The 144,179-nt window shown below is 43.0% G+C and overlaps 2 protein-coding genes across 2 annotated transcripts; both read left to right on the forward strand.

Moving 5' to 3' along the window:
* The first annotated feature begins 34,335 nt into the window (after nucleotides 1–34,335).
* On the forward strand, nucleotides 34,336–93,503 carry RFX8 (regulatory factor X8). Its single transcript, XM_088794426.1, has 15 exons — nucleotides 34,336–34,617; nucleotides 40,598–40,721; nucleotides 50,060–50,121; nucleotides 51,479–51,565; nucleotides 68,081–68,144; nucleotides 72,156–72,266; nucleotides 72,839–72,916; nucleotides 75,024–75,137; nucleotides 75,988–76,138; nucleotides 78,427–78,485; nucleotides 79,916–80,057; nucleotides 82,225–82,319; nucleotides 85,291–85,405; nucleotides 87,040–87,356; nucleotides 93,215–93,503. The coding sequence occupies exons 1-15, from the start codon at nucleotides 34,544–34,546 to the stop codon at nucleotides 93,389–93,391; spliced, it is 1,770 nt and encodes a 589-aa protein (XP_088650552.1). The 5' UTR covers nucleotides 34,336–34,543; the 3' UTR covers nucleotides 93,392–93,503.
* A 9,425-nt stretch (nucleotides 93,504–102,928) lies between these two features.
* On the forward strand, nucleotides 102,929–133,139 carry CREG2 (cellular repressor of E1A stimulated genes 2). Its single transcript, XM_019753785.3, has 4 exons — nucleotides 102,929–103,565; nucleotides 106,004–106,173; nucleotides 129,692–129,805; nucleotides 130,802–133,139. Exons 1-4 carry the CDS (start codon nucleotides 103,149–103,151, stop codon nucleotides 130,947–130,949), a joined length of 849 nt encoding a protein of 282 aa, XP_019609344.3. The 5' UTR covers nucleotides 102,929–103,148; the 3' UTR covers nucleotides 130,950–133,139.
* Nucleotides 133,140–144,179: the final 11,040 nt, after the last annotated feature.

Consider the following 144,179-nt stretch of genomic DNA (forward strand, 5'->3'; position numbering starts at 1 on the left):
AATAAAAGAGAAAGCAAAAAAGAAAATGAACAGATAAGGAAATACTGCCTTTTCTAACATGGACCTTCTCAAAGTCACTATGTTCATCGAAGGCCATCTAGTGGATCCCCGTGGGAAAAATGCACAATGGTATGAGAGGGAGGCCATTTTCCCAGGGGCGCAGATGGGGCAGGGCTTTCAGGATGTATGCTGGCTCAGAGTCATGTTTCTTCATAGGAGGAGAAGCTGTAAATTTCCCCAACTCCCATCAGCTCCTGTGTGGGTGTGTAGAAACCAGAAGAGAATGAAAAAACAGTTGTTACATCTACTAAACTGCACAAAGTTGGGGACTCAGTTAAAGGCATAAATTTCTAGCATGCGTGCGTGCACACACACAGACACACAACACATACACACACACACACACACACACACACACACACAAGCAAACCACTATTCCCATAAATTGAGGTGCCAACATTAGAGAGTTTTATTCTTTCACTAAATATTAGTTGAGTTCCCATTATATGAGCAATAACATGCCCCCTCTACATGTGGCTCTAGCTGGGACCTATAGTCTAAAGGAAGGAAAAGACTTAGCTATGAAAAGGCAGTTAATGGTAGAAGGCAATAAAACTCAAGCACTAGGTGGTCACTCTACAATAGAGAATCAGAGAACCTTCCATGGGGGAGGTGGAACGTGTGCTCCTCGTGCATTTATTTTTGGTTTTAATTCAACAAAATAATACGTGCTTATAAAAATTGAGAGAAGCAAAAAGTGGACCATCTTCTCACTCCCCCATGCACTTCCATTCTCAAAAAGTCACCACTGTTTAGAGAGTTTGTTTTACATAATTCCAGGAGGTAGATTTTAAACTGGGTTTTAAAACACTGTCAGAGGAACGGAATGGGAGAGGGATGATGTGGTGGGATTCTGTGGAATGGGAAGGGTTAACTCTAGATGGGCACCCAGCCCCGCTTTCATTACGATATTCTAATTTTTTAGTAGTGTCAGGTCGCTGAGTTTCTAGTAGTACTCATAACTTTTAAAAAAGAAAAGAAAAGAAAGATGGAGAAGAGGAAAAAAAACTAGTTAATTCATTCCAGATACCTGGCTTTCTTCGAATTCCCCAGATTTTCTTTTCTTTTTTGGTTTGACCACAAAGTGAACCCAAGAGTATGAATCATAAGCCTTCACCTCATGAATGTTGTATTCCAAAACTTTCAACGTTCAGAACTCTTTCTACTGCATTCAAATCCTCAGGCAAGTCAATATTTTCCTGTTCTCGCTGGCGCTTGAAAGGCAGGGTTGCATCTATTTGTAAGTATGGGGGACATATGCTATACAGCAGCTGCTACCTCACTCCCAATTCAGTTACTAGCAGCCTCATTCTTTGTAGACTTCCTGAACTAGTTTAATGTACCCTTCTTCTGGACAACTTGCACTTACTTCTGTCCGCGTACTTAATCCATATTGTAAATTACTATTCATTATTTGGCTATATGCAGACATAATATCCATGAAACCTGTCTAGTCATGGTGGTAAGCTCAATGCCTAGGGTCTCAGATATTTGCAAACTGCATGTATGAATAATGACTAGTGGCCCACAAGAAATTATTCTAGAAGTGGCCACAGAGTAAGTGCATTAGCCACGAGACACGTGTGATAAAATAACTCACCGACAGCTGAGTGCTGCTCCCCACACAGGAAGTCTGAGTTATGCTTCCTTTGTGGATATCCCAACTCACTCATTCTTGAGGAGGGTTAGAACTTTCCAGGATCAAACTGCTCTGTACATGACACACATTCTCCCTGACCCTTTCCTGCCACCACTTCCCCAGTCAGTGGTGACCAACAGCCAGCATATGCCACAAAGATCATCATTAGCATATCTCCTGGATGGTGTCACTCCGGGGCCAGAAGGAGCCAGCGCAGCCCCCTGCACAGTGTGCAAAGCCCAGCCACAGACAATGAGCTCAGCTCCAGTGTCTGCCCAGACCCCCTTGCCACTTGATCGCTTGATCTACGTTTCCTGGTTCTCTTCTCCTCCGTCACTGATGTCCTCCTCAGCCTCAGATCCTAGAAAAGAATAGATGCTACACAGTAGCAATCACTCTAAAAATCTTAGTGACTTAACACAGTAAGAGTTTATTTCTTGCACAGGCTGCATATCTACTATGGATTGGGGAAGGATTTCTGCTCATTACAATCATTTAGGGACCCCGGTTGATAGAGGCTCCTTCTTTACACACAACTTCCTGATCTCAGAGGGATGAAAAAGGCAACATGGCAAACTACACAAAAAAGTCCTAATGCTCCTGCTCACATTTCATTGTCTAAAGCAAGTCACATGGCCATGCCTAATTTCACTGGATGCAGAGACGTACCATCCTACCGGCCCCAGAAGGAAAGGAGAACTGGAATATTTGTGTGTAGCTTTAGTGACTACCAGACTCTCCTTTTATTGACGATGTAATTGGACTTGTTCGTCAGCCATATACTGACTTTGGCCGTCCTGCCTGCCTCTCGACTTTGCTTGCTCCTTCTGTTTCAATCCACCCACAGTTGCAGGGAGAAAATCTCTCTGGCTGAGGAAACCAGACCACTGCTTCCTGCCAGAGAAAGGAACTGATCATTCATAGGAGATCAGATCTTATCTTATTAAACATAATTCCCAGAAGGTTCCTAAACACCTTCTTCACCAGGAGTTTTCTTTCAGCCAGTCAAGTAAGTGCTGCGAACATTTAAGCCCATGTTGTACCCCTAGTGGAGATGGGTCAGCCTCCTCTGTTCCCTTCAGCTGAGAAGTTGTGTCCGGAAATCATGGCACTGACCACCGAGACAGGACAAACAGGAAAAAAAAACAAAAACAAACAACTTGTTGCTTTCAGCAAACCAAGGCTTTTCTACAAGTTGCCAGTTAGTGACATGGTAATGGTCTTGGTCTGTGTTTGAGTCTCAGCTTCTCCACTTGCAAGTGTATGACTCTGGGCTATTTCCTCATCTGGAAAATGGAGTTTTGTGAGGATTAAATGAGATAATGTACACAAAGCACTAACCAAAGTCCCCTGAATGTAGGCGACAGGCAGGAAATATTAGCTTTGTGTTAAATGTTATCAGAAGCACGTCTGAGTATCTGCACTGTGTACCCCGTGAATTTGACATGCAGACTGATCGGTATTTAATCCTCCTCCCTCTTTTACAACAAAATGTGTTTCAGTGATAATCATTACACAGAATAAATAATATTAATGGCCAAAAAAAAATTGCAGTAAAAATTTCCTCTTATCAAAATTTCCAAGTATCATCATGACAGCAAAACATAAAATGTAAGTATCCAATAGAACAAAGGAATTAAATTTCCAGTACAACAAAGAAGCAATGGATTACTACTTTTTAATTACATTAACTTTGTGTCACGTGGGGCATCATGCAGGGTCTCTGGTCCCGCTCCCCACATAAGAACACAGGACAGGGTGAGGCCAAAAAGGAACACCCATGGAGCCATAGGTAGGGGAGTCATACCACTATATTCTCGCTGGTGGCTGGGTTGGAGACACAGGAAGCAGGAGCCACAGAATCCGCAATCCACTCTCCACCACACTCTGCCACCCAACCAACCTCACTTGCTAGCTGCAATCCGCCATGCTAACTGCAATCCGCTCCTGCTAGCTCAGCCACCATCTTCTTGCTAGCCCCCATTTTTTGTTGCTAGTGTAGCCACAGCAGTTATATTAGTGATCAATGGCTCACTGGTTACAGCTGAGGGCCAACTAGCCACAGCTGATGGCCATGCAATCACAGTTGATGGCCATTTACTACCTGAGCCAGCACCTTTCCACGTGAGGCCGAGAGCCTGGAAACTGCACTCCTGGCTCTGTCCCCACACTTTGTTTTTTATAAAGGAGAAAGATGTATACCTAAAAATTGGTCTGTCATGGTAATGAGCAGTAGTATAGTTTAATAACAATTGAATAAAAGGTAAAATAAATAGAAAAAACAAATTTGAATTTTAAATATTCACATTTTCAAATATTACTCAAATTTAATAATGTATTTCACCTATGGAAAATTTGTACATCACAAAGATTTTATACCTTGCAGTTTGCATTGTTTCAGCGTTTTCAATTTTAAACAGAAATTCCAAGTGATCATATAGAATAGAAGGAACTCATATTCGTTTTTCATCTTTGCAATCATTCTGCTGTCATTATTTATTTCAAATCTACTTTTTAAATGCAGGAACATGTAGCTGCACGGAGGGTTAGACATGAACTTGAAGTGAACTTACTCAGAAAGAACACAAGGCCAATTTGCTCTCAAAATGAATGGGTGCAGTTGAGTCCAGGCTAATCCAGGGCCAACTGCATGACGGGAAGTTCTCTGAATTAACTTTCCCGCAGTGTACAAAGCCCATTAAGGACTGTGGTGGACAGAAAGCTAAGAAGGCCGCCAAGGTTTCCAGCCCCTGCTGTACAGACACCTTCTCCTGTTATTCAGTCAAACACTAAAGAAGGCCCTGCTTGGAGGAATTTTGCAGGTGTAATTAAGGTCTCAAATCAGTTGGCCTTTTAGGGAGATTGTTTTCCAGGTGGGCTTGGCCCAATCACATTAGCCCTTTAAATCTGGGCATAGAGGTCAGAGACAGGAAATCAGAGATTCAAAGAGGGGGAAAGATTTGATGCACTCTTGCTGACTTGAGGATGGAGGGGGCCACGTGGGGCGTGGGTGGCCTTAGGAGTTGAGAGCAGCCCCTGGCTGACAGCCAGCAAGGCACACGGAATTCTGCCCACAAGAATCAGCTCAGAAGTGGGTTATCACCCAGAGCATCCAGGTGAGGACTCAGGCTGGCCCACAACTTGACTTTTAAGTCCTGTGACCCAAAGAACAGAACCAGCTGAAACACACTGTTGCCAATTTCTGACCTATACAGCTGTGAACTAATAATTGAGTACTCACTTTTTTTGTTGTTTGTTTTTTAGCTTCATTAAGGTACAACTGACAAGCAAAAAGTGTACCGTTGACCTTGAACAACTCTGGGGTTAGAGGTGCCAAGCTCTGCACAGTCTGCATATAACTTTTGACTCCCCCCAGCACTTTACTAGTAATAGCCTACTGTTGACCGGAAGCCTTACCAATAAACAGTCAACATATAATTTGTATGTTATATATATTATATACTGTATTCTTACAATAAAGTAAGCTAGAGAAAAGAAAATGTTATTAAGAAAATCATAAGGAAGAGGAAATACATTTACAGTACTCTATATGTTTATTGAAAAACAACCACATAAAAGTAGACCCGAGTAGTTCACATCGTGTTGTTCAAGGGTCAACTCTATATAGTTAAGGCGTAAAACTTGATGTTTTGATATACGTATATATCATGAAATGATCATGATCAAGTTAATAAACATATCCATCACCTCACAGTTACTTTTTTTGTGGTGAGAACACTTAGGATTTATTCTCAGCAAATTTCAAGTACAATACAAATACAATACAAAACTGTTAGCTACAGTTGCCGTGCTGTACATTAGAACTCCAGAACTTACTCATTTTGCATAACTAAAACTTTGTACCCTTTGACCAACATCTCCCCACGTCCCCCACTCCCCGCCCGTGACAGCCACTATTCTACTCTCTGCATCTGAGTTCGACATTTTTAGATTCCACATATATGTGAGCTCATGTAGTATTTGTCTTTCTCTGCCTGGCTTCTCTCACTTAGCATATTGTCCTCCTGCTACATCGTGTTGTCACAAATGGCAGGATTTCCTTCTTTTTATGGCGGAATAATATTGTCACATATATGTTACATTTTCCTCTATCCATTCATCCAACATAGGACCTCAGGTTGTCTACATATCTTAACTATGGTGAGTAGTGCTTCAGTGAACAGGGAAATATAGATGTGTCTTCCAGATACTGATTTCACTTCTGTTTATTTCAAATAAAACTCTTGCAGTTGCCTGTCATGGTGGCTCATCACAGCTTTCTATGGTTTGCATTAAATGCTTTTTAATAATTTTAAAATATACAATTCAGTGGCATTTAGTACATTCACAATGTTGTGCGACCACCACCTCCACCTAGTTACAAAACATTTGCAATAATCCAAAGTGAAGCTCCTTACCCATTAACAGGAAATCCCTATCCCTCTGCCTTCAGGCCCTGCCAACCTCTAATCTGCTCTCTGTTCTCTATAGATTTATGTATTTTGGATATATTGTATAAAAGTGAACTCATCTGATATTTGTCTTTCTCTGTCTGATTTACTTCACTTAGCATAATACCCTCCAGGTCCATCCATGTTGTCACAAATGGCAAGATTTCGTTCCTTTTCATGACTGAGTAATATTCCATTGTACATATGTACTACTTCTTCTTTATTCAGTCATCTATTGATGGACACTTAGGTTGCTTCCATATCTTGACTATTGTAAGTAATGCTGCAATGAACATAGGGGTGTATATACTTTTTGAATTAATGTTTTGGATATCTTCAGATAAATAACCAGAAGTGGAATTGCTTGGTGGTTTGGTAGCTCTATTTTAATTTTTTTAGGAACCTCAATACTGTTTTCAATAGTGGCTGCACTTGGGGCCGGCCCGGTGGCTCAGGTGGTTAGAGCTCTGTCATGCAAGGGGTCATGCGGGAGACCCTGTTCGCTGCGCCATGTGTCGTGCAGAGCATCCGGCGGGGTCTCTGCTCCCGCTCCCCACATAAGAACACAGGATATGGTGAGGCCAAAAAGGAACACCCACGGAGCCATAAGTAGGGGAGCCATATCACTATATTCTCTCTGGCGGCATCCGCCTCTCTGCAATCCGCTCTTGTTAGCTCAGCCACCATCTTCTTGCTAGCCCCCATTTTTCTGCTAGCATAGCCACGGCAATTATATTAGTGGCCAATAGCTCACTGGTTACAGCTGACGGCCAACTAGCCACAGCTGATGGCCATGCAATCACAGTTGATGGCCATTTACTACCTGAGCCAGCACCTTTCTATGTGAGGCCGAGAGCCTGGAAACTGCTTTCTGGGGCTCTGTCCCCACAAGCTCCATGCTCCTAACTCCAAAGGCTGCCGGTTCAATTCCCACATGGGCCAGTGGACTCTCAACCACAAGGTTGCAGTTCAACTCCTCGACTCCTGCAAGGGATGGTGGGCAGCGCCCCCTGCAACTAGAAAACGGCAACTGGACCTGGAGCTGAGCTGCGCCCTCCATAACTAAGACTGAAAGGACAACAACTTGAAGCTGAACGGCACCCTCCACAACTAAGATTGAAAGGACAACAACTTGACTTGGAAAAAGGACCTGGAAGTACACACTGTTCCCCAATAAAGTCCTGTTCCCTTTCCCCAATAAAAAAATCTTTAAAAAAAAATAGTGGCTGCACCAATTTGCAACTCCTATCAATAATGCACGAGGGTTCCCTTTTCTCCATATCCTCACCAACACTTGCTTGTTGTCTTTTTGATAACAGCCATTCTACAGGTGTGAGGTGATATCTCACTGTGGTTTTAATTTGCACAATGGAAACCTATTATTGTACTTCTCCCAAATACTTGGCCTGATCCCAAAGCCAGGAAATCGCTTTGGCCACCTACTCACGGATCATGTCCGCCCCCAAGAAAACGAGGACAGAACATCCTCTGTTTGAAAGGGAGTTTGTGCATATCTCAAAAACAGCAAACTGCTTGAGGGGACTTTTGTGGGTAATATTCTAGAAGAAAGTGGTGACTAGGCTGAAGTCCCTGCCCTCAGGAACTAGTTGAGCTGGGCCGTGTCTCTCTCATGATCACCCGTTTACCCAGCGTTTCCATCACTGTGACTATAAGGTCAGCTTATCATCCATCTGAGCAGGAGCTGACTGGTTCTGAGAGTTGAATTAAAAACGTTTTCTTCAGAGGTGAGAGATAGTTAGCCTCCCAGCTCCAGCAGCTTGTTTTCAAACTTATTTCAAGTAACATTATTTCAGTATATGGAGCACAAAAGTGTTTAAAGTGCACTTGTAAAATAATGTGAAAGCTACTTCTGCAAATAGATTAAAAAGAATTCTCTTTTTTAAAAAGCACTATATGTTCTCATTTTGCCACTCACAAGATGCATGAGAATGACTTCCAGAAATATTTTTCCCAAAGGTTACAAAATGCCTGGCACCATAGATGGCGCTTTGATTTGGCAATAAAAAGAGAGCACAGTGGCCTCTTAATTTACGGAGACTAATTCAAGCCTGGGGATACAATCTAGAATTTAATAGGCAGTTACTAACAGCTGCAAAAAAAACCCCGTGAATCCTGGGTCAAAAAAGAATCATCATAAAAATTATAGCAACTGAATCTGCAAGGATTAAGGAGCAGCAATGATAAAGCAGCAGCCAGACTCATTTCAGCTGTAATAAATATATCACATGGGTGAGTGGCCTTCCTGGATTTCACTTCAACTCAAGAAACCATTGTGAGCACCTATTATGTGCCAGTCATGTACATGGACCATAAAGACAAAGCAGCTGTGATCAGCTCAAGCACAGAAAAAGCCCCTTTCTTTTAGAAGCACAAGGAAGAAGGAATGTCATCTGTCCACCATTTGGATATAAGGCAGCGAAAGAAGAAGGGAGGAACCCCAGGCAACTTGAGGCTTTCTGGCATGGATATCAGGTTAGGAAAAGCTAGACGAACCAAGACCTGAGGGAGAGGCTTGGTTGGAAGCGGGTGCTGCGTTTGAAGAACACCTGACATTGGAGGTGCCTGCAGAATTTTCACAAGGCTCTTGGGGAATATGGCAACAACAGCAATAATATGTTTTATCTTTTTAGTTCTGTTGATATTTTTAAGACTACAAACACACTCCATTTCGCACTCTTTAAAGGCAGATTGCTAATCTTTTATAGCTGAAGTTCTTCAATTATTCTTGGCAATAGACTTGGTTTTGTATGAATTCAGAGCTCTCCTTTGTTTTCTGATCCCATGACTGGAACCCAGATAATTTCTGGTCACAGCTGCAGATCTGTGGTTGTAACTGATCTCCTGCAAAATAGCCGTAAAGTTGCTGAAATTATCCTTTTAAAATTTTTATTTCATTTCATGACATAAAATACTTCAGCTTTGTTCTGTGGCTAGATCTCAAATCCTGGCATTTCCCCAACCACGCTATACTATCAAAGAGCTTCATGCATTTTTAAACAAAATGATCCTCCTTCCCAGAGCTTTTCATGTCTTTTTCCAGGGACTTCATCTTTTTAAAGATCGACTACACTTGTGAAAAAAAATCCAGAATGTAACTTAATGTTACTTTCATTACCCACTACATTGCACATAGATTTTTTTTATTTCTTCTTTATTTCTCCTTTAAATAGATTGTTGGAAATTATTCAATTAATTGAAAGGCAGAGGAAAATATTTGCAAAATATCCAACTGAAATGTTTAACATCCAAATTGTAATCCTTATTTATAGGAAGGGCTCTTACCAATCAATAAGAAAAAACCAAGCACCCTAACAGGAAACCAGATAAATACTATGATTAATTAATCCACAAAAGAAATTCAAAAGCCATGAAATCTGAAAAAGAAAAACGACTTTACTAAAAATCAAAGAAATAAATTAGAAATGAGGGAAAATCTGATTAGATTAGCAACATTTTATTTTTAATTGGCTTAAAAAACAACAACACCACAAATATCCAGGGTTGATTAAGAAACGGGCAGACATTCTCAAACACTTGTATGTGCCAGAAAAATAGGAAACATTTCTATAGAGCAATTTGACAGTACCTATTAAAAAGTTTAAACATGGATGCTTCTTCACCCAACAATTCCATGCCTGAGAAAATACACTACGAAAAGAATCATCCACTTGTATAGAAAACGCTGTAGAATTTTCCTCATTACAACTATTGTTTAAAAGGAAGAGAGCAGATAAAATTTCCTGTTTGTTTAATAACAAAAATATGTTACCTTTACAGTAATAAGAAGAAAGCTATTACTATTGAGGGGAAAATAAAGTATGTAATTAAAGCTTTCCAGAAATGAATAGCATAGGCTTCATTTATATATCATAGAGAAAAGCAATAATATCTCATTTATTTGACATAATTTGGGGGAGGTGACTGAGGGCTGGGGAGTCCATCAAGCATTAAAGCAACACAAAGGTCAGTTTAAACCAGCATAGTGTTAATAGCTATGAAAGAATTTTGGAGTAGAGGTTCAGTTGGATTTATTGTCATTTATGACAGAGTCATTTGTAATAGATACATTAATTATTCATGTGAAAAAAGCCCTTGTAAATTTAAGCATCAATGGAAAAAATTTAATATTAGTTTCTCAAATCTATTTTTCCACAGTACAATGTTTAATTTCAACCTGTGACTAAATTAATGCATGAATACTTACTAATTTATTATGAGTTGTGCTATGACTTTTCATCTATAAATTGAAAGAGGCAATAAAACAGCTTTAATGTACTAAATGAATTTCGCAAATAACCTAATCTTGGAGAAATTCCATTGAGTATAATTTAAGGCTGACAATTTCTCTAATACAGTATATCACTTGGTTTCCTAACCTCTTGTATTGTCACTGTCTGATTTTACATTCAGTTGTATTTATTAAACATGAAAATAGAATCTATGCGAAGTTTAAATTACAGTAAAAGGGTGACTGTACTTCCTTTCAATGTTGCTTTGGGACATTGTTGAACAGGACTACTTAAGGATTGTACCTTTTCTTGAGTTAATAATTACTACTGATTAGGGCCTGGGTTTTTAATTGTAGATTTTTGTCTGGTAGATTTGCAAAGATTTCTGTCTGGTAAAAAAAATGTTACACTTAAAAGTTACAGTTTCCTTGACCAGTGAGGACATTAACCAGTTTTGTCTCTCATGATAAGTATTATAGGCTGAATTGTGTAAACCCAAAATTCATATGTTGACATCCTAACCCCCAGTATCCCACAATGTATTTAAAGGTAGGGTTTTTAAAGAGGTAATTAAGTTAAAATGAGGTCACGAGGGTAGGCCCTAATCCAATCTGACTGGTGTCCTTACAGGAAGAGATTAGGACACAGATAGGTACAGAGGGAAAACCACATGAAGACCCAGGGAGAAGATGGCCGTCTACAAGCCAATGAGAGGCCTCGGAAGAAACCAGCCCTGCCAACATGTTGACCTCTGACTTCTCACCCCCAGAATCATGAGAAAATTAATTTCTGTTGGTTAAGCCCCAAGTCTGTGGTAATTTATGTTAGCCTTTGTAAACCGACACACTTAGAAAAGTCATTTCATCATCCTTTCCTGATTAATTCCTGAATCCTTCTTTATAAGTTTTAACATCCAGCTGGATCTCTCACTAATGAGTTAAATAAACCTTCTATATTTGTATGAAAGTCATGATTTTAACATTTTGTATATTACACTTTGATAAATTTTGTAAAAGTCCATAAAATAATCTCCCTATTTTTCTATTTGACATTTATTTCTCCTGAGTGCTCATTTCCAAGTGTTCCATTGTTAATTCTTTTGATATTTGATACCAAATTGATACCAACCAGTATGTTGTGAGCCAACATCCTCATCAGCTTTTATTCTTTGTTGTGTGTGTGTGAGTGTGTGTGTGTTGTGAGTGCCTGTAAGGGCAGTTGCTACATTTCTGTCTCTTCCTGAAAGTGAAGGGGGCATTAACCCCTCAGTAGGGCCCTATGTCCCTGCGTGGTACTCATGACGCGAGTGGGGAACAAAGTCCCGGCACACAGGTTCAGCTAGAGTGAGTAACACAGCTTTATTTGGGAAGAAATGTCCCTCTAGAGACCAATGATCTGGAAAGCACAGAAGGTTGTACAGAATAGAATAGAATTTAATAACGAACCAAGTCTCAGAGTCAATCAGGTTGGAGAAGGTTCCTGGTCCGGGAGAGGTGACTGGGCCCAGGACAGGTCTGGGGCAAGCTGGTCTTGCAAGGAAGAACTTCAGAGAGTCCCAGTATATTGCAGCTTGCACCTCGCAGAGGGTCTTAGCTGGAGTGCCCAGTCGGACCACTCACAGCACTGCTCTGGAGTTCTGCTTTTATCTTCTTTTCCTTGGACTTGTTTATCTCTTAGGTGATAACTAGAAGTTGTTTGCCAGAAGTTGTTTATCTCTTAGGTGATAACCAGAAGTTGTTTTGGTGAAGGTGTTTATCACTCAATTTTGTTATGCTCAGTTTCACACAAAAACATGTTTTTCACTTCACTCTTATCTGTCTCACACATGTGCGGCCATAATCCTGTCCCTACTAGTAAACAACTTGTTTTGCAAACCTCAAGCCAACATTTATAATACATTTTATATGCTCTATACAGAGAGAGTTTTCTGTGTGTGTGTGTGTGTGTGTGTGTGTGTGTGTGTGTGTGCCCTTAGCATCACATAGGGACTTCAGTTGGAGTGCCCTATGGCCAACCTCCTTGCAATTCATTCTGATAATTCTCCTTCCATCTTTGTGTTACCTTAAGTCAAAGAGTCAAAGGGAGCTGAGAGATTTTTGCCACTGAAGGCCTTAAAGCCTTTGTAAATTAAGGAGGGCAGGCAGGCAAGGGAAACAGGATTTCCCAAAGCTTGAGGAAGGTATTGGGAAGAAGTCAGTCTGGCCCATCCCTGGGGCTGCTCTGCAGGGCATGAGATATTGGATAGTCTGCCTCAGTGACGTTCAGTGATGTTGGCTGACATATAATCTAATAGAACCCATTTCCAATTCATCTGGGACCTTATCTTTAATCTCACCTGTCAGAATCTGACACTTTATTTACATCCAAGCATCTCCTATTTATATGACTAACACAGCTATTCCACATCACCCGGGGGATCAAATGACTTCAATTTACCAAAGACAGAGACTAGTCTTGCTCTTTCCAAGGAGATGGGAGGAAGCCATTTTTATTTGGAAAAACATTAAGTAATTTTCCATGAGAGAAACATAGATTAACGGATTCAAAGCACAAGGAGCAGAGAGTGGTACCACCATATTTGGAATAATTAATTATTAAACATGATTTAATTAGATAATTAATTTAGGTTAAATACAGAAAAATCATTTCGAGGCAGTGTGTCTGCTGGGTGGACAGGGCACCGGGAAGGTTTGAAGGTTAGGGACCCCATCTCCAAGTGAAGAGGCCCTGGGACCAGAAACGGAGACAGGACCGTACTGACCTGCTTCCCCAAGAGGAAATAAGCAATAAATATTTTAAATGCCTATGCCTGGAAGGTGTTGTGCTCTCTGCCGGAGGGGAGTAGCCGCAAAAGCACAACGTGACAGCTCCATGTCTCTTTGTGCAAATCATTAAATTATCTGGTGAAGCCTAGCTTTATCAATTCCTTGAGACTGCTTCTTTCAGAATGTACATGAAAGGCCTTTATGTATCATAGCATGTGCTTTACTGTCCTAAGAAAACCAGACAAATCTACTCACAGTATTTCTTATCAGGGGCTGAGCTGTACTTTTGAGAACCTCATGACATAGGGGGACAAAAGACACAGTCCAGAGCCTGTTAAATGTGGGTACCCTGCTAAATTAATTCCCTACCTCAGTCAGGTACCACAAATTCTGATCTTGACAAGTAAGGATAAACCAAAAGTAAATCAACCCTTGCATGAGAGATTTTGAGTCCTTTGGTGATTCAGAAAATCTCTAGCTCTGAAGATATATTAAGATATAGTCGTTGCTAGAGCACCCATGCAACTGACAGAAACAAAATCTATAGGAGTAGATAATACTATTCTAAACTTCACTTTTTTCTACATATAATTTCTGAAACATAATGTCAAGCACATAATACAAAACAATCAGGTACCAGTAACACCCATTAAGATGACTACTATTAAAAAAAAAAAAAAAAAAAAAGCAGAAAATAAGTGTTGGTGAGGATATGGAGAAATTGGAACCACTATACACAGTTGGTAGGAATATAAAATGGTATAACCACTGTGGAAAACGGTATGGCACTTCCTCAAAAAATTAAACATAGAATTGCTACATGATTAGAAATTCCACTTCTAAGTATATACCCAAGAACTGAAAGCAAGGTCTTAAAGAGGCATTTCTAAACTCTTGTTCATAGCAACATTATTCATAGTACCTAAAACATAGAAGCAAACTATATGTCTATCAACAGATGACTGGATAAGTAAATAGTAGTAATGCCCACAATGGAATATTATTCAGCCTCAAAAAGGAAGGAAATTCTGACACATGTTATAATATGAATCAACCTTGAGGCCATTATGCTAAGTGAAATAGGCCAATCACAAAAAGATAATTATTGTTTGATTCCACTTATATGAAGTACCTAGACTAGCAAAATTCATTAAAGATAGAAAGTAGAATGGTAGTTCTCTCGGGCCAGGGGAAAGAAGGAATGGGAGAGTTGTTTAACACATGTATAATTGCAGTGTTGTAACATGAAAAGAATTTTAGAAATGGATGATGATGCTGGTTGTACAACAATATGAATGTACTTAATACACTGTACATTTAAAAGTGTCTAAGATGGTAAATTTTATATTATGTATATTTTACCACAATAAAAACCATTGAAAAATCATTTGAAACAAACAAATAAAAAATTATCAGGCATAAAGAGATATGATATTAGAGAGAAATTACAGGAACAACAGTCAAAACAAGGACTCCAGATATGGGAATTGCCAGACACAGATTATAACACAACTGTGCTCACTATGCTCAAAGAAACAAAAGCTTGAACATTTTGGCAGGGGATCTTGACAAGTAAGGATAAACTGTAAAAGTAAGGAAACTGTAAAACCAGAATCAAGTGTTTTCCAGGGGGACGGGGGAGGGGGTGAAAGGATGAAAAATTGAAATATGGGATTTTTAGAACCATGACACTATTCTACATGATATTGTAATGGTGGATACATGATGTTATGCATTTGTCAAAACCCATAGAACTCTACAATACAAAGAGTATACCTTATTGTAAACTATGGGATTTTAGTTAATAATAATGCATGTATTATCATGTTACGTCTAATAGTATGACCTCAAAATACATAAGAAACAGTTGAAAAAGTAGAGCTAGATAAGTCCACAATTGTAATGTGATATTTTATAAAGAAGGAAATGAGAAATAGGAATAATCTGCAGAATTTATGTTCTTTACTAGCTCATGTGATTTACTATGCTATCAAGTAAATCTCATCAAATTTCAAAAGACTGAAATGTTTCATAGTTCCATTCTCTGACATAGTTCAATTATGCTAGAAATAAATCACAAAAAGAAAGCACAATTCCCATATGTTTAGAATTGAGAAGCATATTTCTAATAAATCAAAATAGAAATCCTAATATAAGATAAAAAAGTATTTGAATTAAATGATAAAAATAGTACAAAATAATAAAACTTGCTAGATGTTGTTAAAGCAGTAGATTTAAATTTCTAGTCGTGAATTCAAATCTAAGACAGAAATGTCTAAATTCAGTGAGCGATGGGGTCTATCTCAAGAAGATAAAAATAACACCCCCAAAAAAGATGAAAAAAATTTAAAAAAAAAGATGAAAAATAGGGAAAAGTATACAATAGAGAAGATCAACAAAGCCGAGGAGAAATAAAACTAATAAGCATCTGGTAAGAGTTATCAAGAGAAAAAAGAAAACACACAAATAACTAATATTTGGAAAGATATACGTAGTTCTTATAAATACAGATCACTATAGATCTTATAAATATTTAAATGATAAGAAAATATATTGAAGAACCTTATATTTTTTAAATTACTAGGAAATTTTAATTTACCAAATTGGCAAAGGGTGAAAAGAAAAACTAAATAATTGTATAAATATTTTAAAGTTGGATCTATAATTAAAACTTTTCTCCAAAAACATCCAAGTTCAGGTGACTCCCGGAATGAGTTCTATCAAGCTAAAGCCATTATTGCACAAATGTTTCAGAAAATGCAAAACAAAGCAATATTCCCCAAGTCAGTGTATGAGGCAAGCATAATTTGATACCCCCAACACAAAAAGTATAGTATGAGAAAAGAAAACACAGGGCATTCTCAGTGAAAAACATGGATGGGGGGAAAAAATCCTGAACAAAATACTAGCAATTCAAATTCAGCAATATCACAAACTATATTATGAAAAGGATAACATATCATTACCAAGTTGGGTTTATTCCAAGAATAACCATTGTAGTTTGCTACATTAACCAGTTTAAAGGAGAAACAGCCTATGATTATCTCAATAAATGCAGAAACGGTATTTGATAAAATACAAATTCAGCACATGATAAAAAAAATCATAGCAAGTTAGGTAACGGAAGAAACTTCTGTAATCTAATAAGTGTTATCCATTTTACAACTACAGTAAATATATTTAATTGACAAAACATTGAAAGTTTTCCCTCTGAGATGGGAACAAGATAAGTGTCCTTGATATCACCTGTTTAATTCAATATTGGACTGAGGTAACAGTGATGTAAGGCAAAAAATAAATATATAAAAGCAGTAAAGGAAGGAACAAAAGCTGTCATTATCCTTGATTGATATAATTTATATAGAAAATAAAAAATAATCTACAGAGGAAATCTTAGAATCAGTAATCAAGTGTAGCAACATTGCTGGGTAAAGTCAACTATATTCCCAAGAAAATTAGAAACATGTCCACAGGAGATCCAAGATGGTGGAGTAATCACTGTGCCTGCTTCCTTCCATGAACAAACTAAAATGACAACTAAATTAGAGACTAATCAACCTGGAGAACCATCTGAAGTCTGGATGAACAGAAGTTTTATAACTAAGGATATAAAGAAAAGACCATGTCGAGACTGGTAGGAGGGGCAGAGGCACTGAACTACCAAACCTCCATGTGGTGGTTGAGAACTGGGAGGGATATCTTGGCTGTGGAGGTTCCCCCGAGAGGAACAAGAAACCCCAGTCCCACACTAGCCTCCCCAGCCCAGAGTACTGGTGCTGGGAAGAGGAGCCCCCACAACAACAAGCTGTGAAAAACAGTGGGGATTCCGACAATCCGGGTGGGACGGAAGGCTGCAGGAAACCCAGGCATCTTCTTAAAGGACGCAAGCACAGACTTTCTCACTCACAGGAACTCATCTTGGGCTCCAGCAGAGGGAGGCGACTCAGGGTGTGTAGCAGACATACAGTGGGCAGACTGAGTTGTGTTGCTTCAGGTTGAGGGCTGAAAGACAGTCGACATTTTTCCTGTGCAGAGGCTTCCTCCCCTGCAGCTCGCAGGCAGACACCATCTATCCTGTGTTGAGCCTGCCCACACATGGCCAAATCTGAAGCTGATTGGTCAGCTGAGCTCCACATCTCCACAATGCTGACTAACTGGGACCCCACGCCACCCAACTCCCCCAACGCTGGAAGCACTTTCTCCTAGAGCAGCTAGCCCTGCCCACATTGCACTCTTTCTTAGAAAACTATTGGAGTCTGAGGGCACCAGGTGAGTGGTGACTGGCCTTGGTGTGCTGAGACTTTTGCTGAGTAGCTTCAGTCTCAGCACTGGCACAAAACCAGAATTTACATTAACCTGATGACAACAACTCTTCCCACTCTAGGGACTCCCCGAGACCCTGACTCACCCAATTTGTGTATTGCACGAGACTTAATCAGTGGCTGGCTGAACCTTAAGGGAGCTGGCAGGGGGCAGGAAGCCTTGGGATGTCCTGGCATTTTGTGGAGCTACCCTAGGCCTGGTACTTGTGGCAGATGTCCTCGGTTCGAAGTATGGCCTCTCCCACACACCTCCAAGGTTAGCAGAGACAGTGAACAACTGCAGATTGTTTTGTAGCTCTTACCAGGTAGTCCCTGGCTGGTCACAGGGAGTGGGTGACCTGGGCCTCTACTGGAGCCCCTCAGAAGAGGCCCCAGAACAAACATACTTGGAAGTTGGCTTCAGACTACAGCAGAGAATGGCACAATTAGCCCCACAAGCAGCACACCTGAAGAGCAGTCTCAACAGGCACCAGAGTCCTCTGGAGCAAATTGCCCTCAGTAGGGTAAGCATCCGCATGGCAGCCTCTAAGCTGTGGATGTGACCAAACCCCACAGCCAGTCAGCCTGAGGGTAAATCCCACTCACTGATATGCCGAAAGCAATCTAGGGTCAGCAATAACAGGAGGGCATACACAGCCCACACAAGGGACACTCCTGGAGCACCTGGTACAGATGACAAGGGAGACTTTGCCACTGGGCCCCACAAGGCACCCACTACATAAGGCCACTTGGCCAAGACTGGGAGACATAGCAGATTTACTTAATACATAGAAACAGACAGAGAGACACCCATAAAAGGAAACAAAGAAATACATCCCAAATGAAAGAATAGGAGAAAACTCCAGAAAAGAATTAAACAAAGTGGAGGCAAGCAGCCTACTAGATACAGAGTTCAAACAATGGTTTTAAGGATACTCAAGGAACTTAGTGAGAACATCAACAAAGAGATAGCAAGCATTGAAAAAAAAAATAGAAACCATAAAAAAGAATCAGTCAGAAGTGAAGAATACAATAATTGAAATGAAGAATACACTAGAATAAATCACCAGCAGACCAGGAGAGGATCGAATCAGTGATTTGAAAGATAGGATAGCATAAAACACCCAATCGGAACAGCAAAAAGAAAAAGAACCAAAAATTGAGGATAATTTAAGAGACCTCTAGGACAACATTAATTATAAAAACATTCACATCATAGGGGTGCCAGAAGCAGAAGAGAGAAAGCAAGGGATAGAGAAGCTATTTGAAGAAATAATGACTGATAACTTTCCTATCTTGGCAAAGGAAATAGACATACAAATCCAGAAGAGCAAAGAGTCCCAAACAAGATGAACCAAGACAGGCCCACACATTATAATTAGAATGCCAAAGGTTAAAGACAAAGAGAATCCTAAAAGCAGCAAGAGAAAGGCAACTAGTAACTTATAAAGGAGCTCCCATAAGATTGTCAGATGATTTCTCAACAGAAACTTTGCAGGCCAGAAAGGATTGGCACAAAATATTCAAAGTGATGTATAGTAAGGACCTACAACAAAGATTACTCTACCCAGTAAGGCTATCATTTAGAATTGAAAGACAGATAAAGAGCTTCCCAGACAAGAAAAAGCTAAAGGAGTTCATCATCCCCAAACCAGTATTACAAGCAATGTTAGAGGGGTTTCTTTAAGACGGAAAAAAAAATCAAAATTATGAATAATAAAATAGCAAAGCTACATACATATCTATCAACAATTACCTTCAATATAAATGGATTAAACGCTCTACTCAAAAAACATAGGAGGGATGAATGGATAAGAAAACAAGACTATTACATATGCTGCCTACAAGAGAGTCACTTCAGATTGAAAGACACACAGAGATGCAAAGTAAAGGGATGGACAAAGATATTTCATGAAAATGTAAATGAAAACAAACAAACAAACAAAAACCTGAAGTAGCAATACTTATACCAGACAAAATAGACTTTAAAACAAAGGCTATAAAAAGAGACAAAGAAAGACCAATTAATCCCACATCAGGGTATTTAGCTGAAGAAACCCAAACACTACTTCGAGGGGACGTGTGCATCCATATGTTCATTGCAGCATTGTTTACAATGGCCAAGATGTGGAGGCAGCCTGGGTTTCTGTCAATGAATGAGTGTGTATCCCATATACAATGGAATATTGCTTGGCCATATGGAAGGGAATGGGTTCTTGCCATGGGCGGTGGTGTGGATGGACCTGGGGGTTATTGTGCTGAATGGATTGTCAGACAGAGAAAGACAGACGCAACGTGATTTCACTTATACGTGGAATCTAAAGAACAAAATAAACAAATAAAACAGAAACAAACTCATAGATACAGAGAACATATTGATGGTTGCCAGATGGGAAGGGCATTAGGAGTGAATGAAAATGAAAAAGGGACTAAGAAGTACAAACTGGCTGTTACACAGTAGTCATGGGGATGTAGAGTACAGCATAAGGGATAGAGTCATAATATTGTAATAACTATGTATGGTGTCAGATGGGTACTAGATTTATCAGGGTGATAGATGGGAGGACGTTGGGAGCAAGGTGAAAAAGGTGAAGGGATTAAGAAGTGCAAACTGACAGTTACAAAATAGTCATGGGGATGTAAATAAAGCCCAGGGAATATAGTCAATAATATGGTAACAACTATTTGTAATGCCAGGTGGGTACAAGACGAGTGAGGGGATCATTTCTTAAATTATATAAATATCTAACCACTATGCTGTACACCTGAAATTAATATAAAATAATATTGAATGTCAACTGTAATTGAAAAATTAAAAAGGGGGGGGAAGGTGAAGGGGACTAAGAGGTGCAAATTTCCAGGTATAATACAAATAAGTCATGGGGATGTAATGTACAGCATGGGGAATATAGTCAATAATATCGTGATAATGTGGTTCAGTGTCAGATAGTTGCTGGACTTATAGTGATCACTTCGTTAAGTATATAAATGTTGAATAACTATGGTGTGCACCTGAAACTAATATAATATTTATGTTAGCTGTATTTTAATAAAATTTTTTTAAAAAAATAAATTGAAAAAAGGTAAAATACAATAAAGAACAGTGGTGTGGTCACTGGTAGAAATACAAAATAAATGGTTTCTATGAAAATTTAAATAAATAAATAAAAATAAAACAAGTAATACACACGCACAAAAAAAACAATATGTGCACATAAAATTTACACATAAATGTCTATGGCAGCATTATTCACAATAGCCCAAAGGTAGAAACAACCCAAATGTCCATCAAGTAATGAATAATATTTCATGATACTACACATAATAAATACTACACATGATAAATAAAATGTGGTACAGTATGCAACAGGATATTTTTCAACAATAAAAAAAATGAAGTACTGATACATGCTACAACATGGATGATCCTTGAGAACATTATGCTAAGTAAAAGAAGCCAGATGCAAAAAACCATATGTTATATGATTCCACTCATATGTAAACTGTCCAGACTAGGTAAATCCATAGAGATAGACAGTAGATTAGTGGTTGCCTAGAGATGGGGAGGACAGGGAAGTTAGAAGGTAACTACTACCAAATATTTATTATGTGCAGGTTTTCATTTGTGGGTAATAAAAATGTTCTAAAGTTGATTGTGTTGATGGGTGCACAACTCTGTGACTACATTAAAAGCCATTGAATTTAACAGTTTGAATTTTCTTCTGGATTGAATTTCCTGCCCAAGGGAGGGGGCGGGGAATATCCACCCAGTTTGCAATATTTTATCTTTAATAGCGTGGAGCATCAGGAACTCCCCTACAGTGCTGATGGTACTGTATACGGCTACAACCCCTTTGAGAACAGTTTGGCATTTTGAGTAAAATTGAAGAAATACACAACTTATGACCTAGCAATTCCACTGCTTGTTATTTCTGATGCAACAGAAATTCTTGCACAAATCTACCAAAAGACATTTCATAGGAACATTATTCAAAATCATCCCAAACTCTTGGAAACAACCCAAATATTCATGAAAATAGAATGGACAAATAAATTGTGGTCCTACATTAGTCATACAATCATATGCGATGCTATACAGCAAAGAAAATGAATTAACTACAGCTAAATGCAGCAACATGGATGAATCTTAAAAACATAAGAAAATGAAGTTCTGATACAAAAAAATTAAGTAATTTCATATATAATGTTCAAAACAGACAAAGCTATTATTCACAGATGCATACTTAGGTGTAAGACTCTAAAGGAAAGCAGAGATGGGATTATCATAGAAGTCAGGGTAGTGATTATGTTTGTGGGGAGGAATTAAGACTGAGAAGGACCAAGAAAGGCAACATCCATTTCTTAACTCAATGGTTATGGGAATGTTTACTATTACTATAAATTACTATAGAGTCAGCAAACTACAACCTGTGAGCTAATTCCTGCCTGCCATTTGTTTTTGTAAATAAAGTTTTATTGGAACACAGCCACACTCAATCACTCACACATTGCCTGTGGCTGCTTTTGCACTACTATGGCAGAGCTGAGTAGTTGTGACAGAGACCATATGACCACAAAGCCCCCAAATATTTATTATGTTGCCCCTTACAGAAAATGTTTGCCAACTGCCATTTTATACTAATTTGTTAAGCTACATTTTACATGTAATAAACTTGTCAAAAAAAATGTTAAAAATAATGTGGTGTCATAAGTACAATGATGGCAGCTTAGCCACGTGGACAAATATGGGGTTACATGGGCAAGGTTCGGGGTCACAGGAGAAGGATGAGGAGGATAAGGAAATACTTTGGGGAGTTGTTGCCTGAATGTATCTTAATGGGTGAGTAACAATCAGTCTTTTGAAAATAATAGACTTCTACTTTGGGGAATATAATGGGCCAGGTTACTCAGAATAATAGTCCAGTTAAAAATCAATGAAAAATAGTACATGAAATATTTTAACATCTTTTTTTTTTTTATCCACTCATTTTGCCCAGGCCCTTGCCAGGGTCTGATGATCATTGTCATCAAACACCTTAACCCAGCGTTTGGTTCTTCCCACAGCTCCAGTTCTGTTTGCCAAAGGCGGCCCACTAGGCACTCAGATTCCACACCTGGCTCCATGCCAGTGAGCCAGACTTCTTACCAATTTAAAGTTTGAGAATAAGTTGAGATTGTTTTGACCCCAAGACCTCTAATCATTTTTTTCAAGTTCACTTTCACTATTTGTTTAAAACATCAAATAGCTGACAAGATAATAAGGAATTACCAAGTCAAACATCTAAATGGAAACCTAAACAGTTAAGTGAAGCTCTGATGTTCCTTCTGCCTTGGGAGCACCTGTCAATCTGGTTAAAATTGAGCTTGGGTTATATTCGCCTCATGAGACAATGGGAAAAAAATCAACACCCGGGGCATAACCAGGATGGAGTTGGTCTTATAAGAGAGCCTCCCTCTGTAAAGCCAGGACAAAAAAAATGCTATTCCTTAAGCAAACACCCACAAAAGGAGTTCAGGAAATTTAAATCAATACTGAGCAGAATATGGGAAATAAAAATTTCCTTGGAGTTATAACCACAAGCCATCCCTTGTGTGGATTTGCAGTCCATAACCATATCACCTGGTGGACTGATAAAAGTCAAGCCTGAGGTTAATTTAAACTTCTCCCAAGACTGCTGGCAAAAATAAGCACAAATTCTCTCTAGAAGAAAGCACCTTCAGCCTAGAGCAGATAAAACTCCAAAGATTATTTTTCTAGGACAATGGCCAACACAAAGCCAAAGCAAACAAGCATGCAAACTAACAGATACCTTGGGCAAGAACTGGCAAAATAGTAGATTGGAGAAACTGCACTAAAGACTTAAGATAATTAATTATCAGTCAGAAAATAAAACAAATAGTTGGTGCGTTTTTAAAAAGAAAAGCTCATAAAAAGCTATAAAGTTTAGGGCTGCAGGAAACAAAAAACTGTAAAATGTGATATAGTAGATGTGTAGGATAATCAAACATAACTTCTAGAAATGAAAAATATGATAATTGAAATTAAAAACTCAATAAATGAATTAGACATAAGGAAAAAAATATGAGGAGAGACTTAAAGACTTGGAAAATAGAGTAAGAGAGCCTAACATCCATTAATTCAGAGTTCCAGAAGGAGAGAAGAGAGAGAATGGGATAGAACTATTTAAAGAGATAACGGCTGAAAATTTTTCTCAGCTGATGGACAACACTAAACTATAGATTCAGGAAAACAAACAAATCCCAAGCACGTCAACATATAAGAAAGGCACACCTTAAATCCATCATAGCCAAACTGAAGAACACTGAAATCAAAGGAATTTAAAATAAGGCAGAAAAAAAAAGATACATTGCCTTCAAAGAAAGAACAGACTTACAACTGACTATTCAGCATCAACGATAGAAGCCAGAAGATGGTGGAATAGTATCTTCAACATGCTGAAGGCAAAAAACGCCAATCAAGAATTTTAAAACCAGTGTAAACATCTTCAAGAAAGTGAGTGAAATAAAGATATTTTTAGAAATAAGACCTGAGAAAGTTTTCCAAGATCAGATCTTATATAAAAATAACTCTAAAGGATAATTTTTAGTAGAAGGAAAGTGATGCCAGATGGGAGTACTGTGATGAATGAAGGAACAAAACAAAAAGCAAAAGAAAATGGCAAATATATGGGTAAACCAAACAAACATTGCTTGTATACATCAAAATATTAATGCTGGGGAGTGGTAAAAGATAGAATTAAAACAAATTACAATGTTTTTCTATAAATAGGTAGAAAGGTAAATGGAGTTAAGTGATTTCAAGTTTCTTCTATTGTCCAGGAGTAGGCTAACAGTATTGATTAATTTAGACTTTGAGTAGTTAAATATTTATGTTGTGATTTCTAGAATAATCTTTTTAAAAATAAACTTAGGATGTTACTGCCAAACTGCTAGAAGATTTTTAAAAAATGGATCGATAAAAATACTAAATTAATCCAAAGGAAGGGAAGAAAGTAGAGAAAACAATTTTTTCAATTTATCATGAAATCAGATGGTGCTCAACAAATAATGACACTACTAACAGACATCATGGTAGGACGTCACTACTGAATGATGCGAAAGCAGGCACCCTTTCTCAGCAGTGGTCAGAGGGAGGTATCAGATGGGAACAGGGACAGAATCTCTATTTACCTTCTATACAATCACCTGGGACTCAATGGGCCCCCAGCTTCCTCCAACACATTTGGTGATTTCATGGTGTGTTTCTAAACATGTGTATTGTCTAAAGACGCTGTAATTCTGCTATTGTCCACCGTATCCTCAAAACTAAATGGATCCACTCTCCAGTGGGACCGTGATAGCCCCTTCTCCCTTGACTAGCCTGTGGGTTTGCAAAAGTCACTGAACCATCAACCTGAATTGTGAATGTTCCTCTCATTCCTGGCAGAGCTGCTTTATCCAGGAAGAAGAGTTGCCTTTGTTGGACTTGAGGAACTGCGAGCTGAGTTGAGGAGCCATTGTTTAAGCTTTCCTGTGCTGGGTTTTATGATAACTTGAGACTTTTGTTTTGTTTTGTTTTTCTTCCTTGCAGAGGAAATCAAATGCAGCAGGCCTCTTTATGGTGGGCTGTATCTGATGTGGCAAAGGCAACAAAGTCAGGAAGTTCAAGTGATGGCTCCCAGGATGGGTCCAAACAAATATACGACCCCCACTTGTGAGATAGAAACTATTATACTAAAGCCAAAGACGCAAGACACAGTCCTGGTAAGGAACACAAAATACAAGTTTCTCTCATCTCTTCTGAGAGCACACTTCTCATTATTATAGTAATGCAACAAACGTTTACTCAACACCTACCGTGTTTCCCCGAAAATAAGACCTAGCCAGACAATCAGCTCTAATGCATCTTTTGGAGCAAAAATTAATATAAGACCCGGTATTATATTATATTATATTATATTATATTATATTATATTATATTATATTATATTATATTACATTATATTATACTATATTATATTATATAAGACCCAGTCTTATATTAAAATGAGACCCGGTATTATAGTATAGTATAGTATAGTATAGTATAGTATAGTATAGTATAGTACAGTATAGTATAAAGACCCGGTCTTATATTATAGTAAAATAAGACTGGGTCTTATATTAATTTTTGCTCCAAAAGATGCATTAGAGCTGATTGTCCAGCTAGGTCTTATTTTCAGGGAAACAAGGTACCAGTATCTGTCCATCCCTATGTTAGTCAGTGCCTACCTTCAGGAGCACACTTTTTAAAGGGAGGACAGCCAAGCACACAGACTGTGAGCAATACTATGATGGAATTGAGCCCACGAGGGTGTGGGAGGACACTGGGGACCGCCACTTACGGTTGAAGAAGAAGGGGTCTGGAAAGTCTTCCAGCACAAGGGGAGATTAAGCTTAAATAGGCTGGACAGCAGTTAGCCAACAGAAGATAAGTGTAGAGATTCCAGCTTGTGCAAAGCCATGCAAATGTGCAGCTCCTCAGGGAACTGCAAGTTCTGCGCTTCTGAGCGCTGAGTGAGATGAGGCTAGAGAAGCAGTTCCTCAAATCTGAATGATTTCTATACAGATATTTGAAGCTGTAGGCCTACACCAATGGAGAGGGGAAGAAATCTTCGGGTGCGTGGTCACGTCACTGTAGTTATTTTTGGTAAACTGAGGATCCAGAGAATGACGGAAATGTAAACAAAGGAAAAATGTAGGCAGGTCACCGATTTAGCTACAACAAAATTGCAACTGTATGCTCTTGAGGAAACTGTTTAGCTTCTCTAAAGACGCAGTGTCTTTCCCTACAAAACAGTAAAAATATCTATTGCATAGATGGATGGACACCAATGTGTTGTATGAGTTTTATGAGCAAACGTGATGCAATGGCTAACAACTGTGTTAAGGAGAACTGTGTTTAGCATTTAGTGTTACGATCACCATCTTTGTCCTCACAAGGTTTATAACTCCTTGGAGCCCTCTGCACAATGAGAGACAGAAAAGAAAGAAGAATAAAGATCAAGCAGAGGAGAAAGGGAGGGAGGGGGCGGAAGATGTCTGAATCCCAGAGGCCCTGGGGGCCGCTGACAGAGGAAAGCCTGCCTGAAGGATGAGGAAGGTGTGAGCAGGACTTTGGCTGCGCTGCAGAAGGGTCCGGAAAGGGAAGTGGCTAATTGTGTGGTGGGCGGATAAATAAAAAAGTGAGTCTGTGAATCAACATTCTATGACTCTCAGCGTATTTCTAGAGCAGTTATGATCACAGTGTCTTTTTTGTTTTTTAATAAAACTGCCAGAGCAAGGAAATCCTAAATTGATCAGTCAATTCAGGTTTCATAGTGCTTTTCAATGCACAGTGAAAACACGAGTTCAAGGGCTCACGGAGAGCAACACCAGAGAACACTGATTTACATCCTATCAGAATGCTGAATGTATAAAACATGACCACATGTGTATTTTTAATTTCACGTTACCTGGATGGAGCCAAGTGCTGACTTATATCCTGCTTGGCATAAGAAGACCCAACTGTGAGCACTTGTGGGTAGGGAAGAGTGGGAGTCCAGCCTTCACCCCAATTCCCAAGGAGCCAGGAATGTTTCTGCAGCCTCCTGTTCCCGCAAAGATGCTGTCCTGTGGCAGAGGTGAGAGAGGTGCTCACAAGGCCACCCCTGCCTCTTCTCCCCATATGTGGTGGTGGGGGTTGGGGCCATGGGGAGGGAGAGAAGGGAGAAAAAAAGTAGACAAAAGAGGCATGAGACAAGAACACTAAGCTTCCTTTTTGTCAAACCTCTAGAAAGCATTTTGTCTAACAGCAGCCGACATTCCCAGGACCACCTGCAAGACCTGACTTGGTCTATGATGTAGCTCATGCCGGTGTTTCCCAAACTGAGTTCCAAGGAACCCAGGATCCTTCAGGTGTTTGTCAGTGGTATCGATGTTATGCAAAAACAGACAAAGAAGCAAACAAATGCGAAAGGGTGGGATTCTGTAGACAAATTCAAAAACACTAGGTTAAATGAAGTTACACAGGCTTATTTGCTGCAGGACCTCTCAGATCCTTTAACATAATAATATTTCTGTGAATCACCAAGAGAGATACAGTATTGGGGAATTTCCAAAGGAGAAATTGGGTTTTGTTTGTTTGTTTTGTTTTATTTTGTTTTGTTCTGCAGAAGACTTAGCTGCAAGAGTGTTCTACAGAATGCTAAAGCAGAGTCCCAGTAATGCCAGATTGATAAAACACTAGAGCTAGTGCTAATTATGCTGTCAATAACATACTAGGTTTACATGAGTTTTATGGGCAAACGTGATGCAATGGCATTAAAGAGGGTTTTTAGGCAGATCTGATACTAGTCTATACGTGTGTGTATGTCTATGTGTGTATGTCTTTTATGCATCACCCCCAGAATACAGCTTCAAAAAATACATATACATACAAGTATATGAACTTTTCATTATGGACAATTTCAAACACACACAAAAGTGGAGACCAGAGTATAACAAACTCCCTCCTACTCATCACCCAGCTTCAGGAGTCCTCAGTACCTGCCAATCATGTTTTCGCTATCCTCCCCTCTCTTGCTCCCTACCCTATTGACTGGATTATTTTGAAGAAAATCTCACACATCATCTCATTTCACCTGCAAATATTTGAGTGTGTATCTTTAAAATGGATAAGGATTATCTTTAAAAACATAACCATAATACTATTACTATGCCAAAAATTTCAAAATAACTGAAACCATTTTAAATATTTCTTTGCAAGGAAAATTGTAAAATAGGCAACAAAAATTTATTGAGCACGTACTATATATCAGGCACTGTGCTAAGAGCTTTATCGACTTCCTTTCTTTTTGCCTCACAACTACACTCCCCAGTGGCTACTTTATTAAAAGCCCTGTTTTACAATAAAGGAAACCTCCCCCTGTAGAGTGATTAAATCTGGGGTCCTATGTGCTCTGCCACTTATCAGCGGTATGACTTTGGACTAGGTCGATTCAAGTCTTCTTTTTCTCCCTGTAAAATGAGGCAAACAATCCCATTCAACTCTATTGGACTCTCAAACTGGTGTATAAGACCTTGAGAAGTACTGCTCTCCTTCTGTATGCGCTGGGTATGGGGTGGGGGGATGGGAATCTACGTTTTCATTGGATGTACTAGAGTTAGCCCAATGTTAATGATTCAATCAGTATTCTGCTATCATGCTCAGTCTCCTTAGGTAAATGATGTATCTCTCAGTTTCATTTCCCTCCCATCTTTCCCCAAGATGGCCCCAGGCTTACTGTGTGGGAGGACCACATGGGTTAAGCCAGGGCACGCTACAGAATGGAGAGAGCTAGAAACAGTTGCACAAGGACAGCAGACAAGCTAACACTGTTGCAGCAAACCCCACCCACCTGTGTCCCTTCTCAGGCCTGGGCCCCAGCACTCAGAGGCAGTGCCCTTGTCCTCAGGGCACTGCTCACTCTGGTGGCAGCATGGCTCAATCCCCCTCCCTGGAGGACTTGCCCCCTCTTACTCCTGAGGACTCTGTGGGCCCGTGGGGTCTGGCGATGTCCCCACTATGTTCCCTGCCGAGAGGCCCACCCTGTGGCTCCGAGCTACATGACCTTTCTCACAAGGTCCCTAGCTACACCTGCAACCACTATCTAACATGTTCTGTTCTACAGAATCTTTGGGGGGTTGCCCTATTTTCATTCCTGTGTCTTTGTCTAGGACAGTGATTACCGTGGGTTCCAAAGGGCAGGTACCATTACAATGTGTCCTTGTTGACATCTGCCTAACCCCTAGCATGCATGTGGCTCATACAGGCACTTCGTAAACATGTGTTGAGTGAATGGCTTTCTCTGGTTAGCCATGAATCACCAAGTATATTTCGAAACAGTCACCTCTAGGTTGGTGTGAGAACAACCTGCTTCTCCCAGAATCCTCACTAAGAAGGTAAATGACAACTATGAGAAGCACATAAATTCATTATAAGAAAAGGAAATGGGCTCAAAGAAGCTCAAATGAGAAGGCAGTTTGCTGGAGAACACAGAGGAATCCTGCCGAACTCAACTTCAGAAGGGACAACCAAGCCTCTTAGGCGCAAGAAGGTTATCAGGTTATGTGCCCTCTCCAGCCATCCCCACCCGGGCTTCCGTGGCCTCTCTCCTGAGCCTCTCTCAGCTCTCCCACTCCCTGTGCAAGCTTCTAAGAAGTGTCGCCAAGCTGAGTGCTGTGGCCACGAGCTTATCCGAGGCAGGTGGTAGAGGTATGACCTGGACCACTCAGTTGCAAGTCGATGTAGATGAGAGGCACTGGGCAAGTGTCTGGGCTCCGCATAGCGATGGCAGGTGAAGATTATATTTGACAAAGACGATCTTCACAATGTCTGCATGTTGGACTGGCTCTTTGGGGGTTTAATACAGTGGTTTTTAACCCAGGTGAAGACATGGTTCTTGCATGAAACATGCTTTACTTTAACAATCATCAGGCATCCATCATGATGTGTCTACATTTGTTCTGCAACAAAGAATGCAGGCAGATGCTGTGTGTAAGGCAGTCTTGCCTCTCTCTGCTGGGGAATTCCAATTGCGAATTAGCAGATGGGGGTCACACAACCAACTGAAAGGCGGTCTGCTATCCTTTAGCTGCTTTCAGAAAAATGTGTCAAACATGTATTTGGTTTGGGGATGCGTTAGTGAAATTCACTTCAGGGTGGGGATGATGTGATGAGATAATTCCATGCAGAACAGCAGGGAGCAAGCAGCTGTTGGAGTATTTTTTACCAAATAATAATATGAACTATGGTGACTTTTTTGTCACAGTGAGAAGTCAGCTAATGCTACCATTTCAAAACTGCTTTTAAAAGATGATGCCTCCGCACTCCTAAAAACTTTTAATATAGCATTTACACAAACCCAATGTAATTGCTTTAGTGTGCTTTTGTCCGTTATCTTGGAAAATGATTAAATGAATTAGGGTATGATTTATGATTTTGCACACTATCATGATTTGGACAAATGCCTTTTGAGGTTATGTAACGGCTCTAATAAGATGTTATTTAATTCCCACTATTCCTTTGCAGAAAAGAAACCACATGTCATTTTGGTTTGGGTTGGTTTTCTATCAAACTTCCAGAAAAATCCTACTGTTAATGGAACAAGAGTTCAAATGTGCAATTCTACAAATGACAATTTACAAGCATTCTGAGATGAAGGCTGTTCCTTTTCATTCCCCACATTCTCAGAGTTCCTCTGCTGATAATATTATTTGTTACGCCACATGTGGCCAGCCTTTCATGTGAAAAAGGAAAACTGTGGATTGGTGGAAAACAACCTCAACAGAAATGGTACATTTTCAGATGCTCCAAATCATGGATTTCAGTTCAAGAAATGGAGGAGGTGTGCTTTGTGTGGAGTCGGGTTTTCCCATTACACACATGCCTGCGATTATGGTGTTCCCATCAATTTCAACTAGAACATGAGCCAGACACTCAGAAGGTGAATTTAGACAAAGAAAGTGTAACACGTGATAGCCATTTGAAATCTCTGGAGTGGGATTGTTTGGCTCCACTATAGTTTGAAAGTCTCCGTGGCTATTGGTTTAGAGCCCAATAATCTTAGAGAGTCTCGTCCAGGCAAAAATGGGGCATCTGTCCTCTGTAATGCTCTGTCCGAGCAGATGCCAATGGCATTGTACATTCTTGACCAAATGCATTATACTCGTTAGCTTTATTTAAAAATACATCTATTGCCTGAAGACACCTGGTACATCTACAGAAAGTGAATAAGTGTAATTATTGAATGAAATTAAGCACCCCCAATCAGAGATGGTTTTGTGCAAGGCTAAGGCGCAGCTGGTGCCCTTTTGGACGGTGAAATAAGGCTAATTAGATAATCTCGAAGCCAATTAGGCTGAAGTAGGCAAGAGAAGTCACCGTTCAGCTAAAAGAGATGTATTGCCTAGCAGAGGGAGGAAAAGCTTTGTGTGCATCAAATGTGACACAAGGAATTGAAATTCTATTTGACATATACTTTAAGATTTCTTTTCCCTTCTAATGGTATAGGATGGTAAGGGAAGACGCTGGACATGAGTTAGAAGGAAACTGGGCTTTTCAGGTGCAAGAGAGCCGATACGCAAAATAATGTTTTTGATGTCAGTTGCAATTAAACATCTTTTGAACAGAAAATGGATCTTATATCTAATTCTGCTTAGCAGTCTATGTGGCTATATGTTCAACCCAAATGAAAACCTTAATTATGCTGCTACGAAAAGAGTCACGTGCAGAGGGGCACGTCCTGTGCCCCGTTAGCAGATTAGGAAGGCTTAAGCTGCGAATAAATCTGAGTGTTACTGCATTAGCACGTATCTACTCATAGTCCGCATCAATAAGAGGGCTGGTCAAACTGGGGACACCAGCTGTCACCTGTCGTAGATGAAATTAACTGGTCCTTTGGGTGGAGGGTGTGAAATTAACCCCATGGCTTCATTTCTATAGTCCTCTAACTAACCGGCTTCAACAGCTCTGCAGCAAGGGGAGGTTATATTAACATTTGCATTTCATAGCATCTTATAAGTTGATGCAGTCAACAGCAAAGAGACGACTGGTTAACCAGAGGGTCATGGTGTCCCACTGTATTTCCAAGGCCTGTCCCAGTGCCCAGTACTGACTGGGGTTCAGTAAATTTGCAAATATTACATAGTCAGCAATGACATAATAGGACATTGAGTAGCCCCTAAATAACAATAGGCTCTTCTCTTGCTTATTTCCAGGCTCTGTGGATGTGGGTGGGCATCTTGGGAAGTTTCTTGGGTGGCAGGGAGCTGCTGCAGGACCAGCATGAGGGATGGAAGGTTATGGAGCAGGATCGGCCCCACTGCAGGATGCCCAGGATGTTTGCCCCCGTCACTTGTTGATTATAAGTCCTTCCCATCCACCCACTCACCCCACCCCTATCCCACATTCCCCACCAAATCCTCCTCACGCTTCAGGACCAGGCTGATCTCTGGCTCAGCTCCCCAAAGGAGAGCGCAGCGCGATACCATCCAGTGTTGGCTCCGGTGATCTGGTCAAATTTCAAGGCTCAGGCTCCTCACTGAGTATCCTGTGCTCTCTGGTCTGTACTGCTCTTGAGCCTTGTGCCTGATGCCCTGATGACTGATGACGGTGTCCCCATGCTGGCCCTGGAGATCTCTGCTGGTATGTCCCAACAACTACATTCCCATGCTGTCACATGGGAGGCAGTCAGCACTGTTTGCTAAATGAATCTCTGCCTTGTTTTTTGTTGTTGTTTTATTGTGATAAAATATACATAACATAAAGTTCACCATTTTAACCATTTTTTAAGTGTACAATTCAGTGGCATTAAGTACATAAACTTTGTAATGTAACCATCGCCACCATAAATCTCCAGAACTTTTTCATCATCCCAAACTAACACTCTGTATCCATTAAATTCTGTGCCCATTTCTCCTCCCCCAGCCCCTGGAAACCACCATTCTTCCTCGCTATGAGTTTGACCATTCTAGGTACCTCATATAAGTGGAATCATCTTACTGTATCTGGCATATTTCATTTAGCATAATGTTTTCAGAGTTCATCCATACTGTAGTAAGTGTAAGATTTTCCTTTTTAAGGCTGAATAATATTCCATTGTCTGTATAGACCACATTTTGTTTACCAATTCATCTGATGATGGACACTGAGTTGCTTCTGCCTTTTAACTATTGTAAATAATGCTGCTGTGTACCTGGGGGTACAAATTACAAATATCTGTTCAAGTCCCTGCTTTCAGTTCTTTAGGGTACAGACCCAGAAGATAGATTAATGGATCATATGGTAATTCTATGTTTAATTGTTTGAGAAACCACCTGTTTTCTATACCAGATGCACCTTTTCACATTCCCATGAACAATGAACAAGGTTTGAATTCTCCACATTCTTGCCAACACTTATTTTCTTGTTTGTCTTTCTTTTTAAAAATAATAGCAATCCCAAACGAGTGTGGAGTAGTGTGACTTGTGGTTTTGATTTGCATTTCCCTAATGACTAACGATGTGGAGCATCTTTTCATGTGCTTATTGGTCATTTGCATGTGTTCTCTTGGAGAAGATATTCAAGTCCTTTGCACATTTTTTAATTGGGCTGTTTTATTGTTCAATTGTCAAATGTGTTTTTAATCTAGATGAAGAAATCCTTATGAGGGACTTTTAAGCAGTCATCAGTCAGAGTAACGAGTGGCTGACTGAGCTCTTACTCACGGCACCAACTCGCCCTAACTCACTTAATTCTCATACTAACCACAGAGAAGTGAGGTTGGGAGAGAGTGAGCAGCTCAGGGTCACACAGCAAGGACATTAATTTAAATAGCTCTTGAGGGTAAAGACTGCCAGGGCCTGTCTGCAGACTGGGGGATTACTCTAGGACTGCCCTCAACGCAGCTGCCACCGGCCTCTTAAAAGTCCTCACTTCCGCACCTCCCTCAAAGTTCCCAGGACCACTGGCTCTCAGCCCAGGGTGCACGTTAGTGTCACTAAACTCCTGGGGAGCTTGTAAAAGCCGGTTTGCCCAGCCCCCCACTCATTACAACGGAACCTTTGGGGTGGCCCTGGAGCGCCAATGTTTTTGAAACCTGCCCAAGTAATTCCAAAGTATAGTCAGGGTTGAGGACCACTGCTAATCAAACACGGTAGTGACCTGATGTGAAATATTACGTACATTGGTTTTTGTTGCTTGTTTGATTGATCGGTAGAAAGGTGATAGGAGCGCCACGCGTCTTTCCGTCTTTGGATTTTTTGAGCTGGGGGACCTGAAATCCCTCTCCGCCCCCACCTAATGCTTACACCAGGGTGCAGCGCGTGGCCTCAGCATCCTCCGCCGCGCACGAAGGGGGCTCCAGCCCGGCTGGCTCAGCTCCGCGCCCCTCGCGCCCTCGCAGCCCCCGCGCGCCTCGCGCCCCGGGTGCCCCCCGCGCGCCCTGCTCTAAAGTAAACACCGAGGAGCGGCGGCGGCCTGACGGGTGCCGCGCCGACACCAGCGCCCGGCCTCAGAGCTGCGGGCCTGGGCTGAGCCATGGCTGAGGGCGTGCGGGCCTCCCCGGCGGGCGACGCGGGCTGCCTGGGCCTGCACAGTGGCATCATCCAGTGGTGAGCGGCCGGTGCCTTCCTACCCGCCGGGGTTCGAGGTCGGGGCGGGTGGGGCGCTCCGGGCCCCAGGAATGGAAGAGGTGGGGCAAAAAGCGGGGAAGCGTTACTGCATCCGCTGCTGCCCCCAGGACCTCCGGCCAAGGCCAAATGCGAGGAGCGACAGCTCACGCTCGGAGCCCTGATAAAACGTCTAAAAGGACAGCTGTTCACACCCAGGACCCGCGCCTTTTAATGCCGGTTGACTTGAGCCGGGGACGGGGCTGGACACCCAACACGTACATGCAGCAAAGGCCTGCATGTCGGGAGTGAGCAGCGATGGGTAGCGTGGCTCTTCCATCTCGGGGCTTCCTTGTTGGCGACTCTTCCCGCGGGAAGCAATCCAGCCTGCCCCACACTGAGGGGGCTTGTTGGTCGGACTGGCGCTTACATATACCTCGGAAAACACGGGGGCGTTGCCCAGGAGAGGAAATGTTTTCTTAGTCTGAGATCCAGAATGAGATGTTTTTTAACTTAAAGCAAAGCAATTTTTAGCTGTAACAATGCATTCCACATTGTTTGTGAAATTCACTTCTGGCTGTTTAAATAGTGGCAGAAAAAAACTGGAAAGAAAAATACCCTGAGCCCTTGGGACCAATGAAACTCATGGGTTTGTAGCTCTTCATAAATAGAAAAATAATTGAAACCAGTTCTAAAACCTCAGTTTTATAAGGTGAATAACTAGTAGAGATCTGATTGCTTTTCTTTTTTTAAGCTTCAAGGAATATTTCTCAGGAAAAACGTTCTAAAAGTTATGTGAGTGAAATAGAAAAATGAAGGGTGTGTTTGTGATTAGGCCCAAAAAGGCCTAAATGGTTACCCCTTTCCTCCAAAAGAAAATGTTTGATATATTTTATCTTACATAAGAAAAAAAAAACCCAAAAGAATAAATATTAAAACACGATGTTTTCAGAGTATTACACAGCAGTGCTCTATTTCTTTTACACTCACTCTGACCCCTCAGCTATCAGCTCCTTGGAAGAAAGGACTCTAAGGATGCATTTCTCAACCATTTAATAAATTGGAGGTTCTAGGGTTTGAAATTATGCTCCAAAGACCTGAAAGAATGAGAAGAGATTTTTTTAAATACCTGGACATCCTCCTAAGGTCATTTGTGAACTGAGAAAAGCAGGCTGCACACAGCGGAGGCACCCTAAATCACTTGGGGTGGTATAGACCATTTTAGCAGCCAGCACTAAGTCCTATGCCATGAACTCCTACCCTTACAGGCCTCTGACCCACAGGAGTCTGGCTATTCAAGGGGAGGGAGAGGGGTGGGACAATGGAGGTGGGAAGGGGCAGAGTGTCCTATGGAGGACTGGCCTCTAGGCATCCAGTATAGGAGGTGGAATGTTTAACCCATCACTGATACTGGTGGTTTTAACACAGACAGTAAAAACACAGCCCCAACTGCTTTACACCCATTAGGATGGCTATTATCAAACAAACAAAAGTAGAAAATAACAAGTGTTGGTGAGGACATGGAGATACCGGAGCCCTCATGTACTATTGTTGGTGAGATTGTAAAATGGTACAATTGCTGTAGAAAACGGTATGGAGATTCTTCAAAAAAATGAAAGTAAAACTACCATCTGACCCAGCAGTTTTACTTCTGGGTATGTACCCCAAAGAATTGAACCGATATTTGTACACCCATGTTCACAACAGCATTATACACAATAGCCAGAAGGTAGAAGCAACCCAAATGTCCATCCACGGATGCATGGACAAACACAATGTGATCTATACATACAGTGGGCTATTATTCAGCCTTAAAAAGGAAAGAAATTCTGACACACACTACAACAGGGATGAACCTTGAGGACATTACGTTAAGTGAACTAAGCCAGTCACAAAAGGACAAATACTGTATGATTCCACTTATATGAGGAACCTAGGGTAGTCAAATTCATAGAGGCTGAAAGTAGAGTGGTGGTTTTCAGGGACTGGGGGAAAGAGGGAATGGAAAGTTTGTGTTTCATGGGGACAGAGTTTCAATTTTGTAAGATGGAAAGAGTGGTTTGGGTGGATGGCGGTGATGGTTCCACAACAATGTGAAGGTACTTAATGCTACTGAATTGTACTTTTTAAAATGGTAAATTTTTTGCTATGTATATTTTTTCACAATTAAAAAATAAGTAATTTTTCAAAAACCACAACAGAGCCCCTCAGTTTGTAATCCAGAGCCTTGGTAGCCTGGAGGACGTTAGAAGATACCCAGGAAGACCAGCTTCCTACAAGAGGGGGCATGGGTACCAGTGGGGAGCTCAGGCTTCCTAGTGGAAGACCAGGGAGAGCCGCATTGTGGTTACATGGAAGAAATGCTCCATTTTCAGCATTACTTGATTGTTTCATTTTCTACTCAGTCACTATTAGGCCCCCAACATTTCTTAGAGATTTCAGTGCCACTGTCATTAGCGTATGACACATTCCCCAAGGAACAAGAAAGGTCCCGCCAAGAGCAAACAGTCTTTGGAAACAGAAGTAATAGGAGTTTTCTGTTTCACAGACAGGAAGGACTGTAGAAATGAGGAGAGAAGTGGTCAGACCTCTGGGGAGAACACAAGGCTGGAGAGCAGTGATCTGACTTACCCTGCTGGCAGAGTCGTGCGGATCCAACAGACTGGTGGACCCCTGGCTTCAGACCTCAGGCGAAAGAGTCTTCTAATCTCCATGCATGAGCCTGGCTGTAGACTAAATAACCATTTCCTGCATGGAAATATGACTTTTTCAAATTTCTGCAGACTCGTTGAAATTAATAAAATGCACATTCATTTTGAAAGGCACAGAATTCATAGTACCTTTTCATCAGGCTGAATCAAAGGGCACTATAATTCCCAATGTTATGTTTTTCTTTATGACAAAAAGGAGTACTCAGAAAATGTGAGAACTGTAGGACTAGGTATGCAGGCTCTGAAGTTAGACGTTATCAGATCGGCCATCATTCAGAACTAGGAGAACGTCATGAATGTTCTCAAGATCTTAGCCATCAACTTTGTCTGCTAGTGAGACCAGGATAATACTGTTATTATACAGTGAAGCAAGGAATTTAGTGATCTGACCCACTTCAAACTTGGACGAGCTTTCTCATGGTGTATCACCCAATGACATTTGGTGGCACAGCGTAAAACCCTTGACCAATCACCAGATCTGCCCAGCCCTACTGCCTGCACATTCCCCATTCAGCCTCTCCTTGGATCCATATGACATGAGCTTCCATGTGCCAGTCTGTCTGCCAGGCACTCTATGCATTGTCGCACAGTCAGAATTTAAACCTGGGCCTGTGAAGTTCAAAGCCCTGGGGAATAGTCATGACCACAATTTCCTGTGCATGTGGAGATAAAATGGTGATGCAACTGCTGTTTGAGCTGAAGTAACGGCATGCCCCTGACCAGAGATGCTTGTCCAGGACAAATTAAAGCCCACTTTCCAAACTTCCATCGGTTCAGTTAATGCATGCTGCCTGCCTACCACAGGCCAGTCTCTGAGATCTGGCTGGGAACTCTGGGAAATGGACCAACAGAGATGGGATGAATCTCAGAGCAGCCAGGATGCAAGCAGCAAAGTCAGCAAGCAGCATCACGGGGCTCCAAACCAGGCGGCAGCCCTGTCCTGATGTGTGTGGCAGAGGAAAGACTCTGTCATAGACCTTTATGATTATTCTCATTGATAGTAGACGCAGTATGGCCATTTTGAAATGGGGGATAGCAGTGCACAGATGCTGAGAAAATGAAGTTCTGTGACAAGGAAGAACAATTTGCAACAATTCAGAGTTCATTTGAAGGAATGGGTGTGTTGCACAGCTCTTTTTTGAGACCATATTCCGTGACCAAATTAGTTGCTATGTTCTGAGTGATGGCCAAAAGTGGGTTTGAATTGAATGCCTGTCACATTTTTTTTCTACAGTTCCCCAAGGTGAACCAACAATTTTTTGTGAAAACTTCAGGTATACGTTTTTAATATATCAACAAGTGGTGTCTTAACTACAGAAATATAAATATCACCTACATATATGAATTTGCCACTCCCCTCCTCCACCGACAGATATCACCTTGTATTCAACCTTGAGCCAAATAATTGGTGCTGTATTGTAATAACAATGTATGGTATCAGATGAGTACTAGGTTTATTGGGGTGATCACCTCATGAGTTATATAAATGTCTAATCATTACATTGTACACCTAAAACTAATATAATATTGTATGCGAACTGTAATTGAAAAATAAAAAAAAATTTTTAAAAATCCAATAATTGGTGCTCTAGCAGATATACTTAAACCATTGTGAAATATCTGAGGTGTCAGGTTCCCACAGTGACGTTATGGGGGAATCTCAGAAAATCTCTTCCTTGGGCCTGTACTGGATTGAATAGTATCATCCAAAATGCATGCCCATGTGGAACCTCAGAATGTGACATTATTTGGAAATGGGATCTTCGCAAATATAATTAGTTAAGAGGAAATCACACTGGATTAGGGTGGACCTAATCCAATGACTAGTGTCCTTATAAGAAGAGGAAAGGAGACACTCAGAGAGGGGAAGGCCAAGTGAAGATGGAGGCAGACATTGGAGTGATGCATCTATACGCCAAGGAAGGCCAAGGATTTCCAGCAATCACCAGAAGCCAGGAGAAAAGCATAGAACTGATACTCCCTCAAAGCCTCTGGAAGGAACCAACACCTTGATTTTGGACTTTCAGGTTCCACAACTGTGAGAGAATAATTTCTATTGTTTTAAGCCACCTGGCCTGTGGTAATTTATTACCCAAGGAACCAATACGGAGTCAAAGATTGCACTCCCGAACCCCATATATTGATTTTGCCTGCTTCTGGGAAGCCGATGGGGTTAGCAACTGTGACTGTGGTCTTAGGCTTTTAAGAAAAGTAAATTTAGGCTTCAGCATGCCTCATTGCAAAAAATAAGCTATATATCATCAATAAGAAAGGAAAAGATGTGTTGTTGGTAAACTGCTAAAAAATTCTTCTGTATTTAAAAATTATGCTATCTGGCTTTATGTATTTCTTGAAAAGAATGAGGAGAAAACTGACAGTCTGTCCCCAGGAAAGGGAAGGCTGTGATTGATGTTACTATGGACCACTTTTTGTGACGCCACTCACCCTCACTACTTGCCCCCACACACTCACATACCTACTGCTGCAACAGGCACTGGCTGTTCCTATGGGCCAGCTGTGGGCTGTGAGCCACCGGCAGGGCCCAGGGGCATTCGGGCAGTTGAGGGCCCCACCCTGAGCAGAGTCCTAGGGTGCTGCAGATCACACCTGAATGCCACTTAGCTCTGTCCCCAGTGGGAGTTAAAGGAGAGTGAAAGTATACCACCTGTCTCTTGGTGTTTTGCATTTTACATCTCATTGTAATTTAAAGAATCAAAATATAGTGGCCCACCCTAAATCACCTGCGTTTAAAAATCATGCAAACAACTGCTTCAGAGGTAGAGAGGGAGGGAGGAAAAGCTGTGCCCTTGTGCCCTGCGTCACAGGTATGTGAGAACTGGGAAGCCACACTGGCTCCTGCAGTCACCTGCAGGGGTGATAGGCTGCAAGGGGCAAGGGGTTGCTTTGTGTCTTAGAGAGTAAATAATTCTCCACTTTATAGTAATAGAGATCATGGCCGTAGCCTTTATAAAGTTCTATGAAACAGTGTTTGCTGAGCCCAATAATTTGAGCTTCTTTTTAATAGGCCTACATGCCAAAAATATAAACAACAAGAAAACTCATCTTGTTGATAATCTAAAGGCCAACGACCAATATACTTAACTCTGGGCTGAGAACAAAAGGGTACAGTATTGATGCTGATTGGTGAGCTTTTGCATTCAATAAATTGAACATATTTCCCACACTTGTGTCTGACCACTGATCCTTATCAAAATGTCCTGCTCTAGAAAAACAAATGCCAATTTCCTCTTCCTCGTCTTCCTCTCCCATAGGTTGGTGGATAATTTCTACCTTTGCGAAGGGTACAGTGTGCCTCGCTGCCTCATGTATGAGATTTATGTGGAGACCTGTGGGCAAAATGCCCAGAACCACGTCAATCCAGCTACATTTGGGAAGGTAGGTTGTCAGGATAAAAATATAGTATTCACTGAGTGAAAAAAGTGCCCAAGTTAATTGATTAGGAATTGTTAGAATTTGCTTGGATCTAATGTGTTCTCAGTCGGTATAAGTGGCTTTGCTCTGGGAAGCCAACCAGATGCTTAACATACTACTTCATCTCCATGGAAAAGCCATTCTGTCCTTTGTCCACACTTTATAGTGGACACAGGAAAGGTAAGGAATGGGGTGACACCTAAGAAAATGCAACTATGACAGCTCCAAATACTCAGCCAGGTTTTTCTGGACCATTATTCCATGTATAGAAATGCCCAAACTCAGCACCACACAAATTCTAGGAGACACTCTGTGGTGTCAGACAACCAATGCTTTTCACAATTGTCTTGTACTTAGAGAATGCATTGGCTCTTAAAGATTTCTTCTGGAGGTTATAAGCTCTATCAGGAACTTTGTTTAGAACAAACAATCTACAGCAAACATTAACACAAGGAGAGTCTACCTGAGACCTTCCACATTCAACAAATATTTATTGAACAGCCTCTATGTGCCAAGTACTATTTTAGATGGTGGGGATATAACATGAACAAGACAGGGAAAAATTCCTACCTATATTGAACTCATTCTATTATAGTTAGGGGAGACAGATAAGTGAGATAAAATATTTAGTATATTAGGTGGGATAAATGTTAAGTGGGGAAATGGAGCAGAAGAAGATAAGTACTCTAAAGAAAAGGAATATCTCACCTACTCTAATTGCAAGTTTGACTGGGCCTCATGGAATCTAGTCCAATGCTGTCCAATAGAAATTTAATGGGGGATCCAATATGGTGGAGCAGATAAACACTGCCTGCTTCCTTCCATGAACACATTACAATTACAACTAAATTATAGAACAACCAACCTAGAGAACCATCTAAAGTCTAGCTGAACAGAAGTTTTATAACTAAGGATATAAAAAAGAAGCCACTTTGAGACTGGTAGGAGGGGTGAAGACACGAAAGAGGCCCCAAATCTCCCTGTGTTGTTGAGAACCAGCAGGGATATCTCTGCCTCAGAGGTTCCCCCCAGAGAAGCAAGGGACCATAGCCCCACACCAGGCTCCTGAGCCCAGAGTACTGGTGCCAGGAAGAAGAGCCCCCACAACTTCTGGCTGTAAAAAACAGTGGGAATTCTGACCATCCGGGTGGAATGGAAGGCTGTGGGAAACCCAGACATCCTCTTAAAGGGCCCGCGTACAGACTCATTCACTCTCAGGCACTTATCCTGGGCTCCAGCAAAAGGGTGGTGACTCAGGGGGTCAGAAGCATATGAGCGGTGGGGGACAGACTGAGGTGTGTGGCATCAGAGTGAGGACTAGAGGATAGTTGCCATTTTCCCTGTGATGGGTCCTTTTCCCATGCAGCTGGCAGGTGGGGGTCATCTTTCCTGTGTTAAGCCTTTCCCTATGCTTACAGTCAAATCAAATCTGACTGGTCTGGTGAGCGTCAGTAGCATCACCCTGCTGACTACCTGAGACCCTGCCCCACCCAACTTGCCCAACACCGGAGGCACTTTCTCTACGAGCAGCCAGCCCCACCTGTACTGAACTCTTTCTTGGAAAACTATCAGAGTCCACAGGCTCCAGGCAGGTGGTGACTGGCCTCGGTGTGCTCTGAGACTTTTACTGAGTAGCTCCAGGTTCAGCACTGGCACCAAACCAGAATTTATATTAACCTGGTGACAACAACTCTTCCCACTCTAGTGACTCCCTGAGACCCTGCCTCACCCAACTTGTATACTGCACGAGGCTTTATCAGTGGCTGAACCTTAAGGGAGCCAGCAGGTGGCTGCAAGCCTCGGGGTTTCCTGGCATTTTGTAGAGCTACCCCAGGCCCTATACTGGTGGCATATGTCCTCAGTTCACAGCATGACCTCTCCCATGTGCCTCCAGTGTTAGCAGAGTCAGTGAATAACTGCAGATCATTTTGTAGCTCCTACCAGAAAGTCCCTGGCTGGTCACAGTTAGTGGATGACCTGGGCCTGCACTGGAGCCCCTCTCAAGAGGCCCCAGAACCGACATACTTGGAGGTTGGCTTCAGACCAAAACAGAGAACCATAAAATTAGCCCCACAAGTGGCACACCCAAAGGGCAGTCTCAATAGACACCAGGGCCCACTGGGGTGAATACCACTCAGTGGCATAAACCCCCACCCTCCCCTGCACAGCAGCCTGTAAGCTGTGAACATGGCCAAACCCCACAGCCAATCAGCCATAGGGTCAATCCCACCCACTGGTGTGCCAATAGAAACCAAGGCTCAACTATAACAGGAGGGGACACACAAGGGACACTCCTGGAACACCCGGTGCAGGTGACCAGGGAGATTGTGCCACTGGGCCCCACAGGCACCTACTACAAAAGGCCACTTGGCTAAGACTGTGAGACATAGCAGATCTACCTAATACATAAAACCAAAACAGAGAGGCAGCCAAAATGAGGAAATGAAGAAATACATCCCAAATGAAAGAACAGGAGAAAACTCCAGAAAAGGAACAGAACAAAATAGAGGCAAGCAACCTACAAGATACAGACTTCAAACAATGGTTTTAAGGATGCTCAAGGAACTAGTGAGAACTTCAACAAAGAGACAGCAAGCAGAAAAAAGAACATAGAAACCATAAAAAAAGAACCAGTCAGAAGTGAAAAATACAATAACTGAAATGAAAAATGCAATAGAAAGAAACACCAGCTGACTAGATGAAGCAGAGGGTCGAGTCACCTATTTGGAAGATAAAGTAGCAGAAAACACCAAATGAGAAATGCAAAAAGAAAAAAGAATTTTAAAAAATAAGGATAGTTTAAGAGACCTCTGGGACAACATTAAATGTAACAACATTCGCATCATAGAGATACCAGAAGAGGAGAAAGCAAAGGATTGAGAATCTATTTGAAGAAATAATGTCTGAAAACTTGACTAACTTGGCAAAGGAAATAGACGTGTAAGTCCAGGAAGAGCAAAGAGTCCCAAACAACATGAACCCAAACAGGCCCACACAAAGACACATTATAATTAGAATGCCAAAGGTTAAAGACAAAGAGAATCCTAAAAGCAGCAAAAGAAAGGCAACTAGTAACTTGTAAGGGAGCTCCCATAAGATTATCAACTGATTTCTCAACAGAAACTTTGCAGGCCAGAAAGAATTGGCACAAAATATTCAATGTGATGAAAAGCTAGGACCTACAAACAAGGGTACTCTCCCCAGCAAGACTATCATTTAAAATCAAAGGACAGATAAAGAGCTTCCCAGACAAGAAAAAGCTAAAGGAGTTCATCATCTCCAAACCAGTATTACAAGGAATGTTAGAGGGGTTTAAGATGAAAAATAAAAAATCAAAATTATGAATAATAAAATGGCAATAGCTACATATCTATCAACAATTACTTTCAATATAAATGGATTAAACGTTCCAATCAAAAGACACAGAAGGGATGAATGGATAAGAAAACAAAACCCTTGGGCTGGCCCCGTGGCTCAGGCGGCTGGAGCTCTGTGCTCCTAACTCCAAAGGCTGCTGGTTCGATTCCCACATGGGCCAGTGGGCTCTCAACCACAAGGTTGCCAGTTCGATTCCTCAAGTCCCGCAAGGGATGGTGAGCTGCACCCCTTGCAACTAGCAATGGCAACTGGACCTGGAGCTGAGATGCGCCCTCCACTACTAAGACTGAAAGGACAGCAACTTGAAGCTGAACGGCACCCTCAACAACTAAGATTGAAAGGACAACAACTTGACCTGGAAAAAAGTCCTGGAAGTACACACTGTTCCCCAATAAAGTCCTGTTCCCCTTCCCTAATAAAAATCTTTAAAAAAAGAAAAAGAAAAGAAAAGGAAAACAAAACCCTTAATATGCTGCCTACAAGAGACTCACTTCAGATTGAAAGACACATACATATGAAAAGTAAAGGGATGGAAAAAGTTATCTCATAAAAAAAAAAAAAAAAAAAAAAAAAAAAAGCTGGGGTAGCAATACTTATACCAGACAAAATAGACTTTAAAACAGGCTATAGCAAGAGACAGAGAAGGACTCAGTAATCCTACTTCTCAGTATCTATTTAAAGAAACCCAAAACGCTACTTAGAGGGGATGTTTGCGTCCATATGTTCATTGCAGCATTGTTTACAATGGCCAAGAGGTGGAAGCAGCCTGGGTGTCTGTTGATGGAAGAATGGATAAAGAGGAGGTGGTATGCATATACAAGGGACTATTACTCGGCCATGGAAGGGAATGGGTTCTTGCCATCTTCAGTGGCGTGGATACACCTGGAAGGTATTTTACTGAGTGGAATATCAAACAGAGAAAGACAGATTCAGTGTGATTTTACTTATACTTGTATATGGAATCTAAAGAACAAAATAAACACACAAAACAGAAATACACTCATGGATACAGAGAAGATATTGATGGCTGCCAGATGGGATGGGGGGTTAGAGGTTGTAAAAAAAGGGGAAGGGATTAAGAAGTACAAATTTGTAGTTACAAAGTAGTTATGGGGATGTAGGTTATAGCATAAGGAATATAGTCAATAATGTTGTAATAACTATGTATGGTGTCACATGGGTACTAGATTTGTTGGGGTGATAGATGAGAGATGGTTGGAGGCAGGGTGAAAAAGGTGAAGGGATTAAAAAGTACACATTTGTAGTTACAAAATAGTCATGCAGATATAAACTAAAGCATAGGGAATGTAGTCAATAATATGGTAATAATTATTTATACTGCCCAATTGAGTACTAGACTAGACAAGGGGATCATTTCTTAAATTATACAAATGTCTAACCACTATACTGTACACCTGAAATTAATATAAAATAATATTGAATGTCAACTGTAATTGAAAAATTTAAAAAGGTGGGGAAAAAGGTGAAGGGGAATAAGAGGCTCAAATTTCCAGGTTTAAAACAAATAAGTCATAGGGATGTAATGTAATGTACAGCATAGGAAATATAGTCAAGTATTGTGATAGCAGGTACAGTATTAGGTGGTTGCTGGATTTATCATGTTGATCACTTCTTTAGGTACATAAATGTTGACTAACTATGAAACTAATATAATATTGTATGTTAGCTATATTTTTAATAAAAATCAAAGAAATTTAATAGGAGCCATAGACATAATTTTAAATGCTAATAGTTTAGTATACTCATTTTAAGTTTTTTAAAAGGTGGACAATAATTTTTAAATTTAATCCAGAATATTAGAAATATTACTTTTTCACCATGGAATCAATACTAAAAAAAAAAAAAAAAAAAAAAAAAAAAAATCATTGAGTTGTTTTTTTCATTCTTTTCTTCATGCTAAATCTCAAAAATCCGGTGTGTATTTTACATGTAAGCCCATCTCAATTCAAACTAGCCACATTTCAAGTGCTCATTAGCCACGTGTGGCTGGTGATTCTCATCTCAGACAGCCCACAACTAGATTCTAAATCACCAGGCATCTCTTCTCCTCTCCTGGTTATCCTCAAAACATGGGAACTCTGCTTCTCTCCACTGGCCTGCTCCATGCCCTCCTGGGTTCTCCTTGGCTACCTGCCTGGCAGCCTTATCAGGTAGAAGTGGGGTGACTCTAGCTAGACATGATGGGCTGTGTATGATCCCTACTACATTTTCTAAGACTCTTTTTCAAAATCTTTTTTAGATTTTCTTAGAAGTTGTTTCACCTCCAGAGCAGCCTCACTGCAGAGTATTCCAAAGAAAGTTAAAAAGGGACTCCAGTGTGTGACAATGGGCATTTCTTTAGCATTTTTCATCTTAATACTTCCCTTAGAATCCATTCCCCAAGACACTGTTTCAGCTCTCGCTGGGAATTTGCCTGAAGAATAGGCCAGTCCAGTGGCGCTAAGATTGGGAAGGAACCCTGTGCTGCCGAATTTGTGACTAAGTGGATAAGGGAGAGGAAGGGGAAAAGGATATGACCCCAAAGCATGTTTACAAGAGAAACAACAAAATACCCAATTCTCATTTCCTCCCTCCTCCCCTGGGAAAGGAGCCGATTCCAGATTCCACAGCAGTTCCTGTGCAGATGTTGGGGTGTTTCGTGCTCCTTTTGGCCGTCCCGGGCACATGGTGGGTGATGCTCATTTCTGGTGCAAGTGATAATCTAACGTGGATGAGGGAATTTCCGTAACACTGACTTCCTTTTTTTTAAAATAACACACACTGATGTTTTTCTGATTATAAAATAATACATTCCCTATACAGAAAATGTGGGAATTGGAGAAAAGTGCATAAAAAGAAGGAAATAAATACCTGCTATGGCCTCATTGTCAACAGATAGCCACGTGCATGGTGACTTGCACACTCTTGCACACACACATGCACGTGTGACCAGCAGGGCACAGGGAGGAATCACACTGTGACTTCGTCTTTTTTCCAGGTCTCTTTGGAGATCCTCATTGAGTGGTTCTTCCTCAGCCCCTGAAGGAGCATTTGAGTGGGGAGCATGACTTCTCAAGAAATCCTTGGGAGATACAAAGCCTGTTGTCACTCTAATTTACCGAACAGTGTCAGTCTGATGCTTGAAATTTCCAGTTCTGTATTCTGAACTGGGTTGAAAGCGGCATCTTTTCCCCATCTCCTCTCGTGTGCTTGTGTGGTCACTTGCCCGCAGAAAACTAGGTGTGGGAGCTTCTTCTTGCGTCCCTCCTCCTCTCCCTCCACCTTCCTGGGTGTTGGTTTGACCCTTCTGGGAGGGGGAGGTTAAAATGGCTGGAAAGTTCCCACTGCAAGGCTTCCTGCTTTGGGGGCCAGGCAGACACCTGTCTCCTGATCCATTTGGTGGCTTCTTCAGAACAGCTCTGGAGAATGTTCTAGTAGGCATCCCTTGCCTTGATGAATGACTCTTTCTGAAGCCTGACTCCTCATCCTGGGAATCTAGCTGGGCAGAGTCTGGGCTGTCCCACATGCCAGCTGTTTCTCACATGTAGCCAACTTCTGGTCACAAAAATTACTCGGTTGTTCTTGACCTGAGCAGACCATGGGTGTGCCAGCTGAAACAAGTAGGCACTCTCTTCTGCCTGTCCACCCAGGCCTCTTGCCAGCCCATCTCTCAGCCTCCAGGAGTCCTATGCCCTGGTCAGACACTAACTGCAGGGGCCTCACAAGCTCTTCAGTGAATCCATGAATCCTCTCCTGCTAGGCCTAAGGTGACCGGACAACACCTGGTCCCACACACCCTTCACAGGTAAGGGGTGGTCTTGAAACAAGAAATCCCCTCACACTTCCTCCTCTGTCTACTTCTTTGTGGGTGATTGCAGTGGAGGGTTTTTTAAGTTTTAAAACCAAATTTTAGCTAAATGCTTGGGGATGTAAGTACCCGGGTGTATGTCTCACAATTCACTTTGCTTCTTCTTGTCTTCATGCCTCTTCCTGTTGTATAGATACTATGTGGATGGATTGAAAGATTGATATATGGATGGACAGACAGATAGATGGGTGAACATACAGAGAGGTGGATGGGCAGACAGACAGACAGATGGACAGACAGCATGCAGTATGGCACACTTTTTAACAGCACTAATCCTGGAATCAGACTAATTAGGTTATAACCCTGGGCAAGTTATTTCATCTTTTTGTGCCTCAACTTTGTCATCTATAAGATATGAACATTTATAGTGTTAATAGAACCTGTATTTCATGAGATGCTTTTAAGAAATGAATGAGACAATACATGTAAACAGAATTGAACAGTCTTGGCACACAGGAAGTGCCCAAGAAATGTTAACTAATATAATTCTATGCCTATTTTAACTTAGAATATAATAAACATTTTCACATTAAAATATTTTTAAATGTGTGTTGCCTCATGGCTGTAAAATATTTTTTTTTGATGTTCCAGAATTCATCTAATCATTTCTTTCATTGGAAATTTAGGTTGCTTATAAATTGTTCCTCTTCTAAGTAACGTAAACCTCCGCCTGTGTCTGGTAATCTCCCTAGGATAGATTCTAGACAATTGTAACCAATTCACACCCCTCATGATAGTTCTTGATATTCTTACCCAAATCCTAGAACGTTTGTTGGATAAGAACTCTATTTAACTATCTAAACTTGCAATTTATTCGGTGATTAGGCAAGACAAGCACTTTTACTTGTGTTTTGGTAATATGTATCTTGTGTGTACACATATTATCACCAGACCACTTTCTAGTGGTGCATTAGTGTTTTTCCTGTTGATTTAGGTGAGCTCTCTATACATTAAGTATATAAATTTTTTACTTATTACATTTTTTGGAAATAATCACCTCAGTTGGTTTTTAAATTTTAACTATGGTGTACCTGATCATAAAATGAAATCACCGCATAGTCTGGGGTTGGAATTACTCAATAAAATAAAATGTGTGGATTGTTAAACTGCCAGGCAACTAGGCAATTTATTTCTGCTTCTCCCTCCAAAACACCAGATTACTTCCCAGAGCCTTGAATCTGAGACTGCTGCATACTTTGTAATAATTCCATTAGGTACCTACTATCTTATACCTGGACATACAGGGAAAGTTTGAAGTGATTTTTTTAAGAGGAGATGAAATTATCAGAATGTGTTGAAAGTAGGAATTTCTGGCTTCTGATTCTGCATTGAGACTTTCCTGACTTTTCTTTTATCTCCTATCACTTATTTTTCATCTGTACATTTTGGTTCTCCCTGCCTGAGGGAACCTGTAGATTTGGCCTCCTGACCTCCATGTTTAATTGTGCAAGACTTGCTTTCCCTCTTCCTTCATTTGCCTCCTCCACACCCAGGCTTGGGTGGCTCCCGTAGGAAGAGGTCTGGCCTGGAGCCAGACTAGAAGAATGTTTCATGATACTGTCAAATCCCGCTGCTTGGAAGCTATGAAAAAATAAAGAGGGATGCAACAGGAAGCCAAGCAAAAGCGGAGGCTGGGTGATTATGGAGGGGGTTGTAGAAAATGAGCAGAAATCATTGCTAGACTGTTCAGAACATTCCATGTTCTGTATGTTCGTAATATCACCACGCTCCGGGATTTCCACTTTCAACAGACATGCACTTGGACACCACACATACCATGGACCTCTAATAATTAGGAAACTGGGACAGACTTCTATTTTTTTTAATATTATTGATCATAAATATAATAATAGTGCTGTCTAACAAAACATGCAGCAAAGTGATTAACTGGGAGATGGAAGTTGAGCCAGAAGTAGCTCTGTTCTTCACTATTGTAATAGCATTTGCTATCTTTACAATCAGAAAAGAGGAAACACAATTTAAACATTGTAAGAGAAGAAATTGGAAGTTTTATTTCTAACTTTTCGAATGGCAACTTTAAATCTTCCTCTTTCAGCTGGTACGCTTGGTGTTTCCTGACCTGGGTACCCGGAGGCTAGGCACGAGAGGCAGTGTCAGGTAGGTTTCTCATTTTTTGTTGTATTTGAAATGTTGACAACAAATATTTTGGGGGAAAAAAATCACAAAATGGATGACCTGACCAAAAAAAATCCAAAACTAAACAAACTATAAATATCAACTCTTACCAAAGAGTTCCCATTATTCAAACGAAATCCTAGTGCCTAGAATAATTCATATGATACTGGAACCAAATATTAGTTTCTAGGGGTTTTGTTAAAATACAAAAGTCACAAAATTTTTTTTTGTTCCAACACCTTAAATCTTTAGACATGTGTGTAATTGTTGAAATATTTAAATAATTACACACCTAGAATAATGGAACTGTTTTAATTACTCTTGGAGGTAAAATTTCTAAGTATTCATCTGATTAGCATATTTGAATTATATTCAGGAGACTAGGTACCCAGGCTATATTTTTAACGCAAAATGAAATTCCAGAGTTATTGGTTGCATGGTGTTATAATTGTCACTTTATTATCATTGCTATTGGTGGTGTGTTTAAATAAAGAAAAATCAGGAGAAATCAGTGATATCAGGAAATCAGTGAGAAGGAATAGAAACTGAATGAGGAAAGGGGCCAGCGACCCATGAAGGAGTGAAGACAGTGGAAGACTTTGCCATATTCAACGTTGGACAACAATTCATTGAAAAGATTTTTGTTCTGCTGCTGTGAGCCTGGACAGGTCGCTGCAGTTTCCTGAGCTCAGCAGAGGAATGCCTGGCCTGCCAAGAAGGCACCAGCCTCCTTCCTGGGTTTCTGAGAACCCGAGTCCACTTCCCAGTAGAGAGAACCTTGGTGTAGCTTCACTTCATTTGAGAAAGGTTAATGGTGGCAGCAGTGAGGGGCTTTCCCTGTTGTGTTTCTCTAAAATTAGAGTGTCATAATTTGAGACAGCAGAGTAGAACATCCACAAGCCGTTTCAAAGCTGATGCGTATGAAATAAATGAAATTGTCTACCTACCCTGTTTCCCCGAAAATAAGACCTAGCTGGACAATCAGCTCTAATGAGTCTTTTGGAGCAAAAATTAATATAAGACCTGGTATCATATCATATCATATCATATCACATAAGACCAAGTCTTATACTGTAGTAAAATAAGACTGGGGCTTATATTAATTTTTGCTCCAAAAGATGCATTAGAGCTGATTGTCCAGCTAGGTCTTATTTTCAGGGAAACACCATAACAGAACTTGATCAGGCTAAATGCCTGATGAGTTTTTCCTAATAAACAGAGTCAATAATAAAACCCAGAGAAGAACCCCAGGTCTTCATTAGCTAGTCTGTTCTTTGTCTTTTTCTATAAAGCATGTCAGTGGTTTGACATAACCTTTAAGGCAAAATTTATTTTTCAGGTATCATTATGATGGGATCTGTATCAAGAAAAGTTCTGTCTTCTATGCTCAGTATTGTTACCTTCTGGGTGAAGAAAGGTATCACGGGTTAGTATCTATTGTTTAAGTATTTTGGTCATTGGTCACAGCCTGATTAATATTAGAACCACTCCTGTTTTTGTTGAATCTAACTGGCATTTTGGCTGTTCTGCCATCAATCCTTCTTACAACGGAAACACACTCATCACGTTGACATGCCTTTGACACGGGCAGTAAATCAGTGTTTAGCAACATCATTGGCCGGAGAAATGCATTTCCAGTTCATTTCCTTAGATAATTTTTTATTTTAATCACTGTCTCAGTTGTCAAAGCTGTTTTTCATTCTTCACAATTTCTCTGCCAGATTTGGCAGAAACGGACTTTTCTTTCCTGAAACTTCCTTTAGCCCTCAGGACTCGGCATCATCCAATTTCTTCCCCAGAGTGACTGACCCTTCTCAGTCTCTATGTCTCCCTGCCCCCATTAAGTGCAGGCATTTTCCTCAGATCCAGCCCTTGAAAATCAGTAGTGTCCTTCATACCATTTGGCCCCAAGACACCTCATCCTTTTTCACCTACCGCTTCCTCCCTTGGATGACTTCTCCTCCAAAATCGTTTTTGCTTGTTCTTATCTCTCCCACCTCCTGGGCATTCCTCTCTGGCTATCTACTGGACATTTCCATTTAGATGACCCACTGGTGCCTCATATTTTGTGTGTAGAAATCTACATTTATAATCTCCCTCCAAATCATCCCTGCCTCTTGACTTCTTTATTTCAATCTATGGTACCAACAGATAGAATCTGTACAAAGTGTCACCCCAAAGCCATCCCTGACTCCCTTGGGTCACAAAGTCTTGTTAATTCTATCTTTTCGGTTCCCCTGACTCATCCATTTTGGTTACTGATTTTGCCTTTAAGCCCGTCACCCTACATTGTGATTATTTTATGGATCCCATGGACTCTCCCTCTCCTCAGCCTCACCTCTCTCTGAACATGACCATGAGACTAATCCCCCTAAAATTCCGCATTTTCTTTGTTTTGTTCCAGCTCAGAAACACTCAGCTGCCTACTCTTCCCTCCTGAATAAAGACTACGTCCTCAACCCCCTCACACACAGGTGTTAGCTCCAGTCCCTTCCGACGACACATTCCCAGCACATTGCCTATTTCTCCCCAATATAAACCATCAAGTTCAGCCATACTCACTGTTCTCTAAATATGTCAAATGTGGTTCTGTCTTTGCTCCCATCATTCTTTTATTCTATGATGTCATTCTTTCTTCTCTCTAAGTGGACCTTCTGAATCCTGTCCATTCTCTCTGGACTTACCTCAGGCACCACCTTCTCAGTGACACCATCCCCAGCAATACCAGCTCTCGTAAAGGCACCTTCTTCCACTCTTTCACGATGCTCACTGGCTATTTACACTGTCAGCATTTCCACTGAATTCAGAAACTGTCCATTGAGCCTTCATTTGGCTACACAGACAACCGTGTGTCCAAGTAACCAGGGACAACTTTAAGTTTACTTGTAGCCCAGAATGATTATTGAGTGTTCCCTTCACTCAAAAATGTTCGAGTTTAGACAATAAATTATAGCAGATTATATGACCACCTTCTGTATAAGGTCCCCTGCTTGTGGAGGGACAACAAGCTACCATGGACAACTCATGGGCCCTTCTCTCTGACAGCTTAATATGGGAGAAAAATCTACTTTAAACTTGATACCAAGAAGGTCCCACGAGGACTCAGACATAGAAAACATACATCTTAGGCAGGGGGTCATGAAGGGCCTATGAGAGTCATGCTTGGAGCTAGGCTATGGAAGACATTTGTGACTTTTGACAGGTGGAAAAGGTGGAGTGGGAGAGGGAGGCAGGAGAGCAAAGGATGTCCAGGCTTAGGGAGGAATGTGAGCAGACAGTGGATGAGAAAGCAGAGGCTCCCGCTGCGTGGGAATGTGTGGAGCTATAGCACAGGATGAACTTGGGAGATGAGTTCAGAGGGCCTTGAACTCGAGACTGGTGGGCCGGGCATCTGTAAGCCTTAGAGACTTCCTCTGGAAAATGGGGAGGTATCATCATGGGAACCTCCACAAGGCAGGACCCACAGAGCTTTGCTTGTTCCTATCCCCAGTGTTGCCTGGAAGCACAGAGTAGGAAACACACTGGGGAGGAGACAGTGACAGCCGGAGATGGTTCTGGGGCTACCCCAGTCATTCAGACGAGCGCCTGGACCAAAAAGGAGGCAGACCTGAAAGGCCGCTTGACTCAGGGTAGTCATGTCAGTGTCCATCGAAGAGAACAGAGATGACTCAGTCCGGCCTGGCCCACCGAAACCTCAAACTCAACCTCAAATAGAGTCATTATGCTCTGCTTCCAACCAGCTCTTCCTCTTCAATCTCTTATTCATCCCTGAGTCACAAAGATGGAAGAATTACATCAGCCAAAATAAAGACGTTAGGGAAGGGAGCGATTTATTTCAGTAACGATTAGAACTTTCCTGTGCAAATGTATCCTCTCACTTGCTGACCCCTACACTCTTGAAAGGCTGGACCTAGAACCCGCTTTTCTTTGTTTGCCACAGAAAACCCAGCAATCAGTCAACCAGCAGAGGACAAACGTGACATTGGATTATTCATGAGATGAGCCCAGCAGCAAACAATTTTCAAGTACTCTGTGCTCAATACATATTTCATAACTGATCCAGTCTCAAGTCTTGGCCAATGAAGAGATTTTTTTTTTTAAGTATTAAGATTTAAGTAACTTTCTTACAAATTCCACATTTTAAGAACTACTAAATATATTTTAGAAGGCAGAACCATAATAAATGGTCTGCTATTGTTAATAACGTATGAACTATAGAAGACATGAAAATTTCTTCTATTTTATTATATGTTATCTTTTATTTAAGGACCTGTCTGACAAATTCTTCTTAAAATTTAGGTCTCAAAATAAAAATTTTATTTCTATACTTTTCAAGTAATCGAAACTGTATAACTCATCCGTTCATCTATTTGTTCATTCAACAAATATTTGAGTAACTACAATAAGTCAGGCCCTGTTCTAGATACTGGTGATAAAGCAGTAAACAAGATAAAAAAGGCCTCACCTCTTGTTAATTTTAGCGCATGAGAAAGACAATAAAAAAGAAACAATAGCAAGATTGATCTGAAGACAATAAAATGGAGTCATGGGAAGGCCTCCCTGAGAAGATGCTTTTTGAGCAGAAATGTGAAAAAGGGAGCTATCTAAGTGAACATCTCGAGGACAAGCATTCCAAACAGAGGAAAGAGCAGGTGCAAAGGGCCTGAGGCAGGGATGAGTTCACAGAACAGCAAGAAAGTCTGAGTGTGGAGGTTGGTGAATGAGTAAGTGAGTGAGAGGAAAGGAATCTGAAAACACAGGCAGGGACTTGGAAATCTTGGGAAAGAGTCGGGATGTTCTTCTGAGCGTGATGGGGAGCCACTGGAGAGTCTCAGGCTGAGGAGTGAAGCAATCTGATTTACATTTTACATGGAGAGCCTCCTGGCAACTCTGCTGAGCCTGGACTATACAAGGAGATGGGAGAGGAGGCAGAGTGACCAGTGAGGAGGCTTGCGCAGCAACCCGGCAGAGATGGCCCACTGAGATTTCTCACTGACATAAATGTAACTCCTCAAAGAGGAGCATAATACTATGCAATACTTTATGTGACTCAGAGCAGAGACTCTAGAGCAGACTGCCTGGATTTACCACTAGTGAGCTGTCTGACTTATTTCTTTTAACCTAATGCCCTCAAGATCCATCCATGTTGTTGCAAGTGGCAAGATTTCATTTTTTATGGCTGAATAATATTCCATTGTGTGTGTGTATATATGTCTTTATCTCACAATGTCTTTATCTACTCATCTGCTGATGTACACTTAGGTTGTTTCCATGTCTTGGCTATTGTAAATAAGGCTGCAATGAACATGGGGGCACATATATCTTTTCGAGTTAGTGTTTTCATTTTCTTCAGATGAATATCCAGAAGTGGGATTGCTGGATCATAAGGTAGTTCTATTTTTAATTTTTGAGGAAGTTCCAAACTGTTTTCCATAGTAGCTGCACCAGTTTACATGCCCACCAACAGTGTATGAGGCTTTGCTTTTCTCCACTTCCTCGCCAGCATTTGTTACCTCGTTTTTTTGTTTTTAAGTAGCCATTCTAACAGGTGTGAAGTGATATTTCATTATGGTTTTGATTGGCATTTCCCTGATGATTAGTGATGGTACATCCCTAATAACATCACTGTTGTTAACAGGTGCACCTCTGCACGTACCTGTTGACCTTCTGTAATTCTTCTGTGGAAAACTCCATTTTTTAACCTTTTTTTTTTGCTATTGAGTTGTGTAAGTTCTTTATATATTTTTGGATATTAACCCCTTACATATGAATTGCAAATATTTTCTCCCATTCAGATTGTCTTTTCATTTGTTGATGGTTTCCTTTGCTGTACAGAAGCCTTTCAGTTTAAATAATTGTTGTCCCACTTATTTATTGTTGCTTTCGTTGCCTATGCTTTTGGTGTCAAACCCAAAATATCATTGCTAAGACCAACGTCAAGGAGCTTACTGCCTACGTTTTCTTCTAGGACTTGTATGGTTTCAGGTCTTAGATTCAAGTCATTTTTAATTAATTTTTATGCATGGTGTAAGCCAATCGTCCACTTTCCTTCTTTTGCATGTGGCTGTCCAATTTTCCCAACACCATTTATTGGAGAAACTGTCCTTTCCCCATTGTATAGTCTTGGCTTCTTTTTCGTAAGTTAATTGACCATGTATGTGTAGGTTTATGTCTGGGATTTCTATTCTGTTCCATTGATCTATGTATCCTGTGGGTGATTTTCCTATTTTATCCTGGGCATTTGGATTATGATGTTAGGGTACTTTCGATCCCATTTAAATCTATTTTAGCAGGAAGTCACCCCGTTTAAGTTTAACATATAGGTGCTGGCCTACTTTTGCAGGCTGTAGTCCAGTGACAATTTAGTTTTCTGAGCCCTTGAATGCTATTCTGGTCTGCTTCATTCTTCTGGCACTGCTGGGCTTCTAATCATTCCTTACAGGTGCCACCTGCAGGGGTTGAACCCACTTCCGCGGGCCACCTTCTCTGGGGAGTGGAGAAAGCCAGAGTGGCCAGGCCTGGGTCCCTTTAGGCCACTTGGTGTAGGGCAGGAGACACCAGGTTCTGCTGGCATTGCCCCTGTGGGTCGAATGCCTGCCCGTCTGTGCTCCAAGTATAGATTGGGCATTGAATTGGCCAGGAGCTTCAGTACTGTCTATGCAGGTGGATTAACCCACCCATCAGTGCCCCAGGTGTGGAGTGGGGGAGGGGTGAGCCCATGAGGACTTTGAAGCTGCCACTGACTTGCCAGCCCAGCTGTGAAGCGAATGTTGCAGCTCCCTCTAGGTCTCTGGTGGGCTTCCCTTTCCTAGTCCTTAGGCCAGAGAGTGCAGACCTTTCTTGGGCTTTATGTCTATGCCTGTTGACAGGTCTGGGTTACAGGTCTCTCCCGTGCCTAGTCCAGGCATATATGGGAGAGCTAAAGAAAACCCAAGGAACTCATCACATTGTCACTTCTCTAGTCTTGTGTTCCCTATTCGGTCTGCCTTCTTCTTTCCAGCTTTCCGGGGCCCTTTTATCATGGTCTATTGAATAATTTCCAGGTAGTTATTTGTATTAGAGAGCAGGATCAAGGAAAAGTGAACCTACACCATCTTGCTCCCTGTACATAATTCGAGCTACCTCAGAAACTTCTGAAAGCATGCCATCTATACATTATAAATCAACGTTACCAATGAGTGGAATGCTTAATTATATGATGGCGGCTAATAAATTAAAATATGATGAGATAAAATATCATGGTGGGACTTTTGGTTGGGACAAGATGGGGTAGACCCATTTCTTTCTGTTCCTCTCTGCTATGGACAACTAGAACCCTGGAAATAATGCAAAAGTTACCCAAAGGAAAACTCTGAAAAGTGGTAACAAGAAAGTAAGCTGGTTGGGGACCCCAGGACTGCACAGCCAGCACAGTGGCAGGGTATCCTGTAGCCCCCAACCCCTGCCCACTCACCCAGACCCAGCATTTCCCACCTCTGACCTAGCAGGAGAAGACACTCTAGATACATTCTTCCTTTAACAAGATCAGGCGAGAGGTCACAACAGGGAGTTGGCCAAAAATAAACACCCAGAGAGACACTCTTCTTCCTTGCTGGGTCTGAGACACCCCTTTTCCACTAGAGATACTGAGGAGTGTCAGACAATCTGTCAAGGAGACCCAGCTATTGCAAGAGGCCTGGTCCAGGGAGTTTCATTGTCTCCCACCCCAGCCAAAGGCAGCTGGGGAGCTTCAGTGAGGGACGCCTCCCCCACAGACAGAAAAGCCCTCCAGCTCCCTTGGGCAGTGCCAGCAAGGAGCCCCAGTGGCACCAGATAAAATAGGCAGACCAAAAGAATGTACTTGTACCCACAGCTAAGATTTCCTACACAGTCAGATCATAAGAGGAAGAAAGCAGAGTCTGGAGGGATCCACCTGCAGACTTCCTATGCTCTCTCCCTCCCATGAGGGCCACACAGCACATCCTCCCCCAGGACGATGCAGCAACACGAGTGTGAGGTTTCTGCCCAGGGAAGCCCATTAGACACGACATTTTCAATGTTTTTATTGGGGGCTGGTCACATAACCCCTTCTCCCCAATGTGTGCCAAAACTATAGGTTCCCCCAAAGAAAGCAGGTTATTCAGCATAAACCACTACATTGTTTACACAAAACATTCTAGGCACAGTGAACCACTCTTATCAGTTAACCATTGACTGGGAACATTCGGAGAACCAAGTTCCCAGACACCAGCCAAGGGCCAGTCTTGCAAGCAGACTTTTCTAGGCATAGCAGTCTCAGTACTGTGGTGTTATCTCTTTTCTGCACAATTGCATGACCTTGTGACTGTACTAAGAAAACACTGACTTGCCCTCTTTAAATAGGTAAATTATATGGTTTGTGAATTATCTTTCAATGAAGTTGTTAAAAAAAGAAAAAGTCCGAGCAAGTTTTTGGGTTTTGCTTTGTTTTGTTTTGTTTTGTTTTGTAGACATAGACAAGCTTATTCTAAAAGTTCTGTGGAAAGGCAGAAAATTGCCTAAAATATCTCAAGCTACCTTGACAAAGAAGAACCAAGTGGGAGGAAACACTCTACCTGATATTAAGGCTCATTATGTAGCTACAGTAATCAAGACAGTATGGTTTTGCTGGAGGCATAGACACACACATCAATGAAACAGAGTAGAGAATCCAGAAGTAGACCCACTCAAAGATGGTCAACTGACTTTTCACAAAGATTCAAATGTAATTCAATGCAAAGAGAACAGCTTCTTCAACAAATGGTGCTGAAACAACTAGACATCCACATGCAAAAAAAAACAAAAATGAACTTCACAATTAAATTTCACAACTTATACAAAAATTAACCTCAGATGGATCACAGATTTACATTTAAAACATAAAATAATAAACTTTTTTAAAAAACATAGGAGGAAATATTTGGGACCTTGGGTTAGGCAAAAAGTTCTGAAACTTGACACCAAAATCACAGTTCATAAAAAGAAAAACTAATAAATTGGACTTCATCAAAATTAAAACTTTTGTTCTGTGAAAGATCCTGTGAAGAGGTTGGAAAGACAAGCTACATACTGGGAGAAAGCGCTAGCAAGCCACATATCCAACAAAGGACTAGTACCTAGAATATATAAAGAGCTCTTAAAACTCAACAGTAAAAAAAAATCCAATTAGAAAATGAGCAAAAGACATAAGCATTCATCTCACTGAAGAGGCTACACAGATGGCAAATAAGCACATGAAACGATGTTCTGCGTCATCAATCATGGAAATGCAAATTAACACCATAATGAGTTACAACTACACACCTATCAGATTCACTAAAATTTAAAAAAGTCACAACACCAAATGCTGGTGAGGATGCAAAGAAACTGGATCACTTATACATTACTTGTAGGAATGCAAAATGGTCCAACGACTCTGGAAAATAGTTTGGCAGTTTCTTATAAAACTGGACATACAATTACCATTCGAATCAGCAATTGTATTCTTGGACATTTATCCCAGAGAAATGAACTTATGTCCACATAAAGACCTGTACACAACTGTTCTTAGCAGCTTTCTTTGTAATAGCCAAAACTGGAGCCAGACCTGACGTCCTTCATTGGGCGAATGGTTAGACAAACTATCGCACACCCATACCATGGGATACTATACAGCAACAAAGAACAAACGATTGAGCCAACAGCTTGGATGAATCTCCAGGCAATTATGCTGAGTGAAAAAAGTCCTATCTCAAAACGTTCCATGCTGAATGATTCCATTTATAAAACATTTTGAAATGACAAAATTTTTGAAATGGAGATTAGTGGTTGCCAGGGGTTTTGTAGGGCAGAGCAAGAGATGGGTGTGTTGATACAGGGGCAACACGAGGAATCCTTGTGATAAGGAAACATTCTGTACCTTGTCTGTGGAGGTGGATACACGAATCTCTCCAGGTGATAACATTGTATAGAACTAAATACATACACACACACAAATGAGTTTAGTAAAACTTGGGAAATTTGAGTAAGATCAGTGAATGATATCAACGTCAATACCCAGGGTGTGATACTGTCCTATACAGTCTTGCCAAAACGTTGCCCTGGGGGACAATTGGGCAGAGTAGAAAAGGGAGCACTTTGAGTTATTTCTTAAAACTTCATGTAAATCTACTGTTATCTCAATAAAAACTTCAGTTACAAATAATAAATCACGCCTAATCCTCCAGTCCAGAAAAGAACACATAACAGGTCCTGTGATGTATCCCCACAGTCGTCCCTACCTGTTCTCAGGGCCCTGTCTCCCGAGGTCTTCATGTTTCCTCTGCTGGTACCCACTCCCTCTCGTCACAGTTAGAGTTCAGTGTTTGCTTTGTTTCAATGCACTGTTCTCCGTGTGAACGTTGAAATGGCAATCCGTTGTTCTTCCTCTGGAGACACATGCGTTGCCCGCACCCCCGACGGAGCCGAGCTCCCCACACCTGGAAGTCATCTGCCCCAACTGTGGGCAGCTGCATCTGCTCAGGGCACATTCTCACAATTGGCTGAAAGCAGGATCTCTCGAGTGTTGAAAACCCAGAGGGGAACCCCCAGCAAACCACAGCTGAGTCTTTTCATGGTTCCCCACAGCTGAATGTCCCAGGGAAGCAGGCATTTCTCTATGTGTGCAGCAACTGAGGCCTAATTTACAAAAACTTTCCTACTAACACTTGCCTAAGAGAAGCTGTAATGCAGGGTCCCTGGTCCCGCTCCCGGAGGGTGGATACAGAATATGGTGAAACCGAAAAGGAACACCAATGGAACCATGGATAGGGGGTTCATACCACTATATTCTCGCTGGCAGCTGGGTTGGAGACACAGGAAGCAGGATCCATACAATCTGCAATCCGCCGTCCGCTTCTCTGCCAACCAACTGCCTTACCAGCGTAGCCATGACATTATATTAGTCGCTAATGGCTAACCAGTTACAGCTGATGGCCAACTAGTCACAGCTGATGGCCATCTGATAACCGAGCCTGCACCTTTCCACGTGAGGCCGAGAGCCTGGAAACTGCTCTCTGGGACTCCGTCCCTACAGAAGCATAGGAATCTGAATTGTTGTTGTTGTTACTTTTAAAGAGGGTGCCTTGCTAGGAGCCTGTTAGAGTGGAAGATCTGGGCTCACCAACAGCCGCCCTGAGTCACTGAGCTGTACTTAGGCTGTTCAAGGGTACCTTGTCTTTTTTTTTTTTTTTTTCCCCTTTTTTCTGGACCTTGTGTTAAGGAAAGAAATGGAAACTCCACTAAGAGCATCAACATAGAGAGATCTGGCTGGGAACCAGGACTGGTAGCAAAGGGGTTTGGGGGACTTTAGGGAGCTTTGCTTCCTCACTCCCACCACCACCAGGCACTGCAAAGGAGCATATACTCTAATTTAAATATAGTCCCAAGCTAAGTCCTGGCTCTTCCCTGTTGCCCCCACATTGCCCGGGTCTCTAACACCATCCGTCGCCAGCAGGAGGATGTGGTGTAGAGCCAGGTGTTGCTGATTCCCTTAACTGGACACCTGCATGGGTGGCCGCGGAGATGGTCATGAGTCCCGCCGTCAATAGCCTTCATTTTCACTGGGGTGGGGTGGGGGTTGTGGTGAATCTCACTAAAAACTGCTGAGGCAGCCTCTGCCCTGAACCAAGGAGAGACCAAGGCTCAGTTTTTAAAACAAGTGAAAAGCTCAAGGCTAATTTTTTCTTTTTTGTGTGTGTGAAAAAGGCAAGTGACCATAAATATGCAAGGGTATGCCATATGAAAAGGACCCCTTCACAGACCAGAACGCTTTGCTTCCCTGCTCCCCTCTCCAGGGTAACATCGTTTCACTGGGAATACGCCTCCCCAGATGCCAGTCTCGTTTAGCTGGCAACCAGATCTAGACTTGGACTCGGGTATAATCGCTGACCTAGAAACTTACTGAAGAATTGAGGCCGAAGTAGAAAGTGCTTTAATTATAGTCTGGACGGAAATGGGAATGGAGAGAGAGAGAGAGAGAGAGAGAGAGAGAGAGAGAGAGAGAGAGAGAGAGAGAGAGCTCTGCTTAACTCACTTTCATTCTCTACCTCTCAGGCAAAATCCCTGGTTAACATGTTTTAAGGAAAGCTTGTTGTTTCCCAAATTAATGAATCCCCGTTCTATCTAATGTAAATTTTGAAATCGTAGAGAGTCTCATGTTTCTCTCAGGATACATGGAAACTGACCCTTGCCCTCATTCCTCCCCCCAACACACACACACACACACACACACACACACACACACACACACACACACAGCCTTTCCAACTTAGCATATTAAAGGCCTTTAGAAAGCTTCTAAAATTGTGCCTTCGACATTCTGTGCCTTTGTTCTTCCATTCCTTTGTTCTTTCGCCAGCTCATGAGCTCAGGGGGCTGCCTGGGCCTCAGCGGGTCCTGAGCCTGCGGAATCCAGGGCTGTGGGTCCACAGCTGGCTAGTTGTGCCTTCCCAGGGTTCATCTTTCAGACCACAGTGAGCTGGGGGAGAGCAGGGTCACGGGGGCCCTGAGCCTGGCAGTTGCGGGCACCACAGACCTAATGAATCAGAGAGAACACCAGCGGTTCCTTCAGCAGCTCTCCAGCCCCAAGAAGAGCTTCTTTCCCTTCTGTTTGTATAGCCATGGCAGCAGGCAGGGGATGAGTGAGACTTCCTGAGGCTAGGGACCCCTGCAAGGGCTCTGCTGAGCCCCAGAGCCCCTAACTCTCAGGTACTAATCAGGTACTGGTTGCCACCCGCTTTTTGGCCCTGTTCACCCTATGGTTTTCAAGGCTGGTTAGAACTTGTTAAGGTTAAAAAAAGTATGCATTATCTGGTTGTTGTCTAGCAGCCCAAAAGACATACGTGTGGAGAATAACACCCTGGACGGCTCCTTGGGTGGAAAAGCCTTTAGAAGCAGGTAACACTCCTAAGTTCCCCATGGTGGGGAACAATCTCATTCGTTCAAAGAATCTCCCTTGCCCATCTCCAGCCCAGAGACACCCCCTACAATGTAATGTGCTATTTACTGTCGGCCGGTGAGGCCTGACTTCCAGCTTCTGAGTTTTGCCTCAAGAAGCTGGATGTGAACAAGTTAGACCTTCAAGACTTCCCAAGGTGTCCACCTAGGTTGTCATTTTGCAATTAAGGTGTTCATACAATCAACCGGGTCAGGATACAGTTAAACAGTGGGGAAGCAACCGCCCTTGATACAGAAAATGACTAACCCACAACAGCCAGCAAACCAGATTTTAAAATAAGATTTCAAAAGCTTTGTCCTTCCTGTGTACACTGTTTCTTATCACACATGTCTGTTTTACAAGACAGATTAGAAGGGATACTAGAGATGAGGCCTTGAATCAGAACTGGGTTTCCAGGGGTACGAATTCTATTTTTCTTTTCCTGTATGTAAAATGGGGATAAAAATAAATTACTATCTACCTAATGGATTGTTGTGAGAATTAAGGTACTACAAGAAAAGCCTTTAACAATGAGTAACTGCTGAGTATTTTAGTGATTAGTATTATTAGTATAATCAAAACGATATTAAATACAGCTTTTTGCAATCATGATGACACATATCCTTATATGAATACATGTATTTACTATTTTAACTTTGGATATAAAAATATTCATTGAAGTAAGGGTATCTTCTCCTAACCAAAATAATTAAATTCATGTGCTTCAAGTAAGAATTGAAATTAGATCCTTTAACGATGGGAAGCTCGAAGCACCTTTGTTCTGCAATCTGACACTAAACAAGTATGGTACATGAATTAGGTTTTATTACATTTTTATCCTCTTACCTTTGTAATTGCTTCAAGTTGTTGCACTGCTGTTAGAGTGATTTGAGAGGGCAAATTACGATGCCAAAATGATGTAAATGAAAGTCTGGATTAATGACAAATGATGTCAAAACCTGAGAATGTGGATGCAAATTGTAGTTAGACTAAAAGAAAGTTAAATGCCAAAAAGCATATTAAGCTAATACTACATTTAAAAAATATTATGAAAAAAAAAGAAAAAAGATGAGTTGTGTGCCATACAATCATACCTCAATATTCTTTATGCTGGACCCTCTTTTAGCCAAATTGATCATAAAAACTAATTAAAGTAAAATGTGTTTGTCACGCTGTGTCTGCACTGCACTGAGTGAAGTGGACAATTTACAGGGCCCCACAAGAAGCCTTCCTCCACCCTCCCTACGTGAGGCCCAGAGAGAATCTTCCAACCAACACATGAGCCCCCAGGATTCTGAGGCCGTGTGTCCACAAGGTTATAGGCTCTGGAAGCTGGAAGAAGTCTTAGGAGTCACCACATCCCATTCCCTACCTTTATAGGGGTGGAAAATTGAGCTTCTCAGAGTTCAAGCAGCACGCTCAATGTCGCACAGCAAGTCAGTGGCAGAACTACACAAGGAAGCCTGTTGTGTTCTCAGCCTCCCTTCTTCCCCAGGCTTACTGTCTCTGCTCTCTCTCCCTCCATTTCCCTGACCCTTCCTGGCACCTCCTGACCACTTGCCCTTTCCCCAGTAGTTGAATCCGAACATCCTGAGCCTTGTGGAGCAGGAGCTGAGGGGACAGCTCACAGGGGACCCAGTGATCTCACTGGGTTGACTCGCTTCAGGACACTGCTCTGCCATGGGCCTTTCTTCTCTGTCATCATGACGGGGCACTGTTATAGCATCTCAGGGCTCAGAGAACAGTGGAAGAAGGTCTCCTTTCAGACTGGGAGCCCTTCTTTCACAGCAAGGCCAGCTCAGGATGTGCGGTATGGTTTTATTAGAGCCGTATTTTAGCAATGACTGCTTTTGACCAGAACCTAATAAATGTCCCATAGGACTGAATCAGAACCACACACGAAAAATGACACAGAGGCAGTGGCCCCAAAACACGAGGCCAGTCTAACTGGCACCCTGAGAGCTGAAACTGTCACCTCCAATACTGCTTGGGCCTCCGCCCCAATTGGTGCTGGTCTCCGGCACCAATTCTCTGCCACCTGCTTTGTGGCCTGGCTCTAACATTGCCTCCTACTTACCCTCTCATCATGCGTATTTTCAAGGATTTTTGCGCATAAGTTCTCTGAGTGTAGGTAATTTTTAAAATAAATAGGATTTCACTCAGCTTACATGTTGACCCATGTGGTGAGCCATCAATCTGAATTCGGGCATTCCAAAGGTGGGAAGAGACAGCCTCGTGGTCCCTTTGAACAAGCAAGCTGTCATTGTCTGGCCAGGTGGAAAGTGGGACTTTTTTTACCAATGACTGCATCTCTCCACAAGGTTAATAAATTTTCTCTTTCCTATTATTGTTGTTTCCATGCATAAAATCCCTAATTAAATGCTACAAAAATAACATAGCTCCCCAGTGAAGATAGTGAGATTATGTCCCCTTGTCTGCCACACATAAGCCTGTGTATGGCAGGAAGTTCCTTTTCCGTCTTATAAGAGTGAGGAGGGTGATACCACCCTCCTTTCAGTGGCTGTTGAGTTCAACTCATTCTACATTGAACACATGGCAGAAACTTGGGAGTTTCATTTAAAAATTCAAAATAATTGAGAGATCATTTAGTCAACTGGCCTCCAAAGCGACCAGAGTCAGGATTGAGGGTGGTGAGCCATAAGATAAGTGTTTCCCTTTTCATTCCTTTGAGTCAGAAACCAGACCTGCTAGCGTCCAGATTCCTGTTTGTGAGTATCCTGTGATGATTGCTGTCATCAAGGAAAGAGTTTAGGACGTCCTCTCAAAGTATGGTGATGTGACAATTGCCAACCAAAGTGGGCTAACTAATCACAAGTGAAGCTCTCCTGAGATTATCCCGCTGCCAATTTACGGGCATGTAAACTGTTGAACTAACAAGAGACCAGGATGTTCCCCAACACCCTCAACTTCAGCTGTCAAAGCCTTCGCTCGATGTCTCTCCAATTATTTGCGTAGCATCTTTTCTGCCCTATAAGCTGTGACCTCTGTGAGAACAGACCTTGTCTGCCACAATCACAGCTATATCCACCAGAGCCCCGCACAATGCCTGGCATAGAGTAGGCACGCAGTAAATAGTTAATGAATGAATAAGAAATGGAAGGAAAGAAGGACGGAAGGGAGGGAGGGAGGGAGGGAGGGAGGGAGGGAGGGAGGGAGGGAGGGAGGGAGGGAAGAAGGAAGGAGTTTAAATGCAAAAAACAAAAAGGAGCTTAAAAAAAACATATCATGGTTTTGCATTCATTTTCCAAAGAAAACATTAGGAATAGCATGTCAACACAATTGTAGAATTGTGGAATTGTAGAGAAATTGCTCTCTTTCCAATTTAGTTGAAGAAAGCCTTCTGATTGATTTTTAAGACATCTCTTAAAAGCTGATGACCATATTTTTCTATTTAAATTCCTTTTCTGTTAATCCTTTATTCACTGAACTTTCATTTTTGACATTTTCTTCTGTCTTCTTTCATTTTATGTTTTTTTCATTGTTTTATTTATTGCTTGTTAGTTTTGTCAATATAACAGCCCAGAATCTGTGTGGCAATGGGCTGCTTATAAAATTAACCCGGAAAAACTCCACCACTGTCCACACCTACCCAAGAAGATATCATTGAGACATGACAAATAGAATTCTACAACTTTTAAAAATTGTTTAACATTTTTTCAATCACAATTGACTTGTTTTAAAAAAGTTTTAAATTCTTCGCCTTTGGCCCCCCTTCCATCACCCATCAATCTATTATCTTATGTAGAGATACAGAGTTGACTGTTGAACAATATGAGTTGGAATTGCATGGATCCAATATGGGGATTTTTTTTCAATTGACCCTCACAGTTCACACCTGGTTGTTCAAGGATCACTTCCAGTTTGAACATTTCCTTGTCCTGAAACTTTCTTGCCGTAGAGGTATTCAAAGTTTGATTCTTGTTGTGAAAATGACTCTTATTAAAAGATAGAAAGGGTGGCTTTTTAGTGGGTTTGTATCCAGACCCTGGCTCTATCTGCCCTGTTTTACATAGAGTGTTCTGATCAGATGGGTATCGAGTATTCTACCCAATTTTCCATGACTTGGGTGGGAGAATGGACTGACACAAACCACCAGCAGAGAGCTCATGGGGCTTTGGAGAGGCTGGGAGGGGGTGTAGGACCTTCCTGTGTGAGATGAAAGCTGTTTTCTTTCACCTCCTCTCCCACTCCCACCTGCTCTCAGCCCCTCCGTGCCTTGAATACCTTGCGTCCAGAAGCACAGTGTTAGTCTGCTGCCTGCCTCTTCTCTTTGTGTGTCTACATAGAGTTGAAATAATCAGGTAGGAGGACAAGTGTTGGAGTGGCTAGAGCAGCCACAGCTCTGAGAATGGCAGGGGAATGGGGAAAGAGATGCCACCACCTCTGGCATCTGGGGAATCCACATTCCCTGTGCAAAGTGGGGCTCCCAGTTTCTCAAATGCCCACAATTAAAGGGAGAAAGTACCACCTCACATGAGTCTCTTCTCCATGACTTGAGATGTCTCCAGTGTAATATACGACTCCAACAGGCATGGTGAAATGGAACTTACATCTTATTAATTCTGTTTCTTGTTCTATGACGGTGCTTTGCTGTATCGGCTCAGAGGACATTATCATTTCTGAACTGATCATTTTAAAAGCTCCAAATCAGAAAACATAAGACTTCATGTCCATTATGATTTTTCTCTTCTCATAGGAGCAAGTTCTACCCATGATGACATCATATCATTCTTCTGTAGGGAATAAACCTTTAAAAACTAATACATGGTTGTCCCAGTTACAGAAATAGATTTTTTTTTTAACTGCAAGCAGGAGATGATCACCAGTTGTGGATAGAAACTTAAAGGAAGGCTTTGAAATAAAAGTTATGTCCCATACAAATAAGCTGTCTGCAAAATAAATTTCACTCTTGTGCTCAGAAACAGGTGTCTGACTAACATGATTGCTCTGTTATCTGTTCTGTCACAGTGGAAAAGTCCTTGCCTTTGACAAATCTACTAATTATGACAGCATTACCCAACAAGAAGGAACAGTGAGTATTGAATAAAATAGACTTACCATAATATACCCTGGAATATTCAGTAATTGTTTAACTAGATGCAACTATTTTCCTGTGTGTCATGTTCTTCTATGTGTAGCCCTCACAACTCCCCCATTCGGCAAGATTGTTGAGTGTCCACCGTGTGCCACACACCATGTTGGGACAAATGAAGTCACTGTCTACAGGGAACATACTGTGTGGCTGCACATCAGCTGTTGAATGTGTTTCTTTTACTATAATTAAAAAGGATGTACAGGTTGTGAGCAATAAATCTGTGTGCCTGTGTCTCTATATTACAGTTACAGCTCTTTGAATTAGGACACCAGAACTATTAACAGCAATCTCATCACGAGTTGAATGCCACGACAACACGATAGCACGTTGATGCTGTCTTGTTGACAAGTGTCATTGAATGGACAATCCTTTAAAAACCTGTTTTGTGACCAGCACTCTTGAGGGCTAGATGGGGAATGAAAGAAAACTAAAAACACACAAAAAACCCGTACTTCCTATACTTGAATAGAATACACTTTCACAGTGAGGGAGCTAAGACAGACGAGGAACAACGTGTGTACTGTTGAAGGGACAAAGCAGGCTGTTGGTGGTTTGGGAACTCCAAAGTGGGCGGGAGGGAAAAAGATTGTGGTGGGCCGTCATGGAACACGCGGTCTGTGTTGATTTCCTATTGCTGCTGTAACCAATCAGCACACATTTCATGGCTTCAAACAATACAAACTTAATATCTTCCACTTCTCCGGGTCACAAGTCCAACACAGTTCTCACCAGGCTAAGATCAAAGGGTTGGCAGGGCTGCATTTCTTCAGGGGAGATCTGGGGGGAGTCTGTTCATTTCTTTCCAGCTTCTGGAGGCTGTCCTGTTCCTTGGCTTGTGGCCCCTTCCTCAGTCTTCAAAGCCAGCGAAGGCAGGCTGAGTCCTTTTCATACTGCCATGTCTCTGCACCTGGGAAAGGGTCTTTGCTTTGAAGGACCACTGTCATTACACTGGGGCCACCTGGATGACCCAGGATAATCTCCCCATCTCAAGGTCCTTCATCGTAATCACATCTGCAAACTTCCTTTTGCCAGGTAGGGTTCCAGGGATTAGGATGTGGACGTCTTTGGGGGCCATTATTCTGCCTGCCACACTGCCCTTGAGCAGGTTCTGGAGGGGTCGCTAGGACCCTCCCTTAGGAGACCCTCATGTTGAGGGTGTAGCTTGCATTTGTGCTGGGAGGTGTGTGGGCAGCGAGGAGCTGGAGGTGAGGATATTGGGGAGCAGTAGACTCTGGGTGAGGTCCATATGGTGGACAGCTTTTCAGTGCCACGCTGAGGAATTCAGATTTCACCCAAAAGACTGTAGAAAACCAATGAGGCATCTTCAGAAGGAGAATGACAGGATACATGTGTTTTGGGGCCAGTAATTCTGAGAACAGTGTCTTCCCCAATGCAGGAAGAACAAAAGGCATTGAGGAAACTTGATAGAGTAACTCAGGGGCGGCAGATGGTACCTGGCTGGGCGGGCCATGACATGAAAGGGCCCTGCATCTTATCTCCAGGGTTTGACACGTAGTACGTGCTCACTGAAGGTTGTGCAGTGAATGATAATAATTCCAATAACGTTTCTTGGATCTGTTGAACAATGCTAAACTGCATTTAATATACCTGGAAAATCTAAATAGAATTTCTCACTTTTTTCTTTTTCATTCTGCTGAATGACTTCTCCAGCAGAGAGTCGAATTTGAGTTGTTCTATACCGTACCTGCACTTTAGATTTCTGATTGTTTATATTGTGAAGAAACTGTTTCAATTCATGATTTTTTTTTTTAATTCTTTTCTCCTGAAAGACCACTTCTTTTCACAGGAGCAACCTGAGGGAATTGACTTGAGAAAGTCATGAATTTGCTTTTCATTATATTATTGTGTAACAGCTTGCACTTATATTCTCCTTATAATAATTTCTAAAACGACTACATTTTCAGATAATTTCTTCTGAACTGGTGAAACTATAATGTATTTGTCATGTTGAAATGTAGAGATTTCTGCAGAGTTGGACAAAGAACAGTCTGCCTAGAGCTGCCATTCTCAACTTGAGTGTGCAGAAAGCCTCACTTGGGAAGCTGGTTACAATGATAGCTTTCTGGCGTCCTCTGATTCACTCAGGCCCTCAGGAGATGAACCCCAAGCACCCCCTGGGATTTTGATGTCGATGGTTTCAGGACCACACTGGAGAAACACTGGCTTTGATCATTAATGATCAGGAGACCATTCATGAAAACAGGAAGTCAGGGTGAGCTCTGAAGAAAATGAATGCACTTAGGGTGGGATGTGGTAGGTAAGAGAGGCTAGCCCAGAACTAGAATGGAAGATTCCTCGTTATTCTCTAATAGAAGCATTGATGGTCAGGCCAGTGAACTCTATGAAATAGCCTCACCCTTTTTGATGACCAGCCGAGTATCACCCACACCCACATACTAGGAGTGCTATCCGTCCGACAGCTCTGAATGAAGCCAGTGTCCTAACGCGGTAGGAATGAGGTTTGAACAGCCCCCCTACGGGAAACCAAACAGCACCCAATGGAAACACCCTTTGAGCCGTCATCTTTCTGTGCTACTACTTTACGTATTTGTTTAGACATTTATACCCCTACTCTATTCCAAAAATATCAACAAGGGGAGTTTTAACTTGACATCTTCGCAATATTAACTGCATAATGTACCTTTTTCCAGGGAGAGGGTCCACTGCTTTCATCAAATTCTCAAAGGGGTTCAGGACCACAAAAGAGTTAAGAAGTACAGATTTTAGGACACTGAGAAGACTGTTGAACATAATTCCTAAGATTCCTCAATCCCTGATCCTCAATGATATTGGTTGATAATGAGGGAGCATCAGAGGAGCAGGAAGCTGGCGGTGCCTGTCCCGAGTGTGTGTAGCGCTGTGTGGGATGGTAGTTGAGCAGCATTCCTCTCCCTAAGGGTGGGCGCCAGTGATTCAGGAGCCTCTCTGCCCTCAGGTCGCCTGTAGACAGGCACATACCGCAAACCCACATAAAGGATCTACTAAGCAAGATGTAAGTAGCTCAGGAAGGCTCTGAGTATATAAGAACTGAGAAAGCTAAGGGTGAAACACTGACCTTGGAACCGGACTCTCACAGAGCAAGCCATTGGGTTGCTGAGAGGATGAAGACGAAACTCTCTTGCAGGTTGCAGTCCAACATGGCAACCCTTGCAGCTCAATCCAACTCATAGAAATGGTGTCCTCCTACTCTATTGAAATGGAAATTATTCAAAAGAAGTTCAGGAAAATCCTGAAGGAATCATTTAAACTAAAATTAATGTCCTTTACTTAGATCATAAGCGATCATGCCTTCCCTTGCTCAGAGGGGACACAGGAAGGAATGTGGAATTTGTTTTCTTCTATGTTACCTTTCTTCCTCTTTGATGGAAATGTTTTACATTCTGTAAATTGTTCTTCTAAAAGGAAGTCTGTTCCACTTGTTTGTTAAGACTTGAAATTTGTGATACAACTAGGCATTTTCCTTGTTTGTTAAGACCTTGAAATTTGTGATACAACTAGCCATTTTTATGCTATAGGCATGATGACCCAGACAGGATATGGTTTTATTTCGGTGGCGGGGGGACAATTATATGGACAAGGGTTGTAGAAATGTATTTGTGGCATTAAATTATTCATAGATAATACTTTTATTGTATATTACTATACAGCACTTGTAATACATGACCACCAGAGTGATACATTTGGGTAATATATTAAGTTCTAACTCCTTCCTGATGACCGTAATTCATAGAATTATAAAGGAAGGTTAGTATCATTTGGAATGAAATAAGGGAAGAAAGTTGCTGGGGTCAATAATGTTTCCAGAGGTGTGGATAAAAGATTACACAGAACATTAACCTATAGTAGCAATGTGATTATTACATGGTTTACATGTGAGAAAATGCATTTTATTTTAAAGAAATAATCTATTGTGTCAACGGTTTCTAGAGTAAAAATCATTCAGCAATAAAGACAGACCCAGTTGGATCACCTTTGTCTGAATTCAGGAGATGTCCATTCTGGGAGCAAGAACTGGCAAAGAAGTACTCCTACAAATTGGTAGGCTCACACGCATGGGAGACACTAACTTTTTATGCCTCAGGCAGTAAATATCGTCTTATTTTGCCTGTGATCATAGTTGCACCAGAGGGAGTAATGTTTGCCTTCTCCCAGACCTCTGAGAACCAACATTTCCTCCTGGGCTTGGTGATGGTTCCCAAATTCAGGTCTTCCCCTCTCGTCCTATAGAAAGGCTCCACCTGGGACCACTCTATCATCTTCTAAAGTGAGGGCTTCCCATGACACAGAAGGGAACAGACATGTGAATTTTCTAGAAACTGGGACTGGGGCGTATGGAGGGGGGAGATTGGGGCTGAGGGCAAAGGATGTCAAAGACCAGTGGCCTTTACAGGAGGTGGTACAGACACCACTGTGGAGTTATGACATCAAAATCAAAGCTACATCAATTTTAGGCCAATAAGGTTTGCATCACTCCACATGAGGTAAAACTTAGCTTCTGTCAAATAGAAATTCCAATATAAGCAGCCTCTGGGGCTTCAGAAAGGCCTTTGAGGAGCAGTTCATTCTTGAAGTGGCCTGCAAACTGACATAATTGTCCATCTCCTTCCTAGATGGCCTTTCTTGCTGATGAATACTGCAACTATTGTCGAGACATTTTACAAAATGTGAGGAACCAAGCACTTGAGAGGGTAGGGTTTTATCTATAAAATACAAGCATTTATGACTCGTTCTTAACCATTTTACTTGAAAAGACCCCTCAAGGGATGTCTAGTGGTAATTCATTGCACTGAAGGGCTTAGAATCCACCTGTTTTATAGTTAGTGAGTTCTTGAAGGTGATATTTTTATTCAGTTTAATCATTTGGAAATTTTCCAAGGTGCTAATATGTCTAACTTTATGCTTTAAATGTAATTCTTCTGGGTTTTTTTTAGATCCTAATTCCAGTTGATTTTGAATAAAGTAATATTATTATTCACACTGGAATTTTCAATAATGCTAAAGATCTATTTTATTGATCCATGAGAACTGAAAAAGAAACAAAACTTTGAAGCTTTAGTGTTCTAAGTACTTCAGAATTGGGTGATAATAGTAATTCAGCATGAGTACATTTAGTACTCACTCAGAGTAAAGCATAACAGTGAGGAAGGGACCAGGATGTCTTCAGAACGGCCCCCATCCTGGTAATGCAATGCTGTGACTATCCATCCACATTGGTTATCTATTATATCCCTTCTTTCCTGCATTCACTCATCAATAGTAATTCAATTCTTACTGTGTGACCAGCACCATTTCTGGAACTAAGAAGGCATTCTCCATAAGGCTTGAGAGCTGATAGTCTGGTACTAAAAGGAACAATATAAACCAATAAATAGGGTACAATACGGCAAGTTCTAGAATAGCAGTGTAATTAGACTATCCTGGGTGCCCAGAGGAAAAGTAACAGAGATGGCTGGGGAGTGCTCCCAAGAGGAGGTCATGTGGCTACAGACTCTAGTGGAAAAGCAGAGGTTCAACAGATTCAAAATGAGGTAAAAAAGGGCTTCCAGGTGACAAAAATGTGCTGTGACTATGACTAGATTTTATTACCTCTAAAGGAGAGAAGCCATATAGGAGGTGGGAAAATAGACTGGTGCTAGAAAGGGCCTCTTATGCCCTGTGAAGGATTCTGATTTATTAAGAAGACAGTGTGGGAGCAGTGACACAGATTGCCATATTGGAGCAGAGGGAGTGGCAAGGAAGTTTTGTCGTAGTCAAGGTGAGAAGTGATGAAAAATGTCAGATCTGGAATGGTGACAGTGATGTCACAGAGAAAGAGGGACAGATTAGAGAAATATTTCGGAAGCAAACGCAACAGGATTTGATGACTTTGGACTTGGGTGGTGAGGGAGTTGGCAGAGATGAGTCCATGGCTGCTGCTTCATTCAGATCCACCCACCCCAAAAGGTCATGCTCCAAAGTTTCCAACCTGAGAGGAAAAGGATTAATATACCCCACTTGTTACACTATTGTGTTTTTGGTTAAATATTTAGAGAGTCTCTTTGGCGATGTCTTCTGTAGAATTCATGCTCCTGATAACAAGGTTTCAAATCAGTGGTTCATCATCAGGTAACCCAAGGGTTGGCCCTAACTTCCTTGGCAGCCTGCACAGTCTTGCTTGAAGTCACTGGCACCTCCTGGTGTCCGGGTCATGATGCCTCTGAATACTTGAGCCTGCAGAAGTCCCCAACAGTCAAGAATCTTTGTGAGCGGGCAACGCAGATTGGCCACCTGGTTCAATCATGGCATCTGAAAAGTTCACATGGGGGAAAACAAAGGAAAGGAAGGAAACTTCCATTCTGTTCCTCAACAAAAGTTTTCCACATCAGTCTTTAAAGAAGGCTCCTGCGTAGAATGACACCAGGCCCCTTTGGATGACAACCCTTAGGTGACTTGTAACTCAATGTCAAGGGGGAAGCATCTTTGATTACATACCGGTACTTCTCTTTCAGAGCTAAAAAGTAATTGAGGGATCAGTCAGTCAATGTTCATTCTAAACTCTGCTCTATGCTCCTCCGGCCATTTCCTCGTCCTATTATAATCAGCAGGAGCCCCCTTGTGGTTACAATAGCTTTCCTTCCCAAAAACTTCCTCAGGAAAGTGTTCCGTGTTATCCCACCCAACTGGATAGACTAAACTTTACATTAACTGGAATGAAGTCGGTGTCATTATCATTTGGGACTGATTAAGTATATAGAGGGCTTAGTCTCACCGGGCACAAAATCAGTTTCCGGAGGCGTGTTCCGTTCCTTACCACAGGTGGAGGACTTGCTTACTTCCTTCTGGAAATCTCTGCAGCAAGATACAGTGGTGCTTATGTCATTGCCTGATGTGTGCCAGCTCTTTAAATGCTACGACGTACAGATGTACAAGGTAGGAAGCTGTTTGTTTGAGCCACTGCTTTGTACCTTTCCAGGAATTGATACCAAATGCTGGGGCTGGAACTGCAGCCCTCCCTCTCTGCAGTGTCCGTGGACTTCAGGGCCTCTGAGGAGTGAATGGTGGGGTTGATGGACCATCAGCCTTTGGATCTTTCCCTAAAAGTCAGCTTTACTTTTTTAATTCCGTGAGAGTCTGAGTTACCTCATGTAAAGAAAAAGCCAATCTACACGGTAGCCTATAGTTCCAGTGACCGGGGAACCCCAAACTGAGTCAAAGTTCTTTCTCCGGTAATTTCAACAAAAGAAGACTTTAAAAAAAAAAAAAAAATGAGTAATTGGAATAATTGTTTTGGAGTATACAGAACTGCCAGGGTTTTTTGTTTGCTTGTTTTTAAACTCTGTCTCCACAGTGATTATTATAGTTTAGGGGTCAGTTACATTTTCACTACAGTTTCTGTGGTGAAAATGTGTTCTCTTTAAGCTAGTCGTGAACCTTTACATTTTATTTTGTTACTTTTTAGGAAAAAAACTAGCGCTTCTAAGTTTTTAATACAGTGGTTGAAAACCGGGGCCTGGGTTCAGCTGAAACTTTTGGTTGGACCCATCTAGTTTTGGCCAATACCGCGTTTTTTTAGAATTTTGAATCAGCTATCAATATTAGATCTTTGAAAAAACTTCAAATTCTGACCACACCCATGGTGGCGAGGGCTGCGTGTGGCTGCCCCCTCAAACCCGGTGGGGCCTTTTCTCTGAGTTTGTGGCACATGTGACCTTTGGCCACTTGTAACTAGAGGGTACCTGCCCTGGTGAACAGTCACGGTGTCTTGACATTTTTGTTGTAGGGGATTGAGGACGTCCTCCTTCATGATTTTCTGGAAGATGTTTCTATTCAGTACCTGAAATCTATCCGGTTATTTAGTAAGAAATTTAAGCTGTGGCTGCTTCATGCTTTGGAAGGTTTTCCAGCCCTTTTACAGATCTCCAAACTCAAAGGTAGGTTTTAATGGAAAAGCTAAATTCTGTGAGAGTAGATGCGACACCGGACTTACAGGCTGGCAGGACCGCTCAGCTGCGTAATGCGTACTCCCCCTCGCCATGAGCACAGTCCACAAGGCCCGCCCTGCTCAGAACTTGTGACTTTTTCTTTAGTGCCGATAATGGATTCTGGTGCTGACCCATCACACCCTTTTACTGATTCCCCTTTCTGAATCATAACAGGGACTGTGGACAGGTCCAAAGGGTTAGAGGTGTAGAAAGGTGCCTGAGGGTTGTGCAGGCTGGGAGAACATGGCCGGTGCCTCCTGCACACCTTTCTTCTTTAACCCGCTACCGGAGGGGAGCCCGCAGTCTGCTCTCCTTGCCCCTCGAGCTGGACCGACCTGGGCTCCGATGCCAAGCTCCTTCCAGCTCTCTGTGCTCTTTGCAGCCTCCCAAAAGGCTTCAAAGAATATTGCTTCCCCTTAGAAATTCCTCCCATGTCCTTAACTTTCTCACACCTCTGGGGCCACCAGGACATTCACCGTTGTGGTCTCAGTCTCTCTGCTAATTTTCGAGAATGCTTTTTCTTTCTATCTGGCTGCCAGGTTATAGTCTCTAAATATGACTTTCACTGGGCTGCCTGTCTGCTCGGGGCCTCCAGTGGCTTCCGTTAAACACCCGCACATACCCGCTGGGTGGGTACCACGTTTTATGGCCCTGTGTGCGTGTAGCCTTTGTGTGTGTGTTTCCGTTGTTGCCTAGAACTCTTTCCAATGCCCTCTCCACGGCAGGGTCCTAGGCTTCTTGGGCCAGCTCAGGGCCACTGCCATCACCAGACCCTCTCAGTTAGCTGTAGGTCTTGCTTTCTTTGCACATTTTCTGCTGGTTTCTCAGACTGCCTGCAGAGTAGGAACACGACTAATGTCACGCACAATCCCTGCACGCCTGGCTGTGTTCATCCTTATACTGGGAAACTTGATCCAGTTTGACCCACGTGGAAATTTTCACGTGGCCAGGCTGGGCCCATGGGCCTTTGTGGTTGCCAGCCTAGAAGGCAGCAGGGAGGGGACACTGCAGAGAGAGAGAGTGGGGTCTGGGACTTGCTGTGAAAGGGGAGAAGCCCCACTTCAATTTTCCTGGGGTCACTTTCCCACCTGCCCTAATTCGAGCCCTTGGTTTCCCTCTGTCCCTGCTCGAGGCTACATCAGCGGGCTTCCTACTTAGTTGCTCATCCTGTATCCTGCTCGTCACACTCTCCTCCACACCTGGTGATCTTTCTAAAACAGTGATTTGATCAACTAACCTTCCGTGCCCCTGCTGCCTGGAGGCTCCTCTCGTCTTCACTGTGCAACGTCATCCACTGCTTGGCCTCTGGCCCCATTCCCCGAAGGACACCCCCCCATGCTCCCCAGCAACACAAGGCTGGTTGGCCCCACAAAGACCCCTATTGCTGCTACTCTGTGCGCCTAGACAGGCTTCCCCACCCCCATTCCCTTGGCTAATCCCTAATTTATACGTTCAAGCCAGATGGAATGCTACCTTTTAAGTGACGCTGTCTCCGATAGCTTCTTCCAAACAGGCCTCACCCTGGCCTAAACCCCTACTCTCTTCTTCCCTGAGCTCTCACCTTGCCAGGGGGCACTTACCTTGCTGTTGGGAAGCTGTTTGCATACCCGGTGACCCATTCTCAGAGGGGGAGCCCCTTGAGGGTAGACGTGGCCCTCATTTGCCCGACAGTTCAGCAAACATTTATGGGGCAAACCCTGCCCTCGGAAATATTTGTCACATGAAAAAATTAATACATTCAAGGGGAAAGTGTCCTTCTTTTTTTGTTTTCTCTTCTCATTCTTTCCTTTCCTTTGGTCATTTTCTGAGGAGAGCACTTGGCTGACAACCACACGGGCCCATGGGCCCAGCCTGGCCAGGTGAAAATCTCTAAGTGAGTCAAACTGCATCAAGATTCCCAGCATGAGTAGAGATGAGAAAGTGGAGGGAACTCAGGTGGCATTCCATCTGGGCAAAAATCCTGAACTCCTTTGGGTAGACATGTCAGATGCCAGGATGGGTAGGGGTATTTTAGTCAAGTTGCCTCTATTGGAATCTCCTGGCCATTCGGGAAAGGGTCCACGGGCAGTGGGAAGACGAGGCTGTGTGGAGGCCTTGCTGTGTGGAAGCAGCCTGGGCAGCTGTGCCTCCTGAGGCCCACACGGGCATCTCCTATCAATGCCTTGTGTTCCCCACTTGAGAATATGAGAATATGGCGCTATAGTATCAATAATGGCTGTGTGTATTGTTCTCAACAGAAGTTACCGTGTTTGTCAAAAGACTAAGAAGGAAGATATACCTTTCCAACATGGCAAAGGTAGGTTTCCAGCCACAAGACAGGAGGGAACAAAGTAGTTTCCTGAAGTGAAAGCTGAAAGCTCCAAGTATCCCCTCAGAGCAAGGAGGCCATTTCCACCCACTTGGAGGGCAGAGAGCAGACAGGAGGTCCTAGCTGGCCACTGGCTGTGCAAGCCTGGGGGGCCCCAAACTCCCAGCGATAAGCCCCCCCTCTCCTCCCCTCCTTGGAAAGGCCCCAGGGACCAGCTCTCCACACAGGAGAGAATGCAGGGTGAGCAGGTCACCAGTCTAACGTTCCAGAGGCAGACCCTATCGAGGGGCCAGCAGGGCAGCCAGTGTCAGAGGTGAAAGAGCACCGCAGCAGAGCCTGGGAGAGACAGACAGAGCCCTTCCCCATGTGCATGGCCCTGTAGATTGTGTCCAGGCCGCCGGCTTCCTCAGCTCTGACCTTTTCTCTCCTGGGTTGATCATGTCACTTCAGTGTTAGAGGCAGATAGAGAAGCGCTGAGGAAAAGATCGTATAATGCCAGCACGTGGGCCCCTCAGGAATCTGTCCTGAAATCCTGTGGGCACCAGGTCAGGACAGCTGGGGACTGTCACTCTGTTCCAAATCAGTCCCAGCTCGGGGGAGCTCAGGTGGGCCTTCCTCTTAACTGTCTCCATCCTTCCAGCACAAAACTCTCCCTAGACTCCGAGTTCCTGGGGGTTGTTTTCCCGTCACGTGCTCACGGCCCGTCCAGCATGTTTGCATTCCTGACTGGGTCAACCAGCGAGGAGCTGCGGCAACACCACCTCAGCTCACCTTGCGTGGCCAGCCCCTGCTCTGCATCTTATCTTTACACTTTCTGTCACTTGGGAAAGTGCCCTCAGTTTCCTCTTCTGCAAAATGGAGTTGGCTCTAGTGCCTATGCCTCGGGCTGGTGTGCACACGACCCATTGCTTGTACTATGAACCCCAAAAATATGAAGGACTGGCTTGTCCCCATTGGACAGCTGGGACTAAATACCTTGTCCAAGCTTCCCAAGAGGAGAGGACAGATACAGCTTCTGAATTCCTGCAGCCACCCTCCAAAATCAGTCAAGACTGTTTCTTCTCCAAAACTACAATGTCCTCACAGACCCGCAATCTCCCACGGTTTTCCTCTCTAGAGTAATTCAGGCTTGTTGAGTGGGGCGCAGAGAACAAGAAACAGGGAGAGGAAGAGCCGCGGGGTCACATCTGCGTGTGGCAGAAGCATTCTAAACGCTGATTTTCAGAGAGGCAGTTTTAGAATGTGTGAAATTCGAACGTTTTCGTTGTCACTGAGGCTTTCATTTTAATGGGTAATATCGAACCCCACTTGGCTTTCTTCCCAACAACAAAAAATCTTGGTAATTTGGAGGGGGTGGGATTAGGCAAAAGTAAAATGACAAGACTGAATTAAATATTATGCTTCCCCATTATCTCCAGACTATGAGGATGGTGTTGGAAAATAACAGGAGAGTCAACATTCTGAAGTCGGACCTGCACGCTATCATGGATATTTCTAAGGAAGCCCTGCCAGGTAACCTGAGCAGCACAGACGACCTGGAGAAGAACGCGGAGATAAAATGTAATCTTCCCTCTGCAGCTTGCTTTATTGGAGTGCTTGGTATATATTGGGGGCTGGCACAGCCGGCACTAATTTAGGAATTTCTTAATAGAGAAATTTACTCTTTGATGTTATCATTTATCTGCTCCTTCAGGGGGCGAGGAATGCCCCCAGAGAACCACTTCCAGGGCTTACCCAAGTGTCCTCCAGGCAATCAGGGCCGGCACACGTGTTTGTTGAGTGAATAAATGAGCAGATGAGTGTGGTTGCTGCTTGACAATTATGTTTTCTGGAAAGCAACCTGGAATGCGCCTTTAGGGAGAAAAAAACACTTCTGCAACATCTTGTACCTGCACAGATTCTTCTGTCCTGCCTGAATTGGATTGAGTTAGCTCTCTGCCCTGCCAGAGTCTGCTGGCCCTATTGCTAGCATCAGCAAGTATTATTTTGCACAACATGAAGTTTAACCATGGTGCTTTTACTGTATTTCCCTACTTTACAAACAAGTGATGTTTCGCATGTGGGTATGCTTGCCTTTGCTGTCTGATAATTGTAATTAGCTTTCAAGAAAAAAAAAATCCCTCTTCCACAAAGATCTTGACAAGCTGGCTGACAGTGTTGTTACATTCCCAGAAGGTGCAAGTAGGGAGAGACGGAGCTCTCGCACTCAGGGGGAGAACGTGGGAGCTGTTTCAAGGGGGGAGCTGCAGAATGCTTACACCCCTCCCCAGACTCTGGGTCTGAGGCTTGCTGAGAGAGGGCCATTTCTGCCCTTTCCAGATATGCCCGCCCACCCGGATGCCCCAGGAAGGCCTGGCAGCTTCATCCTCGTGGACCTAACCCCATCCTGGTGCACACACCTGTGCATGAACTGCCTCCCCAGTACCCATGAGCTCCATCAGGGGCCAGCTATGGCTTATTCATCTTGGTTCACCCAACACAGAGCTGGCATAGGGTAGCACTGCAGTATTTCATGACTAGATGGACACATGGATTCAGCAAGGCCTAAAAGCATCACAGATTATCCTGTCCTCTTCCTTTGACCTTGAAGTAGGGCTGATTTAAGCTGGGTTGTACCAGTTATTGAAATATTGAAATAGGTCACTCTTGCTGATAAGTAGCCTCTGCCCCTCCCTGCCACGCTTCCCGTCCCATGCTGCTGTCCCTTAATTATCTCCCTGCTTCTATTGCTACCCCAGCATCTCCTCTCCTAGATACTCCCCTGCTAACCAAACCAACAGCTAAAAGGTGAACACCTAAGCCAGCAAGCTTCAGAGCTGTGGACAGCAATGAGCCCAAAGGGCCCCCCCCCCCGGCCTCCTGGCTCCCCCAGAAATCCCAGGTGGTTGCCCAAACCCTGCTCTTGCCCCCAGCCTGAGCCCAGGGGGCCCCAGGAAAGCATGAGGCCTCTCCGCCTCGTGCCTGCCAGCCTGCCCAGGGCTCCTGTGTACCTGCTGGCATCCTTGGGTGTCCTTCCAGGAGGGCACAGAGCCAGGAGGGAGCCTCGCCTGCGGGCTGCCACTGCTGACACCTGGCAGGCGAATGTTCGGGGTGTTCCTGTGAAAGCTTTCAGGTGAATCCTGGTGAATCCTCAGCCAGGCCACAGCAACCTCCTGGGTTTTCTAAACTCTGCCTGGTACCCAGCGGCACCCAAAAAGGTGGGGAGGCCAAAGGCTGTTCATTTGCTCTCCATGCTGCCCGGTAGACCCAAGTCCCCAGGTCACACATGCTGGGGCTCCACCCTTCCCGTCTGTACTGAGTCTGTAACCCCAGGCAGGACACTGAACATCCCTCAACAGCTTTGATGTTTACCATCAGTTAATAAACCAACTCTAATGAAAATGGCAAGGATGGGTGAGGTCATGTCTGTATCATGCAATGAGCTCATCTGAAGCCAGGTTCTGTGTAATTAGAAGGTGCAGCTATTATTTTGAAATATTTCTTTCCATTTCAACAAGTGGCAGAGGTGGTTCCTAGGAGGCAACACCACATAACTCTGAACTAGACGACCACAGAGGTGACAAATCCGGCCTTAGAATGCATCCTTTGTGTTCAAAAGGAGTGTGAGGCCACAGGCAATGCCTTTGAACTATTGTTCAGGTGCTGTCCCCTAGGTTACCTAGTACACAAACACCTATGGGAAAATTCTGATGCCTTGCTAGCAATCTTTTTTTTTTTTTCTTTATAGGCTTACACAGTTTAATTTCTTTGCTGGGGACATCGACAGACCTCAGTGTTTTCCTGAATTGTCTGTCTTCGAATCTCCAAGCATTTGTCTTCCAGGTACAAAACCATAATTTTGTTGAAGGAAAGAAGTGGTTATTGTTCATTCTTGCTACATGGTGGCACCGAGTACCCATGACTTGGTGGAACGCACAAGAGTTTTCTCTGGCCAGAAATGTGTCAAGGCTGGTGTGGGGATAAAGGGCAGAGAAGTGGTGTCTCACTCCTGCAGCAAGGCAGGAATCAGAGGCTGGCACATGCGGGAGGTGTGTGTGTGCAGGTGAGTGCACGTGTGCAGGTGAGTGCACGTATACAGGTGAGCGTGTGTGCTCAGGGGAGAGTGTGTGTGTAGGTGAGGTTGAGTGAGTGTACGTGCAGGTGAGTGCACACATGCAGGTGAGCATGTGGTGAGCATGTGTGTGCACCAAGCGAGAGTGTATAGGAAAAGGAGCGGTTTTGTCTGTATGGGGAGAACAGTACTTGCCTGGGTGTTTTGCAGAAACATCCCAGCAAAGTGTCAGGCTTGATTTCAGAAAATCAAAACTGCATAGGTATTGGGTGTGGGTGGATTTGGTCCTTCTGGTCAACATGCCACTTGGGAGTTACTTTAACAGGGTCCTTCGACTGGACTGTCAGCATCACCTGTGTCAGCAGTCACACTTCCAGGGCTGAGAATGCCATCGGAGGAAGCCACAGCACCTAGGCCCCTGTGGGACCAGTGCCTGGGTGGGGGGTGCCGGGGCTGTGCATTAACACAAGGCAGTGTGGGCCCCCCACCTTTGTGGCATTGTCGTCTGCAGGCTGAGGCCGTTGGGAAAGGCCTTGATAAGGGGGTGGGATTTAAAATGGGAAGTGAAGCATGGATAGAATGAAAATCAGCTGAGGAAGGGACACAATATTCGTGAGAGAGAATGGTGTGGGCGCGGTGAGCAGACGGAAGAATGGATGACCCATTTTAGGGAAGAAGCACTAGACACGTCTGGAGCAGAGAGCAGAGACTTGGAGGCGTGGCACTGGGAATGGGACTTTGGGTGCTTCCTGCTTTAGGCCTCGGTCACATTTCATTCTCTCCCTTCCCCACTCTTTCTGGCTTTACCCCTATCCCTGTCCTCACAGTGGAGGAGAAAGGGCAGAAATAATAATTGGCTCTGCAAAGACTGCAGGGGGCGTTGAGGTCACAAACCTCATAGAGATGAACCAGAAAACTCCTCTGGAAGGAGCTGGAAAGCCTGGTCCAACCCTTGGCAAGTGTCTGTTTCTATTCTTTGCTTCTTGAAAATAATCATTGCATATTGTGGACGGTGTTTCTTCCTCCTCGCTGGTCTTCAGCAAAGCTTCTTTGTAACAGTGGTAATGTGTCCGCAGTTGCATTGTTGCCAAGACATGTGCTTGTTGGCTATGTCCTCACTGACCGAAGCTTTCAGTCCTCTCCCTCAGCCTCTAACTTCTCCAAGCTGAGCCCCGTGAGACCCTGAATACCAACCCTGCCACGCAGCAGCCGACAGGCACGTACTCCATTTTAGGCCATGTAACGCTCCATGTTTCCCAAGTCTCTATCATCATATCTTCAGCCTTCACACATGAGGCATGTTAGGAAAAGGGTGTTTTATAACCACGTGCCTTTGAAGGGCTTGTTTTTGTAAAACGGCTTGGCTGATTGGGGAAAAAACACAAAAACAGGCCGTTGTCAACAAAATACTCAGACTGTTAAAATGTAAACCCTTGGGTTTGTCAGAGATGACGAATGGCTTCAGTTGTTGGCATCTGGCAGCATGCTGGCAGAGGAAACATTCAACTGTGTCATGTGTTTCGTTCCCTGGTTCTCTCCCCCTCCCCACCCCGTTCTCGTACAGTTCGAGCCCAAGAGAAGTTCTAAACTGAGGACCCTGAAGTGCCACACTGGTGGGGAGCAGAGAAAGGCTCAATAATGTTTCTGGCTCATGTCTGAACGTTTGTGCAGAGAGCGTCGATCACCCAGAGCTACTTGTCTGGATGCTTTTAGAAAGTATCCTCGTGTTGTTGAACACTGGGGTTCCTTCCAAGGGCCCCATTTCAGGTGATCAGAAACACCAGCCCAGGTGGTCAGAAGTTGTGGGGGAAGGACAATACTACTGAAGCGAGTTCCCATGCACCCAAAGCCCAGGGCAACCGTGGGGGTGGGGAGGGTGGCGAGGGGGCTTTTGGTGCAGGCAGAAGGGAAGAGAAACAAAGATGAGAAAGGGCATTTCCTCATTTCTAGTCAGTCTCCACATCTCTTCTTCAGAGATTTGGGCTGAGCCAGTGGGTGGTCCACACGCATATGATGACACTTACAGAAGCTTCAGGGCCATCCATCCCAACATATGCATGTGAAATTCACATGACTCCATTGGTTCCTAAATCATTTAAAGGGTGGCCCAAGGCCATTCTTAATCTACATGGGGATTTCTTTGTCCACATATCGAGGCATCTCACTGGTACCCACTTTAGTGCCACTCAGGCTGTCAGATGACCTCGGCTCCACTGGACACGCAGGTGGAACCTTCTGGTCCTCAGATCATTTACGTGGCACAGTGACCAGCTTTGTACTTGCCAAAATCAGCACCATTACTGTTCATTATTAAGGGATTCCGCGCCACGTTTCCATAATATCAGACTTGGCAAGGATAAAATGGCCACTGACCCTCTCAATAGCAACTGCCAAGTGGACTTCAGTGAGGCTGGACCTGCAGTGCTTCTCTGTCACACTTCACAAGTGACCTCTTTTTCAAAATTGTGTGTGATTTAAAAAAAAAAAAAAGTAGGCCAGTTCTCCATCTCCTTTCTCCTCCCTGCCAATTTCAAAGGGCTCTGCCCTAAAATCGTCTCCACGGGAGATGAAGCAAGACCAGAAATGGGCCAGGGGGCCAAAGCTCCATTGTCATCTTATCATTTCTTCTTCTCATTTGGCCACTGGAAAATGTTTGTGCCTGACGAATATGTGCCTTTGAAAACATGCTTCTCTTCATTGTGTCATTAATCCCAGCATTGTTTTCCCCACAAAATGTAACAGCCAAGCAGAAGCAAAGAGGAGTTCATCAAATTGGCCGCCAGCTTTCAGCTAAGATGGAATTTCCTTCTCACTGCCGTGAGCAAAGCCATGACCCTCTGCCACAGAGACAGTTTTGGTAAGTCAGAGAATACCAAACATTCACATTCTCCCTTTAAAATGTTATGATAGCGTAAGAATTTTCCACTCATCTGCCACGAGTTAATGCCCAATTCCTTGTTGCTACTATGTAGAATCCAGTCATCTTCTTTTAACCTTCTTATGTAAAATACAACATAGACAAAAAACACACACAAAACCATAATCACTTTTTTTTAATGGCAACATAAAAGTTCATCAGGTAGTTGGACCACGCTTCACTTGCCCATTCCTCATGGTTGGATGTGTAGGAAGCCTCCCCTTGTCTTTGAATTGTGTGCTACGGGACATTTTGAGAAAAGCACCATGGGAGACCACTGAGAGGGAGAAAAAATAGGTTCTTTGGAGCACCCCATTGAACTTGCAGGAAAAACAATTGCTGTCGTCACCAATGTATGCACATGGTGGAAAGAGTGAAGTAGTATATTTTGCAAACTTTTGGGTCAAAGACATGGTCTTTCCCTGTTGGGGAAGGTCACATCTGTCACCTCTGTGGCACAGATGCAGCATAGCAGAGTTGTAGGAAGGGAAGGTCGCCAGCCCCATGGAAAGGATCATTCATCTCAACAGACATTTATTGACCCTACAAAGTCCCAGGCACCTTTCCATCCCGCAGTGGAAAGACCAAGCCTTTGAGCTTACATGTCCATCAGCATGAGGAGCCCTGCCCAGAGGGCTGCCAGATGCCCTCAGAGTGGCAGGCAGAACAAGGGAGAGAAGACAAGCCTCACTTTAGGTCCGTTTTGCAAACACTGGAGCTCTTTCGAAGGTTGCTGCTGTAAGCTGCTCTGTAGGGGACAATCTTTGGTAGTGAGGCCCTCCCCTTCAGGGAAGTCCAAAATAACTCTACTTTATGCTAATGCTCCCCCAGACCGAAGTGACAGCAGGTTCATGTGCAGTCCCAGGAAGACCTCGGCCCTGTAGTTGTTGCTTTTCCCTGTCTACTTTCTCTGGACCTCCCTATGAAGTCAAAGTATTCACACCAGTTTATCCTCTTCACATGGACCATGGTTTCCAAGATTGAAGAGGCCCAGAGCTGTTGGCCAGGCTCACTCTGGACCAGGTCATGCCATCCCACCAGGCCAATATCTTTCAGGTCCATCAAGGAATAATGAACGTTGTAAATGGCTTTGAAATGGACAAAAAGACTACCTGAAGTGGGTCAAATGCCTTCAAGTGGGCAAAAAGGTTCAGCACACCCTCTGAGTTATCTCCACCTTTCGTGGTCTTTGAGTTATTTTACAACCCTGTGCCTTGTATCAAACTGGTCATAATGCAAAGTGGTAATAATTCCTCCCCAGGAATGCAAGCTCCTAGTGTCAGGTGGATGCAATTGATGACCCATCTCATACCAGATGAGTTTTAAGTTCCCTTCTGTGGCTCAGGCTATTTAGCTCTCTGTGCTTTCTGTCCAAAAGCTGCCTTATTGGGGTTCTCTGGATATGGAATGCCACGTGAGGGATGGACTCTGCCCAAGACCCTTCAGGGTCATTTATAGAAGTGAAGCTCTAATATGCAGGAGTTGAAAGCCCCAGAACAGTTGTCAATTTCACAGTGATCTGTTTATTCGTCCAGCTGTCTATCTAATTATGCATTAATTTTATTTCAATGTAGGCTCCTGGCATCTGTTTCATTTGCTGCTTTTGGAATACGTGATTCATCTCCTGCAGTCATGCATAGACGAGGAAGAGGAGGAAGACGACGTGGGAAATCTCAAGGAGATGCTACCAGATGACCAGTCCCCTGTCCAGCCAGACCAGGCACCTTTCCACGGGCCAGAGCCTTCACCATCTCAGGAATATGGAAGCCCAAGTGTGGATCCACCCCGGGTGATGCTGAAACACGAGAGCCAGAGCCGCTGTGCCGTGGGAATGAGCAGAGTGGTTCTCAGAGTCCTGGGGTTCCTAGTGGACACAGCCACAGGCAATAAGGTATAGAAACTGGGGCCCCAACTTCCACAAGTTTTTTTCAAGGGCAATAAGAACTACTGGGTGATTAGGAAACCCATAAAGACTACATTGTCCCAACAACAGTACAGGATTCTACAGGCATCTTTGCTTAGGTCATTTTGCCAGGAGTGATTATAATAGTTTGTCTGTTAATCACCAGTCAGCTTAGGTTTGGGGTGCGTTGATATGAGCCTGGCAGGATTCGAGGCACAGAATATGTGCATGGCCTTGGTCTTGCCTTCCCAGACTCTTCCTGGGTTAGGCTAACTAAGCAATAGATGACCACTAGCCATTACACTAAGTGGTATGCACTGAAAATGCCTCTGGCATGCAAAGAAGGGAAACATTGAATGGTATGAATAGTAAGGATTTTGAAGAAATAGAATTGGGTTACATCTTGAAAGATATAAAATTAAGAATTTCTATTTATCCAACACCTATTCTATTCTATACCCTTTATATACATTATCTCCGAAGCCATACAAGCCTACACAGTATCTATTCTGATCATTTTCATGCCTTTCGTGAGAAAACTGAGGCCCAGAGAAGCTGCGTGGCTTGCACAAAAATCACACAGCAAGTAAATAGTGGAACAGAGATTGGAGTCCTGGGCTGCCTGCTCTCAAGTCCATTCTTCTCCCACAACACGAGCTCAGAGGAAGGTGGTCCGTGCCCCAAGAAGAGTAGGACATGGGTTGGAGAGGTCAGAGGTGGGGCCTTGATGCTAGGAAGAGGAGCCAGACTGATGCAGGAAGCAACAGAAACACCATGACGGAGGCAGGGCGAGTAGCTGGTTTAAAAAAAAAAAATCTTGACACTTGTCTCAGTACTAATTTCTAAAAGTTCTATACCTGTGTCTGGTAGTTTACCACTTTATATGGTCCTTCTTTTGCAGGCCTGAGTTCCCCTTCTGAGTGGATGAGTTGTGCTTGGCAGGAGACCATTAAAAGCAGGGCGTGGCTCCCGACCTGAGTTACTGATGGTCATGGCCATGAGTTGAGTCACAGCCTGAAACCATTCATGCCCTACAACCCTCAAAATAACCAGAACCTTCCAGGGACCTCTCCTTCCTGAACAAACCCTCATTCCAAGTTCTCCAGGGTGCAGAAAACCTGGACAAACTGCTATTAAGTGTGTCATGCAGGGTGTCAGGCTGGGTCTCTGGTCCTTCTCCCCACATAAGAACGCAGGATATGGTGAGGCCAGAAAGGAACACCCACAGAGCCATAGATAGGGGTGTCATACCACTATATTCTCGCTGGCGGCTGGGTTGGAGACACAGGAAGCAGGAGCGACACTATCTGCAACCTGCCGTCCATTTCTCTCTGCCAACCAATCTCACTTGCTAGCTGCAATCTGCCGTGCTAACTGCAATTCGCTCTTGCTAGCTCAGCCACTGTCGCGTCCAACCGCAACACAGGCAGTGAGTGAACGAGAAGGGGCGGCGAAGGGTTAAGAAAGAAACAGAAATCAAGAAAGTTATGAAACAAGGGGCCAAAGGTCTCCCAACCTCAAAGGACTGAGAGCCCCGAATCGGGCCACCTTGTGGCTTTTATTGATATACACACAAGGAAGTAGCATTGTTTTCTCCACGGTCTATAAGTCTCATACATCATATCAGAAAACTGATTCAAACCAATCACCCTTGCCTGCAAACAGCCAGAATCGAAAGTCCCATGATGTCTTAACAATTGTGGTATGTGCCTCCTCAGGGACAAAACCTTTATGCTGAAACTTATTGATAAGAATGGAAGGAGAACTGATGTTATCACGTCCTTGACTCACTTCCCAAGCAGGTTGTGGGAAGGAATATAGTCACATAGGCAGAAGCTCTCCTTAGCCGGGGGAAGGTAGGGTCTATGCCCATCTCTATCGACCCCGTGAATTCTCCTGGTGGTCCCCACACGGTTCCTCCTGGCTTGGGTTGTTCCTCCTGTGAGGAATCTTACCCGTCATTGACTAACCAGCCATCCTTTGGGGCCAAACAGAGAGACATAAGGTGCAAGCACGAAGGTGAAGCGAAATCCCTGGAAGGATCCGTCTCACAGACTCTCCTTTCTTTAGGGGTAGGTACGAGGGGACAGACGGTTAGGCTGCTGCATGACAATAAGCCACCATCTTCTTGTTAGCCCCCACTTTCTGCTAGAGTAGCCACGGCAGTTATATTAGTGGCCAATGGCTCACTGGTTACAGCTGACGGCCAACTAGCCACAGCTGATGGCCATCCAATCACAGTTGATGGCCATTTACTACCCGAGCCAGCACCTTTCCACGTGAGGCCAAGAGCCTGGAAACTGCACTCCTGGCTCTGTCCCCACAGAGCGCTACTCCAAAAAGACACTATGCTGGACAAAAATAACCTGGACAGGAGCAAAAGAAATGCATCTCCCAGGTTTACAAATGCTCTGTCTGTGTTTGGTCTTACCTTGCAATAGTAGATTTCATATATTTAGCTGCCTTCAATGACCGTGTTGTAGATTCAGATGTGTGTTTGTAAAGAAGAAACTCACCTCCTCTGTGAGTGTGTATGTGAAGCAGACGTGACTGATGAGGCCTGAAATAGGGAAATACTGACCCCAAATCAGGGGCCCAATAGCTGGTGGAGGGCTGGGCCTCCTTAGAAGAGGAACAGCTTGGGGCAGTTAAGGCACCACTCTAGCTGGTGCTTCTGGGCTGTTGGCTGAGAGAAGGCTCAGTTAGATCTGCAGACAGGACCAGGTGGCCCCAGGCTATGTCCAGGAGACTGTCTCTCCCTTCCGCTCCCCCCCCCCCACCCTCTGGGGAATATACCCCATCCTGGCAACAGGGCCCTGCAAAGGTTAGCCAGTGGGAAGCTCAGCTGAGTGCCCTCTGGAACATTCTGCGCAGCTCTAGCAAGATAAGCATTTGTGCTGGACATTCAGCTCCAAGTGTGCAGATCTCTCTGCTCACTGGCTGGGGTAAGAGTAGGATGGTAAACAATTTGACATGACCCTTGGTTACCAAGGTAACTGGGAGTAATCTTTTCCCTCATCGGGCCACCACTGGAAGTGGGTGGCTAACAGACACTGACAAGCTTCCAGTGCTGGGCATTTACATGCATCATTTCAGCAACCCAACAAGATGGTGTTATCATTGCCCCATTTCTCAGAAAGCATAACTGAGGCTCATGAGGGGTTGAGTAATATTCCCAAGGTCACCTTGCTAATAATTGGCAGAGCAGGGATTCAAACTTCCATAGATCTCCTTGTGAGACTTTCCTTTTTAGTCCCCTCTCTCTCCTCAAAGGTACTACCATGTGCTTTAATTCCAAAAGCAGTGAGTTGGGAGTAAATGAAAAATATTATCAAGTCTGATGGTTTGGGTAAATAAGTGGGCAGTTTTGGTACATAACTTTCTGGGTTCAAATTCTACATCTTACACTTATTAGCTGAGAACCTTGGGCAAGTTGCTTAATTTATCTAGTCCTCAGTCTCCTTATCTACATAACAGGAATAATAATATCTAATTCCACAGGGCCATTATTAAATAAGTTAATCATTATTCTTAGGAAATAAAATTCTTAGAACATTAACGAATACCCAAAACCACTAGTCGCCATTATTATTTCTCAAAAAAAATATCCTAATCTGAGCACCATTCTATAACACTGTTTACCCAATGCTCTAGCAACTCTGGAGTTCATTGTAATGGGTTTGAGCTACAGTCGTGCACCAAACAATGACATTTTGGTCAATGACGGACCGCATGCATCTATGATGGTGGTCCCATAAGATTATAACGGAGTTGAAAAATTCCTATTGCTTAATGATGCTGTAGCCCTTGTAACATCATAGCGCAAAGCATTGCTCACGTGTTTGTAGTGACGCTGGTGTGAACAAACCTACTGCCAGTCGTGTGGAAGTCTAGCATATACACTATGTACAGTACATAATGCTTGATGACAATAAATGACTGTTACTAGTTTATGTATTACCATACTATGCTTTTTATCGTTATTTTAGAGTATATTCTTTCTACTTACAACAAAGTTTTCTGTAAAACAGAAGGCCCTGTTACGCCAGCAGCAGCCTCATACAGCTCCTGTTTACCCATCTCTTGATTGCATCGCTTTCTCTTGTGCTGGAGTGAATCCTGTGCTGTTTTGTTCAGGAACATGCTGTACAGGCTCGTAGCCCAGGAGCAGCAGGCTAGACCACACAGCCTCGGTGTGCAGTGGGCTAGACCATCATTCCTCAGAACGCATCCCTGTAGTTAAGCGACGTATGACTGTATATTTAATTGGTGGAAACAATAGAGATGATATTAAATACTTAATTGAACTACAGAATAAAGCAATACAAGCAGACAAATGTCAGATAATCCAAAGTAATATGCCTTAGAGATTAATTAAACCTTCTGTTGGTGAATGCCTGCTGAATTCACAATAATGATTTAAACAATCTAACACCAAAAAGTTACGCTCCTCTAATTTTCCTTGCATTCATTATTCAGCATTGCACTCATCATCAACAGAAGAGCACGCCCTGTGCCGCATGTGCACTCCTCTGCCTCGAATGAGCCCCCCACCCCCATTCAGCTGCACATCTGTGTGAGCCTCATTCTCTGATAATTTAGCACAGCCTTGCTCCTACGGTAAGAACTGAAGTAAGCATTCTGATGGCTATACCCATCTGTCACTCTTCTACAGTCTAGCAGTGTTCAAAAAAAGTGAGATGCCAAGGCATGTTTAAGACAAAAGCAAAACACTATACTGATATTAAATACAGAACACTTTTTTTAAAAAACATGCTGCACAGTTTTCACATTCTGTCATGTACTCAAGGATTAAAGCATAGCAAAACTATTTAAAAAAAACCATAAGTGACTCGTCGACTATAGTGTAAAGGTGAAGACAATTGTTTTTTGAGAGAGAAGAAAAACATCTTTTCATTGGGTAGTCATGTTTATTATGGAATTTAGAGAGAGAGGGTGAGAAATGCAGTTCCATTAGCTTGCTTTTGAGGTTCTCTTGTGCATATCTTTGTCCAAATATATTAGCTTATTGGGGGTTTATTGATGGAATCAGACCAAGAAAATATATCTCTATTGGTTTTTGAAAGTATTCATGTACAAGGATTTGCCGATCTTCCGAGCACCCTTGTAGCGAAGGGAAGGGTAATAGCATATTACCCTGGTCTCTCTGATGAGAACACTTGCGCAGACAAGTCAGATGACTTGCTTGAGAGCTGGCACTTCAACTAACCCCAGCATCTGTGAGTCCCTCAAATCTATTACTACCCAACCAAGTGTCAAGTTAATCAATGACTGTTTTCACAGATTTTCCCTCCTTATCTACTGGTGTATTTGATGGATGATGGAGGGAGAGTCTGTTTGAGAACTTGAGCCAATTGCATCAGCTCAGAACTGACGAGAATGCAGGATTGGTATCCATCTGGAAGGCAGCCAAAATGATAAGCACTACAGCCCACAGAGACCCCTGGATATTGCACGGGCTCCCTCTTGATTTTCCCAGCTGAGCCGGGCTTGCCCATGTCTTTAATGGGAGAGTGTTGTTTTGCAGTCAGTGCCTCACAAACAACTATAGGCTTCCCACTCCTTTTGCTAAAGAAAACCCACCTGCTCCCACTCCCCGTGGCCTCTTTCTCTTGCACCCTCCCGGACGGAGATCCTTTCCATGAAGTCCTCACCAGACCCTGAGCATTCCTCTGAGAAATTAGGAAGAAATGCATGAGCTTCCCGTTGACGTCCCAAGGTGGGGGCAAGGGCATGGTAGAAGAATTCAAGTGGTGGGTCCTACAGCAGCAGAGAGTGTAACTTTTTCCTTTTATCTTTTGCTTTTCAACATTTCCCCATTGCAGCTCATCCAGGTATTGTTGGAAGACAAGGCCACAGAAAGCACCGTCAAACTCAGCCTTCCTGTGGGACAAGAAACGCTTGTCACCCTAGAAGATGGACAAACATTTGTGATTCACGTCTCAGATATACCCCAAAGCTCTGGAAATATTTATTTCAGAGAAAGCAATGCTAATAAGTAAGATTATTTATTTGAATAGGACATGAGAAAGCATAGATTCTCATTCTTAAAAATACATTAAATGGTAAAACTTTTGTATTGATAAGAAAGAAGAATTTTTTAAAAAGAAGATTTTATGTACATAATAGAGGTAGCATTGTCTGTTCTATGTTTATGTGTATTACAAAGAATTGGCTTTAATGAAATGTATAAACTGATTTGGAGTATAATTTTTGCCTCTGTTGCTTTTCTTTGGGGATTTCCAAGGACTTCTATTTGGGAACTTAACAGAAGAGAAATTTGAGAAATTTGGGGGGGAATAAAGAAATGGATACATCTTCAAAGAAAGATAAAGTTTGAAGCACGCAAACTGATGCAAGCAGTAAAAGGCCAATGGCAATATATTTTTTTCTTCCCTTAGTAGTGCCCCAATCAAAATAGAATTTGTAGAAAAATGCCCCCAGGCAGTGAAGTACAGAAAAAAAAAAAAAAAAAATGATAGCACTGTTTGACTTACTCACTGGCCCACTAAGCCATCCCAACTTTCTTTGCTTTGCCTTTACAGCTTCCTTAAAGGGAGGCACAACTCTGAATCCAACAGTGTCTGAACAAATGAGGATGGCCTGCTTTGAATCACTTTTTACTCCTCTCTTTGCAGCAAAATCCTACAAAACTGTTGAAACTAAGATCATTGTTAAACCAGATCCATTTATATGTAACTGGTTATAACATTTAAAAGGAATTTTAACAATTCATGCTAACACGATTTTTGGTACAAGTAGAAATAACAGAGGATATTTTATTGATCTCATATTTTACGTAAGAAATGAATTAGATTTCCCTAAATGCTTGGAAATGTTAAAGAAACATAAGAATGACATATCAGTAGAGTCATTAAGAATTACAGGTCTTTATGGTTTAAAAAAGTAATCATATTTCAGAGCCCTTTACCACTGCATGTAATACATTAGCTCATTTCTTAGGCTCTCTGGGAGCAGTTATTTATTAAAGCACAACACAAGAGGTATTCCTTTGCTCAGTGACATTGCATATTTATCTGCTTACATGTAAGGAGACAGGTGGTGGACTGACTGCAGGAACAAAGGCAGCGACAAGATTTATCATTCTGGGAAGAGTGACTTTTGTTTGAATATTGGGGGTAAACTGATTAGCAGAGACCTAGCTAGCAGAGGGCAATCTGTCCTTGAAAAGGCCAACCAGGTTTATGAAAGAAACCGTAATTGTTTATCTACGGGATCAGAAGTTAGGATAGGAAATGAGGATGGGTAGAGTAACAGACAGAGGTAGAAGGGGCTCCTGGGACCCTGATAGTGTTCCAATTCTTGGTCTGCGGGGTGGCCAGACAGTGTATTCCCTTGTGAAAACGTGTCACAAAGCTGACACTATGACTTGACTACTTCTCTGCATGTTATGTGTGAACATGTATTTTTAAAACTAGAGGGCATTGCATGCATTATGGGGGTTGTATTGGAGGTTCCTGGTGGAAGAAGGGACAAGGAGCTGTCAGGCGGGGTCTTAGCTCCCGCTCCCCACACAAGAACGCAGGACATGGTGAGGCCAAAAAGGAACACCCACGGAACCATAGGTAGGGGAGTCACACCACTATATTCTCGCTGGCGGCTGGGTTGGAGACACAGGGAGTAGGAGCCATACAATTCGCAATCCGCCATCCACGCTTGCTAACCCCACTTGCTAGCCCCAATCCACAGTCCGCTTCTCTGCCAACCAACCAACCCCCTTGCCAGCCCAGCCACAGCAGTTATATTAGTGACTAATGGCTAACCGGTAACAGCTGATGGCCACCCAGCCACAGCGGATGGCCATCTGATCACAGCTGATGGCCATCTAATAACTGAGCTAGCACCTTTCCACATGAGGCCAAGAGCCTGGAAACTGCTCTCCAGGACTCTGTCCCCACACAGAGAAAGTGAGTGGGTTTGAAAAGATGCCAGGGCCAAGGAGCATTGGGGTGAGATCGGAATTGTACCTGCCCCCTGCGTCCTTGTTTTTCCCTCAGCCTCCTTGCTGAGGGGCCGGTGCAGGAGGCTGAGCAACCACAGGCTTCAAGTCCTAACAGTTTTCAGCAAGGAGAAGCGAGAAGCTTCTATCTTTAATAAAGTTTGACATTTTTATTAATACACTGGGCTGGACACTTTAATTACTAGCAGAGATGGTTCCCATGATTGAAAACTGGTGGTCTTCTCTCACTTGACAGCGAGCACCAATATGAACAGGAACTCTCCCTCTAACCCCGCCTCCAAACTTGGATTTTTGTCCAAGAGCCAGAAATAATCCACAGGCAGTTTTCTGCTTGCAGCATCTATCAGTTCACCGTTGCGGCATTACAAACTAACCCTTAATGACCTAAAACAGCCACCATTGATTTATTATTCCTCCCCAGGTCACAGGTTGCTTGGACGGTCCTGCTGATTGGGACTGGATTTGGCGAACCCCATCTGGGTTCACTCAGCCATCTGCAGTCCCTGACAGGTTCGTTGGGGACTGGCTGGTCTAGGATGGCCTCTGCTGGGATGGCCTGGCTCTTGGCTGGGTGGCCCCCACATGCCTCCAGCAGGCTAGCCTGTAGTGTTCTTATGGCAGAGGTGGGGACCAAGAGAGCGGAAGTGGAAACACACAAGCACATTTTCATGCCTCCACTTGTGACAGTATATTCCTGTGCCATTGGCCAAAGCAAAGTAGGTAGAAAAGATGTGGACACGTTAAGTGGTGTGGATACCCAGAGGTATCACACAATCAGAGTCATCGATTTCAATCTACCTTATCAAGTTCAACTCAATATAATGTCTAAATCATTATTCCAAATGTTCTGTTAGGGAGACAGTCTTCCAGAGGACGTGACCTGCTCAAGGTCAGTCACCCAGGCAACATCAACACAGATTCCACAACCATCCCCCCCCACCCCCGGCATCATCCCCTGTGACATTGTTACAGCACTGGCCATCCATGCAACCGAACTTGACATGAGACATAAACATTTGATCCTCAATTATGCATCAAGGCAATAGTATTTTCTGAAACAGTAATCTGAAATAGAAGTAATAATGAGATCTTGTTCCAACAGAAACTCCCCAGGACACATCACTGTTTTCAATGGAGCTCTTACAGAAAGAGAAGCACACCAAACTTTTCTTTATGGTAATAATAGCTATATCCACCCACATAGATCTTGGAACATAAATTTTCACTCACGATGATGTTAATGGAAGCCAACTAACATTCTGGCAGTAGACAGATTTTCCGAAAACAGATATTTGGTCGAAAGGGTACAGCAATATGTTCCAAAAATTAAGTATTTGTCATGTATTTATTCTTTTACTCAGTAGTCTTTAAGCATTGGGGATCATCAGTGAACAAAACAGGTAAATCCGCGCTCTTAGCTCACATTCCTGATGGAAGACCAACACTGCATTAATCAACAAATAAAAGCCTAAGATTTTAGGTGGTGGTTACTATTATAAGTGAGGAAGATAGAGAGCAATGGCAATGCAAGGTTTTCAAGCAATGTCTCTCTCACAAGGCATAATTTGAAAAGAGATCAGAAGAAAGTGTGGGGAGCGGGGAGGGGGGGAAGCGCAGGTGCGAGAGCCTTCCAGAAGGGTGGGAGTATGAATCCCAGAAGTGGAGGAGCCTGACCAGGAAGCCCCCTGCCCCCTTAATGTTAATGGCCATGAATTTTAAACAATTGAGAATTTCAAAATCACTGGTATCCAGGAATATACCAGGCTCATTGATTTGAACCAATTCATCAGGTGAAAACAACTAACATATTGGAAAAAAACATAAAACATCTTCTTAAAAGCATCAAAAAGCTGACATGGTAGAAAAAGAATCTCCAGGTAAAAATCAAAGAGAAAGTGGGATAGAGGGAGATGAGCTGAACACCAAGCCTACTTTTTCTGGTCCACGCGACTTTGAGCTTCACATGTGATGACTTCTTAGGGTAAAGAGGGAAGTAGTCAAATACCAGACTCACCCAGGGTGGGGAGTCTAACAGCAGATCTCATAAATGGGAACACCCGAAGGGCTTCTCATTCCAGGTAAGGGTGAATCAGAAATAACGTGCTCAGGAGATGCCAGAGGAAGTCACAGACTATATCAGGGTGCACGAAAAGCTGTCACTCTCCCTTTTCCTTTTCTCCCAGTCCCTAGCAACCACTCCTTTTATTGACAAATGATATTCTATTGTATGACTAGACTACATTTTATTTGTTTATTTATCATTTGATTGACGTTTAGGTTGTTTTCACTTAACAGAAAACATGAATAATGTAATTTCTACTGGAGTAACAATTGTTGGTTCATATGCTAACTGGTTAACCTTTTTAAGAATTGCCAAACTGTTTTCCAAAGTGGCTGCACCATTTTATACTCCCATCAGAAATGTGTGAAGGTTCCACATTTTCACCAATATTGATCACCTGCCTTTTTGTTTATAAGCATGTTAGTAGGTGTTAAGTGGTATGTGTTGTGGTTTTGATTTGCATTTCCCTAATGACTAATGATGTTGAGCATCTTTTCATGCGCTTACTGGCCATTTGCATATCTTCTCTGAAGAAATGTCTATTCAGATTCTTTGCACAATTATTAATTGGGTTATTTATTTCCTTGTTATTGAGTTGTAAATATTCTTTGGATATGCCAGATACAAGTCCCACGTCAGGCACATGATTTGCAAATATTATAACAGGAAATATTTTGATATGTCTCTGCAACAGAATTTTTTACCTAACCAATACTCCTTTATCACACGTAAGTAAAGTATCAACATTCTTAGCCCATATTCAGGTTTCTCTACTTACCTCATAATGGCTTCTTTTTTTGCGGGGGGGGAAGGAATTTTTTTTAAAAACATTTTTTTATTAGTTTTAGGTGCACAAAGCAATGTAATAGTTAGACATTTATCATTTATATCCCTCACACAGTGACAACCCCCTATCAATAATGTCTTATAACAGTTGGTCTATACATTGCATTTTGTCTTATGTCTACTAAGTATTTTCATATCTACAACCATATACCCCTAATTTTTAACGCCATTTATTTGTTGAAGAAACTGGATTCGTCGTGCTATGGAATGTTTCATTTTAAGTCATATAACTTTCCTATTGTATTCTGTATTTCTATAAACTAGAAGTGAAATCTAGACATTGGTAGATTTTTTTTATTTTTATTTTTTGGTATAACGCTTTATAGGTAGTATATCTAAACTCCCTGTAATGGGCTGAATGTTGGTATTCTCCCAAAGCTCATGTTGAAGCCCTAGGCCCCAGTGTGATGGTTTTTGGAGGTTCTTAAGACCAAGTTGTTGCATTTACCAACAGTTTGTTTCTTGTTATTGCTGAGTAGTGTCCCATGGTATGGATGTACCATGGTTTGTTTAACCAGTCACATATTGGGAGACATTTGGGCTGTTTCCAAGTTTGGGGTTATTACAAATAAATCTGCTGTGAACAGTGGTGTATATGTCTTTGTGGGGGGACCTGTGTTTTTATTTCTCTGGGATAAGTGCCCAGGAGAGCAAATGCTTGGGAGTATGGTAAATGCATGTTTCGTTTTTTTAAGAAACTGCTATCATTTTTCTTGCTGATGCTTACATTATTCCATTGTTTGCTAGTGGAAGACTTTTAAAGTTGCTGCCTGTGTTCTGTTGACATGACCCATTAGTCTTTTCTAGCTTCATTTTTTTTCTTACTTGAGAGGACATCCCAGGCTCCTCTTGTACATTTCCAGCCTTAAAATTGAGCTGTGTTCCCTTTGACTCTTCTCATTGTCCTTGACAACGTGAGTGGGAAGTACTGGGTAAGCAGCAGATCTGCAATCCAATGCCCCCCACTCCTAGTCAAAGCTTCTTGTAGTATTTGCTGATAATATTTGCTAACAGGAGAGTCCTTTTTATAGGAGCGCATCTTGATGGCTCAGGATTGCTTACAATGAACAAATCAGAAATCTGTAGAAAATGTTACTAAGCCAAGTATCTGAGTTCCTATTCAAAATAGTCCCTTCGGTGTAAGTGACATGACCTCATGCATCATTTAGGGACCTCATGTGCTACTCGTCCATTGCTAGTAGGGTTATAGAATGATAAAAATGATTCTGGAAAAAAACAGTTTGACAGTGTTTCAGTCTGCTTGGGCTGCCATAACAAAATACCATACACGGAGTTGCTTAAACAGCAGACATTTATTTCTGACAGTTTGGCAGCTGGAATGCCAAGATCAAGGTGCTAGGCCATTCAGCTCCTAGTGAAGGCCCTCTTCCTGGGTTGCAAATGTCTGCCTTCTTGCTATGTCCTTACACGGCCTTTCCCTGGCCCATACATGCAATAGGGCAGGGCTGAGAGGGAGAGTCTCCTTTTTATATAAGGTTATGAATCCCATCGTGAGGGCCCCACCCTCATGACCTAATCTAACCCTAATTGCCTCCCTAAGGCCCTATCTCCAAATACCATCGCATTGGGGGTTAGAGCTTCAACATATACATTTTTGGGACACAAGCATTTAGTCCATAACAGATAATTTCATATAAACTTAAACATATACCTACATTATCACCCAGCAATTCCACTCCTAGGTATTTACCCAAAACAAAGAAAGCATATATTCTTAAAAAGACTTGTATAGGATATTTATAGTAGCTTTATTCATAATAGATAAACTGGAAAAAACAATAATACCTATCAATAGGGTAATGGGTAAACCAATTTCAGTATATTACTCATTGTATTCATCTACTTGGACTGCTATAACAAAACACCATAGACTGGGTGGCTTGCACAACAGAAATTTATTTTCTCACAATTCTGGAGGCCAGGAAGTCCAAGATCAAGGTTCCAGCCAATTTGGTTTCTAGTGAGAACTCTCTGGCTTGCAGATGGCCCACCTTCTCACTATGTCATCACATGGCTTTTCCTCAGTGTGAGTGCATAGGGAAAGGGAAAACTCTCTGGTGTCTCTTCTTATAAGGGCACAATCCTATCAGATCAGGTACCTACCCTATGTCCGCATCCAAACTTAATTATTTCATTAGAGGCCCAATCCCCAAATACAATCACACTGAGGGTTAGGGCTTCAACATATGAATTTTGGAGGAACACAAACATTCATCCCATAACAATAAATTATCTAAAATATAGCACAATGACAAAAGATATAAAAGACACGATAGAGACATTAACCAAAGAGAAGGCCTGAAATATGTTTCCAAGAATGAGTAGGAGGCCATGTTTATGGAGATAATTGTTGAGAATTTTCCAGAACTGATGAAAGACACCCAACAAATTCCAAGAAAAATAAAAGAAAGGAAAGAAGGAAAGAAAGAAGGAAAGAACTCACACCTAGACACATACCGAAGACATAGAGAAGAGTTTAAAAGGCATAAGAAAAATAAAGAGAGGTTATCTTCAAAGAAGTGACAGTAAAACTAAATTCGGACTTGTCAATATCAACAATATCAAAGTGGAATGGTAGCTTTAATGTGTTGAAAATATACCTGCTAGCTTGGAATTCGATACTCAGCAGAAATATTTTCTATGAATGAAATAGAAATACATTTCAGACCAACAAAAGAGTTTGCCACTAGTAGACTTCACTAAAAGCAGTTCTAAAGAATGTACTTCAGTCTGAAAAGCATGATCCTGAATGGAAGGTCTGAGATGTAAAAAAGGATGACGAGTAAGGAAATTGGAAAGCACGTAGCTAAATCTAAATAATCATGGATTGGATAAAATAAACAATATTTGTTCGATTAAGAAAACTACAGCATCAGACAAAACAACAATAATGTGTATGGCAGGATAGTCTTCAACAAAAAGTGATGGATCAATTTGATACCTGCATAGACAAAATAAACCTAGACCACATACAAAAATTATCTTTAAAGGATTATAGACCTAAATTTAAGAGGTGAAACTATTAAACTTCTAGAATAAAATATCAGAAACATTTTTCAGGAGCTTAAGGCCGGGCAAAGATTTCTTAGAAAGGATACAGAAAGCACAAACCATAGAAGAAAAAAACTTGATAAATTAGATGTCGTCAAAATTTTAAATGTTTGCTATTCAGAAGACATTGTTAAGAAAATGAAAATGTAAGCCATGGACTGGGAGAAAATATTTGCAAAACGTATACATGATAAAGGACTGGTATGGAGAATAAATAAAATAACTCTCACAGCTCAATAAAAAGAAGACATACAACCAGATTTTTAAATGACCAAATATTTAAACAGATACTTTTCTAAATAAGATAAACAAAGAGTAAATACATGAAAAGCTGCTAAAAAATTGACAGACACGGGGGAAATGTAAATAATCGTGGCAGCATCACAAACAACACAACAAGAATAATTCTCACAAATGGAATTTTGACTGAAAGTAGAAAGACACCAAAAATACATAAATGATTCCATTTATACAAAGTTCAAAATAGATAAGACTAATCTATAATATTTAGGGATGCATACACAGCAAATAAATCTCTAAAGAAAAACAAAGAAACATGGACCACAAATGTCAAGATAGTAATTACCTCTAGGAGAGGAGGAAGGGGATGGGAGAGGGGGAGGCAGATTGATGAATGGAGAGAGGAATGCATACCTACAAAAATGGCTTTGAATGGAAGGGGACAGGAGGTGATGAATGGAGTGGAGGATGGATAGACTGTGGATCCTCTGGTTCCGCAGAATGTAACATTTGCCACAATGTTATCTTTAAAAATTTTAGTGTTAGTTCAAGTTATTTTCATCTATGACAAATTTGAAGCCAGATTATTAGCCTCTAGGTAGAAAATCTAGAGCAGAAAATGTCTCTTTTGGGCCAGATTATAGATACCATACGTAGAGGTGAAGGAGCATAAATAGTGTAGAATTATTTTGATATCTACACATTTTTACTATTGAAAACAGCCCAAATTTTCATCAATAAGAGAATGCTTTTAACTTGTGGCACATTCATACAATTTTCTGGCTATTCCATCCGGGCGACATTCTCTTTGGGTGCTGGCTAGCCTTGATTTTAGCTTATATGTAAACAACTTGATTCTGCTTTTAGAAGTGACGGCAATGCCCTCCTGTCATAGCTAAGTGTAAGATGGCCATTGTCCTTAACAGAGAACGAGAATGGACTTTGGTATCAGACGGACTTGGTGCTAATCTTACCAGTTACTCAGTTTCCTCCTCTATAAAGTAATGATAATAATCCCTACTTTGATCTATTATCAAAGTACAATGCTTGCTCCATGCCACGCACTGTTCCAAGCCTCTCCAAACATTAACTCATTTGATCCTCCCACCCATCACCCCTGAGTTAGACACTATTTTCTAATGACGGAATTGGGGCACAGAGAGGTTAAGTGACTCGGCAGGCCCACACAGCTGGGGAGTGGAGGAGTATACTGAGCCGGGATTTGAACGCCCAGTGTCTGGCTGCAAAGCCTGTGCCATCCAGCAGGTATCGAGCCCATCCCCAGGCCTGGCACCCGATGGGGACTCTGCACACGGCGACGGCAGTGCGTGCAGCGTTGGAGTGGAATCTGGTCTTCCAGTGGCCTCGACTTTTCCAAGTGGCGTGCGGCTGCCAGGGCATCCCCGGAGCTGGCGACCCCGCCCCGGAATCCTGCGACGGAGGGAAGCGGGCTCCAGCTCCCAGTATTCGCCGCCGGGGGGCGCTGCCGCCCTCGTCGGCCGCTGGCGCGCTGCTGGCGGTCCCCGCGGTCCCTGCGGCCCCACGCGCTGCCTGCAAGATGTCGGTGCGCCGTGGCCAAAGGCTGGCGGGGCCGGGGACCCGCCTCTCCTGGCTGCTGTGCTGCAGCGCCCTGCTGTCCCCGGCCGCGGGCTACGTGATCGTGAGCTCGGTGTCCTGGGCCGTCACCAACGAGGTGGATGAAGAGCTGGACAGCGCCTCCACCGAGGAGGCAATGCCCGCGCTGCTGGAGGACTCGGGCAGCATCTGGCAGCGTAGCTTCCCGGCCTCCGCGCACAAGGAGGACGCTCACCTGCCGCCCCCCGCGGGCACCGCCCGCGCCCGGCCGTCCCCCGCGCCGCCGGGGATGTTCTCCTACCGGCGCGAGAGCGGCCCGAGGCTGCGCCCGAGCACCGCCCGCTTCCTGGCCCACGCCAGCACCTGGGGCTGTCTGGCCACGGTGTCGGCGCACGAGAAGGTAAGCCACCCCGCAGGGAGCCTGTGGCAGGTGCCTGCCTCGCAGTGGCCTGGCCCCCAGATGGCGCACCCAGGGGACGGGAAGATGCTAGCGACCACTCATCTCCTTGGATCCAAGCCTAACAGATGTGCCCAGTGGGCTGGATTGGACGGTGGGCACCCCATAAATAATGGAACCAGATTGTGCTTAGGTTCTCCTGGCAAAGTCGGGGTGGAGGGGAAGCGGGGGCTGACAGCCAGGCTTCCTGCCAGGTGGTTGGGGACTGAAGCGCGCAGCCCTAGAGACGTACGAATAACCAGCGCCTGACCAGAGACCTGGACAAAAGAAGCCACTTGATGTCCTTCAGTATCACAGAGTAGGCATGGATCGGCCCCTCCCAGCTCACAGCGGCCGCCTGTAGACCCGAACTTCCCTGTCACCTACTGACACCGAACTGAATTGGGGGGGACTGGGAGAAAGACATCCCCAGGGCCTTGGTGTAAATTTACATCTAAAAAAATGGAACTCAAGAATTTTTCTGGAAAGGAGGCTTTGAGTGCCAAGTGTGTAAATGCTGGAACGAGCTGCTATCAGCTGCAGATTTTATTGTTCAGTTCACAAATGTTTTATTTGCCTATTAGACATGATTCCACCTTAGGCTGAAATGACATGGATAAATGGTGAGACTGTAACATTCATAAGTATACACCCTCCAGAATGCTTTTAGGACTGTTAAGATAGATGTAAGCGGGTTTTTCATTTGTTTGTTTTTGTTTTATAGGGCAGTAATGTGAACTATTTACGTCATACAAAATAATAATAATAATGTTTTATGTGTAGGTTCTTGCCTCAGCCATGCTTCTCGCAGCTGTCACACCGTGGCCAAGTCACTGAGTTCTCCACTTTGCTTTCCTCATCTGTGACACTAAGTTGTTGACTAGGTAGTTTTGAAGGTGCTTTTTAGCTTAAAAAATTATCTGAATGACAACTTTATTCTGATTATGGTGATGCTCTTAACCTCTTTCACAGCATCCAAATAGTTTTTCATGGTTACATCTTATGCTCCTAAGATACACCTTAAGAAGACATCGAGCTTAAATACGAAGCTGATCTTGGTGTAAAACACAGATTGTTTCAAACCATCAAAAGTACAGTGCCAATGTATTCAAGGTATTTTGACCCTTGACATCGTTTTTGGAGCTTTGTTAGTAGTTCCCCTTTCCAATACTGATATTTAATCCAAACTCAATAAATTCAGAGAACATTTACCACGTGCCTGCCCTGTGTACAAAGCATGACTCTCAGCAATTTATGACAAGCTGAAAAAGAGAATCTGTGAATGAATTTATATTGCCATTTTGGAGGACTCTTTTACACTGTGGTTTTTTAAAAAGATTCAAGCCACCCCTTATCACAGTTCTACAGTCTTGTCAGGCAGCACTTCAAAGACAAAGACGGCCCCTGAATTCTGAGCTAAGTAAGAGTGAGCAGCACTCTGTAAAGGGCAAAGCTCATGAGATGGGGAGGCTGGACCCAGAAGGGCTTGGGAAGACCTAAGAAGTATTTGTCTATAGGTCTAAGAATTTCACCCACCCTACTAGATGACCGAAAATTGGTATAGCACATGTCTGAACTTCCTTTAAGCTAACAGGATGAGAAACCAGTTTCCCAAAAGGGGCTGAATTATATAACAAAATAATATTGATTACAATAAAAAATATGACTAATCCATGAGAAGTGGTATGGTCCTAAAAGAAGCCATAATAGAAAGTTCTTGGAATCCAAAGACCAGTAAAGATGTCAAAGCTAAGACTTGAATTCTATCCCCAAAGTTGTCAGAAGCTTGGGGGAGGCAGTGAAGGCAGTGGGGCTCCCAGGGGCAGCTTGTAGGAAAGGTATTAGCACCCCTCCATAAATTTAATTACTCCTCCCCCCAAATAACTTCTGATTTAATAAAGTGAATGTGTTGGCTCTGTACTTGCAGCTTCAAGAAGAACCCCCCAGGGATGGCCGATTAGCTCAGTTGGTTAGAACACAGTGCTAATAACACCAAGGTTGCCGGTTTGCTCCCCACATGGGCCACTGTGAGCTGCACTCTCCTTAAAAATAAAAAGAATTAAAAAAAAATATATATATATATATATACATATATATATATATATATATATATATATATATATATATACACACATATATATATATATGAGAATAATCCCCTAATCATGCCTCCCAAGCATAATGTCACCACAAAGCTCCTCTGTAGAAATTCTGGAGCTACCGCTGGGTAAATGGGGCAGATTGGGAAGCACTGTGCCTTACTTTACTCCCTGTCAGAACCATGGCGATGCCATGTTTCCTTCACATCCCTGGTGCTGTTTCCTGGCCACAGGCACAAGCTAAGCTCCCAACTCAAGGCAATCCACAAGCCTGCATTGAAAAAATGTTTTTTCCTGTGTTAGATCCCAGGACTGCCGTTTGGGAACTGCGTGCCCATCAGCGATGGCCCCTTGAACAATAGTACTGGGATTCCTTACTTCTATGTGACACCCAAGGACCCCGTGGTGGCCAATCTGATGAAGAACCCGATGGCCTCGCTCCTGCTGCCGGAATCAGAAGGAGAGTTCTGCAGGTAGGCAGGGATTTGGCCTCCCCATACACAGGTCCTCTGCACAAAGCAGAGAGGCTATGGGGTGGGTCCTCTCTGAGTCGCATGACTTCAACAGGGCCCTGACATGCAATATGCTGTCTTCACCGACTTGAAGTGGAAAGAGTAGGATACCCTTGGATTTAGATCAACAGAATTCCACCAGTCACCAAGCCATGTGAATTGGGGCAAAGGTACTTGACCTTTGAGAGCCTCTGTTTTCTCATCTGTAAAATGGAAATAATAATCTCTACCTCATAGGGTTATTGAGAGTGCTAACCTAAAACTAAAAGGCCTTTCAAAGTGAGAGGCAACAAGCATGTATTTGAGATCAGTAAGAATAGCTATTCTGGACACGTTGATTCAGGCAGAAGCCCAAATAGGATTCTGATTAGGAGACAAAGGCAATGGGTATTTATGAGAAAAGGAAGGGGAACAATTACATCAATAGAAAGAGAAGTCATTTCTATTGGTGCAGGTAATGTAACATCATGACGTCAATTCTAAACAGTGTTTTTATTTTTCAGTCTAGTAGTCATGATAACTACTTTCTTGCTATCTTTGCAAACAGTTCTTTGGGACACAGTGTTGCTTCAGGCCCAGTTCAAAGATTATTTTGCCCTGTTTTAACATTCCAAAGGTTTGAGGCATAAGACACAGAAGGCAGTTCCTCTGGGATGTCAGCTCCGACTCCATCTTAAAGTAGCTCTAACCATCTCTCTGACAGGAGGGTTGGAAATATTTGCAACATGTCTTGGACAATACTTGGTGGGAAAATGGCAGCTCTTGTTACAGAAAATGGTGGGGGGCAAGGGTGGGGAGGAAGTTGAAGGAAGAGCCAGTGGTTTGTTTCTGAGGCACAGGCAGCACCGTGACTATTTGTTGTTTTTCAAATTAATTGCTATCCCCCCTTAGAGAGATGTGTGCAATAAAGACCTGAAATCCTTTCATACACTTTCTCAAAAGGTCTCTAAAAGACATTCAAGCACAAATAGAGCACTCATCCAACACCTTTGTCTGAATTCAAAATGTAGAGCTTGAAATCAACTCCTGCCAGGAGACATCTGCACCGAGCTGGTGTGGGGGCTCCAAGGCAGCCTCAGGGGAGTCTCTTAACCCCCAGGAACTCAGTCACTTCACCTGTAAAATGTAGTGACACTTTAGGAACTCTAGTGAGATTCATCCCAGCCCCAAAATTCTATTATTCTTTACACAGAGCATGAAAAACATATCAAGCAAACAAATTTATTAGTTCTTAGGAGGGACATGGTAATAATCAAAATAGCAATACACTGTGAAATGCAGTATGGCTGAGACGCTGTCACTTCCCCTTGGGACGCTGACAGTGACAGACTTCAGAGGGCAGGAGATAGTCCAGCTGACCTAGGTCCCTACTGGGTATGGAAAGAAGCCAGGGAAAGGAAAGTTTCCTTTCTCGTGGAATATTCTCCTTGTTCTTAGCCAGTCAAACTTGCTGTTACTGGAAGTATATTCCCAGGATACCTTTCTAAACGTCTGAGGTGTTCCTATTCGGGCATCTCGAAAGCAGTCATTATGCTGGAGGCTGTTGATTCCAGAACCCAGAGCACACCTGCTCCTGGAGACAGGCAACCGAGCACAGAGCAGTGAAACAAGCTGCTGCAGAGCTCGTGGTGGTGGAAGGAATCGTCTACTGGAAGGTCCCAGGCAGACAGCTGCAGGTCTGTGCGGCTAGGGACGGGCTGGATTTTCCCTGTTTCATTCTAAGTGGGGAGACAAAGCCAGAACAGGGCCTTCCCATGTGATGTGTCCCAGGGCCCCTGTGGACCAGGGCTCATGTGAGCCATGTTGGGGCTAAGGAGCCTTAAACCAAGGTCCGACAGGGAGGAAAGCAGTGTGGCCGCTAAGCTCTGAGACAAAAAAAAGGGGCGCCTTCCCAGGCATTTCCTGTACTGCCCACTGGGTGTTTCGGCTACCAGCTGCCTTTGCATCCATGGGGGTTAGCCCTGGTTACTGCAGAGTCTGCACTGGCAACAGGCTGGTGAGCTCCACCTCCACCTGCACCCACAGCCCAGGAAAAGGAAGCTGTCCAACAAATGCCAAACACAATGTAGGCCCTAAGGGAGAGGGATGCAAGGTTGAGTCTACTGCACAGGCAGGCTGGACAGGCCCTCTGTGCTTTTAGAATGTCATTTGGTGTGCAAGACAATTGTATACATACTGTTATGTGTTTAATAAGCAGATAGGTGATGGATAGATAATAGATACGATGGATGGATGGATGGATGGATGGATGGATGGATGGATAGATAGATAGATAGATAGATAGATAGATAGATAGATAGATAGATAGATAGATTTGTGTGTGTGTGTGTGTGTGTGTGTACTTTCACACATTCAACTATTATCTATTCTGACAACATACACTAAAGTTGCCCCAATTGATTTCCCTCGTCTACTCTTTACCACCTTGACTTCATCCTCAATCCCGCAGCCACAGTAATCTTTCAAAACCCAAATCCGACCCTGGGAATAACAAAGTCCCTAATGTGGCCTAGGAGGACCTGTAGTGTGCCGGATCCTTGGCTCATGACTTCATATTTTATTTATACCCTCGTTGTATTAAGTTGAGTGCTTTAACCAGAAAGCGTGTTGGAATCAAAGCTGATATATGTGCTTGGCATGTAGCTAAGAAATACTCTTTTGTTGCTGTATAATTATTGACCTATAACGTCGTGTGAGTTTAAAGTGTACAACAGTGTCGGTTCGATGCATTTACATATTTCAACATGATTCCCACTGTAGTGTTAGCTAACGTGTCACACAATGGTAATTTCTTTTTTGTAACGAGAACATTTGAGATCTAGCCTCTTAGCAACTTTAAGGTTTATAATACAGCACTATTGACAGAACCACTGTGCTGTGCGCTCATTCATCGTCCAAGTGCGAGTCTGTGCCCTTCGGCAGACATCTCCTCGTCCCCGCCCCCCACCTGCCCCTGGTAAGCAACACTATATTTGTATGAGTTTGGCTTTTTTAGATTTCACATGTAAGTGACATCATACAGTATTTGTCTTTCTCTGCTGAGTTATCTCACTTAGCACAAGACCCTCAAGGTTCACCCGAGTTGTCACAAAATGGCAGGATTTCCTTCTTTCTCGTGGCTGAATAATATTCCATTGTATGTATAAGAAATGCCTTGCACGCAGTAGCCCCCAAATGTATGTTGACACATATATCTCCCCAAATTGATCCTTAGGTCCATTAACTGGCCTGTGTACTAAAGATAAAGTTAGATCTAAATTGATATGGGTAAGGACATTGAGTTTCCCAAAAAAAATCTCAGGAAGTTTAATGATAAAGAAAATACACAGCAGATGTTGTTTCCTTAACTGAAGCTGGGAGAGGCCAATATCTTGAGAATAATGAAAGCAAGAAATATGTCTGCATATTTTATAGCTTCATAAGGACCTTAAAGACTTTTTATTTTATTTTATTTTATTTTATTTTATTTTATTTTAATTTTTTTAAGGAGGGTGCAGCTCACTGCGGCCCATGCGGGCATCGAACCGGCAACCTTGGTGTTATTAGCACCACATTCTAACCAACTGACCACTCCCAAGACATTTTAAATGAATCTGTAAAATTCAACGTGGGATAGTCCATCCCATCTACTTATGGATTTTTCCCCAAATGTTTCATCATCCTGATCCTCTAGTCCCTGAACTTCCTGTCTCTAAAATGTCACAATAACGCTACCGGATTTAATTGGACACACTTGTCCGGACTCCCACCCCAGAGCATATTAAATTGGCTGCTCTTACTCTTTCCTTCCTCCTGGGGGAGATAATTTGGAAAACAAATCTGACAGAATAATAAGTATATAAAAGTGCCTTTCAGTTCTGCAAAAGGACCAGGTTAGTTTCCCTGAGACAAAGTCACCAACAAAGTTCCTGAGGCAAATGAACTATCTGATCCACTTAGTGCCTCACTTTGGCCATTGCTGCATGGAGAGGGCAGGGGAAGCTGTCTGAGGGCCTTCTGGGCCCATGGATGAGTGGAGGGAGGCTACTCCAAGAATGATAAAGGCAGAGTAGGCGAGAGCAGCGCATCCAGATTGATACAGGAAGCTATAAAGTGCAACTCCCACAAATTAGAGTGGAAGCGTGACTCTCAGTTGCATGGAGACAGGATGAGAGGGCCATGTCATAATGACCTGGACAGTCTGCTCCCTCCCCCAGCCCAAGGACCAGACCTCTTAGGGGACCGGTGTTCATAGTTTGAAAGAGCTCCGGGGCGATTCTGACACTGCGTTGGGGTAATGAGGACATTGAGTAGATCTCACATGCATTTCCTGGATTTCCGGCAAATGCTTGCTGAGAACTGTGATCTGGCCACCAGGGAGGCTCATGTCATTTGTAAAATGAAGTCAAGATTACAGCCTGAGAACCACAGGGCAGTGGCTTTTCCACCTTGTGTGACGTTACTACCCACCCAGACCACAACCGACAAACGTGTCTTGCCTAACTTTTGTTAGTTTCTTTAAAGTCTGTTTCATTCCATTATTCTGTTTGCTCTTTAGTGCGGTGACTTCTTAATTTAATTTATTAGATGAATTAGGGATGGGAATCTATTTCCTAGCTCAGGTTAAGGTGACAAATTAGGAATAAGCTCTCAGTTTATAAGATCCACCGATTATCAGCAACCCCCTCCTCCCTCATTGTCCTCTCACATGTGACATGACCCTGCAACTACGTGAATTTATGCTCAGACCAGCAGTTGTCTGGACAGTCAATAAATATTGATTGACAAAGAAAGCCCACCCGAGAAATTTCTCTTCCATTGAAACACCTTTCCTTACGGAGCTTACAGGCTCAAACGCCACGGGTTTTAGGGTTTGCACCTTCCTGGCGAGCCCGCGGGAGCTCTTCTACTGAGTGACATTCTGCTTGATGGTATTTGGGTCACCTTTCATTTTGAAGATCTGGACATAAATGTAATCAAAAGAGGCTTTCCCTGAAATGAAAAAGTTTCAGTTGATAGTTTGGGCAAATGCTGGGTTTCTAGGTAGATCTAGTTGATTATCAAGAAAGGAGGATCTGAAAACATTTTTTCCCCTCTTCCCCAACACATTTTTAATGAACGATTGTCATGGCTGGTGCCCTGGCTCACACAGCCCCCGTTGCTCTCCCAGGTTGAAGGCGTCTCTGCCCAAGGTTGAGCAGCAGCTCTCATCAGAGCTACTGACCAGGCCTCGGTGTGGTCTGGCATCAGAGGACAGGCAGATTCTACTGTGTGAACGAATCTAGTTTCTGATGGAGCAGTGCCAGACCATACACAGACTGTAGCCCAGTGGGTGTAGGGAAGCCGTGGAAGCCGTTCCAAATGATGACCTCTCGAAATGACTTCTTGGAGGGGTTCATATTGCGGAGGCAATTCAACACTGAGGAATGACACATCAAAGAAGTGGTGTCACATAGAAAGTTTGGGACAATATGCTTGGACATTGATTCCTGCCCTGTCCTATAGTAGCCCCTGCATTTTACAGGCAGTGACAGGAGAAGGAACCGCTTTGGTGAAACAGGATCACAAAGGGGATGGTGTTGGTGGGAGGGTTGGTTTGCCTTTACACCATGAGTACAGGGCAAGCACTTACTGAGCACAAATAACTAAATCAGTATGCCATGAGTTTAATCATTGCTTCTGTGCCAAATGCAAAGAGAGTCCAGAAATATAAATGCCTTGTAGCCACTCGTCTCCCCACGTCCATCTTTTTAACTGTTCTGGTAGGCAGAAAAGACACTGTTGAATGATAGATGAAAACCTCAGCCCACAGAATAAGTGTGTGCTCGCAGGCGCTTGCTGATAGCCAAGATGTGTCTCTGTCTGCAGCCTGTGCACCTGAGACGTGGTGTGCCTTTCACAGCACAGGTCCCAGCCCTAAGCAGAGAGAGAAGCTGAATTCCATCTCTCTTCACTGAACTTTGTACATTCCCCTTGAAGGCAACATATAATTCTTCTAAATAAATTGCTCTCTGTCCAGATTCGTGTTACCTCTTCTCTTTTGCCCACATATTCCTGTAATCCTGAAGCTAACAGTCACCTGAGGAGCTTTTGAAAGAGCTGTCTTGGAAGAGGAGCAAACTCCGCAGAGAGAAAGCTCAGCGCACAGGTGTTCAAGCATCTCTTCCATCTCCCACTCGTCTCTGACCAGCTCCCATAGCAACCTGCAGCCATTTCTCTCTCCCTAAATTTGCTCTAGCTCCATAAAGCTTTGTCCCCAAAGCTCCCAGGGGGTCCATTTGATGATCCACTGATTATTCCAGTTCTTTTTTCCTCATACAACCACTTTCCTGCACCTTCTGATTCCCTGTCCCCATCCAGTTCACAAACGTTTTCCTCACCTGTTAGACATGATGCCATCTTGAGCTGAAATGACATGCATTAGTGACAAGGATGCAACTCGCATAAAGTACTCCCTCGGGCGCCAGGTGGCTCAGGCGGTTGGAGCTCCGTGCTCCTAACGCCAAAGGCTGCCGGTTCGATTCCCACATGGGCCAGTGGGCTCTCAATCACAAGGTTGCCGGTTCAGCTCCTCGACTCCTGCAAGGGATGGTGGGCTCTGCCCCCTGTAACTAAGATTGCGCTGCCACTGAGCTCCCGGATGGCTCAGTTGGTTGGAGCACGTCCTCTCAACCACAGGGTTGCTGGTTCGACTCCTACTAAAGGGATAGTGAGCTGCACCCCCTGCGACTAACAACGGCAACTGGCCCTGGAGCTGAGCTGCACCCTCCACTACTAAGATGGAAAGGAAAACAATTGATTTGGAAAAAGACCTGGAAGTACACACTGTTCCCCAATAAACTCCTGTTCCCCTTCCCCAATAAAAATCTTTTTTTAAAAAAAATAGATAAATAAATAAAGTATACCCTCCAGAAAGCTTTTAGGGTTATAAGGCCCTTAGCCTCTGGCGATCACTAACCTGTCTTCCATCTTTATGGATTTGCCTACTGTGGACATTTCATATAAATGAAATCATACAATATATAGTTTTGTGACTGATTTCTTTCACTTATCACAATGTTTTCAGGGTTCATTATGTTGTGGTACATATCAATACCTCGTTCCTTTTTATGTCCAAATACTATTCCATTTTATGAATATATCACATTTTATTTATCCATTTTTTAGTCATCCATTCATCAGTTGATGGACATTTACTTTCATGTTTTGGCTATTAGGAATAAGGCTGCTATGAGTATTCATGTACAAGTGTTTGTATGGACATACAAGTTCTGACAATTAAGTTCGCGAACTTGTTGCAATGATGTTGCTAACTTTTTTTATATCAGAGGAATTATTCATTATGAATTTGTACCAACTAGACAAACCAAGTTTACTATTTGGAAGTGCTGAAAATGCTGTGTGAAAAAGTTAGACGAAAACAACCTGAAATTTTCACCAACAATTCAGGGCTCTTGCATCACGACAATGCACCAGCTCACACAGCACTGTCTATGAGGGAGTTTTGAGCCAGTAAACAAATAACTGTATTGGAACACCCTCCCTACTCACCTGATCTGGCTCCCAATGACTTCTTTCTTTACATGAAGATAAAGGAAATATTGAAAGGAAGACATTTTGATGACATTCAGGACATCAAGGGTAATACGACGATAGCTCTGATGGCCATTCCAGAAAAAGAGTTCCAAAGTTGCTTTGAAGGGTGGTCTAGGCACTGGCAGTGGTGCATAGCTTCCCAAGGGGAGTACTTAAAAGATGACTGTCGTGATAGTCAGCAATGAGGGATGTAGCACTTTTTCTAGCTAGAGTTCACAAACTTAATTGTCTGACCCTGTGTGTTTTCCATTCTCTTTGTATAGAGCTAGGAGTGGAATTGCTGGATCATATGGTAACTCTATGTTTAACCTTTTGAGGAACTGCCTGTTTTCTTCAGTGGTGGCACCATTTTATATTCCCATCAATAATGTACAAGGGTTCCAGTTGCTCCACATCCTTACTGACACTTGTTATTACCTGACATTTATATTATAACCATCCTAATGGATGAGAAGTATTTTACTGTGGTGTTATATGTATTTTCCTAATGACTAGACATGTTGAGCATCTTGTCATGTGCTTATTGGCCATCCGTGTATCTTCTTTGGAGAACTGTTTGTTCATTTTTTAATTGAGTCATTTATCTTTTTATTATTGAGTTGCCAGAGTTCTTTATATATTCTGCATATGATCCTTCTCAGACATATAATTTGCAAATATTTTCCTGATGCATTTTTATCTAATTATCTCTTCTTTTGTCATTGGAAGAAATCGAAAAACTAAGGATTCAATCTTGACGTTCTAGTTGTGTATTTTCTTGGTCAATGCCCTTTTGCTTCCATTCAGCTGGGCCTCCTCTATCAGAAAAGCACATAATTGAAGTGACTTTCTTGAGATAATACAGAAGTGTACCCAAATTATCTAGTGTGTAGAAATGGTAAGAAAATGTCTGACCAAGAAAAAATATTTTAATTAATTGGATTACAAAGGAATTTGAAAGGGAAAGGGGTAATTCTAATAATGTAAAGACAAGGTAGAGAGATACTGATAATGAACTCAATTAAACATTAATTAAATTAAGCATATGGTATGTAGAAGAACACACTCAATAAGACATTGATGAAAATAAGACATTTTTTCAAATGGTATTTATCGAACACTAACTGTCTCCTAGGCATGCTGAGTTAAGACTTAAAAGACACAAGCGCTCCTTCCCGCTTATTTGTCACCCGTCGTTTGAACTGAGACAGCAAAATGTGACACATGACCATGTGTATAAAAGGTCACTAACTGTTAGAGTGACGCCTCTCCGATAGGGGAGAGGAGTAGAATTCCACCCTGTAGCTGTGGTCCCTACTGTCTCGGCATCTTCACTTCCCCTCTGTCCATCCATACACCTCTCCATCATTTCCATCTCATCTAACTCAACCTGACCTGTCCTTCAGAAATAAGGCACTAACCTCCTGAAAGTTCCTTTCGTTACCTCTCTCTTCCCATCTTAAGCCTGTGTTCAGTTTTCTAGTCCTAGTAATTTCTTCCCTAGGATGCATTTCATTTTCTGTCTGACTCTCTTTCTTTCTTCTCACACATGAGGAGTGACTAGTGCTCAGCCTCCTGGGACTGCCCTGTCTTCAGCCCCTCCCTCTGAGGAGCCAGCCAGGATGGGGATGTTTGCACGCTCCCCCTGTGCTGGTCCTGGTTCACTCACCACTTCTTTTCTGCCTTTTTCTCCTGTGCTCTCCACAGAGCGGGCATAGCTGAGGCTAGCCAGGCTGCAGGCAGTATGATTCACAAAGCAGCAGAGCTTTCCCTGTGAAACAGGACGAGACTCCAGTGGGCTTAGAAGTAGTTACAGCCTGGAAGGGCCCTAGCCACCCACTCCCGCCTTCTGTTTTACAGGTTAGGAAACTGGACTGAGAACTGGAAGTCAGAAAAATGGATAGTCCAGTGTTTTGTCTCCATAACCGTCCACTCTCTCCATGCACAGTCTCTGCGGACAGGTGTGATCCTGGCATGACCCCCCCTCCCTCCACTTGCTCTCCCTGTAGCTACCTTCTTTCCTTTCCAATGAAGGACGTGTTCAACTTCCAGACAGCTTCCCCTTTTTTTAGTTCATTGTTTGCTGCACATCTCTGAGCAAGAAATCATGTAGGATTTTGGAAAGGACAACTGAACATGCAATGCAGGGGTAGTATCATTAGATAATGTTATGTTACATGTTAAACTAGAGAGATCACGCTAGAATCCCTAGTAATGCAGGATAAGGAAGAAGGCAGAGCACATCTGGTCTGTGCAGCAGCTCTACAGGGAGTTGCTGCCCTGTTTTTCATAGATGTCATCCAAGGAGAGGCGGGGGAGTCATGGTGACTCTAAGAAGCCAGAGCTGAGTAGCAAGCACCAAGGACAGGGTCCCGGCCATGCCAGAGGAATAGCAGATGGAGCTTGGTGGAACTTGGCAGTGGCCTCAGAGTAGCACCCAATTACAGGCCAGCCCTGCAGCGAGCCCCTCAGACAGGTGAGCAGCTGCCAGGGCACCCAGCCCTCATCCCGGAAGATCACCAGATCATGGGCATGACCCGCAGCCCCCAGCCCCAACCTGGCTGCTAGCTCTGCACCTGGGCACGTGACTGAGGTTGGTTCTGGGACCCTCTGACGGGCTTGAGCAGCAGCCTGAGACCAGGACAGCCACTAAGTCGGCTTGTAAAATGCAGATTCCTGGGCTCCAGCAGTCTCTGCAGATGGGGGCTTGCAATGTACACTTTGAAGGAACAACCCAGGAATTCTTACAGGACACTTACATGTGAGAACTAGTTTGTACGTTAGGGAGAAAGAACTGCTGATTTGATTTCATTGGTTTGAATCCTAAGCCACCAGTTAATATATGCCTGCCCTTGAACAGCTTGCTTAATTTGCCTGGGCCTCTATTTCCTTACTCCATTTCCTTACTCCTAAAATGGGAGTACCATGCTCACAGTGTGTGGTGGGAATGAAATGCTTCAGTGTGTGAAATTTCCAGCACGTGGCCAGGACGAACAAATAGTAGCTGTTGTCACTAAGAGTTGTTTCCTCTATGCAGAATTGGGGGTAGCAGAGACAGGAAGAGGAGGTGAAAAATGATAGTGCCCTTTCACATTTTATACTTTATCAGCATAATAAGAATAATTTATTCAGCACTTTTCTGTGCCAAGTGGTGTTCTAAGCATCTGATATATATAACCCATGTGATCCTTAAAAAGTCTCATGAGATAGGTACTATTGGTAACCCCTTTTTACAGATGAGGAAACTGAGGCATGAAGGGTGTGAAGAACTTGTGCAAGGACCCACAACCCAAATTCTAATGGGGCTGGGATTCAATCCCATCTTGGCCCCTCGGCCCTGGCTGTTAACCCCTGCACCCCTGCTTCCCCATGTCAGCTGCATACTGGAGGCCGTGAACTTTTCCAATGCCCTTCATACAGAACTAATTCAGAAGCTACAGAACCTACAAAAATGTAGATATATTTTTTAAGTTGTTCGGATGCAGTTTCCATCACATGAGTTGCACACGACGGCATGGGGCAAGATCTGAACTTGTCTTAAACACCTTCATGCAGGTACATGTAGGCAGCCTATTGCAACAAAACATTCACTTCAACACCCACTGGGTCACGAACCATGCTGCGTACCTCCCAGGATGACAGTCTCCACCGGTGAGAGGAGGGAAAGGATATAGGACACATGTGGGAAAACTTCTGTGTTAAATCCTCTGGGGGACATTGGCCTGCAGATGGTTGACAGGGCTCTACCAGCCCCAGAAACGCTCATGGACAAGCTCATGGACTCCTCACTCTACACGCTTTCCCTGTTCTACCCCACTCACTCTCACACACCACCCTTATGTGCCAGAGACGCCCAAACAACATTCCCCACTGAGACCTCCCATCTGAGCCCCAGACCTCAAGTCCAGCTGCGCCCTCCTCTCCCAGAGGGCTCCCCATGCACTCGGCTATTTGGAACAGACCCTCGGGGGTCACTCTTGGCTCCTTCTCCCTCTTACAGCTCATGGCCACTCAGCAAAGTTCGACTGGTCAACTTCCCAAACCTCGCTCCAAGCTGACTACCTCTCTCCAGCTTCTCTCCGCTACACCTGGGCCAGATGTAGTGTCTCTGTCACTCACTCACTGTTGCTCACCTGTGTGCTCTTTAAGTACTCCTGACTCTTTAAAGACTCTCTGGATCCCTGCTTGCCCCTTTCCAACTCATTTCCTTCTAAAGTCCGAGGGATCTTTTCAAAATGCACGTCTCATCATTCCACTCCCTTGCTGAAAATTCTTCAGGGCTTTCCCATTGCTCTTACGATGTCATTTTTAAAATCTTAACATGGCCTGCGAGGCCTGCATGGCCACCATGAGGCAGTTCTCACCTCTCTGACGTAACCCTCCCCCTGCCTTCGTCCTGGTCCCAGTTGTCTTTGGCTCTTTTCTGCCTGGAGACCTCTGCCCACGCTCTTCCATCTGTCTAGAGTGAGCTCCCTGCCCCTCTCTACCTGATTCCCACTCATTTTCCATGTTTCCGTGTTGATGTTATAAAGTGGAAACCCACCTATGTTTGGAAGGTCAGGAAACAGGCAGGTTTCCATGTTATAATATCTGGTGAATAAACCATTAATTGTATAGCATGCTGTCTGATGTCTGCCTCTCCTCCTGGAGCGCAAGCCCCATGAGGGCAAGGACTATGTCCTCATGGCTCTCTACCAACCCCAGCAGCCAGCACAAAGCCTCCAACATAATGAAGCTAAACATTTAGTGGTTAAATATATGGAATTTTTGACTCCACCCTGGAGGGATGGTATGTAATTTTCTATTGCTGTGATGACAATTTGCCACAAACTTTGTGGCACAGAACAGCACAAATGTATTCTCTTACAGTTCTAGAGGACAGAAGTCTGAAATGAGTCTTACGGGGCTACAGTCAAGGGGTTGGCAAGGCTGGTTCCTTCTGAGATTCTGAGAGGAGAATCCATTTCCTTGTCTTTTTCAGCTCCAAGAGGCCACCTACATTCCTTGGCGAGTGGCCCATTCCTTGCTTCACTCTAACCTGTTGCTTCCATTGTCCTACAGACTATTAGTCTGATCCTCTGTGTCCCTCTGTAATGACCCTTGTGATTACATCGTGCCCATCGGACAATCCAGGATAATCTTCCCATGTCAAGATCCTTAATCTAATCACATCTGCAAAGTCCCTTTCGCCATATAAGGTAACATTCATGTATTCTGGGGATTAAGTTATAGACATCTTCTTTTGGGGTGGGGGATCGCCATTCAACCAACCACAGATGGATGTACCAGTTTAAATGCATTTGCAAGTGTAGATAGAAACACGGTAATTTATTCTAACGTATGCCAAGGCTGTCTTTGGCATTTTGGGAGTCGTGATTGCTTGCTTTTAAAATATAATATTAAACGGCTCCAACATATTTGACATTCAATTGATGAATGTAAATTTTAACATATTCTCAGCATATGAAAATGATAGAGAAATGTGAAAAATGCAGAGAAAAGGGTTATAAATTGAACTGTCACGCTAAATCGTGACTTGCTTGTCAGGCATCCCAGCTTCTCTCCTGCCTGGAAATGGACCTGGTTCCCCCTTTTGCATGTCCTGTCCTTTTGTGTGTGGCCAGCTCAGGTCTATTGAATCGCAAGATTTGGTACTGGGTAAGAGAAAATTCTAGCCCAAAATGAGTAAAGAAATGCAATGGAGCACTCTTTCCTCTAAATACATATGTCAACGCCTTCTGGACAACACAAATTTCACTTTAAGAATCTCAGAGAGGGGTGACCGGACGGCTCAGTTGATTAGAGCTCAAGCTCTGAGCAACAGGGTTGCCTGTTCAATTCCCACACAGGCCAGTGAGCTTCACCCTCCACAACTAGAGTGAAGAGAATGAGCTGATGCTGAGCTCATGGGCGACCAGATGGCTCGGTTGGTTAGAGCACGTGCTCTTAACAACAAGGTTGCCAGTTCAATTCCCACATGGGATGGTGGGCTGTGCCCCCGCCCCCACTCCCCGCAACTAGATTGAAAATGGCAACTAGACTTGGAGCTGAGCTGCGCCCTCCACAACTAAGATTGAAAGGACAACAACTTGACTTGGAGCTGATGGGTCCTGGGAAAAACACACTGTTCCTTAATAAAGTCCTAGAAATACACACTGATCCCCAATAAGGTCCTATTTCCCTTCCCCAATAAAATCTCAAAAAAAAAAATGAATCTCAGAGAATGCATGGATAAGTACCTTGGTACCTTGGCCCAAGGGTTGGGAAAGGCATCAACAACTTAAAAATGGACAAATTCGTCCAGAATCGCAAAAATCAGAGGCTGGGTGGGTCTGTAGACAAAGACAAATACTTTCATAGTTATTCTGGAACAGACTGTTTTAAAAACTAGTTTGTGTTATCTTAAAATAAGAAGAAGTGACCACCACCAGGCAATACTGGCTGGGGAGGATGTCATGTCAAAAATGCCATCCCTTTCTCAGATAGGTTTACTCAGGTGATAAGTCAGGAAACTACTGTCTACCCAATGTATGTAGATTGCTCTGCTACATTGGACAGAAAACGTGGGTGAGGTTCCCATCCACAAGGCAGAATGATGGGAATTAGTGCACAGTAAAGCTGGATAGACTTATATTTGTTTATTTCTGTTACACCTCGTGTGACACTGGCTGGATGAACAGCTGGCTGAATGCCCAACAGAGATTGCTTAATAGGGTGGGGGTTAATCTGAACGCTAAGCAGGATGCCTCTGGTTCCCCGACCCTTAGCAATCCCCTGGAAAGTGGTGGGAACCTGGGAGCCAGTGGGAGGGTTCTGGGCTGAACTGATTGGGAGTTTAATGCAGTGACTCCTGCTTGGGAGACAGAGAAAAATTGTGAGGAGAGGCCAAAGCCATAACCAGGAAAATGATACCAGGGAGGAAAAAATGGGGGGGAAATTCACTGGGACAGTAAGAGGCGTTATACTGGTATGACTTAAAATTAAATTAAGAATAAAATAAAATGTAAAATGAAATAACATAACATAAAATACATGCTTCCCTTAATCTGCAAAGTCCCTTTGCCCTATAGAGTAACAGTCACACATTCTGGGGATTGTGACATGGACATCTTGGGGGAGGCATCATCCAACCAACCAGGGATGTAGCAGTTTAAATGCATTTACAAGTATAGATAGAAACATGGTGATTTATTCTAATGTATGCTAATACTGTCTTTGGCATTTTGGGAGAGTCATGATATTACTTACTTATAATATAGATGCTTACTTTTAAAATGTGATATTTATAAAGATGGAGAATGGGACGGTGGACATGGCCGACCTCCTCCATGCTACATACGTTCTCCCAGAGCATGAAGGTCAGTTCTGGTTACCACAGTCTAAGAGGGAAATAGACAAACCAAAAGCAGCCGGACAGGTGAGGAAAACACAGCCTTAGAAAAAGCATAAGTGATTTCTGTGGGTGTCCCAGAGTCTAGGCCAGAGAAGGGGAATTCTGTTTGTTCTGGGTTACCTGGGAGGGCAGAAGTAAAACTGGTGGGTGGGAGCTACAGATACCCCATGGTGCTCCTCCCTGCTGCTACCCTCTTACTCTCACCCTCAGCAGTGTGTGGATGACCCATCCTACTCAGTAGCAAATGCACCACATCCGAGTCCCCATTCTGAGCAACCTACCGTGTCCTCCTCTTGCCCGAGTAACCCCTCTGCAACATGCTTGGACCACATGGAGGCAGTCAATCCCTTGCGTCCATCACCATGTCACCCACCACCCATCACTGGCTCCTGGGCCCCTTTCTCTTTGCCCAGGTGAGACTCCGTGGTCTGTCTTTATAATCACCTCTGAGACCACCTGCACCTCCTCTGCCCCTCTCCCTGTGGAGCTCCCGCCTGGCTCTTTAACACCCAATCCCCTTAAACCCTGTCCTCTCCACTGTTCCTGCACCCAGAGGGCTCAGCATTGCGGGGGCAGGCTGACACCTCCACTTTAAACTTATGGCAGAATCCTACCATGAGTAGTCAACAGTGCTAGAAAAATCCTTCCTTTCCCCAGTAAGGTCCCTCTCCCAGCCTCAGTTTCATGCCTACTTCCCTTTTTTCCACACCAAAGTTACTCATCCCCTTCTAGTCTCTGTTGCCTGTGACACCCACATTTCTGCAACAAAGTACAAAACCATAAGAGGGAACTCTCTCCTCTTCTTCCACAAAACCTGTAAAGGTACCTACGTCTGCGCCAGAAGGTCTCAAATGGGACGTGGGGGTCCCCTCCCCTGGGGGATATGTGGCAATGTCTGGAGATGCCTTTGCTTGTTACAACTTGGGGGCGGGAGTGCTGCTGCAGAGCCTGGGGACACTGCTAAATATTCTACAATGTACAGAACAGCCCCCACCACAATTATCCAGCCTCAGGTATCAGCAGTGCCAGGCTAAGAAACTCTGATCTGTACAATGCCCTCCATTTACTACCTGACTGTATACATCAGAGACCAAGCTCAGCGGCATGCCTCGGGCTTCTACTACATGTTGGGGGGACACTTCACTGAGCAAGATAGTCCCATGCATTGCAGGACATTTAGAAGTCCCGCCCCCTGTCCACTAAGTGCAGGTTGAGCCCCCAATCCAGTTACTGTGACAAGACAGATGCCCCACAAGTTTCCAGTTGCCTTTTAAGGGGCAGAAGCCTCTCCTGGTTGAGAAGCACTACGTGTGGCTGGTAATTGTCCCAGTCACAGGATTGGGTGACCCGGTGTATTGAAATTGTATCCCTGTCTGTCAGGGATCACATAAAATCATTTTTTTCCTGTATTTTAAAGAATCTTTTAATGTCGTTTGCTCAGTATGCTTATGTATGTTGATTTAACTTCCTCAGTTTTAAAAGAACATAATGTAGTCTTTCTTCTAACATTTTCTTTACCACGGACACAAATACATAAAAATAATACAGACCTGTAAATATACTCACCAACAAGACAGAAGGTGTTTGAGAAGGTTGCATGTATATTGATTAGAAAAATGCATCCCTTGCGAAGCTTTTCGAAAATTGTAGCTCATAAAAATGTGAGTAGAAGAGAAATTGTAGCAACGGGGGATTGTGTCTCTCAAAGAAGATTAGATATTTGGAAGGAAATCTTGTCATTTGATTGGAAATAATTTGAGCACACGATCACTGCCTTCTTGTTTCCTTTGTGACACCCCAGGCCCTCTAAGCCACTTTTTCCCCACTGGTGTCCTATTTGGCAGCATGCTGGAACCCCAGTATAATGGGGTGCATGCCTTGGAACAGTTCTCCCTCATGGATCCATGCCAGTGGGCAGGAAGCCCACTCCCCCAAAACAGACCCTTTTAATATTTGGTCCCTGACTCCCCGGCTCAAGCTATCACATACCATATTAGGCTCTGCTTTAGGAAAAAATAGAGTAAGAAAAGGTTAAAAAGAAGTGCCAGGCTGCATGCGCAAGCATTACTGCCAGCAGGGGAAACAGAGCAGTGACTCAATGGAATGAAATGAACGTAGCCAGGGACCAGGAGGGGGGAGGGTGGTTCCGTACAGGTCCTGCCACTCTCTACCAGGATCCTCACTCAGGTGAGTTTCCCTCTGGGCTCTCCAGGTGGCCACCCGAGCACAATGGGCTTTTCCAGTCATGCCCTTGAGTCACAAGGTGCCCACCCTCGATGGGCACAGGCTGCAGGCCCCAAGGGCAAGTGAAAAGGGGAGAAATCCCTGAAAGAATGTTTTCTGACCTGAAAGGAGATAGAAACTGCAGGTCAAGGCCCTCAGTCCCCAGGGTCACCCTTTACAGCAAAACTCAAGTAAAACAAACTCTCACCGACCATGGCGGGAGGCAGAGTCTGCCAGGACGTTTCCAGGGGTTCCCAGAGAAGTGCTCATGATTCAGGTGGTGACTGTCACCCCCTAGCACTCATCCCCGTCCCCTCAATCACCTCTGGATGTCTTATCGCTACGTCTGTGGTTCCTGTCCCCTGCCACGCAGGGGTCACTGGATGTAACCAGGCCCGGGAGGAGAGTGGGGAAGGAGGTGCCGTTCAGCTTGTCAAGTAAAACACAGGCTACCCAGTGACATTTGAATTTCAGATAAACAAACACTCTTTTCATATAAGTATGTCCCAAATATCATCTGGGACATATTATACTGAAAAACAGTTGTTTATCTAAAATTCAAATGTCACTGGGCACCCTGTGTTTTTATCGGCTAAATCTGGCGATTCTAGGAACAGCCTAAGACAGAAAGCCCCTTGTCACCCCTGTTCCCCCCTCACTGGCCACCTCACCTCAGGGATGGAGGGTGCCTCACTCACCTCCTGCCTCCTCCCACCTCCTGCCATGCCGCTGGGCAGCCCCTGCAGACTCCACGTGCCTTCCTTTCCTTCTCGGAGTCTCAGTAACCTCCCAAGTACAGCAAACCCAGCCCTTCTGCGTCTGCTGCCTGCAGAAACCCAGCATACACTGCCATCAGGGAGGACACCGTTTGCAGGACTGCACACATACAACTCCGTTTCTCTCCTCCCCAACCCTGGCCTGGGGTGCACCTGGGGTGGGGTGGGGGGGGTAATGCGGGTCTGGTCTTGCCATGAAAATCAAGCTCACAAAGTGCTTTCCTGAACAAAAGAGCAGCTCTTTCTGAGATGAATTGACTACCTTGAACCCAGTCACACATAAATGCCCAAACTCAAAAACAGCTGCAGTCAGTTATCGTTTCTTTAATAGCGCTTCTTTCTCTCTCTCTCTCCATCGGGAGCCAAGGAATGGAGTTAACTAGAGACAGAGGTCGGGAAGTGGCAGATGGTGTGTCACCCTGGGGGGGGGAGGGCATGCAAAATGCTCACCGGGGAACTAGGGGAAGACTGACAGACTTGGGGGAGGTTCAAGTAGGTGGAGCAGGGCCTTTCTTTCTGCCCCTGCTGCTCACACCCCCAAGGGAGGAATGGACCCATAAAGGCCCTGGGCTAATGCAGAAAGAAAGAGGCCACCAGTGGATTCCAAACTTCCGCACTAGTAAGGTCTCTTTCAGTATTTTGCTCTACGATCCATGTACTATGGAACATTTTTGTCTAAGAAACAGATAACATTATAAAATCATTTACCCCCCAGTTTTATTACTCAAAGATATATACATGCGAATCAGTTTCTGATCCACACGATATACATAGTTTTGCCTCACCAATTCAATTCCAACCCAAAGCAAGGAAACAATGTTTTCACATGATGCTGAGAGCTGTGAAGGGGCTAAGATTCTATTTGCAAACAAGTTAGCCTTGTTAGTCTGAACTAACAAGTTAGCTTGCACAGTGCATGGATGCTGGCAGAACACACGAGATTCCTGAGTCAGAGACAAGGGACTCTATTTCTCACGGTAATAGCAGTAGCCAGAACAAGCAGCATTTTATGGCAGGGAGGTCCCCGAAGCCCCAATTTCCAGCGGTTGATGCAAAGAGGTCCAGGTGACATCTGCACACACAGTGGGTTGCATTACAGGAGAGGAGACCTGAGCCCAGAGAACCAAAATCTTGTATAACGGAGAGTAAACCTGCCTGCCCTTTGCCCCAGATAGAGAGGTATCCACATCCTACAGGGCAGAGGACAAGCCTGCCCTCTGCTCCACGGGGAGACACTGTCTTCCAAGGCTCTTTGCTCTATAAACATCTTTATAAACAGATGGTCCAGAGCAAAGGGACCTAGTCCTCTGGTCACAAGATGTTCAGAAACATGAGAGACCCATGGAGAACTGCTCCCAACAGGTGGTGCCTATAGTCTTATTTCACGGAAATGTATAAATTTGTGAATGGTCTCAAAATACAGGCTGTCCTTGCTTTGCATGATACTGCGTTACGTAAATGCCTGCATATAGGAACTGTGTCCTGAATTCACACAGTTCCATCGTGACTTTCAGTCTGTACGGAGAATAGTTTGTGGATTACTGTTAATACCATCCAACATGAGGTGGGCATGCCTCAATCGTATGATCCATTCAGAGAATGGAGACAGAGTTCCAGAAACGTGAAGATTTTCATTTAGGGCAGAACCTCTCCATTGCAAGAAACAGAAAAATAAGGTCAGATGTGCTTGGAGAATTAAAGAAACTGACTAGTTCACATATTCGAAAGTCCAGGTGTAGGCTTTTCTTAGGGGCTCTGCAATGTCAACCAAAATGAGATTTTCCCATCTCTCCTCACTGCCTTCTCCAGTGTCGGCTTCCTCTTAACGGCCAGCAACTTCCAGGTACACATGCCCCTTGCTTATGTCCAGCAAAAGAGAGCATCTCTCTAGGTAGACGCCAAAGGACAATAAGGCGGTTGCTATTCCAGACGTCCTCAGCTTCTTGAGCCTTATTGACCAGCCTCGCTCCTGTGCCAATCCCTGAATCCATCACTGTGGCTAAACAATGGAATATGCTGGATGGTTTGGGTAAGCCCAGCCCTCGGGATCTGGGGATGGACTAGGGTTGCCCGAAGCTGTGTAAGGGAGAAGTGGCTGCCTAAATAACATTCAAAGTGTGTCGCCAAGAGAAGAGGGAATGTCTTCTGCAGCCCCTGTCCACCCAAGTAGGCTCTCATAAGTTGAAAGCCATTGATCAGGGTCCCCAGTGTACACAGGGTCCCAGAATCCTCCTTCCTGGTCACTGTTGCATTTACTGACCGTTTCAGGAGCAGCCCCTGCCTGGGACCTCAGGTGTGTCTCACTCACATGACTAATGGTGGGATTAAAGTCCCACTTCCTTCAGATGGTATATTAGTTTCCTAGTGCTGCTGTAACATATGACCACAATTTAGTGACTTAAAACAACACACATTATGTTACAGTTCTGAAAGTCAGAAGTCCAACACAGGTCTCATTAGGCTAAAACCAAGGTGTAGGCAGGACATGTTCCTTTCTAGAGTGGAATCCATTTTCTTGCCTTTTCCAGCCTCGAGAGGCTGCCTGCATTCCTTGGCTCCTGCCCCTTTCCATATTCAAAGCCAGCTATGGCAAGTCGAGTCTTTCTCATATCACATCCCTCCAATACTCTCTTTTGCCTCCCTCTTCCTCTTTTAAGGACCCTTATGATTGCATTAGGCCCAGCCAGGCAATCCAGGATAATTTCCGTATCCAAAATCAGCAGATTGTCAACCTCAATTCCCGTGCCATGTAAGGTAATGCAGTCACATGTTCCAGAGTTCTGGACGCAGACATCTGGAGGTGGGGGGGTGGGGTTGGGGGTGGTAATCCTACCTACCAAGGTTAGCTGGGTTGCCCACTGTGTAATTGGAAAGTTTTCTATTACCTGTTTAAATATAGAATCTCCTTTCTAGTCTATGTAACCACCACCAGTGGAGAAGCAAAAACACCCCCTATTTAAATGTGATGTATTTTTCTATAATGACTTATTTGTGAGTGCTAATCTCATTGCTTTCATCACAGAGCAGTTCTGTGAAGAAATGCACTTTCGTAGTAAACGAATAAACTGGGTACAATGGATGACAGTGTGGTCCAGTATATGTAAATTTAGTTCCTGTTTACTATTTTCATTTATTTTCTCCTACCTCAGGCTTTTTACAAAATTCAATGTAGATTCAATTTTTATAGTTACCATGTGGATCGCATCCCATCATTCTTTCCTCTTAACCCACAAGGATATTTTTCAATTCAACAACTACATTTTTACAGTGTCAAAAACACAGGAAATTGCAACATTTTCAAAGGGGACACAATGTTTTCACATGAAGCAATTTAACTAAAAATGTGGGCATTGCCACTATTTCTCTTGTTACAACTCAGCAGGATGTGTAATAAAGGAAAACTTCTGGGCAGGCTCCTTAAGTATAGCAAAACGTGTGCTTTGCTTAACAAATGTATCCTTCTCAAGATTGGAATGCAACTTAAGAGTTGAGAATGAGTTTGAATGAGTCACGCTTCAAGGCAGCCATCTTGTGATACACAAGGCCAGACAAGTAAGTTCAAGAACTCATCCTAGAAAAAGTGCTACATACCTCATTGCTGAATATCACTATGGTCACCTTTGAAGTACTCCCCTTGGGAAGCTATGCACTGATGCCAGCGCCTAGTCCACCCTTCAAAGCAATTTTGGAACTCTTTTTCTGGAATGGCCATCAGAGCTGTCATCGTATTACCCTTGATGTCCTGAATGTCATCAAAATGTCTTCCTTTCAATATTCCTTTATATTTAGGTAAAGAAAGAAGTCATTGGGAGCCAGATCAGGTGAGTAGGGAGGGTGTTCCAATCCAGTTATTTGTTTACTGGCTAAAAGCAGTGCCATGTGAGCCAGTGCATTGTCGTGATGCAAGAACCATGAATTCTTGGTGAAAAGTTCAGGTTGTTTCATCTAACTTTTTCATGCAGCCTTTTCCGCCCTTCCAAATAGTAAACTTGGTTAACTGTTTGTCTAGTTGGTACAAATTCATAATGAATAATCCCTCTGATATCAAAAAAGTTTAGCAACATCGTTACAACAGGTCGGCAAACTTAATTGTCAGAAATCGTATACTGTCTGTGAAAAGAGGAAATGCCAGAGCCCATTTGGTTGCATTAGGAGTTCCCAAGGCCACCCTCATTTTTATTTAATGAATATGCGCTTTCCATTCTTCTCTGTAATATATGCGTATTGCATTTATTGAAAAATAATCCTTTAAATACAGTAGTTCCCCCTTAATCTGAGGGGGATACAGTCCAAGACCCCCAATGGATGCCTGAAACTATGGATAATACTGAACCCTAGGTATACTACGTTTTTTTCCTATGCATATATACCTGTGATAAAGTTTAATTTATCAATTAGGCACAGTAAGAGATTAACAATAACTAATAATACAATAGAATAAGTATAACAATGTACTGTAATAAAGGTTGTGTGAATGTGGTCTCTCTCTCTCTCTCTCTCTCTCTCTCTCTCTCTCTCTCTCTCTCCCCCTCCCTGCCTCCCTCTCTCTGATAACCAGTCTGATAACCCAGACAGCTAGTGACTAGCGGGTGGGAAGCATCTACAGAACAGAGAAGCTGGACAAAGGGATGATTCACGTCCCTGGCGGGACAGAGCGGGACAGCGTGACATTTCATCACACAACTCAGAATGGTTCGCAATTTAAAACTCACGCTTTGTTTATTTCCGGAATTTTCCATTTAATATTTTTGGATCATGGCTGACTGTGGGTAACTGAAACCACAGAAAGCAAAACCACAGATAAACGAGGGCTACTGTACTTAACACTGAAAACTGACACTGAAAGTCATGTCCTGTAGTGGGAGCGGCATGCCGAAACCAGAGGTGTGCTTGCCTAGGGGTGAGAGATCATGGGGCAGGAAGTCCCCTGAAGGCTGGGGTTTTTTTGTTTTGTTTTGTTCTGTTTGTTTGTTTATGGATGAGATGAGGAAATCTCAGAGATCAACACACACGTAGCCTGTGGAGCCTCCCCGAGCAGGGACAGGAGCCACCCCGCCATTAGCTGCGTGGTGTGGTGCAAGTCACGTAAACCATCTAGGGCATAATTTCTTCATCTGTGAAAAGGGGACAATCACAGCACCTACCCTTGGCCACGGCCTCCACCCCTGTGCTCCCCCAGAAGGGCCTCTGTCCCAGCCCACAGTGGCCAACACCGGACCACTGCAGCTTCTCCAGGGGCATGGAGTAGGCTTTGTCCAGCCACCCTCCGTCCCGGGGCAGCAGGCAAGATGCCCTTTACCTATGCTACACTCAGTGAGAAGCTCCGTGCTACCTACAGATTCTTTTGGGAACCAAAAAAATCTGCTCCAGATGGTCTGCTGGTGGGTCCATTTAGGTCCAGAAACAATGGACGACTATGAAAAGTTAGAATCTCTGTTTTAATTTTGTTTTCAGTTTTTTAATAACATCCTCAGCATTTCTAGCTGATGTCCTATCATCATTTTCATATATGAAAAATGTTCTTCAAATACAGAAAAAACATCGTCGACCCAGAAGACCCCCGCTGTGCCCGATTAACACTCACCGGCCAGGTGATGGCAGTGTCTCCGGAAGAAGTGGAATTTGCCAAACAAGCCATGTTTTCAAGGTTTGTGCATGCTTTCAAGTTGGTGTGCCCAGAAATCTGTGGCAATCAAATGCAGAGGTCAGGGCCGTGGCACCTGATGCCTCTGAGTCGATGGGAATCACTGTTGGTTGTCAAAGTGTTATGTTGAGGCCATTTCTGTTCCATTCTTTAAGATTAAAAACAAAACAAAAACAAAAACAACGGTCTGAGTTGCCCTTTGGTGGCAGTAGTGCCAATCTCACTCTGGCTGCCATAGGTGTTTCTCCCAGTTTGCGCTTGGACTTTGAAATTTGTTTATGACATTTTTAAATAAAAGTAAAATTTTAATTTTTATGAAGTTTTTAAAAAGTGATCCACGGCCCTTGCCCGTAAGGATAAGATTTGTGTTTAAGGCTATGCCTGGAGGAGAAGGCAAGTCAGTAAACAGCAGAAGACCGGATGTGAATGGCGTCCCCTGTCCACACTCTTTGGCTCTCAATTTGGCCCAACAGTTCCAAGCCTACTGCAGGAATGGAAACCTTCCCATGAACAGATTTGTTTCGTGGGCTCCCAATCCTTTCAACATTTCATACCGAATGCATAAAGCCTTTCTTTCTGCTTCCTGATACAATGACTGGTGTTCACTGAGCACTTCCTCTATGCAGGGCTTTCTGTGTGCCTAATTGTTTGCTCTTGTGCAGCCCTGTGGTCTGGGTACCGCCATCATCATCCCACGTGACAGGTGAGGAGACCCAGGCTTGAGAGGACAAACTGCCCACGAAGCATCCATCACAGCTCATCTGCAGTCTAGGAGCCTGGCTCCAGACTTGAGCTGTTGGCCACCCTGTGGGAACCAGTTTCCTGCCTTCCCGACTCCTTGGCTTCTGCCCTGGGCTGGTTTGAGCCCGTCTCAGCCCAAATGAGGCCTGGAGTCCGGAGGACCGTGTGACCTGGCCAAGGGCACTGGAGTCAGGACCTGTGCTCTGAGAGGGTGAACCCTCTGGTAAGACCATCACGTCCTCGCCTTTGTTTCCACAGGCACCCGGTGATGAGGAAGTGGCCTCGCCAGTATGAGTGGTTCTTTATGAAGATGAGGATAGAACACATCTGGCTGCAGAAGTGGTACGGAGGACTGGCGGGCATTTCGAGGGAGGAATATTTCAAAGCAGTTCCAAGAAAGGCCTGATCTAGCGAGAAGAGAGTCCTCGGTGTTTGCAGAAAATGAACACCTTTTAAGTGATGCTGCCGGACAGCTACTGGCTGCTGTCTCCTGTGGAAGGTTCCGGCAGCCCTGTCATCCTCACAGCAGAGCGGGAGAGGGTGGCCAGGGGAATGTGGTCGTTTGCAAATCCCCAGTTCACACAGGTATTTCATGTGTGTCATCTTTATTCACGTTGTAGTCAGTCCGACTCACCTATCTGGAATCACTGTTGGTTGTCAAAGTGTTACGTTGAGACAGTTTCTGTTCCATTCCTTAAGACAAGAAAAAAAAATGCCTGTATGTACAGTGTCATTGCTTTGTATTGTGAGAGTATTTTTGTTGCTTGCTGTATCCAAAACAGTGTCTTGGTCCTAAGGTCACTGCAACCACAGAGGAACCACACACGCCTCCCGCGGCCACAGTCTCGTGTTTAGGGTGACGGGGCAGGACTGTTTGCTGCGGATTGCTCGTCGCACTTCTGGATTGCAAATTATGATGTCACATTTGCTAGACTGTGTTGGTCACTTATGAAGCTTTTTTCCCTCTGATATGATGAACCGTGTGAGGACGCACAGAGTTTCACACACAGGCCTGTTCTATGTAAGCAGGACATGGAGATGCATTCGTGGGGAAGAGCAGCTTTGGCAGGCAGCTCCCACCATCCCCACAGCTACGGCTTCTGACAGAGGGTTCCCTTTTCTTAGGCGTGAGGAACGGAGTCCAAAATAAGAAGCACCTCATTCTGTGCTGTATAGAGAGGAGAAGGAGACGGTGAACCGGGGAAGGAAGCAAAAGCAACATGTAAGAGAAGAAAGGAAAGAAGGAAGTAACGGAAGCCAGGCTCCCTGCCAGGCCCTTGACAGGGTCATCTCATGCAAGCCTTACAACCAATTTCGCATAGAATCATTGCCATTTACAGACAAGAAAACCGAGGCTCGGAGAGGCTAAGTCAGCATCCCATGGTCTGACCCAGACCTCACTGCACACAATGAACAGAGTGGTACCTAGAAGATTTCCAGTTTGAACACAGCAAAAGAGTGACTGAAGTGCACAGGTAGTCAATGAACCAGGAAAATCAGTAAAGGGATGACTGATCTGCCTGTAGATGATTTAACAAGACTTTCTTAAAAAAAGAAAAAAAGACTCTCTGAAATGTGATTCTCACTACAGATTTTTAAATTTCTACAAATTATGTGCAGGAACTTCTGCACATAAGACAAGAAACTACGTTGTATATCTGTGTACACATCCAAGGCCTACGTGGATCTATGTGGACACATCCAAGGCCTTGTATATTGACATCAACAAAGGATCTAGCAGTCCCCAGTTTTCTGTCTTTCTGTAATGGCTATAAACACTCTTTGGTGGGTTAAGTATGTTGCATAACATAAAAACACACGGCTATATATAGGAAATATACGTTTCTAAAATAAATAAAAGTGTTACTAATGGTTACACTTTTGTTTAAAAAATTAAGACATGAAGAGAGTTTGAGTTGTCTGAAATTTTTTTCTTTTTCTTTTAAGGAGGGCCCAGCTCACAGTGGCCCATGCGGGGATCGAACCGGCAACCTTGCTGTTATTAGCACCACACTCTAACCAGCTGAACTAACTGGCCACCCCTGTCGAAACATTTTTAAGTGCCTGTTACTAAAAGCATAGGAAGATGCACAGAATTCTTTATCAACTCTCAAGAGTTCCTAACAATAGCAATTTTTAATATGCAAGAATAAGGTCACTGAGGATATTTTATTTTTTCAGAGTTTAAAATTATGCTGCCCTCATTTTATAGGAAAGAAGGGGAAACTGGAAGAACACACCACACACTCCATAGGTCAACCTCAGATCTTAATTCTCTGAGCATCACTGCCTCCTGGTCCTGTCTTATGGATACTGTTCCTGGGCTAGGTTTGCTTTTATAATCAGGTTCCTCACTGCAAAGCTTCCAGGGGCTTTGCAGTGTGGGTGACATTGATAAACACTGATGCATGTTATCAGTTACTGATCCAAATTACAGGACATGAAATCTGAACAGGGTGGATGATTAAGAAGAGTGTTGAAATTCTGTTTGAGACTAATAGGCCCCATTTAGGGCAGTAAGTTTCAGCACATCTCTAGAAATTTACATGGATTACAATTTTAAAGGCTGTACTGAAAGTTCTATGGCAATAAGGCACGGCAATAAGGCAAAAAAAAGAAATAAAATGCATACGATTGGAAATAAAGAAATAATAGTACCCCCATTTACAGATGACATAATTATCTACATAGAAAATTCCACAGAATTTATTTTTAATAAAAACACAAAAGAAACCTCTGAGGACTAGCAAGTGAGTTTAGTATAAATTTAGCAAAACATGAACAGGATCTATATGCTGAAAATGAAAAGATGCTAATGAAAGAAATCAAAGACCTAAATAAATGAAGAGACTTACTATGTTCATAGATTGGAGGACATAAAACAGTAAAAATATCAATTCTCCCCCAGATTCAGGTTTAATGCAATTTCTATCAAAATCCCAGCAAGGTTTTTGTAGACATATTCGTATTCAAACTTCTTAAAGTTTCAAGGCACAGGCCTTGGAATAGCTAAAACCATCTTGTCAAAGAAGACTGAATAGGAGAAATTACTCTATCTAATACAAAGATTTGTTATATAGCTACAGTAATCAAGACAATGTGGTTTTGGTGGAGCCATAAGCACATAGATCAATGGAACGCAATAGTGAATCTAGAAATAGACCCGTACAAATATGCTCAATTGATTTTTTATAAAGATACAAAAGTAATTCAATGGAAGGAGGATAAGTCTTTTCAATAAATGTGCTGCAGCGATAGGGTAGCCACAGGCAAATACGAAGAACCTCAACATAAACCTCATACCTTATACAAAAAATTAACTCGAAATAGATTACCCTAAACATGAAATGGAAAACTATAAAACTTTTTTTGGAAAATTTGGGGGACCTCAGGCTAAGCAAAGCGTTCTTAGACTTGATGCCAAAAGCACAACCCGTAAAGGAAAGTGTGATAAATTAGGCTTCATCCAAATTTTAAACTTGCTCTGCAAAACACTAAGGTAAGAGAGTGAAAAGATGGGCTCCATACTTACTGGGAGAAAATATTTGCAAACCACATGTCTGACAAAAGACTAGTATCTGGGCTATATGGAGAACCCGCAATACTCGACAGTTTTTTTTAAGTCCAATTAGAAAATGGAGAACACAAACAAACATTCCACTGAAGAGGATATACAAATAACCAATAAGCCTACGAAAAGATACTCAACATCATTGTCATCAGGGAACCGCAAATTAAAACCACAGTGAGATACCACCATGCGCCTACTAAAATTGCTAAAATATAGTGACAACACCAAATACTGGCAAGGACGCAGAGCCACTGGATCAGGCATACATAGCAGGCAGGAATGTAAAATGGGAAGAGTCACTCTGGAAAACCACTTGGCAGTTTCTTATAAAACTAAACATACAACTGCCATACCACTCAGCAATTGCACTCCTGGGCATTTAGCCAGAGAAATGAAATCTTGTGTTCACACAAAAACGTGTGCATAAATGTTCATAGCAGCTTTATCCATAATATTCAAAAACTGTAAACAACCAGATGTCCTCTGATGGGTGGCTGGTGAAACAAGTTGTGATACATCCATGCCGTGGAACACTGCTCGGCAATAAATATAATTTCTGCTACAAGCAGCAACTTGGATGAATCTCCAGAGAATTATGCTGAGTGAAAAAGCCAATCCCCAAAGGTTACATACTGTATAATTCCATCTACGGAACATTTTAAAATGCAAAGTTCTAGAAATGGAGAACAGATTCGAGGCTTGCCGAGGAGGAGGGTGAATAAGGAGAAAGTCGGGTGTGACTCTACAAGGGTAACATATGGACCCTTGTGGTGATGGAAGTGTGCGGTAACTTGACTATATCAATGTAGAAATCCTGGGTGTGATTTTGTGCTATGGTTGTGCAAGACGTTGCCATTGGGGAAAACTGGGGAAAAATCACACAGGATCTCTTTGTATTGTTTCTTACAATTACACATGAAACTACAATTATCTGTAATCATCTCAGAATCTACAATTATCTTGGAGTAAAAACTTTAATATAAACAAAGTTTACAGCTTAGCTTAAATAAGGCATTTACGCTCTCTCTTGTTGGTTCCTAATAAAATGAAGAACTGAGCTATGTGCCAAAATTTAGCAGAACAGACAACATTAGTTTTCTTTTGTTGAGCACTAATGTATGCATTTGTGGAAGGGGTAGAAAACTTCTTTAAAAGTTTTCTAAATGTATTCAATTTAATATTGAATACAAATTAATAAGGATTCAACAAATTTGCTGTATAGATTTTATGAGGGACACTTAAAAGGGGAAGATGTCTTTAAATTTCTGACATAAACATGTTGACTAAGCCTTCGGTATATATAGCTATCCAAGTCTGTACCTAATGATTCTCCACGGATGTTTATAGCAAAGAACTATATTATATTTCCTCTAAACATTCTGAGAGAGAATTCTCCTTTTGTTTCTGTGAATAAAGCCATATTCTGACCCCCATGTTTTTATTGATGGTAATTGCACGTATCCATGACATTGACATAGAGAGTGTAATTCTGATGTTACTTCATTCATTATGCCTTGTATGCATTGACTCATTATAAAAGAGTTGGGTTTGGGTTTTTTTGGGTTTTTTTTGGTTGAACTATTTTCCTATAATATTTCCGGAAAGTCTGGAAATATTTCATTTTTAATAATTTAACCATCAAATACTACCCTGAAAATAAGCTAGAGTAATTTATTGATGTTTACTTGATTGATGTAACAAGTCAATTATTATAAAATTTGAATTGTAATGAAACTATGTTTTGTGCTGTGTGATGCATGTGGAGTGTAAAATCTATTTTCAAAACTGGATATGTCTATTTAACCAAAGACTATTTCATTCTTCATGTGATTTCCATGCTCAATTAAATAAAATTGACACATATATATGTATATATATATATATATATATATATATATATATATTCCTATCATGTAATATTACAAATTGACATTATTAGATTTCTAAGAAAATGGAGACTAATGCAATAAATCAACAGTTAAATTCCAATAGAAAGGAAAGAATTGGCCAGCAACTTCTGTTGATTTTTAAGGCTCTGAGTACAATGCTCTTAATTTGCAGACTTGAAAATGCTGATATAGCTACACAGTGCTATTCCCACCGTGGGAAGTATTTGCCATTTTTAGCATAGTTGTTATTCCTAGAGTTGAGGGCTACGAAAAGCTCCATTTCACTGAGAAGAAAACATGCCCAAGGGGTTACACATACAGTGTGGCAAAAAACTGAGACAGGCCCATGAGAGTGACTGCTGTAGACCACCCACCAACACTCCAGCTTCCCAGAGACATTCTTGCCCTCCACTTAGAGTGACCAATCGGCCCAACTTACCCAAGACTGAGGGTTCCCCAGGGCATGGGACTTTCCACAATAAAGTCAGGAAAGTCCTGGGCAAACCGATGCGCTGGTCAACCCTACCTCCACTCTACCTCAGGCCCCCATGTCCTGAGCAGGCCATCTCCAGAGCTGACCCACCTGGAACCCCTGCATTCAAACATCTCCTCAACCCACGGTCTGTCCTCCCAGAGCCCTGAGGTTCTTCACCCTCATCATCTGACACACTTGCTCAAGAAGGTGTTAAAATGGATAAAGAGAATTTAGGGGATACAAACTGTCACACTACATGAGCAGCTGTTTCAAGTTTTCTCCACTGTCTTCAGCTCTTACATCCCACACCTTTGTTCCTTTCACTATTAGCAAAAACCGTGCTTCCCAGAGAACCCAAAAGCCTTCAGACGAGCACCCCCTGCACCTCCTTACAGAATGTTCTATAACAGCAGCAGCCCCTTTCCTTCTCTCCTGCCCAGTGAGCAAGGCAAGGTTTATCAGAAGTAGAAACCGGTGTGATGAAGGAAGGGCGAGACAGGGGGCAGGTTAGGGTGTTGTTTTCAGGATGGCTGACATGCCGCATCATGGGAACTAAGCTACAGAAGGAAAGAAGGGAGTGAGAGCAGGAGAGGCTGGTGCAGAAAAAAACTGGACCATCCGGGGACCAGTTAAGAAAAGAACAGCTGCAGTGGGGGTACCTGAGCAAAGCAGCTGGAATAAAGTGAGCTATGTGACCCAGCAATCTCCAGGGCCAAGTTGTCAGTGATGACAAAGGCCATGGCTGGGAAAATGGCAGTTGATAATGTCAGGGTGAGTCAGGGGATGTGGTCAGTGAGTGAAGGGTGAGCAGGGCGTGGGGTGGTGCCAGCAGGGAGGAGGGAGAGAGGCTCACATGGGGTGTCAGCTCTTGCTGAGATTAACCTAGAGTCATGAGCTTTAAAGGAGCAGTGTTATTTTGTTTTGTCTCATTTTACTAGAGGAGTAACGATTGGTAAAGCACTTACATGGCCTTTAAAATAGACTGGCAGAAATTGAAGCCATTTTTGTTTAGCTTTGTGAATTTGGGAACTTCATGAATCCTTTGAATCTGTTTCTTCATGTGGAATGGGACAATCATAATACAGTGCTTGGCACACCATAAGGATTAAAGAAGGGTTATTTATGTGACATTATTTTCACTTTGTATATTAGTCATTTGTTCAGGTGCAGTCTCCTCACCAGGACTGTGAGCTCCTTTAGGGGACAGATTTCACACATGGCCCCGTTTCAGACTCATGGTAAGTATTCAGCAAATGGTTGTGGCAAGAATGGATGAATTATCTGTGGGCTTTGGGACAGCCCCTCCCCAGGTCTCAGTGAGTACCTTTCAGGGACACATTTCCTTATCTCCTCCTCCTGCTGTGAATCTCCTGCCTACCTTCCTTGCCCCTCAATGAGGTCATCTATCTCCTGACCACTTTCACATAAGCAGTTGACCCTCCCAGAGCTCTTAACAAAACTTCACCACTTCCACACCTGGCGATTTTTTCATTACACCCGCGGAAAGAATCGCTGCGCCACCTGGTGGCTATCCCTGGGAACTTCACCTGTCTTGGAATCCAGAATCCAGGCAAGAACACTCTTGCGTACAGAACGCATAACTCAGAAACTGTGGGTCTGGGATCCCCCTTTAATGAAGCATCTGTAGTGGACACACATGCACACCAAGTTCTCCCCTCTGAAAATACACAAAGATGTTTTCCTGCACACAACGACAGGACAAACAAATAAATACTTTGTGAACAAAAAATGGCTACTTGGCAAGCCTGACAAGCTCAGTGACTAAAAGTAACCTCACAGGGATGATCTGATCATAAATTCCTAACTGAGCTGGTCATGGTGGTAGTCACATCTCAGGCCTATAGCTTCCTTAATAAAAGGTCAATCTTTACCTTAACTGAGCCCTGTCCATTGTACTTATGCATCTAGGATAACATACCTTTGACATGTCAGAGTAATTTTCTTTTCCAGACCTCTCAGAGGCATAACCTCAGGCACCAGAACACAAGACTATGAAACCTCTCTTTGTTAGCTTGTTATCCATATACCATCTCTATTTACTATAAATGTTAGATTGTTAGGTATCCTGTACCCACCGATGTAAAGAAGTGTGTCTTTTCATATTACTTTTCATGCAGACCTGGAGATTTCCCTGTTTTGCTTTCTCCTGCCTCCTTCATCAACCACCAGTGGATTTCAGGTAACCCTCCTTAGTTTTCTCCTTTGATACTAATGTATAAAAAGAATGGCTGAACTGCCATTTTCTGAACCATTTTCTCAATTCCATGAGCTCTTGCTTCCAGGCATGTCCTCAGTTATTGGCTCAAATACACTCATAAAATTTTTCTATAGGTTTGGGCTTTCTTTCGTTGACAACTTGATGACATTTTGATAGTGATATTTTAATTGCATATTGCGTTAATTATTTTTAATTATTTATTTTGTATTTGAATTATTTATAAATAACTATTTAATTATTTAATTACAGCAGTTACTGTAATTGAACTCCTGCTATGAGCTAGGTATTTTGCATATTTTTTTTTTTAATCTCATTTGCCCTGCAAGGAAGAAAATGTTTCAGTTTTCTATTTGGGAAACCTGTGACTCAAAGCTCGCAGACCTGCACTCCTGGGGCTCGGGACCAGGTGGGAGACCCAGCCAGTACTTAACTGAGGACCGTCTGATTCCAACCCCTCCTTTTAATGCTTTGGGGGTGTTAAAGAGACTACCACAGGCCCCCAATGGCTTCACTTTTGTGCTAAAAACCCACGATACCAAACCTAGCTTTAATACCTGACCTAATTCTGTTTCAACCTCTCCCAGAAACGTAATCTTAATCAACCTTGGAATTTTCTGGACAACTCCAACGTGGTAATCTGTCCTGTGAGCGCTTTCCATCCCCCCCACAGAAAGAGGAAGTCTGCCAGATAAAAACCATTCTCTTCCCGCTGAAAAAGATGTCCTGGTCTAAAAATAATCCTTCCTTTCCTTTTGTCAATAGCTCCCACACCCCACCCTTCTTCCTATAAAAACTTCCCATGTTGTACAACACCGCTGAGTGTCCTTCTAGCTGCTAGATGGGATATTGCCCCATTCATGAATCACTCAATAAAGCCAATTAGAGCTTCACATTTACTCGGTTGAATTTTGTTCTTTAACAGAGGTTTCAAGAAGAACCAAGTTAGAGCTACAGAGTTTTCCTTCTTGCTTCTATTCCCGCCCCAGGCGAGTGACCATGCCTGGCCTGGCGCAGGCACTGCTTCCAGCAAACACAGGGACCATAATCGGTGGGGAATTTACTGAGTGCCAGGCCCCGTGTTAGCGCTCCATGAGCTGTACCTTATTCAGTCTTTGTAGGGACCTGGGAGATTAGCCGTCCTTCTCTCTGTTTGCCAGGTGAGTAAACCTTCCCAGAACCACACAGCGAGTCATGGGTGGCACCCGCAAGAGCCCCGACTTCCACGTCCATGCTCTGAACTACCACCTAATAGGCTTCTTTCTCCTTGTGTTTTTAAGTAGCAAATTGTGATTCAAATTTTTAATTTGGTTCGGTACTACAGGAATAATACATCAAGTGCGGAGCCAGGGCCCCAGCAAGGCTTAGGAGTTCCTGCCATCCTCCCCCCCCCCACCCCCACTTCCTCTTGGGACTTCGCCGCTTCCCCCTCTGCCTGCCTCTTTGGAGCTAAGTCCCCGCATTAAACTTCTCTTTACTTGAAACATTTAGAGTGTTTCTCTTTTCCTGATTTGACACTGACCGAAATACCTTCTAAGATAAAAGAAATGTGTGTGGCATTGATCTCGGAGTTTCCCATGGAATAAGAACGCATTTGTGCTACCATGACTGTGTCCCATATTTCCCAAGTCATAATATTTTAACTACTTTTCAATCCATGCTCTGGATCTATCTTATATGAATGCCACTTTTTTATCGATGCTTTTGAAAGGATTCTGTAGGTGACCTAAATGTATGTGGGACCGATAAAACAACATGACTGTTTTGGGTTTGTTTGTTTTAACATAGCAATTATTTCTTATTGTATTCTTCTCTGTATACTACATTCTGCAAAGTAGCTGGTGATTTAAATAAAGACTCAAACAATTCTCACTCCAGACAATACATTGAGAAAGAAAAAAATCTGCCCTGCCATGAATCTGTCTGGTACAAGAGACTCACACAAAGCCAGCTGCAAAGTTAACTGGAAACAATATTTCTCCCAAGGTCATGCTACAGCTGTAAAATGCCATAACAAACCTCGTTTTGAGTGACTTCTGCTTTCTTAGTGAGAAACCGTTTTCTGAAATCGGTGGCTGACAGAAACTTTGCTGTTTGAAATCAAATCAGTAAGAACGAAACATTCCACTTTTGGCAGGAAGATCTGTCTTTAACGTAGAGGCACTGCCTCGATTTCCAATCCAGATGCTGATTCCAGACCAGGCTTTCTAGACAAGCCACTACCTAGAGAGCTATGTTAACTTCATCTTTTCTAGGAACAGGGCTTGGAGTCCACGTTGCAATTTAGACCCAAAGCTGACCTCTCACACACAACCTTGTTTGCCTTGAGGCTATTCACACATTGCCTCATTTAAATTTTACCTAATTCCCTTCCCCCAAATCAGTAATGACCTTGTTTCTTTCTTTGTTTTGTGAAATGCCCCAGGGCTCTGCTGGTACACAATCTCCTTCATTTCCATGAGCCAATAAACTTACTTTGTCCCACTTGGGGTTTGGCTGAGCGGGCTAGGACAATATCCAAAAACCCAAAAGTTTCCACTTTCCTAATCAAGGCCACCCCCACCTTCTTTCCCAGCCACCAGGGAAGCTGAATTATTATTCAGAGTTGATTGATGAGCATACGAACTGTTACAGAACAAAAACTCGACCAAGTAAGGTTAAAGATTTAATTGGCTTTATTGAACATTCATGAATTGGGCAGCATCCCATGCAGTAAACAGAAAGGCGCTCTGAGGAGCTGTACAGAATGGAAGGCTTTTTAAGGCAGAAACATAGCATAACAAGGAAGTTAAAAGCGTGAATTATTTCAGGCAAGGTCACCTTCCCTCAGGGAGAGGGGGGGGGGTCTTATCAGGCAGATTATCTCACTAGTGCCAACCAGGAAATTTCAGACTGTTGGTTTAAAATTCCACTCCTGGGAGAGGCTGAAAACTGCAATTAGATTAGGTATTAAATCTTGATGGAGCTTAGCAGAAGTGACTCCATTTTGGGTCTGTTGTTTCTTTTTAACAAAACTGATCAAAAGAGAATGGATTGGGAGGAGTTAGTCACCTAAATTCAGAGACAGGCAAGCATGATCTCTCTATTTCCCAACAGAGAATGCAGCCAAGTTGCTCTTATAAGCAGATTCACTGGTTCTCTCCCCAGGAGATGGTGATGAGTAAATGCTGTTCAAAAAAGAAAGAAAGGAAAGAAAGGAAACGATAGGTCAATGGTCACTTTTCCTAAGCCATGTCTCAAAGCTGTGGACAGAAAAAAAGGGGGGTGGGTGGGCTCTGTAATAAATCTAACCAAAAGTAACATCACAGGGTGATCTGATCATAAATTCCTAACTGGGCAGGTCATGGGGGGTAGTCATGCCTCAGGCCTAAAACTTCCCTAGTAAAATGTTATTTTTGCCTTAAGCAAGCCCTGTCCATTGTTTTTATTCATCTAGGTTAACATACTTCTGAAATGCCTCTTTTTCAGACCCTTCAAAAGTGTAACCACCTCGAGAGAGCACAAAATCTTGTCAACTATTATGTAATTCCATCACTGAGATTTTCTTGCCTTGCTTTCTCCCAATTCATGTAATCTTTATGTTCCCTCCTTAATGCCAAACTTATTAAAAAAAACAAAACAAAAACAACAACAACAACAACAACAACAAAAAAACAAGCTGTCATTCCGGGAAGCATTTTTCCTTGTCTGATGACAAGGAAGCAAGCATTTTTCTTGCTTCCAGGCGTGTCCTCTGGCTCAAATAAACTCTAACACATAAAATTTTTTCTACAGGTTTAGAGGCTCTGATAGTAATAAAACCAAAACTTAATAACTATCCTATTTGCAGTTTCAGCCTCTCCCAGGAGTAGAATTTTAAAACAACCAGTCTGAAATTTCTTGATCAATACTAGCGAGGTAATTGGTATGATTCAACCCCTGCCATTTCCTTCCCCACAAAAGATGACCTGGCTTAAAAATTATCCTTTCTTTCCTTTTACTAATAACTCCCCTGCCACCTCTCTCTGCCTATAAAAACGTTTTATTGTGTACAACCCCTTGATGTACCCTTCTAGTTGCTAGATGGGGTACTGCCCTATTCATTAATCCCTGAATAAACCAATTAGATCTACAAATTTACTCCGTTGGATTTTGTTCTTTAACTGTGCTTAATATCACTTATGAAGCTGTATTTGAAGGCACGGTTCTATAAGCCATGAGACATTCTGTCTCCAAAACTTTATGTTTTGATTTAATGAGAACTACTCAGTAAATTTTGGGATGCCCTGCCATGGCAACCAATAATCTTCATAGTGTCTTAGTTGATTTAGACTGTATTTCAGTGTGTTATCTATTGCTATGTAACAAATTACCCCAAACATGGCAGCTTAACACAACATTATATTATTTCACAGTTTCTGAGGCTAGGAATTCTTATTATGCACAATCCTAGAATTTCTAGGGAGTTTCTAATAAATCCAGAGAAAAATAAAGTGTAGAATTCAAATACTATTCCTATCTGAATGGAGATATTATCTATTTAAATTAAGTTAATATGAATGTAACCTTGCTGCTGCTGCTGCTGCTGCTGCTGCTGCTGCTGCTGTTGTTGTGTTCCTCGGTGTGTGTGTTTTAGTGCATCAGCGTATTCACATTCCTCAGCTCTAGAATACAATTTGTAAAATCCATAACCCATGGAAACTGTACGATTCAAAAGGAGAGCAAGTTTATGATAACATCAAAATAGTTTAGAAACTTACAACAATTAACTGCTCATTTTGATTGTGCCCAAAGAAAAACTACACATATCTATATCTATCTATATCTATATCTAAATATATAGATAGATATGTAGATATAGATATAGATAGATATCATGCATATATATATATATATATATATATATATATGTATATGTATATATAATAGTGATATAATTAATTTAGGATCCTGAAGTGACCTTTTGCTTTATCCGATAACCTCTGTTGCAATGATCAATTAATGGAAATCATCCCCTTTCTCCTGATAGGTTTTCTTTATTAAAAAGAGAAAGTCTTTTCTAAGATGAATGGTATGTATTTCAACTAGTATATTTTTATATTTGCTATAAAATTTAACGTGCATATTAGTAACCTATCAATTTTTCAAACACATCATGAGGACGTAATAAAAGATAAGGCAGCATGGAGTACTGGTTGAATCCAGGGCAATGGATTCAAACAAACTTGAGCTGGAGTACTGGCTATGCCACTTACTAATGTATGACCTTGGATGACTTAACCTCTCTGACCCTTCATTCTCTCACCAGTAAACTAGAATAATACATAAATGTCATAGAGTTTTCTGAAGACTAAATGAGCTGTGTCAATAAAATTCTCTTAGTATTGTGCCTGGTATATCATAATCATTCTTTAAGTAATAGCTACAATTATTACAATCTATCAGCACAGAAAAAGGCAGTGTAGCCATGCACAAATATAGAGCAA

Source organism: Rhinolophus sinicus, chromosome 2 (assembly GCF_057876585.1).
Source record: "Rhinolophus sinicus isolate RSI-liver-muscle chromosome 2, RSI-T2T, whole genome shotgun sequence".
NCBI lineage: Eukaryota > Metazoa > Chordata > Mammalia > Chiroptera > Rhinolophidae > Rhinolophus > Rhinolophus sinicus.

Excerpts from the sequence above, each read along its gene's own strand:
- RFX8 (XM_088794426.1), top strand. The coding sequence starts at position 34,544 with ATGGCTGAGGGCGTGCGGGCCTCCCCGGCGGGCGACGCGGGCTGCCTG. Across the intron at positions 72,267-72,838 it reads AGAAGTACTCCTACAAATTG|ATGGCCTTTCTTGCTGATGA; the intron begins GTAGGCTCACAC and ends TCTCCTTCCTAG. Across the intron at positions 87,357-93,214 it reads ACACAGCCACAGGCAATAAG|CTCATCCAGGTATTGTTGGA; the intron begins GTATAGAAACTG and ends TCCCCATTGCAG.
- CREG2 (XM_019753785.3), top strand. The coding sequence starts at position 103,149 with ATGTCGGTGCGCCGTGGCCAAAGGCTGGCGGGGCCGGGGACCCGCCTC. Across the intron at positions 103,566-106,003 it reads CGGTGTCGGCGCACGAGAAG|ATCCCAGGACTGCCGTTTGG; the intron begins GTAAGCCACCCC and ends TTCCTGTGTTAG. Across the intron at positions 129,806-130,801 it reads AAACAAGCCATGTTTTCAAG|GCACCCGGTGATGAGGAAGT; the intron begins GTTTGTGCATGC and ends TTGTTTCCACAG.